This window comes from Carya illinoinensis, chromosome 11 (assembly GCF_018687715.1).
Source record: "Carya illinoinensis cultivar Pawnee chromosome 11, C.illinoinensisPawnee_v1, whole genome shotgun sequence".
Taxonomy (NCBI): domain Eukaryota; kingdom Viridiplantae; phylum Streptophyta; class Magnoliopsida; order Fagales; family Juglandaceae; genus Carya; species Carya illinoinensis.
In genome coordinates, this window is record NC_056762.1 from 1,780,070 (window position 1) to 1,923,064 (window position 142,995).

A 142,995-nucleotide genomic window follows, 5' to 3' on the forward strand; every position below is an offset into this window, starting at 1 on the left:
TTCTGGATTATGCAAGAAGGTCGTCTTTTAGGATTTTTAATCTAGATTCAAAGAGAAAAATGAATTAAAAAAAAAAAACTGAATGGTAAAGCAATGGTAAAGAACGCATAAGAATATCATTATTCAAAATTTGTAAGGTGCAATTGTGGTTATGGTTCAGATTGACAGTTGCCAGAAGGTAACTAACCTCCACGATAGGGGTGGCAATATGTTACACGACCCGTCAACCCAACACGAACACGACACGATAATAACGGGTTAGGGTTTAACCTTAATGGGTTCGGGTCAAAACGGGTTGACCCGTTAAGACACGATTGCTTAACGGGTTGATAACGGGTTAACCTGTTTTAACCCGTTATGACACGTTAAGAAAGTTAAAGTTACAATTATACCCTTATATCTAAAAATAAAATTGTTAGAATTTCAATTTCGATATTTTTATTATTTGAATTGTAGTTTTGGACTTATAATTAGTTTTATAATTTTTATAGATATTGTAATTTTAACATTTATATAAAATTATGCTAAATTTAATCAGGTTAAAAAAGTTAATTTCAGGCCTATTCAACCCATTTATATAAATAGTTTAAAATGAGTTGTATTGTGTCGTATTAACCTATTTCGTAATATTTTCTTAATTTATTTGTTTACTTATAAAAAAAACATATTTCTTAATATTTATTAATGGGTCAAAACGGGTTGACACGACACGACCCGTTATGTTAATGGGTCGTGTTAGGGTTTGAGATTTTGACACGATAAGCTTAACAGGTCGGGTTAGGGTTGACTTATATGACCCGTTAACACGATTTGACACGACACGAACACGACCCGTTAACACGATTTGACACCCATACTCCACGAACCTACCATATCGTCTAGTTGCAAGCTAAGTCAATCAGTATATTGGACTAGGATTGCTAGGGAAAGCACAAAGCCTTCATAGAAACATCAAGTTATTTGATCTACAAGGGGAAAGCAGCATTTTAGAGAAAAGCCTGTGTAAATTTTTGTAATGATTTTTCTTGTTTTGCTCGTAAGTTTTCTTGTGCTATATCCTTTCTCTTTTGTTTTTGTGATTTTTCACGGATTTTTAGTTTGTTGCTTTGTAATTATATATCTTTTACTGAAAGAAAATTATTAAGTACTCTCGGAGTATCGTTGATATTATACTCCCATTCAATTACAAAATGCCAGCCGTTAAAACTGCTTATATTAAGTACCAACTTTTAATATCATGACAATATCACATGTTCATAATTACATTTTAGAAAATGATTAGAAAAGGGTTCCCTTATGTCCTCTAAAATCTTCTTCATTTCTTTGCAAGTTCTTGGATGTTAATTGGAACACATTGATCAGTACCCTTAAAACATTGTTCAGCAATTGTCTTGTATACCACTTCAGTTGGGTGATTTGCATCAAAAAAGACATGTGACTTCCTGTCTTGGCAGGGGGCTTTATTTGGAATGCACATTCCTGATTTTAAAACGGCACAGCAAGGGTTTACTGAATCTTTTAGACCTGTAAAAGTTCAGACTCATAAGTTAGAAACATGCCAATTGCATCATCTGCATTCATAAGTACCATGAAATTTTTATTGGGTTTAAAGAGATGCCACAAAATAAATCTACAAACTAATAGATATACTATGTTTGATGACGATTAAAAGATGATGATGAATAACATTCCTCGGCATGTAATATGTACAAAAAGGAAGGAAGGAGATGAGTTTGCTTACCATAACGAGTTGGATTTGCCATCAAATCGTTCATGAATTGGTACCTCTTGGCCAGAACGAATGTTGTGTTTCTAAGTCGCATGCTTTGAACCATAACTCCAAGCTTGTGATTGTAAGAAGCTATGTAGGAATTCACTTTCTCTGCGCATTGTGCCTTGGAATTTACTGTTTGGAGGAAAGCCGGTTTACAACCTACTGGCTCTATCTCAAACACTACAAACTTTCTTGCTCCTAACGAGAACAAATCCTACATAAACCCACAACGTTACATTTACTTTATAATAAAAATAACTTTATAATCTAATGTTCTACATCGAGTTACGTCAGTTTATGAATTTACTTTTATAAAAATTCTTTATAGTTAAAACATTTCTCTAAAAGAAAATGACGAATTTACCTGTAATTGTGTTTGGAGATAGTACACAAGGGAATCAGCGAATTGTACCATATTGAAAATGCGACTCGTATTGTATTGACTGGAAAGATAATTGAGAGAATAATCATTGCTGCCTACAACAACCAGAAAAATAGACTTTGACAGGTGGTTTCGGAGCTCGGCTTCCTTGGTAAAAAGCCTTGGCAAATATTCTTGAACTGTCTTTCTGAACAACTCTATTTGTTTCTCCATGCTCAAGTTTACAACTCCCTGCATGATAACCTCATTCTTGAGTAATACAAAACAATCTTAAAAAAAAAACTAGCAATACCTTTCTAGATGTGATATGAAACTAGCAACTCGGAGGCATTGGCAAATTGATGTTCTTACAGGATCAGCAGTGCCAGTCTCGGAACGGATTCCGGCCGAGCCTGATGCATAGTTAAAACCCTCGGAGAACTTGCTTGTTTTAGGACTGATACTCAAGAATGAAGGGGGGCTTTGTATTCCAAGCCATTGAGCTGCATTTAGCTCACAAAGTCAATATGATTCAAGAGCATTTAGTACAAGGCAAAACTTCTTCTTACCTCTAACTCATAGTCTAATTGAGATCCTTTCCAATTTCTTGATCAAATTGGATGGCCCAATATAGAAAGAGATAGACACAACATTAAATACTCATGAGAGGTCCACTTTACTCAAAAACTTTATATGAGCGGCATTAAATGTTTTAAGACTTGCACTTCAAAATTGGACCATTCAATACAAGAAGATAATTGGAGATGACGATCCACTATCATAAAATTTGAAGTACTTACTATGCGCTAATATCCTGTTGTTCAGTCTGAAATCTTTATAGAAAAAATCTATTCATTTTTCATTTTCTCATCATCCCATGATATAGTTTTAGATATTAAGTTCACAAGTGAAATATAATAAAGGCCGCCTAATTAGCATAACCCTCAACCTTCAAAATGAAAGTCTGGAGCTCGAAACCCTCATTCCCAAATGTATCAATATATATATATAATAAATAGTTTCCAATCATCTAGTGTCATATCATGAAGTGATGAAAATTAAGATAATACATAGCATTACTCATCTTCATAACCAAGAAAAAGATATAGGATGCAAAACAAGATAAAATACTGGTTAGAAACAAACTTACCAAAGAAGTCACTGATGGTAGCACCATTCGTGACCCTGGCATTGGGACGAGTAGGAAAATCTATGCCATAAGGTGGATAATTTGCTTTTCCAGGTGTGTTTAGGACAACATCGTTCCAAGAAACAACAGTTGAGTCTCCAAATGTGTATAAAGCTGGTGCAATCTTAGCTTGAGACTCAACCTTCCAAAAGAAGAAGAAGCAAACAAGGACGAGAGGAATCATGGAGTTCCTAAACATTTTTTTTTTTTCTTGTATTTACTATTTGGGATTTTTCTCATCGGTATGCAAAAATGGAGGGATAATTAATGTTCTTATAATAGGGTATGCAGTTAGGGTCTCCAAATTTAGACAAGGTTGAATTAAAATAGCATTGGAATAGCCAAGTAAGAGGTTATGGATGAAAATCCCCAACTCGTTACGATGTTTTATAACAGAGATTAATGATTAGGATTAATTAGTCCTACTTGCAAGACAAATATAGAAGATGCACCTTCCAGATCTTTGACGTAATAATATTTGATTCGTAAGAAAAGTTTAAAATTAAATTCTCTTACAAACCAAACATGACATGTCAGCCCCTCCGCACCGGTTTGTAAATATAAAAAAATTCAAAGGAGAGAGAGAGAGAGAGAGAGAGAGAGAGAGAGAGAGAGTGTGTGTGTGTGTGTGTGTGTGTGTGTGTGTTGGACATCAAAGGCACTTACATTCTGGGAAAAATAAATGGGAAGTTGATTTGTGTGTGAATATTACGCAAGCGTGTCTTACTCATAGTACATATGCGGGCATATTCATGGGCTATATAAAATATTAATTCAACTATGAAAATCAACAAATAAATCAGGCACATCTTCATGGCATATACTGAATTCAAAATTGCTGGGGTTCAATGCTTATTTTTCTTCTTCCCTCTCTTTCTTGAACTAGTCTCAGGCCCTTCTTCCTCCTCAGCCTTCTGCTCTGCCTCCAATATGGTCAGCTGCATCATATGCATAAAGAAAATCAAAGAAAAGAAAAATCAATGTAAATGATGTTTTTTGTTTCTTAGGCAGAAGTCCTATCAGAACCTTGAGATACAAACCAAAAAGTTTACCTCATCAAGAATTGGTTTAAGTTCACGAAATCGAGCATCAGCAAGATCAAAACCATCCTTACGGAGCTCCTGTGAGCCAATACAATTTATGTCACAAAAGCACCAACACATTAACCGGTGCATTCATTTACAATGTAGCATGTTTTACTTGGAAATACAATGAAATTGGATTTAGGGGAGTTTGAGATCACATCCAAACTAATGGATCTGTATTTCCTTATTCACACAAAATCACCAAAGACACAGTTCAACTCAACCACTTCCAAGAATTGCTTTATGCAGCTTGTTTCGTAGGAATGGTGACTTGGGTTTGCCTTGCATCAATAAAATCAACTGAAAAAATATTGTTGGTTTTTTTTATGTTTTAATTCTAATTTCAACTGGAAATAAACCCCCGGAAAACCCAATCCCCATTTGTTAATCAACCATATGAGGACAACAATAGGCATATGAGAGAACATGTAGCAGGTTGGTTAATAAAATTGAAGAATGCATGTAAATGGGCTTATTATGAAGAGAACAAACAAACCTTCCCAGTGTGTTGAGTATGTTCATGAGCTGCCATTTGCCAGTACAAATTTGTACGTTTATAAAAATCCTTCAAAGATTCTCCAGGCTTCACGTGAAAAATGAGAAGCTATCAGTTGAAAACATCATTGTCTGAAGCAGAAAACATATTAGAAGTCCAAGATTGGTCTGGATGAACAATTTAAAAAAATTTTAGTTGGGATTTAAATTGATGTAATTAAATATGAGTAACACTACTCATCATCCCTTCTACCATCATCCTCTCATCATCCCATGATGTGGTATTAAATAATTGGAGACTATTTATTATGTTTCACTTGTAGGCCTATCATTTAATGCCACATCAAAGGATGTTGAGGATGAAGATAAAAATGATGATAAATAGATTTTTCCATTAAATATTTTTTGGATGAGTGTATTTCAAAAATAAGAAATTATGACTACCATAGTAGTTTTGGTATAGGTAATTGAAAATTTTATAGGATGGTGCAAAAACTTAGTCTGAAGTACACAAGATGTCTACAAGAAAAATACCTAATGATAAATGAGAAAACTACAAGAAAATCATAGAAACTCAGCCAATCAAAATCTATAACAGACGCCTAGAGAAACAAAGAATTGAAGAAGGTTTAGAGCTCATCCATCAGACTAGTAGTTACAATGATAATAATAGCGGCGGTGATGGTGACTTAATGATAGTAGTGATACTATGTTAGTACTGATATATCTGGAAAAAAAATATATATACATGTGTATATGTATATATATGTGTGTGCGAGGGTGTAAATGTACCATTGGGGTTCTTTGCGAATCTGAAAGGCCTAGACTGGCTCTGATCTGTTCTATTCTGGCCCGCTTTTCCTTTCTTCTTAGAGTCTTCCCCTTGCCTTTGATCAAAGCAACAGCATCTCCCATTTGAAGGGGCCCATCACCTGCAGCCTACGTGCACAGAAGAGTGAAGCATAATTCAAACAAACTGGCACACCTTCCTCAATTTTTTAAATATAAAGAAGTAGAAGCCCCTACATCTGCGTTCTGCAGAATATCACCAGCTCTCTCTCACTCACTTACACGCCCAACACAAGGGCAAAGTAAGGGTTCAACTTTTTTTTACAAGCAAGGTTCAAATTTAAAAACACCGAGCATGACTTGGTAAGAGGTGGGCAGGCAGGTAACTACTAAAAAATAACACAAGCATCTTTTGCTGAACAAGTAAGAAGATGCACCTCCACATCATCATCATCACCGTCACTAGTCTCATCGCTGTTGCTATCACTATTGCATTCATCATCACTATCATCTCCATCTTCATCATCATCCTCATCTTCATCCTCCGACGCTTCCACCCACTCAGATTCTGATGCCTTTGCCAATAAAATAAAGCATAATCAGACTAAGCAGACAAAATTGAATAAAGCAAGGACAACCAATAGGATTCTTTTTGCAAATTTTCTCAGATCCAAACAAACTGGATATGGCAATATATAATTTTTTTATGGGTATTTGTGCAAATATATAATATTAGTAATGTCAACATTGTATAAGCCCATTTTTAATGGTGTAATTTCAACCCATTAGAAATTTCAACTTGGAACTTCAAAGACTATTAAATGGTCCACATTTAAGACTAGAAACTATCGCCTTACTTCTATGCCATCAATAAAGCCACCAGTAAAAGGATAGCAATAAGCATTGGTTGATTGTAATAGACTTTAATGGCATGAACGCTCATGACATCCTTGTATCTTTAGACACTCATGCATAGGTGTTGCTTTTGTATATGTCTTGTGTACTTGGTTTCACCTTTTTAAATAAAATTCTTATTTATTGATTAAAAAATTATATAAAAAAAAAAATGAAGCAATGAGCATTTATAGGTAGAGAAGGTAATGTAACAAACCGGTATGATGCACTTCCACTCATCGAGTTTGCTAAGATTAAGGGAATACAAGTCATCAAGTGTAATTTCTTGATCTTTGACCTCCATCATGCCCCCATATACGTACAATGTATCTCTTCCAACGACCATGCAGGAGTTAATGCGCCCACAGGGTTTCACTACCTAGAATTTAGCACTAGATTAATAATCTTATAGTTGGAAAAATCTAAATGCCAGTGAAAATAAAAATCAATAGTGTGGCAAACCTCTGGCAATACTGAATTTTGCATATCCAATTTGGCACTAGATTCAAGAGGCTTTCCAGATTTGGAAGAAAGCCCTCCATTACCAACATTCATTGTTGTTGACACGTGGTGAGATATCTCATCAATGTTGCTTTCTATGTCACCTGCTTCTTCTTGGTACTCTAAATTATCATCTTCACTCATTGCTGCACTCTCCTCTTGCTCAATCGGATTTGCCTTACCATCGAGATTGGCATCAGTATCTTTCTGCCCAGAACTCTTCTTTAACTGGAAAACACCGTGACAAAAGGTAGCCACTATTAAAACAGCATCAATCTTCAAGGAATGATTTCCACTATATATACCCAAAGAATGTGAAAGATTTGTGAGAAAAATAGAATAGGGATGTAAGGGGTAGATATCCATATTAAATATTTTGTTCAGACTACCGATTTTTTTTCCTTCTAAACAGAGACTGTACCTTATTGTTTGTTGACTTCCCCTTCCGTAGCTCCAATGGGTACCTATATACAGAAAATTTATACTTGCCAGTAAGTGGCACAGACTACAACATCAAATTCACAGTAAAAATATTCATTGGCTATACAAAAAAAAACCAAAAGTTGTTCGACACCAAAAGTATAATTAGAGAAAGAGAACCAGATATATATTAACCAAGCAAAAAAAAAAATACCGTGATGTTGCTATGCATTGACATTAGAAACATACAACTTAGTTTACAAAAACATAATAAGCTTACAGATTGAATTTACAGAGAACCAAGATTTAATAACTGCACTGACTCAATGTACCAAATGTAAGTTATAGGGTATGTCTGCTTAAGTAGCACTGAAAATAATTTAAATAAACTCATCCAGTTACGGAAGTAACCTCCACTCAAACTTACCAGCGACGGCTGTCTAGCTGGAAGCCATAAAGTTCATTCAGGAACAAGCTCATTATCACATCACCTGCATATTTGAACAATAATAACAATAAGCATCCACCCCCCAAGAACAGTAATAACAAAGAGCATTAACTGTTACAACCAACTAGTAATTGTAATGGAAATTAATGGATTAAAACTGAATATTATATTGATGTAAGGAAATAAACTCTCTTCGAGGGGAGTGCCTCCAGGTTCAACAGAACATTACAATAGAAAATTCCAGATCCCCTCTTTCGGACGCACAGGTAGAATTTATACTAACAAGGGAAATAAAAGAAAATACGAAACTGCCCTTATCTAAGGGGCTTCAATTAACAGGGTTACTTATATTTACTTTACTACTAATGGCCCGTAAGCCCAGCCCACTTCACTCCGGCCCTTCAAGCCCACTTCAGCTTACATCACTTCAGTCTAGGTTTCCATCTCATCTAGCCGACAGCCATCTACTTCGAACTGGGTTCTCTCATCTCTGCACTTCAGCCGTTCACCTCCCTTGTCTCCTTACCTCCATATACGCCGTGTAACATTAACCTAACCATACTGGATCAGTGAAAAACACTTACATTTCACAGTTATTCTTCTGCCGAGCATAATTATCCATTAAAACACAAGAAAAATAAGTTTACTGACTAGTTTAGCTCTTTTTCTTCTCTCTGTCATGATTAGTACCTTGAAACACACCATCTCACTTCTCACTGATGCATTCATTGGTCTTGACCAACAGGGAAATATAAAAAGCACTTCACTTTTCCCCATCTTACTGTTAGAAATTCGTTCAAATGGTATATAGGTAGCTTCCAAAGTGAAGGAGATTAGAATTCACAATTCCAGAGGATTTAAATAAAATAGTTTCTTACAATCTTAACGAGAAACAAAACTATAAAATGACCACGTGAAAGGTAGATGTTGAGGATATGCAGTTCAAGTTGATAAGGGTTAGTTCCATATGGTAATGGCACAAGGATGGATGCAACACAAGCACATATGATATTGCAAGCAGGTTTAGAGGATAAGAAAAAAGAAATATTTAGATTACTCTTAAGGTGAAAAATTCTGACATGAGTACAGTAGTACATAGGCAAGAAAAAACTAACCTTTTATTTCCATATCCACCACACCCCCAAATAGCAAAGCCCGCCTCTTATGAACACACATGGAAAACCCAGCACGAGGCCCAGGAGGCATCCCACTTTTCTTTACCTGTCACAAAGGAAATGGCATTAGTAGCAATAAAAGGCATTTGATAGCAACAAGATCACCAAATGAGAAATTAAAAATTTCATGAAAGGTGAATAGGAGAGACGTCGTTTGCTCATGATTCATGCCATACTCTTCGGATAAAATATCACAACAGAGCTAAAACAAGAACATAAGAGTCTGAATTTCACAGTATGATTGTTGCAATGAAACGATTGGTCTACCTTCAAGAGCCAACAGCTTCAAACTTACCTAAGATTATGTACTGTTGATACAAATAACACTGAGTAATCAACTCACAAACATGGAGCACTCGGATAAATGTAAAAAGAACAGTGTTCTCTGCATACATCATACTTCTATTTAACAAACAAAGCAAAGCAATGAAATCTTAACATGAAAGAGAACAGAACGGAAAAGCATGCTTATAAAGGGAGCTATCAATATGCAACTCATATGCCAAAGTATCAATTAATAAGGGTGGAGATAGTCAATAATATAATCTTGTCAAATGAATCCGCATATAAGGGAACTAAAGAAAAAAATAAAGACGAATAATGTATTTAAAAAGAAAAGACAAATAATACTAGATCATTGCAATTGTAGGCACAGTAAGCTACAGTTTTTTTTTTTTTTTTTGATAAGTAACACTGAGCTCCAGTTTTTTAAAGGAACAGCTCACGATTTTTCCATTTGAAAAAGTCACTGGTGGGAGGAAGGTGTAAGGGATCACTCCCAACCATCCACCTTTTGTAGGAGAGGGAAGGAGATAAAACATGGTGTTAGACACTCATGGAATTCTTGTTCCTTCTTGGTTCTTGATGAAACAATTGGTATAATAACTACATGTATGATGATTTTGTCAGAAATTTTGAAAATCATCTCCTCTTTTATATCAATGATGAGGTAAAACTGAATCCTTAATCATTGTGTTACAACCGCAGAAATATGGTTGCATTTAATTCCAACACACATCCAGCGTGGACTGGGTAAATAAAGAAGGCACTGAATTCACGAACCTTACTCCATTCCCAAGTCCTAGGATCAAGGGACCACAAGTCCGAATGAACAATTCCCTTCTCTGAGCTGTTCTTATCAGATGAAACCTCTTTAGAATAGCCACCATATAAGAAAATCTGCAATGTCAAACCAACTCTGTAAAATATATGATTTTCTTTTTCTCCTGTCAATATTTGAATTTAGAGCTGGCGAAAAAAGACCACAATGTCAACTTCTTTGAAAAGGATGAAAAAAACCATAAATGTGAGATACCTTTATGAGATCATTATAGATGATACATTAAGAATCATCTACAAACCAACAATAAAGAAATGGTATATAATTGAAAAGCCCCTTGCACCTATCAGACTATCTATGACTTGTAACTCTGTTAGAGATTTAGAACCAATCTTAACAGTATGCATCAAATTATGACCATTTACGTCGATAAAATCACTGGAAAAACCTAGATAAAATCAGTGCAGAATCTAAAATTTTCTTTACAAAATGTTTTGTAAAAAGTAGACCACCAAAAGATCATTACTCATACAAAGGAAGAACTATTTGTCATATCACAAAAATATGACTCGAAACAGTATGGGGACATCACAAGATGAGAGAAAGATTTTAAAAATTAACAACTCTAACTAGCGAAGCGAGGCAATCAGCTCAGACTTCAGTTCTGAAATTACTAAGATCAGTTCCTCCTCAACACCGACAAAACTTGACTTTCTGATTGATACCTACATGCCCCCAGACTTCGTAGCACATCTTGAGCAAAGAATGGAACATTTACAAACCAAAACTAAAGCAGGGAGTATTCCATGATTACGATAATAAAGTGCATTTCTAAATCACTGACCTCATCTTGGAAAATAAAAAACTGAAAGCCACTGCGGGCACTTGGCCACATGGATCCAGGCCTAGACTTTATTTCTTGCCACTACAATGCATTGCATTAGCATCAGTTATCAAAATAACAACAATAGATAATGGTAATGCTATCCAACTACAAAAAAGGCCAAAAATTGCACCTTGAACTGATCCAGGTCAAAAATATGCAAATCATTATAATACCTGCATAAATGGAGTAAAATAACTGCATTAATTATCATATGGCAGTGAGTGAAAAGAAACTCATGCAATTCTCAGACGAAACACAAAAAACCAATCAGGAAGAAGAAAAGAGTTTTAATGTTTTTTTTTTATAGGTAATAAGAGATTTTATTCCAAGTAAATAGGCATAACCTAAGTACACTGGATGTATACAAGTGAATACACCTAAATACAAGCCAAAGCAAAACAGAACTAAGACAAAGCATTACAAATATTCCCATCCCTTACAAGGTTTTTCACCCAAAAATTTAAAGTGCTAAAGAAAAAATCCCTGAATTCCCCCATAGTATGTTCACAAACTTCAAAACACCTCCCATTTCTCTCTAACCATAAACACCAAAACAAACACAAGGGAATCATCCTCCACACTGCTGCACTGCCTCCACATCCCACTGAACCTTGGCAGCTAGCCAAAAAGTCCACCACGTGCAAAGGCATCACCCAAGTACTGCCTACCCTTGCAAATATCTCATTCCACAAGATCTTCACCACCTCACAATAAAGGAAAATGTGGTTAACAGATTCGCCATCTTTTCTACACATAAAACACCAATCAATCACAAATAACCCTCTTTTCCTCAAATTATCCATGGTTAATATTTTCTCAAGTGACACCAACCAATGAAAAAATGCAACTTTACTAGGCACCCTTGCTCTCAAGATACATTTCCAGGGGTATACTTTATCACCATGACTATTTAACACCCTGTAAAAACATCTCACTGAGAATCTGGAATTATGATCATGTACCCACAGTAGCCTATCCTCCCTGCTCTGATCAATCTTCGTATCATATAATTTTACAAAGAAATCAGCAGCTTCACACACTTCCCAGTCCTGTAATTCTCTGGTAAATCCCACATTCCAATGCATCATATTATTAGAAAACTGATAAGAGTCAGCCACTGCAGCCCCTTAGAAAACTGATAAGTTTCTAGCAATCCTAAAAAGGTTAAGAATGCAAATTTAAGAGCTGAATCCCCGCACCAAACATCATGCCAGAAATAAATATTTGTCCCGTTCCCCACTTTGAAATTAATGTTTTTGACAAAGTCCCCCCATCCCAACCAAATAGACTTCCATAATCCCAACCCCAAACACCCCTTTTATTTCATTAGTACACCAATTCCCCCACATCCTTTCATATTTAACATCCACAATTTGCCTCCACAATGCATTACTCTCTTTGTTGTACCTCCAAAGCCACTTCCCAAGAAGAGCTTTATTGAAAAGCTTTAAATTCCGCACACCCAAACCTCCACATGACACTGGGATACAAACCTTATTCCAGCTCACCAAGTGATTTTTTTTTTCCTCCCCAATACCGTCCCATAAGAAATTCCAAAAAATCCTCTCAATTCTTTTTACTACCCCCGCAGGTATAGGAAAGAGAGAGGAAATAAGTGGGGTTAAATTAGACAATGTGCTATTAATCAATGTAATTTTGCCCCCTTTTGACAAATAGACCTTTTTCCAACCTGCTAATCTCCTCTCAGTCTTCTGAATCACCACATCCCAAATAGACACTGATTTGTAGGGGGGCCAAGATATTTCATAGGTAACCCAAGATATTTCGTAGGTAAAGAAGTTACCTTACAACCCAAAATATTGGCCAGATCGAAAATATTTCTGACTATACCCACTGGAACAATTTCTGACATAGTTAAATTGATTCTAAGCCCGGAGACAGCTTCAAAACATAACAATAAGGCTCTTAAAGCTTGAAGATGATCCTGGTTAGTATCACTGAAAATTAAAGTATCATCTGCGAAGAGTAAATGTGAAACAGAGATGCTGCCCCGTGAGACATCACCCACCTTGAATCCCGACACAAAACCCCCTTCCACGGCCGCTTCAATCATATGACTCAAGGCATCCATAACTAAGACAAATAGGAAAGGAGATAAATGGTCACCTTGCCTCAAACCACCGGAGCTGTTGAAGAATCCAACCAGAGAGCCATTCACCAAAATAGAAAATCTGGCCATCAAAATGCAATGTCTTATCCACGCGCGCCGCTTCTCCCCAAAACCAAATCTCCCAAGCAAGTAAAGAAGAAAATCCCAATTGACATGGTCAAAAGTCTTTTCCATATCCAATTTGACTAAAATTCCAGATTGCCCACTTTCCAAACACTTGTGAGCAATTAAGATCGAGTCAAGAATTTGTCTTCCCCTCACAAATACCATTGAGATGATCTTATACACCCCATTTTCCAAGCTAATAGGATGAAAATCCCTCATTTCTTCATCACCCGCCTTTTTAGGTATGAGAGCAGTGAAAGTTGTATTAAAACTCTTCTCAAATTTCCGGAAGGAATGAAATTCTTCGAAGACTTTCATAATATCATCCTTCACAATATCCCAGCAAGCTTGAAAAAATGCCATGGAAAAACCATCCGAGCTCAGAGCCTTATCCTTAGACATGCCTCTAACTACATTAAGAACTTCATCTTCCTCAAAGGGTCTCTCTAACCAAACTGCAGTAAGATGATCAACGTTATCAAAAGCCAACCCATCTAACTTAGGTCTCCATGAAAATTCTTCCCGAAAAAGCTTCTCATAAAAATTCACAATATGATCTTCAATCTTCTCCTTGTCACAAATCACATTATCACCTACATGAAGAACTTCAATGGCATTATTTCTTCGATGAGAATTTTCCATTTTATGGAAGAATTTCGTGCATTTGTCTCCTTCCATTAACTATAGAATTCTGGATTTTTGCCACCATGAAATATTTCTTCCATAAGCGTTAATTTTCAATTTCCACCAGCACTCATCTCCTTTTCCTCAAAGGATATCGAACCCATCTACTTCTTTTCCTCCAAACTATGCAAGTGTTCCATAAGAAGTTTTATATTGTTTTCAACATTGCCAAAAGTCTCCGCGTTCCATCTCTTCAAGTCTTTTTTGAGCTCCTTATATTTTCAAGCCAAGATAAAACTAGGAGTACCAATAAAATGATAAGAGGCCCACCACCTTCTTACTCTTTCAACAAAACCTTCATCTTTCAACCGCATATTTTCAAATTTAAAGTGTCTTTTCCCTCTAATAATGCCCCCACGATCCAACAAAATAGGATAATGGTCAAAAACTATTCTCTCTAACCTTTTCTGACTTAACTCCAGAAATAATGCTTCCCAAGAGACCGAAACCAAGAATTTTTCCAAACAGGACCATGCTCTCCCATTTGACCACGTGAAATCTCCTCCCACCATCGGTAAATCAATCAACTGCAACTCAGAAAGGAGTTCTGAAAATTCAGACATAGTTTTAGTAATTGACGAGTCCCGTACTCGCTCACAAGGAAAACGAGTAATATCAAAATCCCCTCCAAAACACCACAAAAGATCCCACCAACTGCAAAGACTGCCATTTCTTCCCACAATAAACTCCTACTTGAATCTGAATTTGGCCCATAGACACCAGCAAAAGCCCATTCAACGCCATCAACCACATTCTTAAAGTAACATGCCACCAAGAATTCTCCCATGTGATGACCTACTACTTCAACAGCCCTCCTATCCCACATAGCAAGAATGCCTCCCAAAGCTCCATTAGACACTAACTCAACCCAATCCACGTAATTACAGCTTCATAAAGTATGAACCACCAATTGGCTAACGACCTTCAATTTAGTTTCTTGGAAACAAATAATTTCAGCCTTCCACTGCCTTATCATATTTTTCATGCGGAGACGCTTTCTATAATCATTCAGGCCCCGAACATTCCAAGAAATAATCTTAGGCTTCATGGAAAACCATTGACAGCCCTCTCTTTACCTTTTTCTATAAAGGCGCTCCCATCCTTGGATTTGTAATTAATCGCACATTCCAATCTTTTTAGCTCCCTCTCCTTTTAGCAGCAGATCTAGCCAAAGCAGGATGCCCAGCTTCAGTAGCAATAAGTAGAGCTCTAAACTGCTCTTCAAATCTCTCACAAGAAATTCCAACACAATTTCTAATTTCTTCCACCTTCCTCAATACCCAGTTGCTAGGCCAATTAATACCTGGGTTAGAGCATAAAGGAACAAGATCAAAGTCTTCATCATATTAAAAAAACTCTCCGGATTCACACGATTCGGAACCTTCACCCCCACCAATTGCAAGTTAGAATTAATAAATTGAGTACAAGGAACCTGTGAGGTTGACTGCTCAGACCCATTTGACCCCTCGCTACCTTCATCTTCAACCTCAACAACTTCCCCTGCTGTGGGATCAAAGGAGGATATCATGACCCCTACACCAGGTGCAATACTCGACACCAAAGAATCCCCTGAAGTGCCTCCAACCTCCATCGCAACTTTCTGAACAATGGGTTCACCTAACAGCTCCGTCGAATTAGTCGCCTCAGCCTCCAAACCTATCAGAAAATTGTTGGGAAGATCTCCTAAACCTATCAACTTTTTCTATGAAGATAGGAGCTGTGTCAAGACATTCCTCTCCTTAGGCTGATCTCTAAAAAATGCTCCATGACAACTTCCTTCCTTCCTTCTCTATAACAGTTTCCTTCCTTCTCTATGACCTTTCATCTTCTCTATGTCTAATCTCTTCACCCTTCTCTTTCTCATTTCTATTCCTTTCTCTTCTGCTTTATACTGTTTAATCTTTGTTGGAGGATAATGTCGATGGAGAGTAGTTTTTGGATTGAAGCAAAGCTTTTTGTGATCAGAAGAATAGAGGGGAATCTCTTCAGTATTGTCAAGAAGTGCAAGAAGTTTACAAAGGCCCTTTACCTCGGTGGTGGTCTGGTTGGCTAAGGTGGTTGAGGGAAGTCTAAAGTTCATGAGTAATAGGGTCCCGTATCAGACTAAAAGGGATAGTAACAGTCTTTTTGGTCCAAGGATGTCAAAATTTGTTTGGCAGGTTTGTGAAGTTGTTGGAGTTGGGCACTAGTAAGGGAAATAGAATTATTGTTATTCCTGAGGGAGGGTTGATAGTGGGTAGGGAAGGTTTGTTAGGAAATCGATGGGAGATTGTCGGTTCAAGTTCCTTTGTTTCTGCCCCTGGAAACAGAGATGTACTTTTTTTATGTTGGGAAACCTCTCCAAGGCAGAGCCCTTCGAACCCACCCCTGGAGAGTAAACCCCGGTCCCATGCACTGCACCCTCAGAAGTTTTCCTATACAAAACTGGTTAAACCGCTGACTTTTCACTAGGAGATGTGGCTCCAAAAGATTGTTTGCACCTATAAGGTGTTAAACCTTGGACCTTAAAGAGAGTGATACCCCAAGACCAAGGCCTTCACCACTTGGGCCAACCCCTTGGGGTTAGGAAACAGTGATGTACTTAACAAGGGTACTGTCAAGAGGGACTCTAAAGGAAAAGAGATGAACACAGTTAATCCTCAAAGAGGAGCTTCTTCCTCACGAATAGCACCTTATTTGTCTGCCTTGATAGATGTTGTTAATGTTAATCCTGGCCCCAGTAACATTCATGGAAAAGGTTTTAACAATAAAGATGTGGTAGTGTCGAGGGAGAGGAATATGAATGTTGGGTCAAAGGAAGGGAATTGGAGACTTCATTCCAGTGAAGAAGGTGACGGTTGGCACCCCGCAATGTTGCAGAAACTTGGTGAAGTTGAAGGGTCATTTTGGCATGTGCGGGCAGAACTTCTTAGTTGGAAGGACAGGCTGGATTCGATGTCGAAGACGATTGATGAGGGACTGGGCTCAGTAATGGGCCTAGCTTCTTCTAGAAAATCAAAAGGGTTAGTTGAGGATAAGGGGAGGCTGTCGGGACCTAAGGTTTCTAATGCCCATGTACGTACCGGGCTTGTGCAAGGCCAATCCAAGAAGCCCGTTACTCGACAGAAGCAGTCTGGCATTGGGCTTCAATGTTCTACCAGCCCGAGAAGAGAGCTACGCCAGCCCAAGCCCATGGTGGATTTGCAACCTGGTCCGACTTCACAAGGTGGGTCGCTAGCAGCATGCGTACCTCCTGGAGGTCTCCTGGCAACAAGTTCTGCTGCAGTTCCCAAGGAGGTTGAGAACCAGAACACGAGACAAGAGTTCTAATGTTAAACATGTATTGCAAAAAACAACAACCTCCACGTCGAAGTACTTAAAAACTCCGATGCCATGACAAGTAAAAAGTATAAACAACATAGCAAGGTTCTGATTCTGGGTTCAGTCATTCAAATACTTAAATTATTGAGTTAAACAGATGCTGAAAGTTCCAAAACCCCTCACTTGTACAAAATTTTGATAAATATCCTTGTTGAAAAATATGTAGCATCAAGGAGACCATGAATTGTTTTAATCAATTTAAAGCATTTAAAATATTCTGCTTTTTCCAATTAAAGAGAATCATCTCCCAGTAGAGCCACAGATGCAACAAAATAAACTCACAATTAGTGCCCTAAAGTGGTTTGGATCAAAGCATTCAACATCAAGCAATCAGACAATCAACACAGACCCATTAATATACAATGATGAAACCTTTAACAATAAAGAAAGACTCATCAACAACCTCACTTCTCTAAGAGTGTCATAGAAGCCACCGAATACAATAATCTTGTGCTTGTATAAAACCTGTAAAAGATGAAAAAGACAAAGGTCCACGTGAGACGAAGACAAGACTCAATCATGAATTTATACTAAGTACATCAAAACCTGAGTGGAAGACAATACCAAGCCAGAAAGCTGAACACAATACCATTAAAAAATAAAAAAGGCAAAAGGCCACATTCAACGAGAAGGAAATAAATAAATAAATACTTATGCGTTCAGTGCGCTGGTCAGTGATGTGGAAAGAGAGAACGAAAGAGAAACTTTGAGAGATACAACAAGTAAATTAGAAAGAAACGGCCTAAATAGTAGGGAGAGAAAAAAACAAAAACTGACAAAATCATTCCATCCATGAAATATATCAATGCAAATAATGAACTGCTGATAATAAGTTACAATCGCAATCTTGAGTTATCATGGCGATTTTCTTATTCTTTTTCTTTTTTTTTTATTGGCACCGGGTGTCCAAGAACAACGTCCTGACTAATCCTGGGGGTGCACAAGCCCTCGACAAGGAGTTTCCCACAAGTGCACCTCGGGTAATTCAAAGGGAAAATCTCACAGTCCAATGGCCACTAGAGATTGTTTGCACTCAATAGGGTTTGAACCTTTTATTAGTTTCATAACCGATACTAATTGGAAACCTTTTATAGCATTTCATATTCAACATGAAACCATATATTGATGACACTGTATCATTTGACAGAATCATAAACAACAATTTGCAAAATTTGTTTAGGTTTTTGTAATGCCTATGCTCATCATAATAACAAATCATTTTTCTTGAAAGAGCACCTTGAGGTCTAAGGTTCCCCACAAGGGCTGTGTTTTCTTTGCTTGGACAATCTCTCTAGGCAAGATTCTCACCACTAATAACATAAGGCAAAGATACGTCGTATTAGTTGGTTGGTGCTACATGTGTAAGAGGAGTGGGGAGACCGTGGATCATCTTTTACTCCATTGTGAGATTCCTAGTGCTCTATGAAGTGGTTTATTCAAATGTATTGGTTTGGCTTAGGTCATGCCCAGAAGAAGATTGGACCAATTCCTATTATTGGAGAGGGCTAGGTGGCAGCTCACAAATTGCAATGATGTGGAAAATGATTCGTACTTATCTCATAGGGTATATTTGAAAGGAAAGAAACAGTAGAAGTTTTGAGGATCATGAACGACATTGAAAGAGCTCAAAACTTTCTTTTTCGATTTACCTATCAAAAAAAAACTTTATTTTTCGATATCATCTTCCTTTGAACAGCTTCTGTAGACTTTAATGGGCTTAATTTTCACAATTGTATCTTTTTCTCCTTATATATAGGCTTATTTCTTGTATACTTTATGTTTACTTAGATTGCACCTATTACTGAAGTCTTAGTATTTATCCAACACAAACTTAAATGTCAAGAGGTTATCAATGACTACTTCTAGGTTGCTTTAAGACTACACCAAGTCTCAATTTCACTTCACCCAAACATAATATAAATGAACTGAAGTACAAATCCGTTCTTCAAAAATATATTCTGTTTCCAGCTAACACATTTTCTTATAATTTACATGCGTGATTGAAACTAATAAAATAAAGATCCTATCTGACATGGGCGTCAACCTAGAATAACCTGAACTTACCATTCGATGACCCGAGCGTGGACTAGGGCACCCTTTTAGATTTAGTTGTTCCCATTGGTTTGTTTTAAGGTCCAACATCCAAAAGTCCTGTGAGAAAAAGGATGACATTGTCAGATCAAGCATGAAAATACACATATAGAGGTAATACAGTTCAAAACCATATCTATTCTAAGCCATGCATTCTTGAATAAAAAAGCTGCAAGAATATTATTATTTTTTTTTAGGTAAGAATCAAAGATTTTACTAAAAATATCAAAAGGTATAGCCTGAGTACAAAGGAAGTACAAGAGGAAGACCTAACAAGAAATAGGAAAAAAGCAGCAAGATAAAACATGGTTCACCTTGTAGTGATGGAACCTCTCTTGATTTGGGGATGTAAACTCACCACCTAACAACAAAAGAATGTGACTATATTTTTTTTATAAGTAACAAAGCATATTAATTAAAGAATAGGCAAAGCCATCTTCAGTAAAAAGAATGCCCTAACTACGTAGGAGCAATAGATGCAAGGAAATCATGAAGAAGGCCATTAAAAAAGAATGTGACTATATACATGTTTCAAATGACATTTAATGTGTCTTTCTCTGTGTGTGTGTGTGCAGCCATATGTATGTATGTACGCACGTACGTACTTAAGCAAATATTTTTTTTTTTTATAAGTAAAAGTAAAACTTCATTGATAGGAATACCAATAGCCCAAGTGCACATGAAGTATACACAGAAAGATGCCTAAGTACCATTAAGCAAAGATGTTATCAGTTTACCAAAGATATAGAGGTAATTCTTCCAAGCAACTGCCTGATGAGCACTTCGTGGAGGTGGGCTATTAGGGCTTGAAACCAACTTCCATTCCTGCTTTTCCACATCATACCTGTAAAGATCACCGTACACATATGTCTGCAACGATTCAAATCAGCATAGAATCTATGTAAGTGAAACAGAAGCATACTTATCTTCAAATAGAGCAAATATTACAGCGATGAATGTTAGACCTAACCTTGTTGCCATTGTAGAATTCCCCCCCGTAAAGGATCAATTCTGTCTCTTTCAAGGGATTAATGTTTAGCTACAAAGGCAAGTCAGTAAGAAAAGAAAAGAAATTTTTTAATGATATGGGTAAAAGGAAAAAAAAATAAAAGTAGCAGCACTCCCAATAAAATTGCCAACGACTACAAGTAACAGTATTACCGTGCAATTGGAACGGGGAGATGGCGCTGGGACATTCTCCTCAATGTGGATTTCCTTCTTCTTTGCTTCCTCCTTTTGTATACTCAACTGTGGAATCAAATGCATCCAATATAATCATACACTTGTAACACATCAAGAAAACAGTCACTTCCTCATTGTTTGTTGAAGAATGTGACCATTCATTTCATAAAATAAATTTCATTTGGGCAACACTCTTCTGATAAAACCCATTGAATCTAACTATGCGATAAGCTCAACTTAAGCCTCCATTTACCTCAAATGGATATTCGATAATAGAGCTTGTGGGTGTCCCTTTAGACCTAACATCACTTTCTATCAAGGTTTTCCAGGAATGACAGACAATAGCCCAAATTCTAAATTAGCTTAGTGAATCAATTACCATAGTCTTCAATTTCGGTAAAATGTTCAGAATTTCCGTCTAAATGGTACACGATTCGATCAATCTCATGAGAACCATCAATCTATAAACCAAAGTTAGCTTATTTAATTCATGTTTAACTAAAGAACTATATAGGTACATAGGGAAACTATAGAAATACTGAACATGAGTACCAAAATGGCATCGATGTCATCCTCAGGAGAGAGCTTCTTGGAATCCCTACGAGCTTTCTTTTCCTCTGCTTTCGCTGTTTTCCTCTCTGTTTTCTCTTTGCCTTTCCCGGGCTTCTTCGTTTTCTTCCCCATCGTTCAAAGCGCGGCTAACTCTCGGAGCAGACCTCACTCGGTTCGCGAAAGTGGGAGAGCGACGCACGGCTTATAAAAACGACGGCGTTGGACATGGAACCGTGTCGTTTTCAAAGGGCGGGTTCTATTTTGGTTTTTGTTTTTTCTTTAAGAAAATATAATAAATTATTTTAATTTATTTTCGAAATCAAATTATATTGCTTAAGCAGTTTATTAAGTGTATTTTATATACCAGCTTGAGAATAATTTTTTTAAAACTAGATCATTATAATTAAAATGTACAATAATAAAAGTAACGGTCTAACCTATCACGAATTTTTTGCATGACAATCGGGCAAAAAATAGTTTTCTTATCTAAAAAGGCTTCATTGTGATACCTTTGATCATGTTTTCTCCAACTGTATGCTATCCAAAGAGATTTGGTATCATTTTTCAAATGATTTTAGCTGCACTAAGACTACATTTGAATACTAAAATAATCTCAGATAATCTATAAATAATAGTGGATAATAGTGAAAAAATAGTAAATAAAAGTGAATAATAGTTTGAGACTACTTCACTTACCAAAACATAGCCTAATATAACGTATCACAACTAGAAACTCAATGCCATTTAATGGTGGTCCTCCTTTAGAGACTCTTATCAACTTCATTTACTTGCTCAACTTCTTCCTCCCTTCATATTTTGGGAACATTGGCTTGCTGGAACTAAAGCCCATTTTGATTCTTCAATACTCTTATATCCATGTTGCCACCATGATCCATAAAATTAATAATTGGTTAAGAGATCTTAATTTTCTCTTCAAGCCTAAGTCATCTACTAATATTTCTATCATTCATCATCTTCACATTCCTCCAAACATCATCCGAATTAAGAGACCTTTCCTTATTCGTTGGTTGGCACCTCCTCGAGGATCTCTCAAGTTCAACATTAATTGCGTCTATAAAAGTAATCATGGTTTGCTGGTTGTTGAGGGGTTCTTTGATCCCATAATTGCTATTTTGTTGTTAGTTTTTCTTGCTATCTTGGTATGGTTACTAATGCTTTCGCCAAGTTTTCTGTTTTGAAGATTTAGCTTACTTTGTGCTATCAATTATGTGTTCCTAACCTTTTTGTGGAAACATACTTTCTAATTGTAGTGAATTGGTTTAATAATAATTCTCACCCCCTTAAAAATATGATGATATTTAGGATGATATTTCACATTTTAACCATTTATTTCTGTTAGAGGGTAAAACCCCCGTACCCATAAGGCATCCTAAGCCCAACCCAAAGGGCTTTCATTAAGAGAGAAATGAGGAAAGTAATAGAGAAAAGGGAAATATAAGAAATGGGAAAAGTCGATCAGACATATAAGAGAGAAGTGTGATAAAGCTAACTTCCTCACCTACCAATGATAAAGCCACATTTAAAGGGGATTTGAGATTTAAGGAAACAGGACTTCCAGATGGCTAAGATACCCTCACCGGATTATCTATACGTAAAAATATTGTACTTTTTAACTATTAGGGATGAAGAGGGACTCACAGTGAATTATGCAAATTCAAATAATTTGATTTTGAGTTACAGTATATTTAAACCGAAATCCAAATTTGATGCCTATTGTATAAGGACCAAATATATATATATATTTTTTTTATATAACACTATCTCTTCTCTCCATCTACATCCACAAATATCTAGATAAATTAATTAGAATATGATTACATATAATAGGTAGAATAGTAAAATATGATAAAATAAAATAAATTAATAATTACAAAAATTAAATATTTTTGTAATGATTAATTACTTATTACTATATAATAAATAAATTGATAATTCAATGTGGAGATTTGATGTGAATAATTAAAGTCAAATTCATTTCATATTCTTTTATTATTATACAATGAAAAAATAGCTATTCCAATTTAAAGACTTATGTGAATGGAATAACCAAAATTTAAATTCATCAAAAGTGTCATTTACATATGCATAATTCAATAACAATACTCTAAACGAAGATTACGAGAACACAGATCAGCCTCAACCTCACAAGAAAAATTATTGATAGGATCTTCTTCAGAAAGAGATATCCGACCTCCATTATATATAGAGAAATAAGAGACTATGAGAGACTATAAAAACCTATATTATTATTTATAGTAGATTTTTCCTTCAAACGACTCATAGATGTAGGTCCTATGTCGAACCACATAAATATGTATGTCTCTATCTCTATTTATATTTTCTATATTTATTTTTTATTTACTCCTAGGATGTACTGTAGGCCTCGTACCATTGTTTCGAACCACTATCATGGGCTTCAAACCACCTCATCTAGTCTTGGACTACCTCAATGGGATGAGAATGGCTCATTCTCCTATTTCGGCCTGACATGCAATTTTTTACATTAACAATTTTTCCTTTTAACATTACTCATGTTTGCATAGAGGGAGCACTTTAACGGATAGTCTCACTACGCATGCAACTTTGGGCAGCACTATAAGTTTCTCTTTGTTTATGAATTTTCCAACCATATGGTTGGCCTTTTTGCTTTGGCTTGCGTAGGCATCTCTAACTTTCGGCATTAGATTGTTCTTCATAATTTATGTATTTTCAACCTCATTTCATTCCTACGATCGTTTTTTCCTCTATTCATAGAAGTCTGGTTCTAGAATTTCCATCCATAATCCTCTTGTTCTTTTTATGTAAGGAAAGTCTATCAATAAAATTGGAATACCCTTTTCTTCTTTAAAAGAACAAATGAATGTATTTTCTTTTTCTTTTTTTCAAATATGTACATAGTTATACTTTTACAAGGCCTTGGTTTTTGGGTTTTTTCGTCATGGCTTTATATGCTGGCTGATAAAATTGGGAGTATTATCGTTATTCTCTAAAAAAATATAAAAGAAAATAAGTTTAATGCTTCCGGTCCTATAATTTCTCGACTCGTAATCGGGAAAAGGTTCTTATGGAGACAGTTGTTGAATCAACCCAAGTGTGAATGCAAAGGATGCATAGTTGCTGCACATGCACCGTTTCTTTCCTTGGCATATTAGGCGCCACTCACAGACACGCACAGTGTCTGCAGCAAGTGACGCCTCAGTTTCTTCCGTAAATCACTGCACCGAAATAAATTGTAAGATGCTCTCTCCTATAAATAGGACAGAGCTCAGTTGCGACAGTGGCAGTGGGGGGAAATTACAGAGAAAGAGTGCACGTGAGTGAGAGAAAGAGAATTTATAGAGTTTTTATAAATCTCGTATAAATTCTATAAAAGAGGCTCCAGTGGACGTAGGTAATTTACTGAACCACTTAAATATCGTCTTGTGTAATTTTTGGTCGGCCGGAGGCGCAACAATTGGTATCAGAACTCTGGTTCGACTGTCTGAAAATTCAAGTTGGTCGAAATCAATTTTTGACAACTCCAGGGTGTTCATCGCATCGAGACGAATCCGTTGCCGCAAACGGAATCGAAAACGGAGGTTGGAGGAGTCCACATGCGCCCCTAGAAGATCGGCGCGTGCATCCACTCGCTCCATGCGCATCTGGAGGTTGAAGACGAGTGCCACTCACGCTCCACGCGCCCCCACTCGCCGACACGCGCCGCCGCGCGCCCGAAGGTTGAAGAAGCGTGCCTCTCACGCCCCCACGTGCCTAGAGGTGCTCCGCACGTGTCCATCACACGCCAGACGCTCACCCACGTGCCCACACAGCAGAAGCGCATGTAGCACACGTGCCACATATGCTACTGCCGCGCGTGCATCTCACACGCCAGATGATCTAGACAGTCCGTTTTTTCAGATCTTTGTTGGGCTATATCTAAGCCATTTGGAGTCTGATTTCAACGATCAAATAGTACTTTCTAACTATTTGGATCATTCCGGACTCATCTATACGGTGGGAATATTGAGATTCGTCATCGGTACATTCGATCTGAACCGTCCACGTGTTGCAGATCATTTTGGGCTAGATTTTACGCCAGTTGGAGTTCAATTGCCATGATCAAATGGTGCTGAAAAACTATTTGGGTCATTCCGGACTCATCAGTACGGTGGGAATGTTGAGATTTGCCATCGTTACATTTGATCTGAACCGTCCACGTGTTGCAGATCATTTTGGGCTAGATCTATGCTAGTTGGAGTTCAATTGCGATGATCAAACAGTGTTGACAAACTATTTGGATCATTCCGGACTCATCCATACGGTGGGAATGTTGAGATTCGCCATCGGTATATTCGATCTGAATCGTCCACGTGTTGCAGATCATTTTGGGCTAGATCTACGCCAATTGGACTTCAATTGCGATGATCAAATAGTGCTAACAAACTATTTGGATCATTCCGGACTCATCGATACGTTGGAAATGTTGAGATTCGCCATCAGTACTTTCGATCTGAACCGTCCATAGTTGCAGATCAGTTGTGGGCTTGATCACAACCAGTTGGAGTAGTGACGGACTCATTTGTTTTGGGCTTGATCGCAGCCAGTTGGAGTCATGATGGACTCATTTGTTTTGGGCTTGATCACATCTAGTTGGAGCCGTGCCAGACTCATTGGTTTTGGGCTTGATGTCAGCCAGTTGGAGTCCAATGTTGCCGAACTCAGTTCATTTGGGCTTGATTTAAGCCAGTTGGAATCGTGAAATTTGAGGAGACAACTTCAGATCATTGAGCGATGCAGATTAACTTGTTACATCAGCAGGTTTTTGCAGTCATATAACTCATGGAGTAAATGTTATTAAGAGGAAAACTGCAACAGATCTCATTGTGGCTTTCTTTGAAAAGTCAGTTACAAATAACAAAGTGCAGATGAAGCAACAGTTCAATTTCAGAAAAGGCAGAAAGTACTATTGTTGCCCAATATTATTTGACGTTGTGGTGAAAAAGTTGGGAGGTCATGAGAATGGCTATGAGTAATTCTGAAAAGAAGTCGAAGTTGAAGTTTCTTAATGTAAGAGATCTTATCCTAGATGAGGAGGTACGCAAAAGAGATTCTGGCAAGATCTCAAGTTGTTGGTCCTGAATGTTGATAGTAAAGACAGAGGCAAGTCAAGATCTGGCCAACAGATGACTCGCTAGATATTGTGGCAAGACAGGCCACAAGAGACTGCTAAAATTAGGAGAAAATTGAGAATGATGCTGTGAATATGGTGACTGAAGAAATACATGACGTTGCATTTCTTGCAGTGCACAATGCTGTTAAAGACAGTTTGAAGATAGCAGTCATTCAGTAGTGTTTTCTCAAAAAGGCGTGGAAGGTCACGAATGATTCATTGGTCTTGGCTCTTGATAATGGTCGTGTGAATTAGATGAAGAAGTTAAAGGAATTCAGTTTTACTTTTCCTCATCTAAGTTTGAAGAAATCTCCCTAGACCATGACATGAAGTAAAGATGTGAGAGATGGGAACAAAACGTCAGATGTTCCAGGGATATCTACACCTAAAGTTGATGATCACATAACTACCAAGACGATCAGACCTCCATGGTGGTTACTACCTTAAACTATATCTTGCTGAATGAAGGTAGTGAACTACGATATGAAGAAAAATCTTGCAAAAATAGAGATTATGCAAGTCGAAGTTAGCAGAGACTGCACACAAGATGGGCACATCGACTGAAGATATGATATGTTAGTAGCACGATGTGGAGTCAGTCACCCAGGTCAGAGATGGAGACCTCAGCAACAGATTCTCTGATATGTGTCAAGGTCCGTGCGAGACCATTGATTCCTAGTGCAGTAGGAGATGTGTTGTCCTGTATATATGGGTGTAAAAAAAATCCGGCAAACTGGAAAACCGGCCCAAACCGAACCGGACCGGTTGTGCTGGTTTTGGACCGGTCCAGTCCGGAACCAGTTTTTATAAATAGGAAACCGGCTGGTACCGGTCCGGTTCCGGTTCCAGTTAATATTGGACCGGACCGGTACTGTTTATATATATATTTATTAATATTATATATAATATGTTTTATCTTATATATACTTTTTATATAAAATAATATAAATTATAATTATATATAAGATAATGTTATTATAATTTATAAAATAAATATTTAATCTTGAACATAAAAATTTAATTCATCATATGCTTTTAATATATAATATTATAAATATATATTATTAATAACATTTTATTATAAGAAGTAAGAACTAAGAAAAAACAAATTACTCAAATAGTCAAATATTATTACTAAATTTTGGAATAATCACTAACACCAAATAGTCAAATATTATGACCTAATACTAAATACTAATAGTCTAATATTATATTACTAATTTACTATTAATATTATACTTTCAGTCTATGTATAAACTATAATAAACTAATACTAAAGTTTAAACTACTATACTAATTTTAGTAACTAAATCACTACACTAAATAATCACATATAAAATAATCACTATAGTCTATTAATAATATAGTTATAATAATCACAAATATTTATAATCACTATAATTAATACTAATATTTATAATGATACTAATAGTCTAATACTAATAGTCTAATACTATAGTACTATTCATAATATACTTTAAGTCTATATAATCATTAATTACATAAAAAATAATCACATATATACTGATAGTCTAATACTAATATTCTAATATAGGCTATAGTTATACTCATACTAATATAGTTATACTAAATCACCAAAACTAATACTAATATATAGCTATAATAATAGTCTAATATTAATACTATTACTATTATATAGTCTATTACTATTATATAATCTAATATAGTCTAATATTAGTTATATAGCTATAATTAATACTAATATATATACTAATACTAATAGTCTAATATAGACTTATAGACTTATAGTATTAATACTATATTGCATTGTTATATTCTTTAATTTATTATGTATAACTATGTAGTCTATTATATATATATATATATATAGTCTATTATATTAATACAATTTAAATTGTATGACCTAATACTAAATACTAATAATCTAAAACTATATTACTATTAGTATTATACTTTAAGTCTATGTATAATACTATAAATTAGTATATAAATCATTATACTCAATAATCATATATAAAATAATGATATAGTAACACTAATACTAAATTAATATACTAATACTATCAATATAGTCTATCAGTAATATAGTTATAATAAAACAAACTCACTATAACAATTAACAAATATTAATATCATTATATGGTAGTTATAATCACTATAATGAATACTAATATATATAATGATACTAATAATCTAATATAGACTATAGTTATACTCATACTAATATAGTTATACTAAATCACCAATTCACCATAAGGTCCATAACTAATACTAAGATATAACTATACTAATAGTTTACCAATAATACTATTATATTGTCTAATATATTATATAACTATAACTAATACTAATATATATATACTAATACTAATAGTTTAATATAGACTTATAGTATTAATACTAATAGTTTATTATATATATACTAATATTAATAGTCATTAATACTTATATTATTTAATGTATAACTATATAGCCTATATATAGACTTATAGTATTAATATCATTATATGTAGTAGTAACACTAATACTATAACAGTTTTAGTCATTGTTTTGTATTTGATAATATAATTGTTATAGTGTTTTTAATTGTCATATATTTATTTTATTGTACTATTTTTATTTTATTGGACACTTATTTTAATCATTTAAGTGTAATTTTTCTCTATTTTAAGCCCAACCCATTACAGTGATTGTATTGCCACCACAGCCCAGCGGCCCGGCCCGGCCCAGCCGGCAGCCTAGTTCAAATTAGGTTAAACTAAAGAGTAAAAACTAACGTAGACTTTTTTTTTCTGCTTCCAGTTTTCTACTGCGCCGACTCCTCCTCCTCCTCTTCTTCTTCTTCTTCTTCTTCTTCTTCTTCTCTGCTTCGACGCTGGCGACTGAACCAAGCACGCTACAAGGCTCTTTCTTGATAGTTGCCGTTGGTACGTTTATCATTTATTGCATCAATTATTTATAGTTTTGTTACTTGATGCAAATTGAGGCCTTGGGAAATGGTTACACAGGACGCCTAAGAAATAGCTAGTTAGAGACTTAGAGCACTTCATTAGCTCTAGTTAGACTAATCAACTTTTGTACAGAATTACGTTGAGGGGCTTGTAGTTAGACTAATCAGAAAACTTGTAGTTTTGTACATTTATTTAATATATTATTTGTAGTTTTGTATATTTATCATTTATGACCGTGTATGTTAACTGCTAGTTCACTAATATTTTTTTTTAGTTTATTTATTTGATGAATATTATTTTGGTAGTAACCGTAGTATATTCTTGGTTAGTGAAAAAAGAAATCTATTGGAGTTTAACACGATCCGACAATGTGATATATTTTTTCTTTGTTAGTTTATTTATTGGATGAACATTATTTTGGTAATTTGCTAAATTACTACTTGTATGTGCGTGTGGCTTAAATAATATTAATATGTTTTTTAAATTGCTCGGTCTATTATTTTATAAAGCGTGTGATTGCTAAATTGCTTGATCTATTATTTTATAAAGTGTGTGATTGTAATCTAATATTACTACTATTTATTGTTGTTACTATAGATGGATCAATCAAATGAAACACATGGCGATATAAGACCTTCAAAGGAAATGAGTAAAAAGACCATAGAATCAACGGCGACTAATGATTCACTTTCTCCACTGTCCAATGTAAGTAAGCCATCTAGTGGTCTTGGGAGTGGTAGGAAAAAATCTGTAGTTTGAGACTATTTTAAAAAGATTAAAATTGAAGATAATTCAAGACCTAGAGCTGCATGTAATTTTTGCAAGACTACTTATGCTTGTGATCCTAATATAAATGGCACAAAATCAATATTACAGCACTTGGAAAAAACCTGTAAGAAGTCTCCACTTAGGAAAGTGGATAGAAACCAATATGTATTAGGTTTCCAGTCTGGAGAAAGGAGTGGGGGGCTTGTATCTATTGCTTTTAGTGTTGAGGCTTGTAGAGCAGCCTTAGTTGAAATGTTGGTTATTGATGAGCTTCCTTTTAAATTTGTGGAAGGGGAAGGCTTTAAGAAATTTATGCTTGTTGTGCAACCTAGATGGAATGAGATTCCATCACGTGTAATAGTTGTAAAAGATATTTTTAAACTTTATTTGAGAGAGAAAGACAAGCTGAAAAGTGTTCTTAAGGGGCAGCGCACTTGTCTAACCACGGATACATGGACATCCGTGTAAAATTTTAATTACATGTGTCTCACCGCACATTTTATTGATGAAAATTGGAAAATGAACAAAAGAATTATCAGCTTTTGTAAGGTAGAAAACCATAAGGGTGAGACACTGGAAAAAAAAAATTGAAATGTGTTTGCTTGAATGGGGGAGGCCCAAAATATTTACAATTACACTTGATAATGCAAGTTCAAATAATGAGATAATTTCATATATCAAAAAAAAGACAAGGAATAAAAAATATACGATTTTGGAACATGAGTTCTTGCATATGAGATGTTGTGCCCATATCTTGAACTTAATTGTTCGGGATGGGTTGAAAGAATATGATCAATCAATTACATGAATTCGAGCGGCTGTGAAGTATGTGAAATCATCTCCACAAAGGTGGAACACATTTAAACAATGTTGTGATAGTGAGGATATTACTTGTAAAAGTAGTGTATGCTTAGATGTACCAACTCGTTGGAACTCCACTTTTATGATGTTGGATAGGGCTGAAAAGTTTCAAAAAGCATTTCAACAGCTAGAGGATGAAGATTCAGGATATGTTAAGAGCCTTGGGAAGGATGACAACGAGGATGACGATGGTGTTAGTGAGTTGGGTAAAGGAGGGGCATCCAAGTTAGGGCCTCCAACCATGGATGATTGGGATAAGAGTAGGTTGTTTGAAAATTTTCTAAAACTTTTTTATGATGCAACCTTGCGTTTCTCTGGGGCCAATTATGTCACTTGCAACTATTTTGCATTTGAGCTCTCGACAATTCATGCTGCAATTAATTTGGAGTGTATGGAAGGGCCTCATAAATTGAGGACAATGGCATTTAATATCAAATCTAAATTTGAAAAGTATTGGGGAAATATTGAAAAATGAATCTTTTGTTGTATATTGAAAAAAATAAAATGCGATATCTAGATATTCTTTTTGAAGGATTCTACGAGGATAACACTTCAAAAGTTCTTATGTTGTTGGATTTGGTTAAAGATGCTTTGACTCATTTATATGATAGTTATTGTGCAAATGAGGAAAGTAATGTTGGGGCACAAGATCAAACTATGAGCCAATCAAGTGAGGGATGAGCTACTACTACAAGTTCAAATCATGGGGTAGGTGAAGGTGATTTTGGATCAATGAAATCATATATCCGTTTAAAAGTTCAGATGCGGTTGGAGTCGGAGAACTCTTTGAAGAGTAAATCTGAATTGGAGAGGTATTTAATTGAAAAATGTGAAAAGATTGATCCAAAATTTGACTTGTTGAATTGGTGGAAGATTAACAGCATTAGATACCTCATGCTTTCAAAAGTTGCGCGGGATGTTCTTGCAGTTCTGATATCTACAATGGCTTCTGAGTTGGCTTTCAGCACAGCAGGTCGAGTACTTGATCCTTTCCGCAGTAGCCTATCTCTACTTATGGTTGAAGCCCTTATCTGTACACAAAATTAGCTTCGCTCATCTTCTACCCCGTTAAACATTCACACTTTAATGGATGATGTTGAGGAGTTTGAGAAATTTGATACAGGTATGTAGCATCATTCACATTTTCTTTAAGTGTTTTTAAAATGTATATCATATTAGTAATTTGTTTTAATTATTATGCTTTATTTTTTCTTTCTTGTGTAGAGCTTATGGAAGACTTAGGGAGTTCTTCAAGACCCACTTCTTTGGTTGGAGATGATTAAATTTAAGGTAGGACAACTTGTATAACATATTTCTTAAAGTTTTATTTATTTATTTAATGTAATTACTAACTTTTTATTGAAATTAACTGCCTGATTTATTTTAATACAATTGCAAGGTTTGTTGAATGGACTATTGGATTTGGTGGCTACATACATAGCTATTATTATTAGCTATTTATTCTAGTTGTAAGGTTTTTTATTGGATGTTCTTGTAATTTGAACTTCTAATTTAGATTTAAAATTTAGACTTGTAATTTGTTGGACTTTTAGACTTGTAATTTGTTAGACTTTTTGATTTGTATTTTAGACTTTTGGTATTTGGATTTGTAATTTGTTAGACTTTTGGACTTGTAATTTAGACATTTGGAATTTGGACTTGTAATTTATTGAATTTTTTGACTTGTAATTTAGACTTTTTGACTTATTTTATTTCATAGCAGAAATTTTTTTTATTGTAGATTTTATTTTTTTGTAGCAGTTTTATTTAAAGGTTTATAAGCTTAGAACATATTTTTTTTATACTAGATTTCCTATTTCAGTGTTTGTGTTGTAACAGTTTTTTATATAGTAGAATTTTGTTTAACAATTTATAAGGCAGATTTTTTGTAATAGATTTTTTTTACATAATAGATTTTTTTTATAAAGCAGATTTTTTATAGCAGATTTTTTACATAGCAGATTTTTAAAACAGAATTTTTAAATCAGTTTAAAAAAAAAATAGAATTTTTTAATGACAAATTTATATTTTATTAAAACCGAAAAACCGGACCAAACCGGACCGAAAACGGGTAAAACCGGAATACCAGTTTATAAGGAAAATAGATGCGTAATCGGTTTTGAAAAATACAAAACCGGTACCTACCGGTTCGGTCCTAAATTTTGTCAAAAACCGGACCAAACTAGACCGGTTACACCCCTACCTGTATATATGTGTTGATTAAGGGCACTGTACGTGATAAACTAAAGTTATGCATCACTTTAGTTAGTCTTCTAACTTGAAGACATAAGCTACAAAGATGATAAGGGATCATGCTGGAAATAGAGGCTAGCGTGTTGAGAACCAGTCTCCAAGTTGGAGATTGGTGTGATTGTAGGATTATGGAGCCTGGTTTGAAAGCTGCAAAGGCACCAGGTAGATTGTTCGCTCGGTTGTGGCTCGAGCGAAGCTCAATTTGCTCAAGGTATACATGAGTGCGGACTCATGGACTTGAGCGAAAGAAGAATCCTAGAGAGTTGAGATTGTGCAGTAAAGCACTTATAAATCTCCTCTGAAGAAAATCCCTTGCAAGCTCCATGGATGTAGATGATGCTGATGCATCTGAAGATGCATTTGGAGAGACATTTGGACATCCATTTGAAGACGTACCTGCAGATGCATTTAATAGCAGAAGTCTCTCATGTTAAAGAAAGATGTGCATTCATTTGAAAAATAAATCAGTTTGCAAGCAGTCTGGTATGACACACTTGGGTGGACGAGGTGATTGTTGAATCAACCCAAGTGTGAATGCAAAGGATGCACAGTTGCTACACATGCACCGTTTCTTTCCTTGGCATATTAGGCGCCACTCACAAACACGCACAGTGTCTGTAGCAAGTGACGCCTCAGTTTCTTCCTTAAATCACTGCACCGAAATAAATTGTAGGCTGCTCTCTCTTATAAATAGGAGAGAGCTCAGTTGCGGCAGGGGCAGTGGTGGGAAATTACAGAGAAAGATGGTACGTGAGTGAGAGAAAGAGAATTTATAGAGTTTTTGTAAATCTCGTATAAATTCTATAAAAGAGGCTTCAGTAGACGTAGGCAATTTGCTGAACCACTTAAATATCGTCTTGTGTGATTTTTGGACAACCGGAGGCACAACAACAGTTTCATTGATTGAAGGAGAATCCATTAGTGTAACAGCCCGCTAGAAATTCAATTGTGAAATTTCTATTAACTTTAGGAATCTCGTGAAAACCCCATAAGTTTTCACGAATCCATTAATTGTATAGATTTTTGTCTAACTACATAGTTAATGTTATTATTTACTATGGTATCAAAAGTGTGTTTTTGATTATTGGAGATAGTTAGAAGTGTCAAAATGTATTATGGTTTGTGCCATTAGACTCGGAGAGTTATTTAAAGTCTTATGGCGCAATAACATTTTTTCATATTTTCGGACAAAACGTCTGTTCAAAACTGTAGATATTATTGGATAAAAAGAAATATCTTGAGGTAATTTTCATGAATATTATTGGGTAAAAATATTTTGAGTTGATTTTTATAGATATTATTAGATAAAAATATCTTAAGTTGACTTTTTGTAGATACTATTGGATAGAATATTATGAGATAATCTTTTATAGATATTTTGGGTAGGAGAAAACTACACTCAACTCTCAATTCCAGCCTCATCTCTTCCATATCTCATTCATAAGTATCTCCAGCCACCTCTCCCCACGAAATTATCTTCATTTACACTTTCCATTGAAAGAATATCAAACACTCTCTAACGAACAGCTTTTAGGAGGTCTTTTGCACACCTATTTCGAAGCTTTTGTAAGTGTTTTATGATAAAGTCTCCTTCATATAAGTTGTTCCTTTTTTAGTCTAGTTTACATGGATATCTTATTTGCCCCATTTGAAAATATTTGGTCAGTCAAATATTCTGTAAACTATAGAAAGCTCATTCTGGGAGATAAACTGGAGAATATGTTATAGTTTGAAGTTTTTGACCAAGCTAATGGATAGATATTGGTCCGAAATTTTTATGGAGTATTGTTAACATGTATATGTGACTATTGGTTGATGATTTTTGCATGATTAAAGGTTTTGATGAAATATTTTCTTAGATTTAGAAACTTAGAAACTGGAAGAAGAAAAACAGTTTCTGTTTTGAGAAAGTTTAACTCTTTGGTGGTCTAAACCTATTCTAATGACTTTAATAATTTTATTGGAGGATCCTAAGTATCTTATATACATGTTATATTATTATTTTGAAGATATTTGATGTTAGTTTCAAAAATATGAAATTTTATGCAAAGAGATATTCAAATAAGCCAAAGTGTGGATATTCTTGGCTAAATTTATGTTTTGGTTAATTTCTAATCATGTGATCTTGAATTAAAAGCTTATATATGTTTTAGGACATCTTTTTAAACCATGTGATGGTTTGGTTTGAAGATCATATATTTATAAGTCATAGATCAAGAGATTTATCAAAACTAGTTGAGGAAAAAGTTTCTGTTTTTGGACTAAGTGTAAAACCAAAAACTCCAAATGTTATTTTGTGATTTTGGTGACTTTAGTTTGATGATTTAAAGCATGGTTGATGTTAGGATGATATTATGAATATGTTAGAAGTAAGATTTGATTTTTGAAATTCTTGGAGATGTTTTGATTTAAGGTCAAAACTTGTGATTCAAGTGCTTGGATCTTTTTACAAAAAAGTTTGGTATTAATTATTAGCTTTTTCTAAATGGATGTTTTAAATATGGTTTTGAACTTAGGATTGGAAGATGCTTGTTGCAAAATTTTGGTTTAAGCATGAGTTTTGAAGTTGGAAGGAATTGCAACAAAAATCAAGGGAAATGGCCTATGGATGTTTCGGCCATAGTGTGTTCTTCATAGTTGTGTTTTGTTTTAAATTTTTCTGATTTGATATTTAAGTTTAGGACAAAATTTACATGAGGAATGTAAATTTTGGAAACTTTTGGAGTCAGTATGCAAAATCCTTAAGATATGGGTAAAACGATCATTTTCCCACATGTAGAGAGTAAAATGAAAATTTTACTCTTTAAGTTAGTATTTTCCATATTTCAAATTATTAGTGATTTAGTTCTAACTTTTAGAATCACTAATTACAGTTCCTCGTGGTCGCACTTGAAGTTTTATAAGAAATGCGGAGATCGAGGTAAGTTAGTTTTTAACTTACTAGTAGTCTACTGTGTATGTGTGCTAAGTAAAGGAACTACAGTGTATGTATGTGTGTTATCATATATGTCATGCCATGCCAAGTTATCACGTAATTGTCTATTATACAGAATTTATTCTGTCGTCAATTTTTATCTGTTATATAATATATATTCTATCATGTATTACTGTACCTTACAAGTACATCATGCTAAGTATGCCATCTATTACATGTATGTCAAGTCATATAATATTCACTGTTGCAAGTATGTCATGTTAAATATGTTGTCTATTATATGTTATGCAATGTTACGAAATATTTCTATCTCAAGTTGGTCATGTATTTCAAGTTATATTCAAGTCACGTTATGTTATGTCAGGGCTTCAGTCATTTCGTATTCCAGTCACTTTTCATCTTGATTACTTATGTATAAGATCACAGCAATTGTGACGCATATACTACGTGAGACACAGCAATTGTGACACGTAGAATACATGGGGCCACAACAACTGTGGAGTATACATTTAAACAGTTAAAGAATAAGTTTCCGTAGAATACATGGGGCCACAACAACTGTGGAGTATGTATTTACACGTAAAATACATGGGGCCACAACAACTGTGGAGTATGTATTTTTCATGTTAAGTCAAGTTTGTGTAGAATACATGGGGCCACAACAACTGTGAAGTATGTATTTACACGTAGAATACATGGGGCCACAACAACTGTGGAGTATGTATTTTTTATGTTAAGTCAAGTTTCAGATCAATTTCATGTCAAGTTAAGTTAAGTTCATGTTTCAATTTAAATTATGTCAATTATGCTATGTTGTACGCCAAGTTATGCTTTAATTACTTATGAATTTGATTATGCATTTATGCTTTTACTGTCATCCATGCATCATTAGCTTGTGTGGAAGTTTTTTGTTAACTTACTGAGATTTGTAATCAAATCTCACTTTGGTAGTCTCAACTACCATTCCCCCCGAATGGTAGATCTTGTTACAGGACCTGAAGGAAAATCAGGAGCTGATCAACTAGACACAGTTGACTAAGCGACGGTGCGACGTCAATGTTAATATAGTAGTTAACGTAAATTACACTTGTACAATTGAGTTGCATCTTTAGTACTTTTTGGATCATAACCATTTTGGACTAGTGTTGTGATCTATTCAATGGGTCTTTATGTATGAAGTATGTTTTAAGCATTTGAGATATTTTCAATTTGGTGTATAATATTGCTAAAGAAAAAAATTATCTGCTGCGAATATTGCATAATGTTATATGCATGTTAGGAACAATGCATCTTATATGTCATGAACGGGGGCAAGTAACCTTGTGTTGCATGTCTCGACACTTCAAATGTCCATCCAATCCCAAACGGAATTTGGGGGCGTCACAATTAGCACTATAGTTTGGAACTATTGGAGCATACAACTAGGGGTGTACAGCGGTCGGTCCGGACCGGAAAAACCGACCGGACCGAACCGGACCGAGAAAATACATGGCCGGTTTCGGTCTTGCCATTTTGCTAAAATCGGTCTTCGGTCCGGTCCACGGTCCAGGTTTTCCTGGACCGAACCGGACCGGACCGACCGAATTAATATTTTTTTAAAACAAATTTATATATTTATTTTATATAATTAATATGTCATTTTCATCTAACCTATTAGACTATTACCATTTACAATATAAAATTTTAAATATATAATTATAAATTAATATTCTATTAATTAACCAAGGTATATTATAATATATTAATATTATTATCAATTAACTTATCACTAATTCACCATTAAGTATTACTAACATCTATATCTATATCTAATTAAAGTGTATAGATTAATTTTTTGTAAATTACCTAAGTTGTGAGTAAATATAAAGCAATTTGTAAATTGTAAATTAACTAACCTAATGGCTAATACCAATTTCCCATTAACTAATTAGTAACATGATAACATCTACAATTCTACATCTATGACCTAAATTGCAAGTAAATATAAAGCATGTATGTATAATTAAATTATTTATGCTTATTACTTCCTATACAAAATGTAAATATATAGCTCATTCATCATTATGTATTAACTTAGAAGTTAGAACTATCATAATACATTGATAGTTTGATATACTCTAGTTAGTAACAAAGTAACAATTAACATCATCAATATAATATTAATTATATATATTTTTAATGAGTTAATTAAATAATTATATTGAATAGTTTAATTAATTTAAATTTTACTAATTCAAATGATTTCTTTTATTAATTTATGTGTTAAAAACATAGAAAAAATGAGAAGACATATTTAGTAAGGGAAGAAACGGCGCCGTTTAGTGCAAAAAGGGACCTAAACGGCGCCGTGCAGTAGATGGCCGAATTTATTTTTTTTGCCCTTTCCCTTGTTAAAACGGCGCCGTTTAGGATTGTTTATAAAAAAAACGGCGTCGTTCTGTGTAGCCCTAAAAGTGAATTCCCATTCCCTCACCCCGGTCCCGTCGCCCTCCCTCGATTCCCTCTCATTTCAACTTTCAGACTCTCTCTCTCAGATCTCTCTCGTTCTCCCCTAGCTCCCCCATTCCCTGAAGGCTGAGTCCGTGGACACTAGAGTGGGACCGTGAGTCTGTGACGGCGTGACCAACAGAAAATTTCATCTCATTCCTGGGAAGGCAGTTCGCAGCGGCAGACAGGAAGGATAAATGTCCCTTTCCGGTTTTATTTCTTGATTTCGTGAATCTGGGCATCTCGGTTTCAAAATGTGAATTTATGATTCTTGAATCTAGGTTTCTTGTTGTTGAATCTGAATATTGTGTGATTTCGTGGTGATTACTGATTAGTGATTACTGATTAGTGATTTCGTGGTGATTTACAGTGTTTAAACTCGATTTCTCTTCAGCCATGTTTCTGCAAATTAACAGCTCAAATGTTTCTTTGAAGAATGAGGTATTAATAGCTCAAATGTTTCAGTTGATAGTAAGAACATTTATATGAATGAGAAACCAGGAGACGTAACTTGTTGCCCCAAATATCTATTTCCCTTCTGTTTCTGTCTGCCCTCAATTGTGGTATTTCTTGGACCGACGGACCGACCGGACCGAACCCCCCCCGAAACGGACCGACCGGACCTGTCCTTAGTGCATTTCGGTCCGGTCCAGGGTGGGAAAACCCTGGACCGAATTGGTCCGGTCCGGTCCGCAAATCTCCCTGTGGACCGACCGGACCGGACCGAATTCACCCCTACATACAACATAACTCCTTGAGAAAAAAACAACAAATGTGAGATATATTAAGATTTGGTTTGGATGTTGTATTGAGTTGAGATCAGTTAAGATATTTTAAGGAGTTTTAAAAAAAGAAAGATAAAAAGTTGAATATCATTTTATTAGAATATACATTTTTAATATTATTTTTATTTTAAAATTTAAAAAAGTTGAAATATTTTTTGTGTTTTGTTTTGAAATTTAGAAAAGTTATAATAATTAGATGAAAAAAATTAAAAATTAAAAATTAAAAAGTATTTGTGTTTATAGTATTTAGATATTGAGATTAGATAAAATGAGATGATATAGGATGAGATGGAAAAATCTCTCTATCCAAACGGACCAATCCAGCCTTAAAGTCGTTGAAAGAAAGAATAAAATAAGGAAGCCGTCTCTACTTCTAGGAAAAAAAAAAAAAATCTTCTTTTCAACAATATATTAATTTCTCATGTTAATTAAGCCAGTTCTCTAATGTTTATATGTCACAACCAGGTCATTCATGCTAATGACATAACCACAATTCTCTAACAACTATTTTAAAATCCATCTCATAATCAATCAATATAAGCACGCTATTTCATTAATAATAGATGTCAATTTTACAAAGCCACTATTCATTTTAATATATAATTGTAAAAGAGTTAAAATCTATTCATTTTATTTTTAAGAAACTCCAAAGCAATGCCTAAAAGAGATTATTGTGTAAGTCCTTATTTGATTTCATAAATGGTTTCAATTCATCTCATGTTAACATCTAAATATCATTCAAATAAAAACACTTTTCAATTTCAAAATTTAACTTTTCAACTAATCATTACAACTTTTCAAAACTTCAAATAAGAAAAAATTTACTCATCATCATTTTATCATTTTGTGATGTGACAATAAATGATAGGTTTACGAGTAAAACATAATAAGCAGTCTACAATTATCTAATATCATATCATGAGATGATGACAGGATGATAAGAAAATAGATGATGAGTAGCATTACTCAATATTTTGACTTTATAATATTTTTATTCAATTTTTCTTCTCTCATTTCTCAAAATCCCGTAAATCATTTAACTTAAACTATTTCACTGCTATTCACAAACTATCTTACTACTATTTACATATTTATCCTATCGTCCCATCTCATCCTTGTATCAAAAAGAGAATAAGAGTTTGAATTGCCATCCATATGTTGAAAGTATTGGACAACACAACACCAACTACTCTACAATTTATCTACAACTTCATATTAAAAAATTATCTCTTTTTGCTTTAATTCAAAATTATTGTCTAGCAATAGTTTAAAGCACATGAAAAAATAATTAGTTAATACTTAGTTGTAAATAAATGATATGGTTGTTATTATATCATATTCCTAAAAGTAAAGACTATGACGATCTAGATTATGAGCAGTGATTGGGTCACCCGGCAGTGCAAATTGAACCAACTTGCTGGCCATTGGGATTCGGCCCCCTCCCATGAGCCCTACTGCCTGCCTTCCTTCTTAATTATTACTCAACACGAAATTCCATAATTAAAGAAACTCGAAGATGAATATCATGACCATGATCTACTTTGTAATGGACACCATTATTCACATGCAAAGTAAAAGTTAGCAGAAATAGCAGCTTTAGTTGTTAAACAATATTTGGGTATAGGAGGATACACATATATCATATATGTATATATATTATAGGCAAACTAGCTAGAAATATTAGAACAAAAGAAGTGAATGGGAATCATGGGTCCAAAGGTAGAAGTTTGGGTCTAGAGTTGAGTTGCTCCAAGATGAAATGGGTGAGAATTGTTTGCTACAATATTGTCGAGGGTGGCCTATTCGACGATATTGTACGCGATAAAATATATATCCTTTATAAATTATGACACCAGAGATCTTTCAAAATGAATTAGTGAGACAATCATCTTATATGATTGTGACAACTACTAGGGAATCTCTTTGTAAGAGGCTATATAAATATATATATAATTCCTAGCAACATTCATTGTACTCTACTCTTCCTAGGAGTACTAAGCTGTAATGGGGTTGGTCTTTATAACCATAATTTCAGAGAAAAAGCACTTCGTAAACAGATGAAGCCAGGGAAAGACACGAGACATAAAAAGAAGAGTACCTCGAGGTTGTCTGCCCCTCTTTTTAGCTTCGGAGACTCTTGGAATCCTTTTATCGAAGTAATGCCAAATTCTAGCACTAGAGGCAGTCTTTATGGTTGTTTATGGTTCACTTTTTCCTCTCAAAAGGAGAATCCACTTCGGTTTCAAATTCAATTACACACAAGTTATAAATAAATCTGAATCGTTTTGCGCATGCAAGACTTAATATTTGTATAATGGCTTTAAAGCCATGCCTCTAATGGAAGATTGTTGATCACCATTCAAAAGTATCGTCCTTGTACTCCTACTTTTTATAGGCCGTCACAGTTGTTGCTCCATGCATGCGTAGGCCGTAGCTACTAATTTATATACATATAAATTATATATATATATATAACAATTTATTAATCCTTAACTAATGTTACAAAAAATAAAAATAAAAACAATTGAAATGCTTTTTATGGAATCTTATGCATAGGAGGAAGACTTTTACTTGTATGTTTTAAGCTGCCTTCAAGTTCACCGTTCAAATTCTATATACTAATCATATGTGGCGTACCAATGATATATAGTCATTGAAAAAGAGTGAGGTTCACTATTAAAAAATTAATTTTTTTATCTGAATCCTATATTTATTTATTTATTTTAAGTAATTGCGAGATATTTGTACACTCACAACTACCATCATTTGATTCATTTCTCTTAAAACTTATTTCTGACATTAATAATCAAATAACAGTCGAATGACCAAAACTAGACTCCACCTAATGAAATATCTCACTATTGACAAGAGAAGTTGGGAAAGAGCATTAATAATCTCAAGATCAAGTGGCATAGTAGTGTTGGGATTGTTCAACGTCGGTTGTAGAGGAGTTGGTGGTCAGTTTATAAGTGCGAGAGAAAACCTCACCTCTTGAACTAGTTTTTTAGGTTGAGAGAGATTTAAAACCACCTAACACTGGTATCAGAGTACAGATTTATCAACAGTCTTAAGCTCAATAGTCTACAGGAAAAACTGGTTGTCGCTACCTCCGACCCAGGGCCTGATGTGTGAGGAGGAGATTGTTGAAGTTGTCCTACATCGATTGTGAAAGGGGTACTGGTATTCAATTTATAAGTATAAAGAAAATTATCACCTCTTGAGCTAACTTTTGAAATTGAAAAAGGTCTAAAATTACCCAACAAATAGTCTCGAGACAAGCTGTAATGGAACATTCTAAAATAAATCTCCAAAAGAACCCCATACTTCTCATCAGAACTAAGAACTCATAAAAAATGAGAGAAAATGCATATTAATTAAAAAAAAAATGACAAAACATAGGATTACATCGATCCCACATTATTGCATTATGACACATCATGACATGGTGACAACCCTCAAATGGTTGATGATACTCTTTATGATGAAAATAAGATTCGCGGTCACTTCGATACACATTATATATAACCATGTTATGACTAAAAGAGTAATATTAAATATAATTATGGATTGTACAAGTGTCGCATATTTTTTTTAAAAAAGAGTGAGATCTACTATTAACTTTTTTTTAGAAATATTATATTTATTCAATTTTTTTTAAAAAAGTGTGTGCTACTTACGCGATTGCAAATATTATTTTTTAAAATTAAATATACAATATCATGCGATATAATTTGTTGCATTAATGAAGTTCACTAAAATCCTTATATCAATTAATTCATAGAATATATATGGAATTAACACATTGCACAATCTTAAAAATATGTTTCTTCTTTCTATTTTTAATTCCCTACAAGTTCCGAAGTGTAGTTTTGGTCCTTTTTGTTCTGAGATTGCTGTCATTTTTATAATCGCACGCGTTTTACTTTACCCGTCTTTTAACGTATTTCTACCTTTACAATTTTAAAAATTTTCCTTTTAACAAACACATAGTTCCATACCACTTTTTCTTTTTAAGCTATTTAATTGTTTATTTATCGAAAGAAGAGGTACCAATTTCATTCAAAGCTCACATAAAATGCTTGCTGGCCTTTTTCGCTAGTACTGCACACAGCTTTACGTAGACAGACCCTAAAGGGAAGCCTTGTACGTACTGATCGTTACAAATTAAAGAATTTCATAAAAATAAATTATTAAATAAAAAAATATTTTAATTACAAAAAAATTATATAAAAATAATCTTATAAACTGACATGACTTAATATAGTTTATCAGATTATAAGTTTATTTTTATTGTAAACTAGATCTAACGGATCAGATGAAGTCATATCAGTTTGTAGTATTATTTTTGTGTGATTCTTTTGTAGATTTAGCAGTACTCTAAATAAAATTTTTATGTGTAATTATTTTTACACACTTTTTATGTATTTCACTAATGTAATTAGTTGTATTATTTTTAATATAAAATAATTATTTTAATTAATTACATAAAAAAATATAAAAAATATATAAAAATAACTGTATATAACTAAATTTTTTAAAATATTTCTCAACTTTAAATATATATATATATATATATAGGTGCTAATTAAGTTGGGCTTGGACAAAGAGTGGTCCATAATTAACCAGCCTTGCAAGGGCTCCCACAAAGGATGGGGTCATAAGATTCCTTTCAACTTATATTTATATTTGTCTTAAAAAATAATTTTTAGATCGTTCAAAGATATTGGCTTTGGAATTTTCAACCCTACCCACCTACAAATGCAAGCCCGGCCAAGCCAACAACTCGAAAAATAAATAAAGAGCATCAGTTTTTCGCTTTACTTCTTATTTTGTGGGCCTAATGATTATATTAGTACTGTATATTAATATATATATATATATATATATATATATATATATATTTATTTATAGGATGATGATATTATCAATAATGCAGACTCGATCTATCTTCATGAATGGTGAAGATCTACACGTATCATGTATGTATATATATTTGGTCATGATACCGATTTATTTAAGTACTCATGAATATATAAAATCAATATATATCGGTTGTTGGATTACATCACATAGCTTGTAATTAATTAAACTATTATATCCCCTAAAATTAATCTAATTAAATCTCTTTACCATTAATTGAAATTTACCATCCTTTGAAAACAGAAATCATTTTTTTTTTTTATACTCCATGATATCCCATTATATCATATATATATATATATATATATACATATATATATATATATATATGTTAGCTATAAGCCTATATATAATATAATCTAAGTTAATTATAAACACTTAAAAAATCATCTAAATTAAAATAGTCATAATTTTAAAAACTTTATATAATATATATGATCATCATCATGCACTAGTTACCCTTAAAACCTAAAAAACCCTAATCATTATCTTAATGCTATATATAATAGAGTTCTGCTACATAAAATCATTTTTACGTATTATTTACGTACTTCATTGATATAATTAGTCAAATCAATTACTTTATATTTAAAAAGAAAAAATCTATCCATCATCTATATTCTCATCATCATCTTATCATCTTATGATGTGATATTAGATGATAGGTTTATAAGTAAAATAAAATAAATAATCTTCAATTATCTAATATCACATCATAGGATGATGAGAAGATAATGAAAATTGAGATGATGAGTAAAAAAAGTGATGTAATCAATCACTTTAATAAAATGCGTAAAAAATATGTAAACGTGACTGTACATAAAATTTTTATATATTAATATATATGCATGCAACTTCTAAACTAAGGGTAGAATATTGATCCTCAAAGTCAAGTAATTCAATTGCTTCGCTAATGGATCCAAGAATATAATGATTAATATGCAATCATGTGAACAAAACTAGCTAGCTAGCAAGTTTGACTAAATAAGTAATTATATACTGATCATAAAACGGTACCGTTCTCCTAATTAATAACATAATTATTAACATCCAGCTTGACTATGACTCTAATTTCCACAGTTCTAACCCTAAAAAATGTCATCTGTCGGTGCATGCAAACTATATATGGCCGGGGCAAGCACTTGATCAGTTAAAAGAATTCTGTTGCCATTGCCAATTATCAGTATTTCGTAAGCAAGCTAATGATGAATGGATTGTTTTATTAATGATCACACTGGCAATGGCCTCGCAGCTTCCAAAACTAAACCTTTAAACGTGAATATAAAAAGCAGAAAACGTGAGACAAACCAGATGCAACTGTCCCATTTTCTTAACGTAAACCGCTCCTTTGTAACGCTTATTCCTTTATACAGTAATTCGGGGCGCATGCTGCATGGTGCACATTTGTCTATAATATCTAAGAAGATTCCCTTTTTAAAGCATATAAGTACAAGCTAATATATGATACACACATGCACAAACAGAGCATAGAGTAAGAGGATATACAAGAGAAGAGAGAGATGGGAGGTGAGCTGTGTGCAAGAGTGGAGGGCGGTTTCTTCACAAATCTGGCCAAGTCATGGTGTAAAATGGAGAAAAGCCTAAATGATGCGATCTCAAAGAGCTTTGTGGGGAAATACTTCAAACTAGAAGCTAGAAAGAGCTGTTTCACCAGAGAACTACGAGCAGGAACGGCCACTTTTCTCACCATGGCGTATATCATCACCGTCAATGCTACCATCCTCTCCGACTCCGGCGGAACTTGCTCTGTTGCTGACTGCACGGCTCCTGCAAACCAAACTGCTAGCCCGGATTGCATGTTCAAACCCAATTCTGGGTACCAAGATTGTCTTTCGAAGAACAAAAACGACCTTATTGTAGCCACTGCGTTGTCAGCCATGATTGGGTCCATCGCCATGGGAGTTCTAGCTAACCTTCCCTTAGCATTGGCCCCTGCCATGGGACCTAATGCGTACCTTGCCTACAACTTGGTGGGCTTTCATGGATCTGGGGCCATATCTTACCAAACTGCTTTAGCAGTGGTCCTAGTCGAGGGCTGTGCATTCTTTGCAATATCTGCAATTGGGCTGCGCGCAAAGCTCGCCAAACTTATACCTCGCCCAGTTCGGCTTGCTTGCGCTGCGGGAATTGGGCTTTTCATTGCGTTTGTAGGCCTGCAGGTGCACCAAGGCGTGGGGCTTGTTGGTCCTGATTCGTCTACACTGGTGACCATCACTGCCTGTGCTAGCACAAACCCAGAAACGGGTGCGTGCATGGGGGGAAAATTGCAGGGTCCAAAGTTCTGGCTTGGATTAGTAGGCTTCATAATCACATCTTATGGGTTAATGAAAGACATTAAGGGTGGCATGATATATGGCATTCTTTTTGTGACAATGATATCATGGTTTAGGGGTACCTCAGTGACATATTTTCCAAACACCCCACTTGGTGAAAACAACTACAAGTATTTCAAAAAAGTTGTTGATTTTCACAAAATCAAATCCACAGCCGGGGCTGTAAGCTTTAATAATTTCAATACTAGTGAGGTTTGGGTGGCATTAGCAACCTTGTTCTATGTTGATGTGCTTGCCACAACAGGCACAATGCACACAATGGCTGAGATTGGAGGATTTGGTAATGATGAAGGAGGTTTTGAGGGTGAGTATCTGGCCTACTTGGTTGATGCGGGCTCCACAGTCGTGGGGTCCACATTGGGGGTTTCGTCAATAGCCACTTATGTGGAATCATCAGCAGGGATGAGAGAAGGGGGTCGAACAGGATTAACGGCTGTGATCATTGGTTTGTACTTCTTCATTTCATTGTTCTTCATCCCACTGTTTTCAAGTGTTCCTCCATGGGCCCTAGGCCCTTCACTGGTTATGGTTGGGGTGATGATGATGAAGGTGGTAAATGAAATAAATTGGAGTAACATGAAGGAAGCAATCCCAGCATTTGTCACCATTCTTCTTATGCCACTAACTTATTCCATTTCCAATGGAATTATTGCTGGGATTGGGCTCTATATGGCTCTTAGCCTCTATGATTTTGTAATGGGGTCCATAAGGTGGCTGATCAAGATGAGGAGAAGGGTTGTCCAGGAACAAAATCAAGTCTCTGCTACTGCTGCTCATGTAGATCCAACAATTGATCAGACTCATGTATGAAATATATATATATATATATATCTATTTATATATATTGTATGAAATATATATATCTATTTATATATATATATATAAATAGATATATATATATATAGGGCTAAGTAGTAATGTAGTTTCAGTTTTGTTTTGGATAATAACAACTCGACTTTGACCCTAACCATGCATTATTATAAATGTAAAATGTCAGTCAAAAGATCATGCTGAAAGACATTCACATGCCGTATTGCCGTAACCTAGTATGTCACTGATCATCAAGTTAGTTTGAACTCCAAAACAAACAACTCTCTTATCTTCCTGTTTTGTTTTGTTTTGTTTTGTTTTTTTGAATAATTATGAATAGTTTTTAGAGGAGATACAATGTGATTTCTGTAAATACACCCAGGCCGAGCACCAAGCATCCGTATTATTGATTTTTTTTTTGGTTAATATGTATTGATAGCTCACTTAAAATTTAACAAATAATTTTAAATAGGCCACGGGTCCAAAATTTATTTTGGTGAAATATGAATTTTATTGGATTTAATAATTAAATTAAAATTATTTAATATTTTAGAAATCAAGTAGAATATTTTTATTCGGTAATCCGCTTGAAAAATTTATGAGCCGAGTTGGATTATTTTAGGATTTTAGTGGAGCCCATTAATATTTATTATATTCTTGACTCATGAAAATATGGACAAATTAAAGAGATTATTTGGACTGTTTTAACCGGCCCAACTCATTTGTTAAGTCTATATCCTATACAAGACATGGGCCCAACTATTTCGAAATGAACGTAAAACCCAAATATGTCTGTTAAGTCCCATAACTCACGGAAGGCTCAAACCATGAACGTACGCTCCAAACCCAAGCCCGTGAGAACCAGGTCGAGACTCCACGCCATGCACGTCTCCACTCCATGTTCGTCTCCTTCCCACTAGGGTTCACGGCAAGACTATATATATATACATACATTATACACGTTCACGCACGGCCTCTCATGCACGAAGAAGTTTTCCCATAAAATCTAGGGTTGCCTCTCTGCACCTCCCCATATCACCTATCGGCTTCCTTGGCTACAAGTCACAGAAGGGTTCCTCCCCAAGCCGCCAAACTCCATCTGATCACTCAACCACCGCCCCACGTGAAATCCACCTCTCACCACGGTTGCACTAGTACCGTAAACAACCCAGACAGCTTGGTCCTGCTACTCCTCACGCCACCTTCGTTTCGGTTAACACCCACTCCACCGTACGTAAGCCCCTCTCTCTCTCTCGGTAAAACTTTTCTTCCTCCCCACTTCAAGCCCTCTGGTTGATGTTTTGTTTTTGTGTGTATAACTTACGTTAGTGTGCCTTTATTTTGTAAAGTTTAAAACTGTGTCGATACTTCCTTGTTTTTCCTGAACAATCTATGCCTTGACATTTTTCCTCGACTCTTTCAGTCATACCACCTTCCGCCGTGTACCTTCTGATAATTACATTTCTGCCCTTCACCTGTAAGTCATGACAGATTGTTTTATTTGATTCCACGTGAGTCTTGGTTGCATATTGGCATTACAAGGAAAATGATTTTTTGTATCCCTTAAATTCATCGCAAAAAATATAAAATGCATTGTTAACAAATAATCGTGACATATTTTGTATTTTTTGTAATGAATTTAGGTGACATAAAAAATTATTTTTCTTGTAATGCGAGTCTGATTTTATTTATTATAAAACAACGCTATAATATTTTGTATGAGTTGGGATTACGTTAAGTTAAGTAAATATTAATTAATTAGAGATGTATTTTAGGTGTGCTTAATTTTTATTGAGTGAATATATTTAGATATTTTAGATGTTTCAATTGAGGTCTAAGAATAGGAAGCATGGATAAGGTTAGAAGATTGACATTTATTTTGAGATTTTGTAGTTTCTTAGATTAATTATATCGATATAGTTTGTTTAAAACAATGAGATCTATGTGTAACTGAGAAATTAGATCAACTTATATATGTACCATGTAAGATATAATTTTAAGTGACATGCAGTAACTTTTTGACTCATATAAGATATTATAATTTTTTTTTAATTTTTACATAAAATACAATAAACAATTCAACTTTTTAAAATTTCAAAAGAATAATAATATTAGAAAATAATATTATAACAATATTTTTTTCAATTTTTATCTCAACTCACTATCCAAACATATCCTAAGACTTGATTTGGTTACACAGTTCAAACTATCTCATCTCATCTTATATAATTATTATAATTGTTTTAAATTTTCATACAAAATATAATAAACAATTCAAATTTTTTAAATCTTAAAATAAAAATAATATTATAATAATATTTTATTTAACTTTAAACTTTTATCTCATTTCATCTCCTCTCATCTCATTTGTGAAATTAATCAAACAAGGCTGTAGAGATTTTCCATATTTTTACTTAGATAGCTGAGACGTGAAGGTACCTTAAGTAATTTGCTCTTCTGACTCTCCTTATATATAGCTGAAATCCTTGTTGCATATGCGTGTATAAGATAATTATCTATATCGCAGACTCCGTCTGAAGTTTGGATTTTCTTGGGTACGTACATATATTCAAGCCCAGCACGAAGGCGATCGAAGACACCAACCGACCAATACGATGACAACGATGCTACCTGTCTCTGAATATTTGCTTTTGAAGGTAATTCTTTCTCTGAAAGCAACTAAAGTTTATGTTTTTATTGTCTTTTAATCATCGGGTTGCTCAAATTTCGTACATATTTTCTACGATAATTTTCGGGTCATGTAAACCTTTTGTCGTTTCAAAGATAATGTTTTATGGGATCGCTCAAACATTATTATCTTGTTCTGAAAACTACAGAGCGGCGAGAAACGCAATCTGCATTCATCAGTGGATTATCTAAGTGAATTGCCGCAAGAAATTATTGTCTTCATCCTGTCACTGCTGAAAATCAAAGAAGCAGGGAGGACGAGTGTACTGTCCAGCAGGTGGAGATATCTGTGGAGATACATGTGTGGTTTAGACTTTGACGAGTCAAAGTTGATGAGTCAGATCCGGTGGCGAAAGGTGCGGATCGAGTGTATGAAAGCTGAAAGGCGTAGGTTTTTCCGTTTGGTGAAACACGTAACGGAAATGCATCAAAGTCAAACAATAGATGAATTCAAAGTAGGTTTTGAAGTGTACGAGCCGCACTTTAAGTCTGAAATTGAAAGCTGGATAAACTTTTCCATGAAAAAGAAAGTTAAAAGGCTTACATTGGACTTTGAAAGGGCTGGGGATGGCTATACTAGAACTCGTGGAAATTACACTCTTACTACTCGGTTCCTCCATAGGTATAGCATTCATTCGCTTACATCCCTCTGTCTGACTGCAGTGGAAGTGACAGGACTAGTTCTTGATCACATTTTATCTAAATGCCCATTTCTCGAAGTGTTGCACGTGGAAGTCTCACAATCTTTGGTGAATTTAAAGGTAGCTGGCCCTTCGCTGAAGCTAAAGCGGTTGGAAATATTACGCTGCAAATGTCTTGAGAATCTTGAGATTTCTGCTATGAATCTTGTTTCATTTAAATATAGTGGTCCAGAGATCACAAAGATGGTTCTAAAGCATGTTCCCAAACTCGTTGACCTGTCTTTAGCATGTCATTATGCTTGCTTTTTTGTTAAACATTCCAGCCAGTTTTCAAGTTGTCTTTCTAAGTTGAAGACACTCGAACTAGACCTCGGAGTTGAGGTCAGTGATAATCAATACAATTTTGTGTTTTGTTAATCCTGTTTTGCTTTTGTTTTTTGTTTCCTTCCCCTCCCTGAGATTAATAACGACTAGCTGCTTATGCATGTACTCTTTTTTCACGGTTCATTTTTTCAGAAGTTTTTCCGGTTCCCCAGATTTCCAGAGTTAACAAACCTCAGGCAATTGAAGTTGAGAGTAAATGCAAGAGATGTTGAGACCCTGCTCCATTGCACTTCCCTGCTAAAGGCATCACCCTTTTTGGAGAAGTTCTCAATGCAGGTAAATATCTTTTCTTCTTCTTCTTCTTCTTCCTATGACTATCTATTTGAAGTGCTGTTTAATTTTCACAGAAAGCCGAGGTCGAAACATCATATTTTTTTTTATTGATTTACAGCTTGGAAGTGAAAGTGCTGTTTTCTCTGTTTTATTTAACAGAAGGTGCAACTGGTTGGCAACCTCTGACCAAATGTACAATGTTGTCTAGGTTGGCAGTTCTGGACTGAAAGTTCATGATTTATTTCCATTGAACAGAAAAATGAAACGGAAAAGTGTTAGCGTTTTCTGCTTCCAATTTTTGGTGATGATGGGAGGATAGTCATGATAGATAGTATTGTAAAATGATGTCCCCATACAAGCATTCCACCGTCTATTAATAAACCTTTCTGTGTATTATTTAACTACCATAACATGACTACTGGAACGTCCTCTTCCTTGTGACAGTTGCTATTCTCAAATGGGGCTGCAACAGGAAAAATGAAGGTGCGGAAAGCTAAACATCCACACCAATGCCTCAAGGTGGTTGAAGTGACAGGTTTTATTGGGTGCACAGTTGACATGGAGCTTTCCCTTTATGTACTCAACAATGCTGCGTGCCTGGAGAAGCTAGTTATTGATACCCGGTATTCATTGGAAGAGGAAATTAGATGGCTTAATAGGTGGTGTGCAGAGAGATTACAAGACATGATTCTTTGTCCAGAACTAGATGAAAGAATAAGGGACACTGGAGAGAAATCAGCAGCCATTGCTTGTGCAAGGCAACTAGAAGCAAGATTACCTCCCGGGGTTGAACTGGTGATATTATAAACTTATTTCCCCTTTAGTAGCAGCACCTGGGCTGTACATGAAGCTTTTGAAGGCTCATTCATCTTGTTTTCAGAGATGAGATGAGATGAGATAAGTTGAGATAAGTTAAATAAAATATTATTAGAATAAATAAAATATTATTAGAATATATTATTTTTATATTAAAATTTGAAAAAATTGTATTGGGATTTGAAAAAGTTGTATTGGGATTTAAAAAGTTGTATTGGAATTTAAAAAGTTGTATTGGGATTTTATTTTGTATAGAGATTTAAAAAAGTTATAATAATTAAGATGAGATGAGATGAAAGTTTTCTGAAAACAAACTAGAGATTACCTTTCGGCTGATAACTCTTGTTTGAAACAACTGAGTACTATATCTACTTTCGCATGTTGATCAATAACCCAATAAGAAGACTTGACTTTGACTCGGCTACTTGGCATTTTTCTCACCAAGGTAGCAAATTTATAAAGTATACTGTTTTTTTTTTTTTTTTATGCAAGTTTGATCAGAAAAACAGGAAAAATACCATTTATCATCGTCCTTGATTTGGTATTAAAATGATTGAAAACTAAGTATTATTTTTTATTTATTCATCAATTATTTGATGTCACGTTAAAAAATAATTGCTATGGAAAAACAACCTGATCATGAAGGCTATTGAGGTTTTACTAAAATATTGCATCGTAAATTGAGCTTTTGCTCCGGACGCATCATAGAAAGACCTGAGAAACGTATACACAAGATCCATTTACATCAAAGGTAAGGCTACCTCATATATGACTGGTGCACTAAACATTGATCAAATTCTGGATTCAAGCATTCCCAAAACACGTTTCTAATTACCAGAGTTCCTCACAAAATAGTCTCCATTTATACAGAATATGATGAGGCCTGAATTAAGCAACTCCAGCTTTCTTTACTTTCGGGTAATACGGACACCATATATACCCTCCGAGGCCCTCTCAATCCCAAAAACACACTCATCTCCAGGTTGAATGCCATTCGCCTTGCTAAAAGCTTCCCATCCACTCGTCAAAATTGTGAAACCAGACCTCTCATGGTAGAGGACTGGCCATAATCTCATTGCTGGATCTCGCAGGAACACAACCCTCCTTTCCATTCTTGCTTTTCCATGATAAGAAGATGGCAGACATGTGGGCAACTCCTGCATTGAAGGAGGTGAAAGAAGTCAGAATGGAGAAAAAAATCCAACCCCAACTCCCATGTAGCAAATCACGTTCTCATATGGTTGAGGAACCGAAGTCAAGCACAACTCATCTACTAGAACAATCAAGCTAATCAGGAAATGCAATAAATCCCAACTCATCCCCTGACTCACATGAACATTCAACATTTCCTCACTTTACATTCAAACTAGTCATTAATGGTCGGCTTCATTTATACACTTTCAGCGTGTTGAACTTGGTTAATGGGGAGTTTCGGGGAAGACCTGTAAAACAAGGTAAAAGGACTAGGTCACTCCTATCCCTTCATTTATAAGAGTTTTTCTATTTGCAAGTTGGTGTGGAATGTGAATATTCTACACCATTTACATGGCAAGTTTTGATTTGTGAGAAATTTGACTCTTGAACTCCTCTTGTAAATCAAATCATACCAAGTCAACAATGAGGAGGGTGTATTTTTCACACTGGCCTAAATTTTTCCATTTATAAATGTAAACTATTTTATTTTCAATTATTATGCCAAATCAATTTATACTTGATATAACTTAAATCAGTAATAAGACACTTTTTTTTTTTTTTTTGATAAATAGTAATAAAACACACAATACACAAACAAATATAAATACATTTGTACATATATCTTAAACTAAATACTACTCTATAAATAAACAAATACATCCACAGACACAGACTCTACAATCAATGCTATGGAATAAAATCTAGTTTTTAAATCTTCCAAATTAATTTCGAGATACTGTGCCACCAAATAAGTGGTTTGAAAATTTCATTTATCCATTACATGGTTCTGTCAAACTAGTATAAGGAATAACATAAAAGCATACAATTGCATGGTGCACTCTCATCAGCAAATCTAATGACATTACTAAGGAATTAATAACCACATCACTACTGCACCATGAAACAATATTGTTGATTGAGAGAAAATTTTGGTTGATATTAAAGACTGCAAAAAATAATTTCTTCTTTTAAAAGTAAAATAAAGTTTTATTGAATAAAATACAAGACCCCAAAAGATTCTAACTAAATAGGCTAAGGAATAACGTACAAGAAAAGATTGGCTTTCTTTGGCCACCAAACAGGAGAGACTGGCTGTATATGTTGAGGAAGTTCCAACTGAGTCAACGTGTTCAACTTTCGCCCCTCGATATTTCTCACTTGCAATCATATCAGAACTTGGACTGTGAACTTGATCGATCATCTTTGAATCATTCCCTGCATTTGAAACAAAAAAGAAAGGGATGGGCATGCTAATACATACACTTAGCTTTAAAACAGGCAGTGACTGCTTAATTAACAATAATGAAACTTGAGTCCTTGACCACATGTTTCTTGAATTATCTTCTAATGACTGCATAAATCTGAAGTCATGCAGAGGCACTTCTTAAATTATTTGATATTTCCATCAATTTCACTGTTAAACGTAGCAATTAATTGGTTTACATATCAAACAGAATCTATTGAATGACCACCATTAACATTGCCCCAATAAGCATGGTTAGAATACAGCAATTGTTAAGTACACAAACGAGTCTGACAGTCACGCATGTCAGAGGTAACGGGAACATCCACGAGCTCAGACATCCCATTAAATTCCTGTTTAGCACTTGAAAAACCGTCAATGAGTGAAGTATTCTCCTTAGGAGACAGGGCCACCTGATTGTTTTCTGACATTGACTCTGAGAGGTCTCCTAGTACAAAACAAATAAAATGAAGGAACGGAGCATAAATGAAACAATAAAACAAGCATGAACGCAATAAATCTCCACAAGAGAACAATTAGAAGCGACTAACTTGATACTGCAGCACCTGATCCCTCTGCAATTTGGCACTTTGTAATTCCTTTAATTGGTACGTCAGAGATGTTCTCCTTGTTTCCTTCAAGTCTTATGGCAGATGTGGTCAAGAGATGCCCAGATGTCCTATTTTTGCAAGAATTGTTACCAGAAGCGGATGCCTTCTTACTAATTTCTTCGGAGCAATGACTTTTCTCAATCGTTTCAAAGTCCAAAGCATCTGTAGTTGCTACTCCACTCACTATCCCTTTGGCCACTGGGTCTTTGACAACAAAGCAGGTTTTCATTTGAGAGTTTAGTGATATATCAGTATCATAAGGAAACCTTCCATCTTTGACTGCAGATTTGCTGGTAACATCAGCACCTGAGTTGTTCCACGTTTCAAAGTTAAACAAGTCAAACACAGGATTTCTGTCATATCCTTGGTTGTCTTGCAAGTCTCGGTTGATTAGGTAAAATGGCTCTTCAATATATTCTGCTTTGGCCAAATGTTTGGCCCCTCCATTGCTACTATCACAATGCAGCATGTCTTCAGGGGCTCTTGGTATTGCTTCCACATCATTTGGTTCACATTGGCTTTGATGTAATACTGCTTCTGACAAAGACATAGCAGAGGTGCTTGAAGCTTGGTTATTCATCGAACCTTCATTTCTGTGGCATTGGTCATGTTTGGCAGCTAAATTCCCATTCCCATTAATCCTAGCTCTTTTCTTCACATTACTGTTCTCAGGAAAATCTATTTTTTCACACCCAGTTGTATTGAAAATCTTAACAACAAAGCCTGATCCCATAACATAATTGAACACCAAAAAATTTCCAACCTCCAGCCCATGGTCTAATGCGAAGGAACCCCATCCTCGGTCAAAAGCGAGTGAACCATTAAGATTTGATAATGCTACATTCCATTGCTGCCCACTCGAGTCCTCAAGAAAGGTTTCTTGATCAACCAATGATGATACCGTAGCAGCAAACTTTGGAGGCAAAAACTGCAATGAAATGATAGCTTAGAAAGGACATAAAAGTAGTTCATTGGAGTAAAGAAGACAAAGTTCTAAAGCATGTCAGAGTCTCAGAGAAGCCTGTTTAGACCCCACATCAATTTTAGGGAAATAAATAAATAAAGGCATATGCTATAGAAAACATATCAAAAGTTAAGTCTGTATGAATAAAGGTTCTTGCATTTTTGCATTAGTAATCATGCTTTTGAAAGCACTGTAGTCCTTTAGACAGAAAGGAAGGTGGAGTTCAAGCATTGTACCCAAATTACTGACAGAAATACTTACCTTCAACCCAAATCCAGAGAACAAACTAAAAAAATGAAAAAAAAAAACACAAATATACAGTATGATGCACTTGGAATAAAGGATATATAAAGTAAAATGAAAATAAAGTACCTTGCTGCCTTAGAAAAATGACAGTTAGGGAAAAAAAGGTTGGCTCCTCGCAACTCGAAGAGAAGAAAGGGAGAGAGGGCAGGGAGTTAGTGGCTATCAAGTCAATAGGATCAGACCCACAAAGTTACTGGATGGGATAAACCTCACCATAGAACAACCCAATAAGGAACTTATCATAGAAAGTTTTGATTTTTGATTGGCACCAGGTGCCCGGATCAAAGACCCAACTAATATTGGGGGTGCACAGGCCCTCAGCAAGAAATTTTCCGTCAGTGCACCCCTGGTAATTCAAGGGGAAATACCCCCAACTCAATGGCCTCTAAAAGTTGTTTGCATCCAAAGGTTTGAACCTTAGATCTGGAGGGAGCATACCACCAAGACCAACACTCTTTACCACTTGAGCCAACCCTTAGAGGTAAAAGGTTTATTATCATAGAACGTTAGGAGTGTATTAGATTGGACCGCATTCATGGGAATAATGGATTATCTTAATCACATCGAGAACTTTAAATGCAGCAAGACAGGCCTCTCTCGTATAAAAATTATGATTCTTAGTTTCAAGCAGCTGTCAAAACAAATCAAAATTTCAGACAAGGATCAAACAATAGAATGAAAGAATCCACGATATATAGACACAAACAGCACAGTAAAAGCAATAATAAGCTTATAGAGTGGCTCATATGGAGGAAAAAACCCAAATGCTACTGTACCAAGACTTTCAAAAACTGATCATCAATCATGACTGGAAAGAACACTATTAAGTATGCTGCAGGTCAGTCATAGTAACCCTTCAAAAAAATGCAAGCAGCACAATGAAAGCAAGCATACTCATGCTGTAATGAAGATAAAAGCGAAAGCAATTAACATATACAGTGGCTTAGATAGAGGAAAATAACCAAATGCTACCATACCAAGACTTTTGAAAACTGATCACCAATCATGACTTTGAAAAAAGCAGTAGCTCCACTCATTGAGTTTTTCTTCCTCTGATGAACCAGCAAACATTTCTGGGTGCACTCCTTACAAGCTTCTGCCTTGCAACACATTGCCGCCTACTTTCCTGGCCACTTGCTCCACTGAAAAACTTATTTTGTTTCAACAAGGAAAGAAAATTGATTAGGAAGAAGGGAAACACAAACCAAGAAATCCTCACCAAGGAAAATTTGGAAAATTGATATGAGGATAAGCCTTAAGTGGCATATTGGCAATCATGCAACCCTAGTTAACATGAACATAGATTACAGAATTGACAGACCAGGGAATCTATTTAATATAAGTAACCAGCTTATGATACCAGTAGATTGCATCTTGAAAAGACCACATTAGCGTATTTCTAGGCCCCAATCTCTAACACTTCCCAAAGGTAGAACTTCATGCTTTTTTTTATTGGTAAACAATATTTTATTGATCATAAGAATAGGCAAGAGCCAAGTACACGGGACATATACAAGAGCAATGCTCCAATGCCTATGCATGATATTATGGTGATACAAGAATTTCATGAATGTTCATGCCATTAAAATCAATTACAATTGACCAATGGAACATAAGTGTTAAAAAAAGAAAGTTCTAAGCTCATCCATTGAATGCTCAAGATCTTCAAAGCTTCTCTCATTCCTCTCCCTCAAAAGACACCCCCATCGGCAAATTGGAACCATCTTCCAAATTGCTGCAATTTAGGAAGTTCCCTCAAGGCCTCTCCATGAAGCTAGGAGATCGATCAGCCTTCTTGGCATCACTCAAGCTAAACCCACCTAAGCAAAGAATTCATTCCATAAGGTCATAGCAATCTCACAATAAATTAGTAGATGATCAATGGACTTCCCCCCACAACACCCCCCCCCCCTTTTTTGGCACAGACAACAACAATCCATGACAATGATTTAAGTTGTCTAACATGAGGATTCCTCAAGGAAGCTGTCCATACAAAGAATGTTGCCTTTAGGGGGGGCAGCTCATAGGTTTTTTATCGATTGATACTTCTGAACCTATGAAGGATTGACCCCATGAGCTGACCGTCTTCCACTTTTATAAAAGAGAGGCAGATGCCATTTGATCCAACACCATTTACAGGTTATACAAATCAAGCTACCAAGCTAATGAGATGCAGAAATGGATTAAAAAAAAAAAACTAAATGCCATATGGTTCGCGTAGAAAATAAGAAACACATGCTGGCAAAGTATATACTGAATCCGTTCCCAACCATATATTGTCACTGTATGCGATGTGTAGCATGTGTCCCAACTAAGGAGGGGAAGAAGAGCGTATGCAAATAGAGATCAGTGACAGAGCATTATCAGTTCTGTCGTGTAGAGACTTCCTATGCTTCAAAGATATTAATAACAGTGCCTTACTACCATTGCAAGGGGCTGAATTTTTTGTAAGCTACACTGCAGTTGAATATGATAAATAATCACTACATGAATCACAATTCCACCATCAAATAACAAATAAAAGGCAAAAAGTTTGATGCTTTCCACATAATACCTGCAAAGTTCAAGTTCTAAAACCTACTTAAGACTTTTGCAACTATAAAATACCAGCAGACAAAACCAAAAGTCAATGCATTAAGATACTCTACCTCATGGACCAGAGAGAGTTTATCACCTAAACAGTACCAAAAAGAATAAAAGCTCAAACTCGATTAAAAAAATATTAATCCAGTTTAAAGAGACATTCTTTCACAAAAAAGGCAAATTTAAACGCCCTATGTTATATTGTAATCTTGGGAAATAATATGTGCATTACAGAAAAATGAAACTTGGGTTTAAAGTCGCGCCCTTTGTGATTGTGACCGACTCTAGTCGATTTTCAGAGTCCAACAACGAACCACATGAACTAATTTTAAGCACATTTCCGCTATAAAGCCTAAGAATATGATTGATGAAACGCTCGACTTCACGCCAAATTTTTTAGTTGAAACCCCAATCAGACGATAAAGAAAGAACAAAAGAAAACAAGAAGCAGATGTGATTACTTCAATTGCTCTCGGGGTATGCAGGAATCGCTCTTCTGCTTCGTTTACGTGAAAGCGTCTGTTGGAATTACACTAAGGAGGCCCCCATGCCAATTCCCAAAAGACACTCGAGTTGAGTTTCGACTCTGTAGCTTTCAAGGTTTCCTTTTATGGCGGGATTTTTTTCCCCGCACCGTTCTCGTTTATTTTCACTTTGTAACAAAATATTTTGTAAATTTTCAATGAATAAAGGTTTCCTCTTCGATCACTGCCATTGATTTTCCAATGAAATGAAGAGACAGGAAGATGGATGGAAAAGATTGATAAGCTTTTGGGTTCCGTTCACTTATTCAACATCTACGTCGATCGTCGATTGTCAATTGTCAGAGCATTGGCATTCAATATAAAGAAAAAATTACGCCTCATTTCCTCTTAAAACTGCTGCATTGTAATAATCAAAAGAGAGTCGTATTTGGTATCATACTGTTCGTAAGCAAATAATTATTTTAAAAAAATATTTTAGTTACAAAAAAAAATTATATAATAATAAATTTATAAATTGATATAGGTTAAATTATAAAATTATTTTTATTATAAAATAAATTTAATTAATTCTTTAAAATTACATCAATTTATAGATTTACTTTATATAATCTGTTTTTATATATAATAATTTTTATTATTTTATTTTAAATATGGCTTCCTCTAGGCTCCAACTGCTCCAATTTCATTCTCCTCTGGATCTGCTTTCGGTTCTAAAAATATTATTGATTATTAATTAATATATAATTAGTATAATTACAAAATATTAAAAAATATATTATTAAAAAAATAATATTTTATTATTATTTTAACTAATAGATAGACGATTGGTTATATCTCAAATGATAAAAACAAAAAGTAAATAATGTGCTTTTAGACAAATTTTACTTTTACCTTTTCTAGATATTTTCAATGCTCTCAGGGAAGAAACAAGAATAAGAAGATTTTCAACTAGCAATACATTGAGATTCATCAGGCAAATTGGCTGATTAGATCACCCAAAGTCTATCAAATAAACAACCAAATTCAAAACTTTAATATTTATTCAAGTCAAAAGACCAACATGAAATTTGAAAATTATGAACTCAAAGCTCATTACCAAAGGCTCAAAGCTCATGACCAAAGGTTATACTGGGCTAGGCTATTCTTGGAGTAATAAAGTTTTGTTTATTATAAATAAATAAATAAATAAACTCATGATCACAGGCCTGAGAATAAAAAAAATGATTGACTGTATCATTTTTATTTAATATAATATAGTTAATTATATTAATAAAATATATAAAAAAAATACGTAAAAGTGATTATATATAAAATTTTTATTACTGTAATTAAATAAAAAGATTATTATTATTTTTTTTTTATCATATGGAAAATATAATGACGGCATAATTTTGTAGAATTTGAGGGTTGTAAATTACGATAGGAGTGTTACAGTCGGATTCAGAATACAATGTTTTGATTGCAAGGATATAACGACTTTTCCAAAGCAAACATTAAAAGCAGTCAAAGGGCAACGTTTGAAAGTCAAAAACAAATCAAACTTAATTTTGATGGGGTAAATACAATAAATACGGAAAAATGTAACGAACAAAGAATCAAATTTCAAATAAAAACAAAAGAATAAGAACAAAGTCTCTGTCTTTCTGATGTATGTTTGATGAAGGTTAGGTTTTGATAACAGGCTGCTGCTACACCCAACCCTACACACACCTTCTCGGACACTCCTTCAAAGACCTTTCTTTGGGTTGGGGTCTCTTTTGTTAGTTCAAACGTCCAATAATTACCCTTTAGTGCTTGTGGTACACGGGACCCACCACTTTCTGGGTTTCTCTCTCTGTGTTCATCTTTCACCTTCCCTGCTGCTTTCATATATCCCAAAATCCTAACAAGGATTGGAGGCCTTAGTGAGAGAAAAGGAGTGGAACAAAGAGTGGTCGAAATGTTTGATAGCTATCATCAACTTGCTGCTAAACCCTCTTATCAAGATTCCCTTAAGGTTCTGGAGGCTGATATTCAGCATGCCAATATGCTGTAAGTTCTCTCTCTCTCTCTCTCTACCGGTGGTTTCTTAGTTCGATTTGCAATTGGGGCTTGTTCTGGGTGCTAATAAGATATTGTGGTTTGATGTTGGTTCAATCTTCCATTAGATGTTTCTTTTTATTTTTCTTTTTCCTAATCTTCCGTTAGATGTTACTTATATATATATATATATTAAAAAAACACCCTACATCATCGAGGCTGACACTTTGAGAAGATCGGATAATCCGGAAATCATTAATAGGTTACATTTTAATAGATTTTTTTGGCCCCTTCTTTCCTTTCGTTTTGGACTTTCTTTTTCCCCTTTTCTTAGTGATACGGAATTTCTGCACACATTTAATGCATTTTTGGATCAAAATTGAGTCAATTTGAGTATACGTCGAATGTGTGTCTCATGCCTGTTCATTATGCCTATTAGCCATTCTTTTTGTGTTGTGTGAATTTTCGGATTTCAACCTTTATGAAAATAACTGGCATGCCTACAAGAAAAAGTTTAATTCTTCTGTTTACTATTGGGAAGAAGGTTTGGCTCCGCTTTGATTTATTGTAAATTATTTTCTTTCTGGTCACAAGTGGTTGGTCTCCGTAGACAGTGGTTTAGGTCTGCAAAAACCTGTGATGGCAATTGCTGCATGTAGTCCCAAACCCATTTCACATTCAAAAGTTGTATCATGAAGAAGGTGGAAATCATGAACTCATTTCTTCTTTTCATTGTGCAGATTTATTGTTCTTTGTTATGATACTATTCTGAATTTGCAATTGATCCCAATAATACATTATTGAATTAGTAGACCAAGATATGGTTGGTCAATTAGCATGGTCTTTTGATTTATTTGAATTTCATTATTAATGCAGGGCAGCTTCTATTCCAAGAGGCAAAGGTGGTGCCTGCCTTCAAATGAAATTGGTCTACAATCATTTGGCACCCATTTTACTGTTTTTGCTTCAGTGGATGGATTGCTCATGTACTTGTCTACTTTCAAGTTATTTAAACCTTTTTCACATAATTGTATATAAGGTTAATTTCCACTTCCCTGTTTATGCATTACTACTGCCAATTAGATGGTTCTATGTACATACACACACGCTTGTGTATAAATATATATATATATATATATGATGTAAATTTTGTTTTCTTTCCTTAAATTTTGTGTATATTTTTAAACCATTTTTTTAGGTGCGCTCTGATGGGAAGCCAAATATCTCTTCATGTGGAAGGAGAGCTACCGTTACAGAATTCTACGGTATGTAAATTATATTCAATTCCTTTTCCTTTTTCTACCATGATTTGTAATAAGGGGGTATATGCAAAGCATACATGGTAAGAAACTGCTGCTTTTGTCTGCAAAAATTTGAATTAGTTCTTTTTTACTGTCACATTTACCAGCATCCTTAAGGATTTCTTTGAATTTATACAAGGGTTGCAACCCCTGTCCGTTTTAATATATTGTATCACTTAAAAAATTTCAAGAATTTATAATTGAACCTTTGTATTAGTTTGATGTTATGATATGAGTTCTTTTGTTCTTACAATTGATGTTTCTTCCAAATTGTTCGTTTCAAATAGACCTATGTGCTTTTAGAAATTACGTGTGAATTTTTTAGAATGATTTTAATATTATTATGCAGTTTTTTTTACCACTTATAAAGGGAATTGCATAATCTTCCTGAGCAGACTTCTTTCTTCACTTTATCTCTTGTTAATGATGCATCCGTGACCTGTAACTGCAGCTGTTATATTACCATCTCTTCAGCGTCTCAATGGCGACTTGTCAGAGTTGGATGTTACTCGAGAGGAAGTTAGCTCCATTCAGATGGTAGTCAGGAAGAAATTGGAAAAGAAGAGAAAGATTCCAGATGTCGACTTGGAGAGAGAAGATGAGTGTGGGATCTGCTTGGAGTCCTGCACGAAAATGGTTGTGCCAAACTGCTGCCATGCCATGTGCATCAACTGTTACCGTGACTGGTATTTATGATCTTATAACTTTCATCCTCATTTCCAATTAGCTCCACGTTGATTTGTGATGACAAAAAGAAGCCCTAATTATTAACAGTTGGTACCTTTGCTTTTCTTTTCTATATGTTATAGGAACACAAGGTCTGAATCTTGCCCATTTTGCCGTGGAAGTATAAAGAGAGTGAATTCAGCGGACTTGTGGGTTCTGACATGCAGTAGCGATGTGGTTGACACTCAAACTGTGTTAAAGGAGGATATGTTGCGCTTCAATCTTTACATAAAGAACCTACCTAGGGATATCCCAGATGCTCTGTTCTTAATGTACTATGAGTACTTATTTTAATCTGAAAGGCAGGAAGAATGATGCACAGAAAGAGAAAAAAAAACTGTTGACCACCACCTGTAAAGTGCCCGGTGAGATTTTCACATCGAAAAGTTTATTCAACTTGATATTTGAGTAGAACAGTGTACATCCTTTGTATAAAGATCCAATAATTTTCGAAATCGCACTTCTTCCAGCAAGAGGATTAAGCGTTTGATGCTGTCTCTTGTGATTTCTGGCATTATATACTTATTTGCATGGCAAAAATGTTCTGACCTAATCTCACTTCTTGTTTAATGTTTGATGGTCAAATGATCTTTGCAAGTAGAGCCCCACTTCATCACACAAGCAGGAACCAGCTTGTTAAAGTGCGAGGCATGTAGTTTAAAATTGTAAACTGAATCGAGTAGAAATACAGGTAAGCAGCATAATCTGTTTTTATTTTTCCTTTGTTTCTCTTCCTTGTGGGGGAAGCCCGTGTGTGCTTCATCTTGCTTAAGGGCAGAAAATGGTACGGGAAGCATTTTCTCCGTTTGGAGGGAGAGTAGACCGCAACTACCTTAGGGGCATAAAAATGGTGCAGAATATGCTGCAAACGGGATAAAAAGAAAGAGTAATGGTAGTGCTTTAAGATATAGAAAGACGATCCTTCCCGTAAAGATTAACCACGAGAGACATCGATGGAGATCGGTTTGTTAGATTTAGATATGTTTCAATCGTGCAGATAACCATTCATAATGGCCCCATGTACTGCAAAGGCAAGATCTATGGTCCCGCTGCCTCTCGCGCTGCATTCTGATAGAATAGCAGTCTTGTTCGTGTGGTATATATTTTGAAGACGAGAACATATACTTTCTATATTATTCCTAGAAAATGGATTTGTTGTGGTAATCAAGGCAAAAGAATTATTATTTTGAAAAATCCATCTCAATTCATTTCATCTCATCTAATTATTATAATATTTTTAAATTTTTACACAAAATAAAATAAATAATTTAATTTTTTCAAAATTCAAAACAAAAATAATATTAAAATATATATTATAATAATATTTTATTCAATTTTTAATTTTAATCTCAACTCATTTCACTTCATCTTTAAAAACAAACGAGGCTTAAAGGTACTAGAAGGAAAAATATATATATTCATATTTAAAAGAGAAGGTTGAAAGAAAGTAGTTGAGAAGTTTTACATCACAGCCTACAAACTTCTCGCAATTCTTGTGGAAACAATATTACCATCCAAGCTGGATGATAGCACTTTGAGGTCAAGTGTCGTCCACCACCCATTTCATTTGGGTGTTATGTGACCCAAGAAAAAACATTTTGCAGAGGTCTACCTAGTTTATAGAACATTGAGGTACCAAGTACAAATTAAGGTTAATAGCTTGATCAGTGGTGGAGTGGTGGTCCCCTTGATGGTAATGGCACAAATGATCTGTCAACCCCATGTTACTTGTCATTATGAATGTAGAGCACCAAACCAATGAAAGTTCAAATTTATAGGTGCTCGCCATAATGGTAAGGGACTGAGAGGGCGATTCCCCAACTACCGATTCTTGGTGTGGTCCTTGTTCCAAGGCCATGTCTACTGTATGTTGTTCTTGTCTTATGCCCAGATAAGTTATTTCCTTGGAGAATTACAGGAGAGGATATCCATTATCCATGCCATCTTATGTTCTTAACAAAATCTTCCCAAATCAACTATTCCTACGGCCACTTACATGTCAATCTTGGATATTGATTTTATTTCCCTATCAATCAACTTAATAAGAAGAATCCATACACATGCATTTAGAACTTGCAGGCTTTCTGATGGCCGATTTAACAAAGCTGCTAGCAGACCATCATGTTACCAATACTTAAATGATCTAACATTCTAAATTTAGGAAGTAATTAATGTGAGCAAAACTTCTGGCATAATATTTATGATGGAATTCAGTCATACATATTTCCAACTACAACCCCAACTTTTGACATCACACAAGAAGCAATAATGTTATTCAACCGGAAAAATGGTAAAAATGGTTCAACCTGCTCTGTGTTTCCTATCCAACAGGTAACTGAAGGGAGGGTGACTAAATGTTCCATTAAGGAACATGTTTGAAACCACCTTGTACATAGCTTCAGTGAGATGAACGCCATCCCAGTTAATGTATTGTGCAGGGTTTTTGCAGGCAGTGGCAGAAGGCGTGCCGCATGTGCTGAAGACGTCAAAGTTGTAGGGTTCCCCAGCTCCACAACAGGCTTTGAACTTCTCCTGGAACCCGTATTTGCTTGGATTCTTCATGACAGTCCGGTAGGCATTCCCGTAATCGGCGTAGGTGATGACAGCATGAGGAAACTGCCTCCTGAGTTGCTGCAACTTTGCCTGGAGGACTAGGTTGTGGGTGTAACTCTGGTTGTTTACGCTCTTCACACATCCTAGATCGTCCCTGTCATCTTCAGTAGCCAGATACATGGCCAGCGGCAGGCACCCCGTTAATGGAAAACCTTGTACCACAACATATTTTGCACCCTTCTTCAGCAATGACTGCAAACCAATAACCTCATGAATTCATGATTGGGTCATTAATTAATCCAAATCATTCATTTTTATTCAGTGATCAAATGTCTATGAAAACGTTAACTAAAGAAGGAAAATGCCACTGTGTAGATGTCTAAGCTACTTCTCTCTTTATCATCTATTTCTTCCTGTTACAATAATAGATTTAAATCGATTTTTGGTAGCCGTTACGTATCATGAAGTGTATACGCGACTTCATATAGCAATGTTAATTAAGCACAGCCTTAAGGCATGCCTTGGCAAAGGACACGCAAAAACTCAAAAGTCTGGCGTTACGAGACGTTTATTGGGGCAAATTTTATTTTTTAACGGCGACTTATCCGCCTCAAAAGGTGCAAATAACTCTCTCTGACTCACTGTCACTGGAGGCTTCTTTCTGAAAATGCCACGATGGTGTAAAATAAAAGGATTAAGAAAAATAAACCATATCACTTTTATTGTAAAATAGATTTAACCATGTCACATAAAATCATATCACTTTTACTTTCATGTAATCTATAACACTTCTCTGCTTTCTGTATAAATAGTCTGAAGCTGTTGATCTTATCTCGTTCATCGGACGTGCTAATAAAATCTAGAAACTGTAGGAATCTATCTAAATAATTACCATGCACAATTAATAGACCTTAAGGCTTTCTAAGTACCATTTGGAAAAAGAAAGAAAAGCAGGCCATTGATTATTCATATACTAGAAGTTGGAAATCCCATGTGTTTACCTGCAAAAAGTGGGTGAAGCTAGCGATTGAAAGTTTTAGGATGGTGTCATCTGGTATGGAAGATCCAACGCAGTATGCATAGTCATTGACTCCGATTTCACCAACCCAGACCAGCGCATCCTCAAATGCTGCTTTGCAATCTGATGTTCCGTTTTTACAGTAACCCCGAGTCTCCAAGAACCTCTCAAACCAAAGGAGCTGGGTTTCGATAGATTCAGGAGTTATGTCGAGGGTGAGGTTGTTCTTCACAAAGAATGAATGCTTTATTGTTGTGGCACCAGCAACAGCAAAATTCACACCGAACGTCGTAGCATTCCCCTGTTTAAGGTTTCGGTAAGGTGGCAAGTAAGGCAAGGACAGAGTTTCCGCCACAAAGTCGATCACCAGCCGGCCATCGGAGTACCGGTTAGTAGGGTGGTGAAAGAAGGTGCTTCCATATGGAGGGTTCGACACGTGGCCAAAACCACTCGGGCCGGTGACGGATTTCGTGTTTCCGGTGTCGGTGAACGAGTCGCCGAAGGCGTAGATCTTCTTGAAGGGACCCGGCGGTTTTGTTACAGTTGCAGCAGAAGATGGAGAAGCGAGGATGAAAATGGTGGTGAAGATGAATAGGTGGTAATAGGAGGAAGGCACGAAGTGATCAGAAGGCATTTTATTTCTTAAGGCTTGATCGAGCGAGCTTATATTTTTGTTTGGCCCTTATATTTGTAGCAAACAGTGGCGTGTATGGTGTATTTGGGGACCTCTTGTATGGTGTATCTATTTATTAGGAGTACTTTACGTACATAAAGTGTAATATAATTATTTAAAAAAAAAGATTTATTTTTAAAAAATTATTATTATTTTCACGTGAATATAATATTTATTTATTTTTTAAAATAATTATATAATATTTACGTACTTACTATTATAAATATTATTTTTCATTTATTAGACTATTTTCAATTTAATCTATCAATAATTCCATTGTATATGCATAGAATATATAACATTAAAAAGATGATGTACATAAAATTTTAAGCAAAACGATTAATGGAACAAAAAATGTGTTGAGACGATCTTGAATTCTTTGATTGCCATTTTATAAACGAGTAAGGCTAGTTTTTATTCTAAAATCATACGTGTTGATAACTTGATATGACACGTTTGTTACAGTACACATCCCGTTAGTCGGTGAGATTAAAAATGATAAAATTTATGACGAATAGTAGTATTATTCTTTATTAAAAAAAAAAAAAAAGAGTTTTTGATTGAAAGCTAAATTTGTCTTAGTTTGGTAGTGCAAAACAGAAGTCCTTAATTCAAAGATTTGGTAATTTTTCTAAGAATAATGGGCTTCCAAATTCTTTCTTTATGAGTAATGTAATATACAGTTGTAGAGTGTACAAACGTCGTATAGTCACTTTAAAAAAGAGTGAAGTTTACTATTAAAAAATTAATTAATTTTTTTTATGTGAGTCTTATATTTATTCATTTTTTCATAAAAATTGTTTGACGTTTACATACTTTACGACTGTAAATATTATTTCTTTTTATTTTATAATATCAATAGGTTCATAATTTCAATTTTACAAGATTTTACTATGAACCTAATGTCTCAAGTCAAGTTAGACCAAATATTTGCCATTGGTTATCAAAGAATGCATGTAAACGAGATTTTAATGTCAGTCTACATCAGAGTAGATTGAGTTGTGATTTTATTAATTAAAGGATATACAATTATGAGTCCACCACCCATCCTCTACAAAATCGGCTTTCAGTTTCAGAATCAATGCGCCTATTTATTAAGCGTTAGGACTCATGTGGTGAGAGTAAATACTAATAGCCAATAGCTAGGCAAACTACTCACACCTTTCCGGCGCTGCCGATCTTCACTCCAATTATATTATTAGGGAGGTGAGAGTTAGTTCAGAGGAAAGAAAAACATGAACGAATGAATACATAAAGCAGATTTCAGTTGAGGGCCTTAAATGAGCAATGTCCCACACCAACTATACATATAGGAAATGAAAGAGATGGAAAATTGACCGAAACCTGTCTCCAACCTCACCAACAGTTTGATAAATACATGATCATGCAAGATGTAAGGGTTATTTGATACTGTTTTCACTAGATTTTTGGAGAATATAACCAACCTCACATTAATATTCAATTTGATTGAATAATTTTTTTTTTTTTTTAAAAAGTCTCAATTCTTTTTTTGATGGGATTTCTTCAATTTGAATCCTAAAATGTTGCAATTGCCAGTATGGTTTTTCAGATGGCTACCCTAAATGTATTCTAGTTCTAGTTCAACTCCCAAACCCACAATAGTCTAGTGCATGTCCAAATGACCACACCATGAAACTCATCTAAGAGATCTCAAATTAACCCTGATAGTTCAAATTATCACTAGATGTCATATAAAATGAATTTGCTTTCTTCAATAGAGTGAAAATACCACGTCATTTATAGTCCGGGAATCTAATAATTAGCCCCTACACTAGTGTCAATTTTAAGAATAGTCGTGGGCACACTGAATGCTGCTCCCACCGCCAGGGTGTAGGCGGCTCATTGTTTGACAGAGTGCGCACATCTAATCTATTTGTGGTACAAGTTAGGGCATATATGCAATGAGAAGATAAATACAGTGAGGGACTTTGATTGCAAAAGAACACCAAAGCCAAAAATAGACAATGAGAATTTGATACAAAAATATATATACATATATGAGAGAGTCGGAAAATGGCGTTTTGGTAGTAGACTAGAAGTGCTATGACGGCATTTTTTTCCATTTCAGTAACAAACCAACCAAGCCCTTAGCGCGGCCCCCACCCCCCCTTCTTTTTCTTCCCAAAACAACCCACTACGGGGTTTATTACATAAAGTTACAAAGCCTTGGAACAGTGATTCCTAGAATTTTTGGGCCTCCAGAGCAAAAATATTTACACAGGCTGCTGAAGAGTGGTATCACTTCTGCTTCCACTTGAAAGTCCCCAGCCACCCCAGCGTCATCTAGTTACAGATCACCATTCCCAGCCTGAGACTGGGTGTACTGGATGGTCAAATTTACAAGCTTGCCCAAACTTGCAAATGCCATAGCGACTATATTGTTCACAAATATTATGATCCTGTATTTCAGAGAACAAGAGCATGAAAGTAACTAATCAAGGCAAAGAAAGTATATGGTAACCTTTCCAAGAGCAAAACAAATGTTAAAAATGATATGAGATATTTCCCATAGTTAATAATAATCATAAATTTTTTTATTAGTTTATCTGCAAGCTTTTTAACAATGGAACTACTTCCCAAGTTTTTATTTTTCAGTAAAAAAGCGCAGCCCAGAAGAAAAAACTTACAGGTCTCAAAGGAAGACCCGTGTCACTGAGAGCACATGGGGGTGACTTCACGATCCTGTCCTTAGGGTGGTGATATCTGCAATTCAATTTAAACTTACAATCCCCGGTTTTTATGAAACGGCTGCACTCAGGTTGGCCAGGTCGTTCTGGATATTCATCAACTTGAACCTGGTCCTCATAGTACGTATAGACGTTGGCTTCAGCCAGTGTTGGGTCCTCATAGTACGTATAGACATTGGCTTCAGCCAGTGTTGGATGCATACTCATTTCAGGAATATATACAGGAGCCTTAACAATCCACAAACAGGTAAAATTTAATAGGATTCCCCTACTAGGTATTGTCTACACGTCATCTATTCAGGTATTAGCAAAAGAAAAGAAATCGCAAAAGAGCATAAGCAACACCAAGCCGGAACAGCCATAGATTTACCAGACTTTCTTGAAACCGAAGCAAATACATAATTGATCCTTATTTGTTACCTAGCTTTTAAATTCTACAGTAATAAGGCATTTGGAAGTTGGAACCCTTGTAATATAGCATCTTTCATCTGTTCCAGTTACCCTGGAATCTGTCTTCTGTCAACCCAAAAATCAAAATTAATGATTATGTCGAGGGAAAATATATCCTTTTTGACAACACAATAAAGAAAAAAGAGAAATGTTTGGTCTACACATAAATCTTACACAGTAAAATTTACACACTGATGTGGTTTATGTGATCCATCATATTGTAAAGCTCTTTTTTTAAATTTTCTTGTGTAAGATTTGTGTGGAGACCTAACACTTCTCAAGAAAAAAATACCCTCCTGTCTGAGGGCACTTACGGAATTTTAAAATTGTGATATGTGAGATAAGCGACGGGCACAATTGACCTAAAAATGAGTCACTTAAGGAATTTGCCTAATCAACCTTCAACCATTTCCCCCATAACACACTTTTTTCATCCAGATGTAAACACTGCTTTTTTTTTTTTAAAAGGTGAGCCGTAAACACTGCTTTTACTTGTAAAGATGCGCTATTTCTTATTCAAAATCTAAAACAACATCCCATAAGAAGCTAAGTCAAATAAAGCTAACAAATGCCGAGGTAGCCTAGTATTTTAAATGAAAATACATCATCTGTAAAAATAAATACATAGATCTTGTCAAAAGAACCAGGATTTAAAGAGCTTAGAGTCTATTGAAGTTCCATGACAAGAAACAAATGCAATGCCTCTGAAAGGATTAAAAACCAAAGCAAATAATTTGGGCACTGATTATTGGACAAAAATGAACCAGAAAGACAGAGAAATTGCAAGGACCATATACTTAGATTTTAGGTTTACCGGCCAAAGAAGGAAGATAAAAATAGTTCATTTTAAAATTTTGACATACAGGATCTCATGTGAAATTTACTTTCTTTTTCCTAGATAAGAGTAATGAAAGGTACAAAAAAGCAAGGTACCTGATAGCCATGTGGATTTTGAGGAGGAAAGCCGGGCGAAGGTGAAAGCTCCATTGGTACATAGGGAGCAGTTACATTCAATGTCCTAGGTGGAGATGAGGATTGCATTGATGACTGGGAAGCACCTGATGCAGCAGATCCACCATCATCCTCCTGATCCACGGCCAAAGGATCAGGATGATTAAACCTGCAGTTTGTTCCATACTTGCAGGAGCCAGTAGACATGTAGTAGGGGCACTCTTTCGCTCCCTAAGATGAATTAAAACATTGTCAATTAATCAGACCACTAAGGCAAAAAAGGGGGGTAACAGAAGTCTCACAAAGAAATTAGAGGTTGAAAATAGAACATAGAAATATTAGATAACATGGACACAAAGATTTGTCAAGAAATTATAATTAAGACAGATGTAATACTGGTCTAATTGGCAAGTCCAGAAAGTTCAACTCTAGAACTGCGGTTCCTGAAGCTTTGCCTTTTGTGTGTTTGTGCTTACAAGCTCTTCCATACTTGCACACCCCTGACGTCAAGTAACTCTGAAACAGAGTACAAGAAAAGAACCACAAGATGATGAAAACCATCATTAATGCATCATTCACAAAGCACATAGTCAAAATGAGGTACAAAAAGAGACTAAATGTAAAAGGCACCAAAGAATCTGTTTGTAGGAAATGTTACCCTTTCAAGGAGAAACTACTCTTAACCAAAAAATAAAAAAAAGCAATGTTACAGAAAGTGGCTAAATACTCCAATCAAATTAGTTATTCCACAATGTTGCACAAGCTGTAATCTTCCTTCTTCACACACATGGGCAGTGTTAGTAACAATTCATCCAGGCATTGCGCAAACTATCTTGTGTCAGGTGCAAAGGATGACTAATATGATAATAATTTTCCATCAATCGGGTCTATCTTGGGCCATAGATAATCAGTGAAATAAATTTGAAATATCACTTAGAAAATGCATGAAAGATACGATGCATGCTAGGGGAAAGTTTTTGATAAAACTGTAGCCTGCAAAGATTTCAGTTACAGAGACCATAATAGTAGGAAAAAGACCTTGCATTCTGTCTGGCCTGGCCTCTCTGTGGATTTGCCCCGTTCCTTCACCTTCTCCTCAACAACCTTCAAATCAATAAGATTGAACCACCCAATGACAATAGTCTCCAAAAAAAAAAAAAAAAAAATAGAGCTTGAGACTGGAACACAGAAATATCATATAACATGGACACAAATATTTGTCAAGAAATTATAATTAAGACAGATGCCATACAGGTCTCATTGGCAAGTCCGGAGAGTTAGGCTCTAGAACTTCAGTTCCTGAAGCTTTGCTCCTTGTGTGTTTGTATCTACAAGCTCTTCCGTACTTGCACACCCCTGACGTGAAGTAACTCTGAAACAGAGCACAAGAAAAAAAACCACAAGACGATGAAAACCATCATTAATGCATCATTCACAAAGCACATAGTCAAAATGAGGTACAAAAAGCATTTGGATAATGAGTTGAGATGAAATGAGTTGAGATGAAAGTTGAAAGTTGAATAAAATATTGTTAGAATATTATTTTTTATATTATTATTATTTTGAGATTTAAAAAAGTTGAATTGTTTATTATCTTTTGTGTGGGAATTTGGGGAAGTTGTAATAATGAAATGAGATGAGATAAAACACTTTCACTATCCAAACAGGAAAATGTAGAAGTCAACAAAAATCTGTTTGTAGGAAATGTTGCCCTTTTGAAAGGAGAAAGTACTCTTAACAAAACAATGTTACAGAAAGTGGCTAAATACTCCAATCCAAATTAGTTATTCCACAATGTAACACAAAGCTGTAATCTTCCTTCTTTACACACATCGGCAGTGTTAGTAACAATTCCTCCAGGCATTGTGCAAACTATCTTGAGTCAGGTGCAAAGAATGACTAATATGATAATAATTTTCCATCAATCGGGTCTATCTTGGGCCATAGATAATCAGTGAAATATATTTGAAAAATCACTTAGAAAATGCATGAAAGACACGATGCATGCTAGGGGAAAAATTCTGCTAAAATTGTAGCCTGCAAAGATGTCAGTTACAGAGACCATGATAGTAGAAATAAGACCTTGCATTCTGTCTGGCCTGACCTCTCTGTGGATTCGCCCAGTTCCTTCACCTTCTCCTCGACAACCTTCAAATCAATAAAATTGAACCACCGAATGACAATAGTCTCAAAAAAGAAATTAGAGCTTTAGACTGGAACAAAGAAATATCAATAACATGGACACAAAGATTTGTCAAGAAATTATAATTAAGACAGATGCCATACTGGTCTCATTGGCAAGTCCAGAGAGTTAGGCTCTAGAACTGTGGTTCCTGAAGCTTTGCTCCTTGTGTGTTTGTATCTACAAGCTCTTCCGTACTTGCACACCCCTGACGTCAAGTAACTCTGAAACAGAGCACAAGAAAAGAACCACTAGACGATGAAAACCATCATTAATGCATCATTCACAAAGCACATAGTCAAAATGAGGTACAAAAAGAGACTAAACGTAAAAGGCACCAAAAATCTGTTTGTAGGAAATGTTACCCTTTCAAAAAGGAGAAAGTGAAAAAAAAAAAAAAAAAAAAAACAAGAGGATCTCTTCAGAACAGCCCGACTGGTCTTATGGGTTTAACAGCCTCCAATTAGAATGAGACACGTAGGAGATTTTATAAAATGCAAAGTAGATCATTTTTCATCTGATTACACCCATCTGAGAAGGACCCTTCACTCGTGCCTCACCGCCTCTAACGAAAGCATATCAGTTTCTCATATCGGCCAAACCAGACCGACTGCCACCACCAAGCTCCATCGTCCCACTAAGCCCTGTTGCCCCCCACTGAGATATTTTTCTCCATTGCCCCACAGCGAGGCCTTATATCCAATTTGCTCTGATTTCTGTTGATTTCGTCTGATTTGTATACTGATTTGGGGTTATTTATGATGTATAAAAAATGCTATGTACCAAAATCAACCCAACATGTTTAACCCAACTCACACAGCTTCTTAACCGTGAATAAAATGTGAGCTCGAATACCTCATCTTCTGGCAAGGCGTGTTTTTCTGCTTCTACAATCCAGTCATGTGGCAGACGTCCCACGTGAACACTATCAAGAGATATTCCATTGGGTCTTTTATTTAGTTGGTGTCTTTTTTCTTTAATCACTTTTCACAAAAATACAGAAAGTGGGGTGGGAAAGGCGAGAGAGAGGTGAACTTTGTTGGCCTTTGGAAGTGGTGGCTGTCGACAATGTTGTGGGTGAGGGTGGTCCTTGGTCATGGGCTTTAGCAGTGCAGTAGCATCAGCAAATATGTTGATGGCTTGGGTGTAACATGAAGAGGAGAGGGCACAGGAGGAGTTTTGTCAATTTTTGGTCAGCTGTAGTCAGGTGCACAAAATGTAAAATAAAGGATCTATGTGGTAAAATTTTATTGGAGGGCTGTTTTTTTGGTATGGACAGACTGACCGGTGAGAAGGTTTTCTCAAAAAACAATGTTACAGAAAGTGGCTAAATACTCCAATCCAAATTAGTTATTCCACAATGTTACACAAGCTGTAATCTTCCTTCTTTACACACATCGGCAGTGTTAGTAACAATTCATCCAGGCATTTTGCAAACTATCTTGTGTCAGGTGCAAAGGATGACTAATATGATAATAACTTTCCATCAATCGGGTCTATCTTGGGCCATAGATAATCAGTGAAATATATTTGAAATATCACATAGAAAATGCATGAAAGATACGATCCATGCTAGCGGAAAAATTCTGCTAAAACTGCAGCCTGAAAAGCTGTCAGTTACAGAGATCATGATAGTAGAAATAAAACCTTGCATTCTGTCTGGCCTGGCCTCTCTGTGGATTTGCCTGGTTCCTTCACCTTCTCCTTAACAACCTTCAAATCAATAAAATTGAACCACCCAAATCAGTGAAATATATTTGAAATATCACATAGAAAATGCATGAAAGATGCGATCCATGCTAGCGGAAAAATTCTGCTAAAACTGGAGCCTGCAAAGCTGTCAGTTACAGAGACCATGATAGCAGAAATAAGACCTTGCATTCTGTCTGGCCTGGCCTCTCTGTGGATTTTCCTGGTTCCTTCACCTTCTCCTTAACAACCTTCAAATCAATAAAATTGAACCACCCAAATCAGTGAAATATATTTGAAATATCACATAGAAAATGCATGAAAGATGCGATCCATGCTAGCGGAAAAATTCTGCTAAAACTGTAGCCTGCAAAGCTGTCAGTTACAGAGACCATGATAGTAGAAATAAGACCTTGCATTCTGTCTGGCCTGGCCTCTCTGTGGATTTTCCTGGTTCCTTCACCTTCTCCTTAACAACCTTCAAATCAATAAAATTGAACCACCCAAATCAGTGAAATATATTTGAAATATCACATAGAAAATGCATGAAAGATGCGATCCATGCTAGCGGAAAAATTCTGCTAAAACTGTAGCCTGCAAAGCTGTCAGTTACAGAGACCATGATAGTAGAAATAAGACCTTGCATTCTGTCTGGCCTGGCCTCTCTGTGGATTTTCCTGGTTCCTTCACCTTCTCCTTAACAACCTTCAAATCAATAAAATTGAACCACCCAAATCAGTGAAATATATTTGAAATATCACATAGAAAATGCATGAAAGATGCGATCCGTGCTAGCGGAAAAATTCTGCTAAAACTGTAGCCTGCAAAGCTGTCAGTTACAGAGACCATGATAGTAGAAATAAGACCTTGCATTCTGTCTGGCCTGGCCTCTCTGTGGATTTTCCTGGTTCCTTCACCTTCTCCTTAACAACCTTCAAATCAATAAAATTGAACCACCCAATGAAAAAGATTTAGTAACAAAAAAAATGTTTTTTGATAAGTACAAAAAAAAAACAAAAAAAATGTTATCATATGATGCCAAAAAATTTGATGCTTGAAAGAAAAACACACAAAGCATCAACTGCCTGTTCTGTTCAAATATTCCTGAATGAGAGAGAGAGAGAGAGAGAGAGAGAGAGAGAGAGAGAGATCATTGATTGATGGAACTACTTTCCTTCCAAACTAAGCTCAAACACATAATACCATATCAAAACCTAGCTACCACAATCCATAGTATCACAACAATAACATTACTTCCCCCTCTACCACGGTACTATTTTTCCCTCGAATCTTTTTTTTTAATCGGTAAACAAAATTTTATTGATAATTAGATTAGGCAATAACCCGAGTACATGCAATATATACAAGAACATTTCTTACTTTTCTCAAAAAAAAAAAAAATATACAAGAACCTCACCTATGATTGATTTCCCTCAAATATTAAGCCTCTTTTTTTTTTTTGGCCCGGGGAGGGGGGGGGGGGTGGGGGGGGTGGGGGGGTTGTTTTAAGTATATAAGTCAAACCTCATCTCTAAAAAAAAATACATGCAATGTACGATGCATGTTAACAAAACAATAATGTTAAAACCGTAGCCTAAAGGGTGTCAGTTAAAGACCATGATATGAGTAATAAGAACCTTGCATTCTGTTTGGCCTGGCATCGCCATGGATTCCACCTTTTGCTTCACCTTAACAGCCTTCGAATTGATAAAATAAAATAAAATAACCCAAAATGGTTAGTACCACAAAAAAAATCCTATCATACAAAGCCAGCAAAATTTGATGTTTGAAAGAAAAACAAACAAAGCACCAACTGCGCGTTCATTTTAACTGGAATATTCCCAATCCATTGAGTGAGAGAGAGAGAGAGAGAGAGAGAGAGATACAGAACACCTATTAATGAAATATATCTGAAGTGGAAAAAAAAAATTCACTTAAAGCAGAAATCCATCCAAACTTGTCAGAAACTACTTTCAATCAAAACCACTTATAAAAAAAATAAAAAATTCCATGAAAACCATCAAAGCTCTAACAAAAAATACCCTAAAAAAAAAACGACCAACCACAACTCAAACTAATAAACCTAGGTTTAACCTCCAATATTGAGTCCTCAAATCCAACCTCTATTTAAAGTAAATTTCAATGTCTAGCATTTATCTAGACTATTTTTACACTAAAGCCCTCGTTTTCCATCTAAAACATCTAAAAAGTTCTTAGATAGGTAATGATTATTGATTACCTATCATATAAAATGGTAATCATAACTTTAACAACTACAGCTAAGGAGAACGGTGTTACCCTTCTTTTCTCCAAACCCAGTAAATTCCTCTCACATAATCCCCAAAAACACTGAGTTTCACATATTCATAACAAAAACCAGGTTTCTTCTTTGCTGAAACAATAACTTGGACAAATATATACGAAAAAACATGAATAAACATCTACAAATACACAAATACAATACATATAAACACACAGATACTTTTACATATACATAACACCCACCCACACCCACATATAGAAATAGATGTGCATCTGAATATACCTTGTTTTTCCTTCTCGAGGGGCGATTAAACTTACAATTGGACCCAAACCTACTCGCCCCAGTCTTGAGGCTCCGATACTGATGGCTTTCAGTGAAAGCACCGCCATTTCTCTCACCCCAGTCCTCAATCACAGTTACATTCTCATCCCCATTATCATCTGTTACGATCCAGGGGACTTGAAGGCTTGTATTATCATCCCAACCGTTGCATTCGCTCCCACCGCCCATCTCTTCTTCCCAATTTGACGGCCCATTCTCTTTCTCACCCTCCAGCACTTCGTCGGCCTCTTTCAAATCCCAGTTACCAGTTTTCTCATCCTCTTGCTTCAGAACTGGTTCTAATACCTCTTTGAAATCCAGGTGCTGAAGCCTTTCCTGGATGACCAGTGTGTGCTCATCTGCTGGGCGATAGGGATCAGACAGTGCACAATCCCAGCCTGATTCCCAGCCTGTGTTGTTGGAATCGGCAATGTGTATTAATCCAGACAGTCCCATCCTCACTCTACATTTAGAACCCTAAATTCACAGGAAAAGAAAAGGGGGGCAGAGTGCCAGAGTGTGCATTAGATAGAAAAACAGTTTCTGTTCAGAAAGGTTGCTTTTTAAGTTCTGAATAAGAAATGAGAAATGTCTTTTGAGATCCCAAAAAAAAAAAATAAAAAAATAAAAAAAGGGGATTTTTTGTTTTTTATAGGTAAAAAGGTTTTATTAATCCACGTAAATAGGCAAAGTCCGAGTACACAGGAGGTATACAGGTAAGAGCCTAATTACAAACTATGCACTACGGAAAGTAGCGTAAAAGTCATTAAGACTCGTTCCATACAATACAATATAAGACGCCCAAAGCAACAATGTGTGAAAGAAAAAAGCCCTAAAACCATCTGGAGAGCGTTCCCTATTGTCAAAACAGTGGCTATTACTTTCATTACATGTGCACCACATTAAACATAAAGGCACCATCTTCCATACAATTGCAATCTGACGATTGTCCCGAATCCCTCGCCAACAAGACAATAAATCTATCACCCTCCTAGGCATAGCCCATGCGATGTCAAGCCTAGTGAAGATTTCATCCCATAATACCTACTACTTCGCAATGAAGAAGAAGGTGATCCGCTAATTCGCTGTTGTGTTTGCACATGAAGCACCAATCCATTATGTAGAGTCCGCGCTTTCTTAGCTTGTCTATAGTTAGTATTTTACCATGGGATGCCAACCAGCCAAAGAAAGAAACCTTGAGGGGGACATTGCTCTGCCAAATGCTCTTCCAAGGGAAGGCATTAAAGGTGTGAATCGTCAAGGCCTTGTAGTAGGATCGAATTGAAAATTTCTTGTTCCTTATACGTGTCTAGAGTAATTTGTCCTCCCCGCCTGCCCTTGGTTTCAGTGCATATAACACACTATAGAAATCAGCAATGGCTTCCACCTCCCAATCCTGAACAGCTCTAGTAAATCTCACGGACCAACGAATGGAGTCAGCAGTACTGCACATGTTATCAGCCACTGAGGAACCGTGATCAGACGCAATCCTGAAAAGAGAGGGGAAAACGTTTTTCGAAACAATATCCCCACTCCACAAATCATGCCAAAACTTGATTCACATGCCCCTTCCCACCTCAAGCCTGCATTTGCTGAGAAAATCATCCCAACCATTCTGAATAAGTTTCCAAACTCCCATGCCATAAGCTCCTCTTACTTCCTTAGAGCACCAACCTCCCCAAACACTCCCATATTTGACATAAAATATTCCTCCAAAGAGTGTCTCCCTCCTAATGATAATGCCATAACCATTTGCCAAGAAGTGCCTTGTTGAAAGTTCTCAATTTTCTTATGCCCAACCACTGCAAGACAAAGGGATGCATACTTTGTTCCATTTAATCGGATGGAATTTTTTTACATCCTCTAGCCCTCATAAAAAATCACGGAAAATCTTCTCTAGTCTATTTGCCACCCCTGCAGGCACAGGAAATAAATAGAGGAAGTACATTGGGAGATTAGATAACGTACTTTTGATAAGTGTAATTCTCCAGCCCTTGGACAAGTAAATTCTCTTCCAACCCACCAACTTGCCTTCAATTTTCTCAACAATCTCTTCCCACATTGCCTGGGATTTATGAGGGGCCTCCAAAGGGAGTCCAAGGTACTTCATAGGCAAGGATGAAACATTGTAGCCCAAGATGCCAACCACTTCACTAAGTTACTAACCGAACCAACAGGGACTACTTCCGACTTTGATAAATTCACCTTAAGGCCAGATACAGCTTCAAAGCAAAGTAGAAGTGCTCTTAGGGAGCGAGTCTGATCCAGGTCCGGGTCACAGAAAATCAGCGTATCATCAGCGAAAAGAAGATGGGACACTATCAAGCTTCCATGCGAGGGACTGCCCACCTGGAAGCCCGAGATGAAACCCCTATCCACCACCCCAGCCAACATTCTATTCAACACATTTTTTTTTTATAGATAACATTCTACTCAACACATCCATGACTAGAATGAATAAAAGTGGGGATAGTGGATCCCCTTGTCTCAAACCCCGAGAACTGCTGAAAAAACCTTTGAGAGTGCCATTGACCAAGACAAATAATCTAATGGTTGTAATGCAATGCTTGATCCACTAACACCATCTTTCCCCAAAGTTGTACCTACCAAGAATATACAACAAGAAATCTCAATTCACATAATCAAATGCCTTTTCCACATCCAATTTATACAAGATACCTAGAATGCCGATTCTGACTCTACTCTCCAGACATTTGTTGGCGATGAGGACCGAGTCTAGTATTTGTCTACCTTTCACAAGCATTTTGGGACTTCAAGATGATCTTCCCCATGACTTCACTCAACCTCTTCGCTAGGACTTTAGGTATGATCTTATAATCCCCACTCACCAAGTTTATTAGACGGAAGTCATGCACTTCCACGGACCCCGCCCTCTTGGGGATAAGAGCAATGAAAGAGACATTAAGGCTCTTCTCAAATTTCATAAAAGAGTGAAATTCAATAAAAATCTTCATTAGATCCTCCTTGAAAATATCCCAACAAGCTTGAAAAAAGCCATTGGAAATCCATCTGGACCCGGTGCTTTGTCTTTGACCATACCTTTTAACATGCCAAGCACCTCGCCTTCTTCAAAAGGCCTCTCCAACCAAGCCGCACTCGTATGGTCAATTGAATCGAAAACTAGACCGTCTACGTTGGGTCTCCAAAGGTACTGCTCTATCAAAAGCTTATCATAAAAGTGGACAATGTGATCCTTAATAGCATCTCTACCCAATAAAACCCTACCCTCCGCATGAAGGACCTCTATGGCGTTGTTCCTTTGATGAGAGTATACAATTTTATGAAAGAACTTAGTACTCCTATCCCCTTCCTTCAACCAAAGGGCCCGAGATTTTTGTCTCCACGAGATCTCCTCTATGACGTTTTGAATGATGTATACTTGTATATCTACAAGTTAAGCTAACATTGTTACATTCTCTCTCAAACCCTCCCTCTCAACCTCTCCTTCCTCCTCCTCGCTACTCTTTGCTATCTCCGCTCTACCTTTGGTCCTCAAAGTTTTGTTTTCTTGAATTTTCAAGAACAATGGCAATAATGTCTTATCTATTGCACTTGAGCCAACATTGTACTACATGCATGCTGGCTCTAAAAAACATATAGATGTTTGAGCTTCATTCACCATACAAGCTACACGTGAGTCTCATGTGCTCTGTGTCCCCACACCTACAACGACAATATGCTTGTTTGATACATTAGCTACTGCTAGGGATGGCAAAATGCGACACAACTCGGAAACCCAACACGAATACGATATGGAATTAGCGGGTTTGGGTTTTGATATAAATGGGTTCATGTTAAAACGGCTTGACCCTAAGACATGATTATAAACGGGTCAATAATTCGGGGCGTATGTATATAAGTCAAACCTCATCTCTAAAAAAATACATGCAATTTATGATGCATGTTAACAAAAGCAATAATATTAAAACCATAGCCTGGAAGGATGTCAGTAAAAGACCATGATAGGAGTAATAAGAACCTTGCATTCTGTTTGGCCTGGGACTGCCATGGATTCTTCCTTTCCCTTCACCTTCTCCATAACAGCCTTTGAATTGATAAAATAAAATAAAGAAACCCAAAGACAAATGGTTAGGACCAAAAACAAAAATCCTATCATACGAAGCCAAAAAATTTGTTGTTTGAAAGAAAAACACACAAAGCACCAACTGCATGTTCATTTTGACTGGAATATTCCCAATCCATTGAGATAGAGAGAAAGAGAGACAGAACATCTATTAATGAAATATATCTGAAGTAGGAAAAATAAAATCACTTAAAGCAGAAATCCAAACAAACTTGTCAGAAACTACTTTCCATCAAAACCACTGATTAAAAAAAAAAAACTTTTCTCCAAACCCGGTACATTCCTCTCACAGAATCCCCATAAACACGGAGTTTCACATATCCATAACAAAAAGCAGGTTTTCTTTGCTGAAACAATAACTTGGACAAATATATACGTAAAAACATGAATAAACATCTACAAATACACAAATACAATACATATAAACATACAGATATTTTTACACATCCATAACAGCCACCCACACCCACGTATAGAAATAGATGCACGTACAAATATACCTTGTTTTTCCTTCTCACGGGGCGATTATACTTACAATTGGATCCAAACCTATTCGCCCGAGTCTTGAAGCTCCGATTATGATGGCTTTCGGTGAAAGCACCACCATTTCTCCAACCCCTGTCCTCAATCACAGTTTCATTCTCATTCCCATTATCATCTGTTACGATCCAGGGGACTTGAGGGTTAGTATTATCACCCCAACCGTTCCATTCGCTTCCACCGCCCATCCCTTCTTCCCAATTCGAAGGCCCATTCTCTTTCTCACCCTCAAGCACTTCGTCGGCCTCTTTCAAATCCTCTTGCTTCAGAACCGGTTCTAATACCTCTTTCAAATCCAGGTGCGGAAGATTTTCCTCGATGACCAGTGTACGCTCATCTGCTGGGCGATCAGGATTAGACGGTGCCCGATCGAGCTCAGGATTACGGATTGGTGGCGATTGAAAACCTGATTCCCTGCTTGTGTTGCTGGAAGCGGAAGCGAGATTTGATACAGACTGTCCCATTTCTCCCTCTACATTTCAAAACCTAGATTCACAGGAAAAGAAAAGGGGGCAGAGTGCCACAGTGTGCGTTAGATAGAAAGACAGTTTCTGTGCGGAAAGGAAAGGTGGCTTTTTAATTACTTCCTGAATGAGAAAGAAGAAATGTCTTTTGAGATCCCAAAAAAAAAAAAAATTACAGAAAGGAGAAATGTCACGTTTTGAATGTTGTATACTCGTACATGTAAAGGTTAAGCTAACAATGGCACATTCCCTCTCTACCTCTCCTTCCTCCCTCCTCTTGCTGTCTCTGCTCTGTGTCCCCACTCCTACAACGACGATACGCATCGCGCTTTTTGATTCATTAGCTATTGCAGTGAGCGTTGTCGTTCAGTTCAATAAAGAAGCTAAAATTTAGAACGAGTCACGCAATCATCAACAAAGGGAAATATTTTTTTTTTTTTTTTTTTAACAAAGTGATTTTAAGTGTATTAATATGTATTTTTTATTTAATAATTAAAAAAATATGAAAAAAATTTTTTAAAAAAAATCAACTGGGCATTATGATGCAGGCGGCATAGCAGCCGCTCACTTTATGCAATGGATGTTATTAGGATGAGATAATAGATTCGCAAGTCCGGACCAGAGAAATAAATTGCATCGATCATTTTTTGACCGGACCGTTCGGAATTGGTTTAATTTTTATAGGATCAAATTCATTCAGTCTGATCTCAAACCGGACCAAATAAAAATAAAAATATATATATTATTTATATAAATAATTATATATAATTAATTATTAATATATCATAATATTATATAAGTATTATATTTTTTAATGTATAACTATAATATATAGTACTAGTATATATTAATAATTATACAATTTATTATGTAATTTTCATTTAATAAGTCACTTAAATTTAATTTAGTATTTTAAATAATTTTTTTTATCAATCGATTTAAATAAAAATAAAAATAAAAAGTTGGACCGAATGGACTGTACCGATCCGGTCCCTAGGGATGTTTGGATCGGACCAAACCATTCTCACCCCTAGATGCTATGGCAAGCCGGCAACCCTTTATCGTTAGGATGAATTTTTTTTTTTAATTTTTTTAAATATTTTTAATTATTAAAAAATAAATAAAATAAAAATATACAACTTCACTTTCTTAATTATTAAGTAAAAAAAATTATAATGCATTAGCGATAAGATTGAGGGGTAAACTCATGAGACCATTTAGCATTTTCCTTGTGCAAGGATGTTGCTAATGAGTAGGGGTGAAAATTTAAATCGGTAAACCGGAAAACCGGCCCAGACGGGACCGGTTGGTCCGATTTTGAACTGGTATGGTCTGAGACCGGTTCTTAGATTTTAAAAATCTGTTAAATCCGGTCCGGTTTCAATTTTGACTTTATGGGACCAGACTGGTTTATATTATATATAAATTAATTTTTAATATTATATAAAATATTATATATATACTTTTTATATATAATTATATATAAAATAATTTTATATTATAATTTATAATATAAAATTTTAATTTTAAATATGAACATTTGTTTGATCATATGTTATTAATATACAATATATATATTAATTACATTTTATGGCCTAATAAATTCATAAATACTTAATACATACGTAAGTATATTAATTACATTTTGCTTTAATTAATTGGTATATATTAGAAAATTACATTTTTTTAAATGACATTGGCACTTGATTAAAACTAAAAAATCAGACTGAACCAAACCAGAACAGGCAAAACTGGAAGTACCGGTTTATGAGGGTAACCGGTCTGGGATCGATTATTGAAAATGTAAAACCAGTGTGATCCCAAAATTTGTACAAAACCGGACCGAACCTAACCAGTTGCACCCCTACTAGCAGACCACCTAGCCTTGGAGTGGTAAGATTGAGGGGGCAAACTCATGAGGCCATTTAGCATTTTCCTTGTGCAAGGATGTTGCTAGCGGGCCGCCCAGCCTTTGCCGCTGGGTGTACTGCTAGTTGAAACTTTTTTTTTTGTAATTTTCTTTTAAACATTTTTTAAAACTCTTAATCATTAAAAAAAAATATACAATTTCACAAATAGTCACTTTCTTAGTTATTAAGTAAAAATATTAAAAAAAATTAAAATGCATGAGCAGTAAGATTGAGAGGGCAAGTTCATTAGGCCATTTAGCATTCTCCTTGTGCAAAGATAGCAGGCCTCGAAACTTTTTTTTTTTTGGTGATTTTGTTTTAAACATTTTTTAACATTCTTAATTGTTAAGAAAAAAAATTACAACTTCACTAATAATCACTTTCTTAATCATTATATAAAAAAATTTTAAAAAATGATTAAAATGCATAAGCAGTAAGATTGAGGGGGCAAACTCATAGGGCCATTTAGTATTTTCCTTGTGCAAGGATGCTGCTATCAAGCCGCCTAACCTTTATCGTTGGGCGTACCACTAGTTGAAACTTTATTTTTTTGTGATTTTATTTTAAACATTTTTTTAACATCGTTAATCATTAAGTAAAAAAAATTTGTTGCATAAGTAGTAAGACTGAGGGGGCAAACTCATGAAGCCATTTAGCATTTTCCTTGTGTAAGGATGCTGATAGCGGGCTACCTAGCCTTTACCATTGGGTGTACTGCTAGTTGAAACTTTTTTTATTTTTATTGTTTGTATTTTCTTTTAAATATTTTTTTAACATCATTAATCATTAAGAAAAAATAAAAACAAGAATACACAATTTAACTAATAGTCATGCAAGGGAAATTTTCCCTCGAGCCAAAGGCCCATAATGCAAGTCCAAATACGAGGAGCCTAGACTAGTCGAACGGCCCATCGGCCCAACAAGGGCCCCTGGCCACAAAGCAGAGGCCGGCTTTTGGCCATATCCACACGGGAAGTCCCAATATATGGGAAAAAAGGGACACATCACCTCGGACTCCCCCTATGATACCTAGCCTCAAGGAACTTGTGCTTGCAGTCAGGCGAGAAAAGCGAGAAGCTTTTGATCCTCTAGCAACAAATAAGGGGGAGTCTGACGAATTACACCTATAGCAAGGCAGAAGTGACAAGAAACCACATTGCATTTATTACAGTCCTAAGAAGCCACGCCGCATTAAAGAGCTCTGACCAAAGGGACATCTTAGGTGACATATGCCCTTGACACAAGGCATGGGCAATTAACCCCAAAAAATCAGGTATAAAAGGCAATCCTTAGGTACTAAGAACACTTTCTCGGAACTCTTTATTCACACACAAAATATTAAGACGATACTGAATTTGGCCATCGAAGACTCTCCGGCCTCCACCAAGACCTCTGTCTCTTGTGTTTTCTTTGTATTTGCATGCTCAAGTTCGAAGACCTGAGTTATTGAGAGTCCAACCAAAAGATGTGTGAAACACGGCATTAACAAATCACTTACTTAATTATTAATTAAAAAGAAATTAAAATGCATGAGCAGTAGATTGAGGGGGCAAATTCATCGGGCCATTTAGCAATTTTCTTCTGCAAAGATGTCGCTAGCGGGCCGCCCAGCCTTTACTGCTAGGCATACCGCTAGTTGAAACCTTTTTTTTTTTTTGTGATTTTCTTTTAAATATTTTTTAACATACTTAATTATTAAGAAAAAATTAAAAATATACAATTTTACTAATAATCATTTTCTTAATTATTAAATAAAATAATTAAAAAATTACAAATTTATACTAATGATAAACGCTGGACGGGGCACTATCACCACCCTTCTTCTCTTGGTATAGGATTTTCCCTTTGCTAATTGCTTATTCCTGCCATTCGTATTTTTTATTGAAAAATTATAAACATAAGTCCACACACTATATTTCTTTTTATTTTTTTCTTTTACCAAATGTTTGGTATATGGATAAGAAAAAAGCTGGGTGCAGTCTCCAAATGTAATCGGTGTGCAAACGGCTGCTGCTGACGTGGATAAATGAAGCGCATCGTTTTGGTCCTCTGAAGCAAACCACGAGTCCTTTGAAGCGCATCGTTTTGGCCCTTCGATATCCGCACCGTCGTTTCAAATGGTTTGGGTAAATTCGAAATTCGAAACTTCTCTCCCACACGGAAGCGTCTGCATCTCTCCCCTGAGAACCCTAACTTCCCCCTCTCAGTATCTCCCTTCTCGAAGGAAGTTTATTTCTCTCCGCTGTCAACACCATTTCTCTTTCCCCCCTTCAGTCTCTCCCTTCACCGATTGTAATTCCCCCCTTCAGTCGTGTTCTTCACCGATTGTGTTTTTTCTCTTTACCCCCTTCAGTCTCTCCCTTCACCGATTGTATTTTGTAATTCCCCCCTTCATTCTCTCCCTTCACCGATTGTAATTCCCCCCTTCAGTCGTGTTCTTCACCGATTGTGTCTTGTATTATTTGCATCTCTGGAGGTGTTCTCGGTTGTTGGGAAAATTTTCTTCCCTCCAGACGAAAATAGCTTCGTGCACCAGCCGTTATCTTCCCCAGGTCCATTCGAAGACCGAAACCCTAACCCTAACCGTAGATCTAAGCGTTACCCTAACCCTAACCATAGATCTAAGCGTAACCCTAACCCTAACCATAGATCTAAGCGTAACCCTAACCCTAACCGTTGATCTAACCCTAACCCTAACCGTAGATCTAACTCTAACCCTAACCGTAGATCTAACCCTTCATCCCGAAATATTTCAGTCAGCTCTGTCCAGGTTATTTAATATTTTTGTATTATCGTAGTTAGATATATCTGCAATATCTGTATTGTTGTATTTCTGTACTATATTGAATCTGTTTTTATTTTTGCAATATCTGTATTGTTGTATTTCTGTACTATATTGAATCTGTTTTTATTTCTGCAATATCTGTATTTCTGAGATTAACAACTCACAGTCCGTAGTAGGTATTGTTGTATTTCTGTACTATATTGAATCTGTTTTTATGAATATGTTTTCTGTATTTCTGAGATTAACAACTCACAGTCCGTAGTATGTATTGTTGTATTTCTGTACTATATTGAATCTGTTTTTATGAATCTATTTTCTGTATTTCTGAGGTTAACAACTCACAGTCCGTAGTATGTATTGTTGTATTTCTATACAATATTGAATCTGTTTTTATGAATCTATTTTCTGTATTTCTGATATTAACAACTCACAGTCCGTAGTATGTATTGTTGTATTTCTGTACTATATTGAATCTGTTTGTATGAATATGTTTTCTGTATTTCTGAGATTAACAACTCATAACCTTTTTATGAATCTGTTAGGTGTTGTATTGATATTTAATTTGTTACAAATGAATCTCTAATTTCTAAACCTTGGAAATTATATTCCTCAGCCTGTTTATGCTTTCAATTGAAACTAGTTTCCCTGCAACATGATTATTATGCTGTAATCATGTAAAGTTTCCATCCTTACATGATATCATCAATTCAGTCGCATGATTGCTGGACTATGGTTTTTTAGATTTTATTTTTTTTACAAGCTATAGTTTTCATTTATAGTTTTTTGACAGTTTAATTTTTTACAAGGTATAGTCTTCATCTATAGTTTTTACAACCGAGATGTTGACCACAATCTTTGAGGAATGTTCAAAATGGTGTAAACTCAGAAAATGCTAGGCTGTGCATTGTAGTCATATGCAATTGGGCAGATATGTGTGCCTTTCCATTTTGACTATATGTGTATCTTTTGATATGTGTGCATTTCCTCTTGATGACCAATCTATGTTAGAATGTCGTCGTCGTCACTGTCTTCTGAATATTCTGGCAAACGTAATTTGGGTCAACCATTGTGCTTATGTGAGCAAGAAGCTATATTGCGATACTCAACTACCACAAGAAATCCAAGAAGACCCTTCTTTGGGTGTCCAAATTACAACACAAAGGTAAGTTATTGATTTATAATGTAACCTGATTATAAGTAACCGTGGATTAATAATCTACATTGATCTTACATAAATCTAACAGTTTTTATTCTTGTCTAAAGTTTCAGGGATTACCACACTGTAACTATTTCAGGTGGGCAAATAGTGATCAATGCGAAGAGTGTGATCTACGAGCAAGGAAAAATGATCTTGAAAGGAGGGAGAAAGAGCTCGAGAAGAGAGTCAGTGATATTAAGAAGTTGGAGATTGAGCTTCGTATGAGAGTAGCCGAGGTTGAGAAGAGAGAGATGGAGCAAAATAGTAGAGATGAGGCATTTTTAAAAAAGGAGTTGGTGCTTTTTGAGCAAGAAGCACGACTAAGATGTTCACGCATATTGCTCCGTCTTTATTGGGCTTTTGTAGTTGCTGTCTTTTGTTACTTAGTGATTTGGTAATTGTGTATTTAAGGAGCCGAGAGTTAAGGCTTTTGTAAGGTAATTGCTAGACTCATTTAGTGAATCTGTTTTAGGTATCTTTATTACCTTTTCCAGGCTTTTGTAATGTAAATGTTGGACTCTTTTAGTGACTAGAATTCGTATGTTTATTACCTTTTTCAGTCTGAATGTAATGTAAATGTAGATACATTAGTTGGACCTGCATTTGTAATAGTTGGACGTGGGTGTAATGTAAATGTAATATATCTTTTAGGTGTTCTTTTTAAGAAAAATCGAATTTACCTTTTCCACCCGAGTGTTATTTGGATTTACTCTTTATCTCCATTAAAGAGTCATGGATGGAATTACTTTCACACCTGATTGAAATCTCAACCTGTTTGGAGTGTGCACTTACACAAACAACCAGGTCTAATCTGGAAAATTTATACAACCAAATCTAAATGGAATCTTTTAGCACCTGTAATTAACGACAGTTCCATATCCTTTTCACGGTTGCTCCTTATTGTAACCAACCATCATACGTGCATCTGCCCAGTCTTTCTCACATAACCTCCCCTCAAAATCTACACCTATTTACACAAAAGTCTCCAGTCACATATTTGCAATTTATAATTAAACCAAACTGTACTGTCACTTGTGATTTAAAAGGAGGCATGCCATAGTAACCTGTTCCATTATATACTATTTGATAATAAATCCACTACACCAAAGGGCAAAAAACACCCAGGATCCTTTCCTGTCCTCCATAACCTATTATGGACATCCATAACCTGTTCTCCATCATATATTCCATATAAATAATAACCAAGCTATTCGTATGTTTCGAGCCACATACACTTTCTTGAAATGAAGTTTGTACTAAAGTATATACTATCTTCTCATGCCCTGGGAAATATACAAATATTCTTTAACTCCATCCCCGACCCAAAATACTATGAAAAGCACTAAATAGTTCCGGGAATGTACATGATTTACAAAAAACTGTTGGAGATACATTTGGAAAATTTACAAAAAATACAAATATGCGACCAACCATTATCCTCACAGGATACTTTTTGCGGCGATTGTGATCCATCACCACCCAGGAAGATCCGGTTGTGTGCCGTCCAACCCAAAAAAAAATTGTTTCCACAAATCAGCGACAATTAACTAGATGGAACCTATTTAAAATTAAAAAAAATAAAGTTCAGAATTCTTTAAAGTTCAGAATTCTTACACTTTCTTGGCTACCAACGAATGATTCTCGGTTTGGGATTCCACTGCTCTTGTAAATTGAGCTGTCTAGGACAGGCTGTTATGAGAAACCAAATTCCATCACAATACAAATTATGAAAACCAACCATTAAACTTTATCACACCTAATAATCTATTTATCATACCTCTACTTCACCAGGATTGGTGATATCTACCTCTGATGGCTCAAAAAAATTAATTTCAATGCGCTCGACTGTTGTATCTCCTTCATCAAAGAGACTCCTCCTCGTGCCCATGGCTCCTTTATGTCCTTCATCTCGCTTCAAAATATTTTTCTTTTAGTTGTGTGAACTCAATGGAAATAAGCGAAAAACTACACCTAAGTATACAAACATAAAATAATTTATAATTCACACAAATTACAAATTATGAAGTCCACCTCTTTCCGTTTTCCCCTTTGTTGTGGTTTCTTCTGTTTGGCTTTAACCTTGCGAGTTTCCGTCTCCATTCTGGAGGCTCTCCTCAGGGATGGAGGTCTTCCTTTCCCCCTGACAATCTTTGGACTCTTAACTTGTGAACTACCACCTGTAGTACTATCCAGTGTCGACAAACCAGGTTCCGGTCCTATTTTAGGCAAACAGATGTTAAATAGGATATAATATAAACTGGAAAATTATAATTGCCTACTTGTACTTATGAAGAACAAATTAAAGTAATTATCGTCACCTAATTACCTGTTTGCATCATAGATGAGGAGGTTTGGCTCTGGCGATATAATTCAGTCATCTCATGTATCTTCTTCTTTGTATCTTCAAAGTGCTCACTAGAATCCACCGCATAATCTATCATCCCATTACACATATTTAAAAGAACTGAATATCTATTACCAGTTGGCCTCTGATCCCTTGCGTCGTAGCTACTTCAGATTAACGTGTATCTCCTCTTTATGTCCTTCCTCCATCTGTCTAAAATGTACCGGTCTGGCAATTCTTTTACACTGTTACATTTGAACACCGCCAAAATATGCCTACACAATATCCCCATCATCTGAAATAATCCACATGAACACTTCGCAGAGTAGTCATTCACATTAAAATCCACATTATATGTAACTTGTTTTGAATACTCATGAATTCGGATCTCATCTTCTACCAAATAACTCTTCATTACATCATCCGATCTTAGTATAGAAGGGTCCAAGTCAAGCACACCAATGACTTGTTGTTGTACTTCCTTAAATTTTGTGTTAGTGTACAACAGTTGAAATTTCTTTTCAATTGGGGATCTAGAAACGCAGGGAATGGTGCCACTAAATGACTGGAATTCAACCTGATTCTCATTCTCAATTTTTTTCTTCAGCGCACTATCAAACTAGTCGACAAACTCCTTCAAGTTTGTCTTCGAATGGACATAACCGTCAAAAAACGCATTCATACTCTCACTGCGCTGTGTTGTACTCATACCCGCCCAAAAATGCTCTTTTAGAAAAACCGGTACCCAATGCTCGCGTTCCGCATATAAACTTTCCAACCAACCATTCTCTTGTAACTCGTATGTACTAATAAATTCGGCCCATACCTTTTCAAACTCTTCAATGGTTTGTATGTCGTACACACATTTCATGAGCTGAGTTTTCAGCCCACTCTTGTAGGCTGCATATGACCCAAGCTTCTCAAGGACTTTCTTCAGTATATGCCATAGGCAAAATCTATGTCGAGTTTCCAGAAAGACAATAGCAATTGCGTTTTTCATTGCTCTGTCTTGATCAGTAATAATAGCCTTTGGAGCTGTACCATCCATACACTGCAACCAGGTTTGGAATAGCCATGTAAACGTCTCCGTGTCCTCACTAGAAATCAACCCAGCCCCCAAAAGAATCGATTGCCCATGGTGGTTTACACCAACGAATGGTGCAAAGGGCATCCCATACCTATTAGTCAGGTATGTGGTGTCGAATGTGACCACGTCACCAAAATACTGATATGCTGCCCGACTACGCGGATCTGCCCAGAAAACATTCTTTAACCTCCCCTCATCGTCTAAATCCATCAACGCAAAAAACCCGTTATTCTTATACTGCATCCTCAAAAAATAGTCTCGAAGTGCTCCAGCACCACCTGCACCAAGTCGAAGATGACGGGTTTTGGTGATGTAATTGCGACAGTCTTTCTCCAAAAAAGGCAGGTTCTCGAAGCCACCTGTGCCAACAACAAGAGATCCGTAACTCTTATTCAGTCGGATGCCAGCTAAGTCGTTTGTGTCTAGGACTCTTTTCACGATGTCACTCACTTCTCGGTTACATCGGAAAAATCAGGATTTCTGTGGGCTGGTATGATGATTATGTGTATTATGGACTGTTGTCACTCGCATCTTTCCCTCGACTCGTAAGGCATTAATCCTTGCCTTACAGTCAGTCTTTCCCGTCGGACGTGGGTTGGCGACATTGGAACTCTTAATCCGCGTCTTTCCTCCCCGTGCACAACCAAGAGTGACATATCTGACACTCTGATCCTCCGACCTCTCACTCGTCTGTGTCATCACCCCAAACCCGCACTGTTTTGCATAATGCTTATAATATGTCAACAAATCTTCAAAAGAATTGAATTCCATCCCAGACTTTGGCTCCTGAATGATATCCTCAACACTCGATGATGGCACTGCTTGTGGTGTATCGGGAATGCCATCATCAGTTTCTCGTTGATCTGGACTATCCAGGATAATTTCTTCATCAACTTGTGCGGAAGAACATTGCGCTTCAGTTTCCAGACAATCGGGACTATCTTCTTGACCGGTTCTTGCGCTTGGTTCGGAGCTCGTAGCGATAAATGGGCAGCTAGGTGGCATCCCATAGGGAAATGGGTAACCAACGTTTTGCTTAAGACAAAAAAATGAAACAAATTAATAACTTCAAAATAATAAACTTATAACTAAAATAAAAGTAAAGAACAAAGTTGAACTAGCACCTGAATCATGGATGGATCTTTGTTGCCATTTGGATATGGCACGAAAGCTGGTGACCATGCAGGCACTGGTCCAAAGTAACCGTGCATGTAATTTGGAACGTTTAGTAAACCAGTTTGAGGGATGTCCTAACATAATAATAAAAAAACAAATTATCATTACGGTCACAATCATTGAGTTGAAATAGTTTTTTAATTATGACATAACATACCGAGTTTTGCGGATTTGAGCTACATGGAGTTAAGGGAAATGCGTGTTCTTCCCCTTTTCCCATGCCCTGTACAAGTTGTAACTATTTTTATGTCCACATGTTATGTATGCATTTGGGAATCACATAATAAAAAATAAAAACAAATTTGGTATTAATTTGTTTTGTAGGAATGGCATGATAAATAAATAAAGAAAAAGCATATTCTACCATGTTTATAATATCATTTAAATAGTCTATACTATACATACATGACATATCTTAGTAATTACAACCACAAATTATTTGTAATATATAGTGAATTAATATTACATGACATATCTTACTAATTATAGTAAGAAATTGTGTTTATATTATGAATTACCAAATTAAACTAATTATAGTTCAATTGTATTTATATTTTGGAGCCGTTATTTTACCCAATCCAGTTGATTTAACATTTGATCTATAAACTATTACAAAAACATATACACAAATACATTCTGCATGCATATTTGTTAGATAACTGCATGCATATATATATAGCGCCATGCCTGCACGTGTGCCATTTATAAACTTCAATTTATTAAGTTCTTACATGATGGGATCACTGCTATAAAACACATCCACGCACAGAACCAAAAGGCAAATAATAATCCAAAACAGTCCAAATGCACCACTCAAAACAAGAACCAATTTGGAGTCTCACTGATCTTTTTCCAAATTAACTCCAACAACAAAGCTCATTACCCATCACAAATTATATGTAACTCCATAAAATTCAGCACAAAGAATACAGATTTGGACCAGATATTATCAAAATCCCATTAAAATTTATGCCTTTCTTCCTCAACAAAAAATGGCTTCACTCAGACTGATCCTAACTACAGCTACCTGGCTACATTGAATATAAATTGAATTGATAAATTCAGTCCTCATAACCCTAACACAGAATATGGTTATGTTGTATACATTGCAATGCTACAAACCAGACCCACGAGAAGCAAACCACAAGCAGAACCTGAGAGGTGGCCGTGGTGGTGACCCACGAACAGACCCACGTCCAGCTCACCGACCCAGCTGCTGACCCACGAACAGACACACCAAATGGACCACGAGAAGCTCACCGACCCACCAGGACCCACGAACAGACCCACCAAACAGCTCACCGACCCACTAAACTGACCCACGAACAGCACACCGACCCACCAAACTGACCCACGAAACAGCTGACCGACCCACCGGCCGACCCACGTCTCTGACCTGAAATGCTGGCCCACGAGCCTGACCCAAACACCTGGCAAACCAACCAACCCAAACCAAGCCCACCATTGAACAACCTGACCCAAACGAAGCTCCGGCTTGACCCAAACCAACGCACCAACGAAACCTGGCCTCTCCAGGAATGAAATCCAGCTCCCAACCACACCAAATCTTCTGCACCCACACCAATTCTTCGGCCCGTGTTTGAGTTTGTCCCTTCCCTCGCACACTGCTTCTTCTCTCGCACACAGAAGCGGGAAATCACAAAAATGAATTGGTCTTCTCTTTCTTCAATTTTCGTATTCTTTCTCCTTTTTTTTTTTTAATATTATCAGCTGACGTGGCGGCATGCCACGTCAGCCGACTGCACAGCGTCTGCATGAGACGACTGTGCATAGAAGAACTCTATGGATAATGAGTAGAATAATTCAACTAGTTTAAGAAGAATAAATCCAAAAAAGAATTTTAAAAAATAAGAAAAGTGCGGTATGTGGTATGTAGGCTTATGAGTATCAAAGTTCTTTTTTATTATTCTCTTCTTATTCTTATTTGGAAGAACACTTCGGGTTAAAAGAAAATTAAGAATCTGTTATGAAAGTAAAAGAGAAATGATATTGCAAAAGAGAGAGGATATTGCAAGAGAAAGAGTTGTTATTCAAATGTAAAACTTGATGATATACAAGTGAATGATACCCATATATATAGGAGTACAAAGGAGTAGGTATAGCTTAAGTCTTAATTGATAGCTAAAGATAGGTCTTAATTGATGGCTCAATGATCTTAATTAATGGCTAAAGACTTGTCTTAATTGATGGCTAAATGGTCTTAATTGATGGCTAAATGGTCTTAATTGATGGCTAAAGATGGTCATACAAATATGTTTATAACACTCCCCCTTTGGATGACCATATATAAAGAATATGTCTCGTTAAAACATTGCCAAGAAAAAACCCAATGGAAAAAAACCAATGGTGAAAGAAAAAGAGTACAACATTTATGTATACTATCAAGTGCTTTAAAATTGCCTCATTAAAACCTTGCAAAGGAAAACCCAGTGGGATAAGACCTTAGCGAAAGAAAAAGAGTACAATCAGCACAAGTTTTCAAGACATTTACTCCTCCTGAAAAGTGCATGATAATAGGTCTTCAAGTATTCGCATTCTAATGTTCTGCACAATCTACTTAAATGTTGCAATTGGTAATGTTTAAGTGAATAAATTTGCCAGATTATCATTTGACCGTATCTGCTTGACATTAATTTCACTTTTCTCCTGAAGTTCATGGGTATAAAAGAATTTAGGTGAAATATGTTTGGTTCTATCACCTTTGATATATCATCCTCTAATTTGAGTAATACAAGCAGCATTATCTTCGTATAAAATTGTTGGACTATCATTAATCATTGGAAGACTATACTTTTCTTGAATATGTTAAATCACTGATCTTAGCCAAATACATTCTCGACTTGCCTCATGAATTGCAATGATCTCTTAGTGATTTGAAGAGATAGCAGATAGTGTTTGCTTGATAGATTTCCATGATATAGCAGAATTTCCATAAGTAAATACATATCCAATTTGGAATTTACCTCTATGTGGATCTGAAAGATAACATGCATCCGCATATCCAATTAATTGTGGACTTGATCCATGTTGATAAAATAATCACATATCAGCTGTACCTCGGAGGTATCGAAGGACATGTTTAATGTCATTCCAATGTCTTCGAGTTGGTGCAGAACTATATTTTGCAAGTAAACTAACTGAAAATGCAATATCAGGCCAAGTGCAATTTGTAAGATACATCAGGGCTCCAATTGCACTGAGATAAGGTATTTTAGGATTAAGAATTTCTTCATCGTCTTCACAAGGACGAAATGGATCTTTCTGCACATCAAGTTATCGAACAACCATTGGAGTACTCAAGGGATGAGTTTTGTCCATGTAAAAGTGCTTCAAGACTTTCTCTGTATAATTTGACTAATGAATGAGAATTCCATTTTGTAAATGCTCGAGCTGCAAGCTGAGACAAAATTTTGTTTTGGCAAGGTCTTTCATTTCAAATTCATTCTTTAAATATGTAGCGGTTCTTCTGATCTCTTCAGAAGTTTCAACAAGATTTAGATCATCAATATAAACCGCACTAATAACAAATCCGGAGTCTGATTTCTTAATAAAAACACATGGGCATATTGGATTATTCTCAAATCCTTCTTTCAATAGATATTCGTTAAGGCGTATATACCACATACGTCCGGATTGTTTTAACCCATATAAAGATCTTTGAAGTTTAATAGAATACATATTTCTGGATGTACTCAGATTAGAAGCTTCGGGCATTTAATATATTTCAGGGATTTTCATATATATGTCATGATCCAATGATCCATATAAATATGCAGTGACCACATCCATCAACTACATTTCTAATCTTTTTGTAATTATCAAACTAATCAAAAATCTAAATGTGATTGCATCCATAACAGAAGAATATGTTTCCTCATAATCAATCCCAGTTTCTGCAGGAAATCTTGTACAACAAGTCGTGCTTTATATCGCACAATTTCATTACTCTTATTACGTTTATGTATAAATATCTATTTATATCCAACAGGCATTACACCCTTTGGTGTTTGTACAATTGGTCCAAAGACCTCTCGCTTTGCTAGCGAGTTTAATTCAGCTTCAATAGCTGATTTCCATTTTGGCCAGTCATTTCTACGTCGACATTTTTCGACAATTATTGACTCAATTTCTTCATTACTTTTGGTAATGTCAATGGCCATTTTATATGAAAATATATTGTCGACAACAGTTTTATTTCTATCCAAAACTTCTCCAGTACTCATGAAATATATTGAGATCTTGTTATTTTCAGGTACCTGTCTCTATTCAAGGGAAGACATTTCATTAAATACATCTTCAGGGGGTTCTTTTTCAGGAGATTTAGTCTCTTCATGAGTATCAATTACTCTTATGGCCTGTGTTGTGGGTATGGACTCTTCAGGAGTACCAAATTCATTTTGTATTTTTCTCTTCCGATGAATTTTGTCCTTTGCACCAATAGGCCATCCACACTTCAGGCGTATCTTTGACTCACCTATTGCTGTTTTGGCAACTTGTACTTCGGAGATTTCAATCCTTACTGGAACATTAACAACAGGAATATATGATTTTACCACACCTTTAGTGTCAGTAAATACATCTGGTAATTGATTTGCAACATTTTACAAATGAATAATCTTTTAAACCTCTAGTTTACATTCATTTGTACGAGAATCAAATTGGAAAATAGCTTTATTTTCCCAAGTAATTTCCTGTCGTGCTTCAACCACCGACTTCTCATTACCCAATGTTGAAAAAATGGATTCGTCAAAATGACAATCCTCAAAACGTGCCTTAAACATATCGCCTGTAAGAGGCTTAAGGTATTTAATAATAGATAGAAAATCAAACCCAACATATATCCCAAGTCTACGTTGAGGACCCATCTTTGTACGTTGTGGGGGTGCAATTGAAACATACACCGTACATCTAAAAATACGAAGAGGAGAAATATTTGGTTGTTGACCAAATGCAAGTTGTAATGGAGAATTCAAAAATAATTAAAACCATAAGGTATCTGAACGGTCCACTTGATGATTGAATAGGCTCACATATATCCCTATGAATCCTTTGTAAAAATGACGGAAATTCAAAAACAACATTTGAGATAGATGGTTTGATAATCAATTTATCCTGAGAACATGCAGAGCATGGATATTCATTGGGTAAGATAATATTCTGATTTTTTAGGGGATGCCCATACGAATTATCAATTATTTGTCTTATCATTATTGATCCCGGATGTCCAAGACGATCATGTCAAGTCATAAATATTTTGGGGTCAGGGCACTTTTGGTGCATTACCACATGTGATTCAATTGTTCTCATTTCTGTATAATACAATCCAGATGAGAAAGCAGACAGTTTTTCTAATACGAGCTTCTAACTTGAAATTATTTTAGTAATGAGAAGATGCTCTTTATTGTCTTCGTTGGTGGTTTCAATATGACAACCATTACGATGTATATCTTTAAAACTTAATAAATTTCTTCTGGATCGTAAAGAAAATAGAGCATCATCAATACAAAATTTGGTGCCATTAGGTAACACAATATAAGCTCTTCTGGAGTCTTCAATTAGATTCGATGAACCAGATATGGTATGAACGTAGACTTTACTTAATGTTAGATTTTGAAAATATTTTTTATCCTTAAGAATTGTGTGAGTTGTAGCATTGTCAGCCAAACATACATCTCTATTTTTCATCTCAGAGATAAAAAGTTCATCAGTAAGACTCATAATTCTACAAAATATATAAAACTTTCATTACTACAAAACATTGCAAAATATGAAAAAAAAATTACAATAAGATAAAGAAAATACATTAATTAAAAAGGAATACTTCAATCATCAATCAAATGATCAACTCTACCACTAGAATCCTCAAAGAAATCAGAAACATCAATGCTTGTAATATTTTCTCCATCTATAAAAATTAAAGCATTTGATGGTTCAACAAAATTTGTTTCAAACTTTTTTGTTTTTTCTTTTATAGAAACTTGGTATAAGTCAACCAAGTGCTTAACTGTACGACAGGTACGGGACCAATGTCCAATCATACCATCCATCTTAATCTTTTTTTAAAAATTTGTTTTGAGGACATTTACCCTTCTCTGAGTTGAACTATTTTTGATGATACGGTGTATATTTATTATTATCCCTTTTAGTGTGGTCGCTTCTAGAACCTTCACTTCTATAGTTTTTCCTACCACGTCCCTCGGTTTTTTTGAAAAGATGCACCATTCGCTTCTAAGAATGGTGTAAATCTAGTACCATTCACTTCAGGAAATGATATAGAACCAGTAAGACGTGACTGATAATTTCTTAACAAAAGTTCATTATTTTGCTCAGCCACTAGAAGACAAGATATAAGTTCAGAATATTTTTTAAACTTTCGCTCTCGATACTGCTGCTGCAGGAGCACATTCGATGCATGAAAAGTAGTATATGTCTTCTCTAACAAGTCATCATCAGTGACTTTTTCACTACATAATTTCAATAATGAGCTAATTTTAAAGAGTATAGAGTTATACTCATTAACATTCTTGAAATTTTGCAACCTCAGGTGCATCCAATCATGACGAGATTTTGGGAGGATTACAGTTTTTTGGTGCTCATATCTTTCCCTTAAATCATTCCACAAAATAAAGGGATCTTTCACCGTGAGATACTCAGTTTTTAATTCTTCATGAAGATGGTGCCGAAGGAAAATCATTGCCTTAGCGCGGTCCTGCCGGAACCCTTGATTTCCTTCTTTAATTGTATCTCCCAGGTTCATCACATCCAGATAGATCTCAGCATCAAGGATCCAAGATAAATAATTTTTTCCAGAAATTTCAAGAGTAACATATTCCAATTTTGTAAGATTTGACATTTTCTATATATATAAATTAGGAACATAAATATGTTTATATTATAAATAAGAAATACATTCAAAAAAATCAAGAGAATAAATATAGAGTTTCATCAAGTAATAATAAGTAATGTAACATTTTATATTCATTTTGAAAACTACAAAAATATATTGAAAAACTTACTTGAAATAGAAGATTACTAGCTTCAAAATCGTCAGAACTTTCGTGCTGATAATGTGTTATGAAACTAAAAGAGAAATGATATTGCAAGAGAAAGAGTTGTTATTCAAATACAAAACTTGATAATATACAAGTGAATGATACTCATATATATAGGAATATAAAGGAGTATGTATAGCTTAAGTCTTAATTGATGACTAAAGATAGGTCTTAATTGATGGCTCAATGGTCTTAATTAATGATTAAAGATTGGTCGTAATTGATGATTAAAAATGGTCATACAAATAGATTTATAACAGAATCAAACTTATGTATTTTGAAAGGAATGTTGCTGCTTGACCACCCAACATTTATAGCTGGATGTACTCTATAGTGCATTTTTACTTATTTTTATTTTCATTCTTTCCATCATTTTTTAAATTTTTTTAAAATAATACATAAATATATAAATAGTCACTTTCTTAATTATTAGTAAAAATAAATAAAAATTAAAATGGATGAGCAGTCAATACAATGGGCAAACTAGCATTTTTCTTTTTTAAAAAACCCAATTTTTTTAAATCATTAGTACAAAACCCAAGAACTAAATGAGTATTTAATCCCAAATGAAATATCTATATACTTGCCATCAATAGAGGCGGCATGACCGGAATTGACTTAACTATCTTCTTAGCAAATGATTCATTACGAAAAGAATAATTTTACTTATTATCTTCACATATCACACGCCCTATTTATATATTAGATAAATAAGTCAGTCAAGGTGTCATATCATTTATAAAAGTTGATTCAAAACTATTATGATTATTAAGCAAGTCAATTGAATCTGCTTCAAATTAAATCAGACCCCATCAAGATTGACACTAACCCTTTATATTGAATTTGCAGATGATGTCAAGTCCTAGGCAATGCTTAGCTATAATTGATAGTGCTGCTAGAGCCACAGAATAAATGTACCAATGATTTAGGCATTGTTTGGATGTATAGTTTAGATTAAATTAGATATTTTGAATAGTAGTAAAAGTTTTTGAGTTAAGATGAGATTTAATAATTTATAAAAAAAATGTGTGTTTGAATAGTGAAATGAGATGAGATAGTTTTTTATTTTTCAGATTTGAGAAATGTGTGAGTCCTATTGTTTTATAGAGGGTCCAAATTGTGCACTGTTCATGTTAGAATTACACTGTTCACGTTAAAATTGCACTATTCATGTATTGTTCATGTCAGTTTTCATTATTTATTTATTGTTCATTTAAGTGAATGCTTTTAAAACTTTAGAGATGAAATATTGTGTTTAGATAGCCAAAACTACTGTACGATACAACTTTAGATGAGATGTTTTCATCTATATTGGCTAACCAAACCGGGCCTACACGATTATGTAAAAAGTTTTTTTTTATTTTTATAATTTTATTTTATGTTTCTTTCAAACATTTTTTTAAATCCCTTAAACATATAAAAAAAAAATCACAAACTCATTAAAAGATACTTCCTTCTTCATTAGTAAAATAAAAAATAAAAAAGTAATTCGGTATAAGTGGTAAGAGTCGTTCTACGGAACAACAACTGTAGCAGATGCACACTTGCACACCTTACGTGTAAAATATATATATTTATTTTTTTAAACACAGCCAACGTCGTTGTTTTTCCCTCCCCTACCCGATTCCCTCTCTCAACTCACCCAACCCCGCCGTGCGCCACCTCTGTGCGCCACCTGCAGCGCCAACGACCACCTTACCGGCTCTCCCTCACACCGGCAACCCTCCAATCACCTTCGACCGTCCACGGCAACCCCCACGCGCAGCCCCCCCTCTCCTCTCCCGAAATGGGTCTTAGTCACCATGCCGCCGCCGTACACCAGCTCAGCCACCACCACCGAGCCCCACGACCTCCCAGCAACCCCCACTGTCGAACCCAAGTCACGGCAACTCTCTCCTCCCTCTCCATCGCATCTCACAACCCGAAATGGGTCTCTCCATCGCATCTCTCATTTGGCCTAGATGGACGCCGGGTGGGTTGGGGGAAAGGATGCCGACGCCGGGTGGGGGTGGGGGAGAGGATGCCGACGCCGGGTTGTGGTGGGGGTGGGGGTAGAGGAGGGGCGGGGGCAGGGGGCTTGGGCGACACACGGGGTAGAGAGATGAGAGGTTTTGTTGTGGGGTGTTTTTGGTCATTTTACACTATGACACCTAAGGTGTGTAGGGGCTGCTCCTAAACACGGGCTGCTCCCAATACTTTTCCAAGTGGTAATTTATGTGGAAATATTGTTTTCCTTGATAGAAACCACAATTACAACTAGGAAAATCAAGACACCTTATGTATTGGGGGGGATTCAAAGAGGGAGGGAGTAACTTGTAGGGAGAGCTCATTGTTGGGGAGAAGATATTTTGTCTGCATTGGGAATCAGATAGGGCTGTTACAACCTTCAGCGAACTTTGAAGACAAACCATTTCATTTCCAGTTTTTCTACGAGCAAGAGACTTGGTGCAGGGATGCGCACGAATGAGATGGGATTTCCACGTCAACCATAAGTAAAGAAATAAAAAAAGAAAAAGACCGATCCTAGCAAAGTTCGTCTCCCTCATTCACATTCTTCATTCATTCATCTCAAAAATATTGATTTACACAATCCATTTTTGAAACCCATTTACATTCGTTGTTCCTCCACGACCCGTTCCTCGGCTGCACTGCGCTGCAATCCTCTGCCACCCACACCACCGTCGAAGCCCCCAAGAGAGTTTGAAGACAAGTTTTTTTTTTTGGGATTGAGCAAGATGTCCCTGATCAGTTCCGTCTTCTTCTTCTTCTAGTGTCTTGGCCCGCATTTTGTTCTCCATTGCCTTTGTTTTTTATCATTTTAATTAGTTTTTGCTTATTCTTGGGGAGAACTGGGAAGAAATCATATCATCTTAAGAGATGACTGTGGCTCCAGAAAGTCAAAAGTGTTACTCTTGATCTTCTCAAGAAGAAGATGACGGAGTTCTCCAAGGAAAGAGATTGGGAGCAGTTCCACAGCCCAAGAAACCTCCTTTCGGCTCTACTATTGTATATTTGCACACCAAGCCCTTGATGAATTTTCTCTCCTCTTCTTATTCATGTCTCTCATGCCATTTAGCACTCAGCTTGCTTATGACCATTTGGTTCATGATATCTATTGAAAACCATAAAGATAGGTAGAGAATCATTTCATATTTTCCCATTTCTTAATGGGCTTTGGAGGATTTGACCAAACAAATTAATACACTAAAACTGATTGGATTGACACAGAATGGAGGAGGGAGTCTGTCGAAAATGGAAGAGTGAGTCTAAAAATGAAAGATGGAGGAAACTGAAAAAGTGAGTTCGAAAATGGAGGATGGAGCCTGTTTGGGATTGCGGTTGAAAGTTAAAAAAGTGCTTTAAAATAGTTTAAAGTAATTAAATGATAAAATTGACATGTTTGGTAATTTTATAATAAAGTACTTTTAAATTAAAAAAAGCTAAAAAAGTACGTTTCAACAAAAGCATCAAAGTGATGCTTTTTGTTAGAAGCACTTTACAAAAAGTAACTCCTATTTTTCCGTTACATGTATATTACAAAATACTCCTCACTATTTTACCACAACGACAATTTTGCCCCTCCCCTTCCCAGCCCCCCTTCTCTATCTCTCTTTCTTGTCTCTCTCAGCCTCTGAAGACTTCAGAAGACCTTCACGCAGAAAACTTTCAGATCAAGTTATTTTTATTCCATTATAATTATTGAAAAATCCATTAGACTATTTTCGTTGTTATTTTATTATAATATTTTATTTCTATCAAGCATATATCCTTTTGTGTCATTTCTACCTTAAAAAGTATTTTTTAAATTCGTTTCCAAACAAATCTAATATATTTGAAAGTATTTTAGACATACGGATCCTAAACAGTAAATAACTTTTTAATAGTAGAGCTTATTACGTTAAGCTCTAAGCTATAAGTCTTAAGCTAAAAGCAATATTTTCTACCACAATTCTAAAAGTAAGTTAGAAAATGAAAGATGGAGATGAAGGAGGGAGAACGAAAGGCTGGTAGAGTGAAACCAAAACACACCGCATCATTTTTCACACGTGGATCTGTTTGCTTTTCGTGCACAATCCCTGGGCCATATATCCTGCGTCCATCATTTTTATTTCATTTCAACCTTGCTTTGTTTTCCTCCTCCTAAGGCCAATGAGTCCATTTACCATATAATCTTTTCTTAGCTCAAAATAAAAAAATAAAAAATAAAAAATAAAAAAATAATACTAAATACAATCATAAAATGTACAAACATAACATAATTTTTTAAAAAAATAAAATAAAATCTATTATTAAAAAATTAATTATTTTTAATATAAGTTTCGTATTTACTCACTTTTTCAAATAGATTGAACGGTATTTATACTCTCCACCACGTCAAATATCATTTCTTAAAAAAAAATTAGAGAGGTACCTGTTATAAAAACAAAAAAACAAATAAATAAATAGAATGGAACCTTAACTTGCAACAAGAAAGCCTTAAAAATCATACAAAGGAGGAAAAATTGAAAACTAAGAGAAATAAATATGAAATGACAATTTTTTTTTTATTAGAAATAAGAAATGAGATTTGGATAGATTAAAATTTTAAAAGAGCTATGAGCACCTTTTTGGCATTGCAATTTTTGCAGGTACCAAATCTGCTCAGCCCCTTTCAAAAACAACCCCATTCTGGTTTTGTTACATAAAATATGAACTTACAAATCCTTGGTACTGTGATTCTGTGAATGCTAACATGCTAGGGTCACTAGTGCAAAATTTTTTTACAGAGTCTGCAGGAGATTGGAATCGCTTCCGCTTTGGCTTCCGGCCTCCCCAGCATTATCTGTAGTTACAGAGTTGCCATAAGAAAGATGCTGATCATCAACTCCAGCCATTGGTGAAGAAACTGGTTGTATTGGATGGTCAAATTTACAAGCTGGCCCGAACTTGCAAATGCCATAGCGACTATAATATGCACAGATATTCTGATCCTGGATTTCAAAGACAAAAAATCATGAGAACAACGAATCAGGTAAAGGAAGTATATGAGAACCTTTCCAGAACAACGAAATATTAGATGCGATACCAAAAAACATCCCTTTGATGTTAAAAATAATAAAATTGGTTGACGATCTTCTGGGAATGCAAAGAAGAAAATCCAAAACTACTTCCCACGTTTTTACGTTCTTTAAAAAAGCAAGGCCCAGAAGAATAAACTTACAGGTCTCAAAGGAAGACCTTTGTCACTGAGAGTGCATGGGGGTGACTTCACAATCCTATCCTTAGGGTGGTGATATCTGCAATTCGATTTAAACTTGCAATCCCCAGTTTTTAAGAAATAACTGCACTCAGGTTGGCCAGGTCGTTCTGGATATTCTTCAACTTGAATCTGCTGCTGATGGTGCATATAGACATTAGGTTCGGCCACTGCTGGGCTCACAACATAGGCGACAGGAAAATTCGTACTCCTTTCAGATGGATATACAGGAACCTAAACAATCCACAAACAAGTAAAATTAATAGGATACTCCTAGTAGTTCTTATCTACACATCTACCATAACCAGTTTTTGATAGGGTAAATGTAGCCACAAGAGTAACATCGTCCATAATCAATTACTTACAACAAGAAAAAAGGGAACCATTTAGAAGGTAACCTAGCCAGCCATGAGGCACAAAGCATAAACCACGCTTAAATAGATAAACATAGTGTTGTTACCATGGTGTAAAAAGAGCCTAAAACAGCCGATGATCTACCAGATTTTCTAAATATAGAACGGCAAATATTAAATTGATAATTCTTCCCTTACCAAAAATTTAAATTATCGTTCGAGTAAATTTTCTTCCATACCCAAAAAAAAAAAGAAAAAAAAAAAGATCAATTCTCAAGTAGTACAGCATTTGGAACCCCTGATATATTCCTCAATTTTGGATATGATATAGCACTTCTTTTATATGTTCCAACTACCATTGAGTGCTATCCCCGGTCAAACCCAGGTTCGACCATTTAATTTCATGGATTACATTAAGAAAAGTTGAAAATATATATTTTGATAGGTGTTTAAGGAAACATATATGCTTTTGACAATACTAATACGGGTAAATACCCTCCGTGCCTGCAGTCACTTTGTTTTTTAAAGTGTGATTTATGAGGTGCCAAAGGGGCAGTCTCAAAACTGAACTTTGCTCAAGTCACTTGAGGAATTTGCACAATGAGCATCTCTGAACATAACAGGCACTAATCATATGTAATACAGACAGTTTGCTCTATTCTCCGAAGAACCATGATTTTAAGAATTTAACATCCCATTTGAAGTAAAAGAAAACCATCCATTTGTAGTAAAAGAAAGACTGATACATAGAATTTTTTGACGGTTACATAATAGGTAAGAAATCAAATGTCTCTGCAGCAATGAAAAACCAAAGAAAATACCCTGGGCACTGATTGCAGGACAAATGACAGGGAAATTGCAAGGATAATATACTTACATATTAGGTTTATAGACAATAATTACTAAAAATATAAGGTACCTGATACCCATTCCATTCTGGATTTTTGGGAGGAACCCCGCGCGTTGGCGAAAGAACCATTGGTACAAAGGCAGCAGTTTCATTCAATGGCCTGGGTGAAGACCAGGATCTCATCGATGATTGGGAAGAACCCAATGTAGCAGATCTGCCATTACCATATCCGGAAGGATTATTGCTTCCTCCCACAGCTGTAGGGTCGGGATGATTAAACCTGCAGTTTGCTCCATACTTGCAGGAGCCAGTACGCATGTAGTAGGGGCACTCTTTTTCTTCCTGTGATGAATTAAAACATTAACTGCTCCACTAAACCATAAAAAATACAATCTCAGAAAGAAAGTAGAGTTTGAGACGTATGAAATGGATAAACAAAGATTTTCCAAGTTAGGAAATAAAAGTAATACCGGTCGGATTGGCAAACCCAGAAAGTTAAAATCTAAAAGTGTGGTTCCTGAAGTGTTGCCTCTTGTGTGATTGAATCTACACGCATTTCCATACTTGCACCCCCCTGAACTCAAGTAATACTGAAACAAAGCTCAAGGGAAGAATTATAAGATGGAAAAAACGGTTGTTAGTACATCATGCACATTGCACAGAATCAAACATAGGGTACGTGAGAGAAAAAAATAAAATGCTAACTTTAAAAAAAAAATTACATTTCTGTTCTTTAAAAAAGGATGGTAATGTAATTAATACAACACATGCACATGCAGGTGTGGCATGTATCTTAAGTTTATCACAATGTTATAGGTCAGCGGTGATCTTGATTCTTGACACACATCAGCAACATTATTAACAATTCCCTTTTTTTTTTTTTTTTTTTAACAAGGAGTCGTCCCGAAAATCGTGCAATCGCAACATGTCTTTAACCCCGTTAAACCCCAGATCCGTGTAACGTTATTAACAATTCAAGATCATAACAATGCACGTTATTAACAATTCAAGATCATAACAATGCTGAAGAACATGATAACAATAATAACAACCTTGCATTCCGTCTGGCCTGGCTTCTCTGAGGGTTCTTCCCTCTCCTTCACCTTCTCCCTAACAGCCTTCCAATGGATAAATAAAAAAAACCAAAGACAAAAAGTTAGGACAAACAAAAAATTCCAATCACACGAGGTCAACACAATCGACGTTTGAAAGCAAAACAAAGAAACTGCCCACTGCCGATTCATTGAGAGAGAGAGAGAGAGAGAGAGAGTAATCTCATCTATTGATAAAATATAACTGAAGTAGGAATAATAAAATCCACTTAAAGCAAAATAAATACATACAAACGTTTCAGAAACTATTTTCCATCGAACAAGCAAAGCTCTAACAAAAATTGTTATACAAAAACCAAACGAACCACAATCCAAAAAATCCCAACAATAATACCACCCACCCACCAACCCACACACACACACATGTACACATAAGAATGGAGATTTACCTGGTTTTTCCTTCTCACTGGGTGATTGAACTTGCAATTGGATCCAAACTTACACGTCCCAGTCTTGAGGTAAAAGGCGCAATCTTCGGCCTCAGGCCGCACCGGGTACTGATACTGAATCCTTTTGGTAACAGTAATACCATTTCTCTCACCCGTATCCTCCACCTCATCACCTTCTGCTACTACGAGCATGTCAATCACAATTTCATTCTCACTCCCATTATTATCCCAACCGTTCCATTCGCTATCACCGCCCTTGTCTTCTTCCGAATTCGAATCTCCCTTCTGTTTCTCATCCTCCTGCCCTTCCTGGGCCTCTTTAATATCACAGTTCCCATCTTTCTCAGCCTCTTCCTTCTGCAACGGCTCCGATATATCCTTCAAATTAAGTTGCTGAAGCTCTTCGGGGGTGACCAGTGTGACCTCCTCTGGCGTAGGATCGGGATCGGGATCAGACGGTGCATGATCGAGATCGGGAATAGGGCAAAGTGGAGACTGAGAACCAGATTCGGCGTCTTTGTCGTTGGAATTGGGAACGCAGATTGATTCAGAGGCTTCCATCCTATCTCCACATTTCAAAACCCTAAATTCGCAGAACCAAAAGGTTTGAGAAAGCCAGCAGGAAAGGGTAAAGCGAGAAGAGTATTGTGCGAAAAGGATATATAACTATTTCGTGGTATGTATTTATTCCTACGTTATTTCTGTACCTTATTGATATTATTATTATTATTAATATTATTATTATTATTATTATTATTGTAGTCTTTAATGATTTTGGTAAGATAAAAACAAGAATAATTTGTTGGAAGTGAGTCAGTGAGGCTCCCAAGGTCTCAAAAAAATGATTGGGGCCACTGAAATTTGGAACCTAGAAACAAACATAGGTATTGGGTGGTAAGAGTCTTTTATACTAATCATGCATTGCTTATGGCATGGACACCAATTTTTCTCCAAAGCATGCATTTCATTAAATTAGAAGAAGAGCAAGATAAAAGAATGAAGTCAAGTGAAAGTTTCTCGATAAACATCTCATGAATAATAAAAGAGGAGAGAGGTTTGAGACCAATACATTTTATCTTCTTCACCCATTGTCCACCGAGAAAGAGTTTTTGTCTTAAATGACAGTTTTGTATAATTTGCTCAATGAATTATGGTACTACTAATGGAATCAATGGACTTCAATTCGTCACTTCAAGAGTGCATTTGGGTAATGAGTAGTCTCAGATATTTGTGAATAGTAATGATAAATTAATAATGAAATATTAATTAATAGTGAATAGTAATAAAAAATATGTGAAAAGTAATGAATAATTATAGAATATATAATAATAAACTCACAAACTGATATAGCATGATGCAATACGTCATATTGTAAATTTTTTTTTTTATTATAAAGTAGATATAACAGATCATATAAAATTATATCAACTTGTGAGTTTATTTTTGTGTAGTCTCTTTATATATGATGTAGCACTTCTCTTCTCATAATACTAGAGTACCCAAACTAGTACTAAATTTTTTGTGTACGTAGCACTTCTTTTTTCACGAGTCACTCAAATACAGAGAATCTGATCCAACTAATCATACTCGAATCCTATATTTATTGACGAATTAGCCTTAATGTTAACAATCTACAGAGAGCTAAGATGCGATCATTTTAAAGTCGATGACATCTATGAGGGCTGGTGCTGGGCATTAGCAAGAACAACAATACAAGCTGTGGTGCAGATACTTTTGTCTTTAGGTAAAATTACTGTAGAAATTCGTGTAAACCAACTTCATTGAATTTTGAAGGCACGTGGATCATTGAAATCTCTTAAGAAGTATGAAAGCATCAGCATAGCCGCCTGAGGAAATTAGAATCCGAAGGTCATTAAAGAAGGATGCCGAACATCCAAGCAATTGCTCTGGTTACAGTGAATAATTTGGTCCAATGAAGACCACCCCCAGGCAGACAGAATTGGTAGTAGCTCTAAATAGCAATTACAAGGAAATCCTAAATATCCTCTAACCTAGTCCTAAATTCCATCAATTGAACAACAGGTTATGTGATAATGACAAATTACATCTCTTCCATTAAAATTATCCCCTTCCCTTCTTTGCTGAATGACCAGTCTTCCGCTTGTGGCGGCTGAAATCTGACACAAATCGGAATGTCTGTCCACAGCCTGTCTCGCCACACACGTAAGGGCGAGCACCTGTATGAACCCTAATGTGTTCAGTGCGAGCCCATGCCCACTTGAATGTCATCTTGCAGCCCTTCCAAGGGCACTTAAGGGGGCGATCATCCATGTGAACTCGACGGTGCTGCACCAGATATTTATGCGAGAAGAACTTCTTTCCACAACCCTTGACTGGACAGATGTTTCTTTTATGCCAGGTGAGCTCTTGTTTCGAGCCAAAACTCATGGTGCAACCCTCAATGTCGCACAGGAATTCTGCTTCCTCCTCCCCTGCTTTTGCATTATTGTTCCCAGCCAGAGTCTTCACAGCTGAAGCATTCTTCTTAACCTTTTTCCTACTGGTTTGCTGCTTCTCTTTTGTTCTGGCTTCAGGCTCTTTTTGGAGCTTTGGGGTTCTCTTCCTAAGGCGTGTGCTAGGTCCGCCTTCTATGTTCTCTTCAGCATATAGACCAAACTGGCTAGCATCCTGGGGAGATTGGTTATTCTGACGCCGAGAAGTCTGTTGTTTCATTTGCTGAGGGGTCCCTTTTTTCATTAGCTGACGAGTCACTTGTTTAGTAGCCCAAGAAGGCCCTTGTTTAAGGAGGAGAGGGGTCTCTTTCTTCACATGCTTACGAGTACCCAGTTTCGTTTGCTTGTTTCGTATAATCCTCCGGTGCCGCTGATAAGAATTGCTGTCCAGTGGAATATTTGAAACCAAATCTTCTCTCTCAATTCCTTTGGCTTCCTTGATTTTAGGAACCCTCCTGTGCTGCTGATGTGGAATATCTCCAAATGAATCATCCATGGCTCCATCTTCTCTCTCAATGCATTTGGCTTGACTCCTAGAAAGCCTCCCAATCTGCAGATCAGAATTAACCTCCAGGGAATCATCAGAAAACTCTTCTTTCTCAATTTTGCTTCTATCAATCCTCCTATTATGCTGATGAAGATTATTCCCTGGTGAACCGTCTGAAATTGCATATTCTTTCTCAAAAATTTTGGGTCGCTTGCCAATACAAATCCTCCTACTCTGCTGATGACAACTATGCTCCAGTGAATCATCTGAAACAGCATCATCTTCTCTCTCATCAGAATAGGCTTCCTTCTTTTTAGAGGTCCTCCTTTGTGGCTGACGAGAATTAAACTTCAACGAATCATCTGAAACTGCATCATCTCTCTCCATTGATTTAGCTGGCTTTCCTCTAAGGGTCCTCCTATGCTTCTGGTGAGAATTATCTTCTACTGAATAATCTGAAACTGCATCTTCTTGACCAACACATTTGGCTTTCTTGGTAGTTCCACTTTCTACTGTCATCTTTCTCTTCCTACTATACTTTCTAGTAACCATGGTCACCTCACTTTTGGGGTTGCTTTCTGATATTGTCTCAAGCTTCTCATCTGGAATTGTCCTAGTTCGGAAGCTTCTATCTTCTTTTTCTTCTTCTTCGTAGTCAGGATCCCCTTTTGCTAAAAGGGGATGAACCTGATGCGACATCCAGACTTTTCCACACCATTTCCCTGACACGAATTTTTTCTGCCTGCCAGACCTCCTGCAGACATAACTTTTTCTGGGCGAGCTAGATGGAGGACTCCGACCAAATGCATTATATATAACAAAATTGTAAGGCATCTGCTTACTATAAAGAGTAGAGTGGCTGAGGTTGGCACTGTAAAACAGATTAATCCCCAGCTTTACAGCCCAATCCCCATTCCCATGAATTGCTTCCTGACTATTAAGAGCTGACCGGATCCTATTCTCATCCTCTTTGGTGGCATTCCTGAATGTTGTATTGTTCCAGTGACAATCAATTCCCAACTCTTCTCCAAGCAACTTTGCTTCAGCCTCTATCTTGGCATACTCTGCATTTGTCATTTCCAAATACTTTTGAGGATGAGTAGTTGGCAGATGATAACTCAGAACTATATATGGGAAACACTAACGACAATAATCTTTTCAGAGACCAATAAAGCTATTGATGTATGTCCACAGAAAATTATATCCAAAATGAAATTTAGCATGGTAAAAGACTCACTTGACCATGCAAAAGAGATGACACCCATAACCTAGTAGAGATCTATCTCTTCAATCTAGGAACAGCTTGCTTTCTAGAAGAAATGAACATCAGTGTTTTGCCAAGTGAAAGTTATATACTTAAAAAAGTAAAAACTTCTCATATTTCCTACGTTTATAATTAACTGATCTCAGCCCTCAACCCCAAAATAGACATAATAGTTCATCTCTGCTCTTTTTCCCCTTCCTTTTGGCTTTTCATTACAATATAAAGTTAATAAAGCATCTTGAAATGAAAGGACAAATACAAAAATGTAGAATGGGAAAATGAAAAAAAATAAGAGCCCTGAGTCAATAAAGACGGAGAAAATTGACTCATGGACACATTTCAATACATGTTATGAATGAAGAATTGTAAGAGCATTTACCTGGATGACAAAGGAGCAATATATGTACTCCTCCTATTGAGCGGAGTTGCTGTTCTACTTCTACAGCATGCTCGAGACAGAAGACATGCATTCTAGAAGAGTCTTCGTCTGATCTTGGACCTAATGACATGTTTGCATTCTCTATTGGTGCAATTGCCTTGCCAAACATAGGTTTCTCAGCATCATGGACACGTGGAGAATGATCTGAATTATTATGCCATATTGTCATTGGATCACTAAATGTTCCCACCAATCCATTTAATTTTATGGAAGTAAGATCATCGGTTTTAAACTCAACAGAATGGTCAGAAGTTTGATGATTTCCATCATTGATATTGGTGCCTCTAGGTCCATGTTGAGAATAACAATCAAAAATATGGGGAGAAGGGGTTTCCTCCACACCACCATTTCCAGATAATGAGAGACTGAAAACCCCAGTTGCATTATGGGGGCAGTCTTGCATAGAAGGGAAACCAGAGTTATCAGCCCGATGCATATTTTCTGATAAATAATTCGTCAACTTAGTTTCATCAGCAGATGTAGGAAAATCTGGTTCAGACTGATCCTCCTCAGAGTCGGATGAATTCCCATAATTTAAAGCTAGTAGGCCAAGAGCAGAAGTATCTCTCCGTAATTCAGAATTTGAAACCGCTTTATAACTTTGATCTGCCATCTGAATTTGGTAATCAGCAGACTGAAGAGGAATGTCACATAAACCACGGGGTACAATTTTCTCCATCCGCTCTGCATATAGAAACAGAGACACGAAAATTTCCAAAGAGAATCATCATTGAGGAAAACTGGAACAATATAAAGAAGGCCTTTGCAAAATTAAATGAATGAATTATATGCAGGCTAAAGGCAAAACTTGGCAACTGGGATAATTGTATTAAGCTTCAGATGCAATTATAACAAGTTCTTGTGTCAAAATATAATAAGTTAAATTTATAATAAACAACATCAAAGGATCACTTCACTGGTCATCAAAATGAGAGATTTGAAGACCTAAAATGATTCTTTCCAAGTTGTATTAGATTCTTTCCAAGTTGTATTAGTAAATAAAAATTTAATTGATGAAAATTATAGGCATAGGCCAAGTACACGGGACCGGAGTTGTCTTTGTTAAAAGGAGAAATCCCACATCAAGACCTCACATAACCATAAATTACAACCATCATCTTGAATGGAGGACTTGTGACCTCTACACCCCCACACCAAATTCTTTTGATACCAATTGATTACTTAGACATATGCAAGAGGAAAATGTTTTTGCAATAAGACGACTATATTTGTTCTCCATTTAACAAGATCCACAACCATTATTGGTTTCCACCCAAATACTTAAATCTTTGATTCTATGCCCTAGCATGAAACACAATTTTGTTCAATTCTTATAAAAGTTCAAAGAATAAAAAAAAGATTTCAACTTGTTCCTCACTACATGAATGCCACAATGATTTACTTTAAAACAAGAGTTTACTACACCATTCATGAATGCCATCTACATATCTACGTGTGTGTGTGTGTGTGTGTGTGTGTGTGGTAAAAGGGGGATGCAACTACAGCTTTCACCAATTTCTAAAATACAATGGCAAATGAGTCAAATCCAAGAAAAGAAAGGCAGATTCCTGTGGCTGTCATCAGGGGAAGAGAGATTAAGGCTTGTTTGGCAATAGAGATGAGATGAGATAATCTTGTCTCAAAACTTCTCACAATTTCCTTCTCAAACATCCCTCAAATACAACAATTTCAAATTTTCAACTTTTTCATCTAATCATTACCTAATCATTATCCAAACACAAAACCCTATACAACTTTCCTAAATTTCCAAACAAAACACAAAAAACCAATACAACTTTTTCAAATTTCAAAACAAAAATGAATATTAAAAAATTCTATTCAAACAATTTTTTTAACTTTATAGTATTTTTATTCAATTTTTTTTTCTCTCATTTCCCAAAACCCAATAAAACATCTTAATTCAAACTATTTTACTACTATTCACAAACCATTTCACTAATATTCACAGAATTTTCACAATTTATCATCTCATCTCATTACCTAAGCATGCCCTAAGCAATACAAGAAATTTCAACCCATGAAAACCCAATAGAAGAGCTAAGTAAATGTGAAAAATGATTTTAGGAGCGCATTGGTGTTTTTTAGCATAAAGCACCCATTATTAATTGAACAAAGATAATGGCACATGAGGGGGTGGAGAAAAGAATGACGCATGGGAAGAAATTCAACCCACCAATCCCACTACTGGCCGGGCTTAGCAAGTGTATTAGCATAGAACACATGATGCAAATGAGATCTCTCCTGGATAATCCAAGAAAAGCCTCAACATCTTCACTCTCAACCCAAGAGAAAAGCAAGAAGACACATTGACCAGGAAATTATTAGAGTAGTCTCACCGTAACCACACAGACACAACCCAAATAAAAAAGACTAGCGAAGGAATTTTGAAAATGCCGGACAGCTCACTCAAAAGACACATGTTGGACATAGATACCATGTCCAGTACACAAATCTGAGCTTAGCAACCAACAGAATACAAAGAAATCTCTAGGCAGCCAAAATGTAAGACCATGTGAAAGAAGAAAAGTTTGCAATAGAAGAGATTTCACAAAAAACCTACCTGTACCAGTATTCTGATCGGAAGTAATTGCATCCACACCAGTATTGGTATACCCATCACCAGTTATTCCAGAACCTGCACCCCAATCACTAAAGAAGCTAAAATCAGCTGACATAAGGCATCTAGATGCTGGTTCTGTGGGTTGAATGATGGCGACACAAGCAAAGCTTAGAATTCCACATGTGACGCACGAAAACAGTCTCTGATCTGACAACCCATCACATTGAATTGTACTTCCTCTTTCACTGTCTGTATTCAGTATCTTAGAATTCGAAGAGCATATATCACTAAACCTGCTAAATGAGGATAATCTGTTCCTCTCATACACAGAGACAAAATTTCTTTTCACCGGAACAAGACCTTTCATTTGCCCGATTTCCTGGTTCTTATCTAGCACAAGATCATCAGAAACTAGACTCGAGGATTTCATGTTCACAACTTCCTTAGAACTGCATAAACCAGGGGTTGAGCTGGGGTTTACCCTTAACTGGGATCCAACTCGTAATTTCGAACAGACAGATATGTCAGAAGAACTTTGTGGAAGAAGTACAACTGAAGACCCTTTTCCAAGAATGTAAAGCAGGTCATTATTCTGTACCACACTCTGCACAAATAGCTCTTTAACTACAGTTTCTCCTTCACCTTTTTTCTTATCCTTCAGTCGAGAACTTCGTGGTTCGTTGATGCCCACAGGTATTCTACATGGAGAAAATAAGAAAAGTAAGGGGGGCTACAGAACGCAACAAAAATTTTCTTTTCAATCTAGTGTACTTCTAGCATTTTGACACACAATGTTGGAAACCTTTGTTTTTTTTTTTTGATAAGTAATGTTGGAAACCTTTGTGGCACACTGAAGCATTCTCACCAGGAATTAATGTACTCTAAACTACAAGGAAGAACAATACAGCAATGGGAAGCATGAACAAAAAGATACCAAAACGATGAATTGACAAAAAATAGTAGATTTTATCAGAAAGTAGTGTAAAGCCCTAACATGAGACTGAGAAGGCATTATGAATTGGGAAAGGCTGAAAACACATAACTGGAAGATGAAACTGATTATTTTAAAATGAGAAAAAAGTATACATGGTTGATAAAACAAACCTTGAACATAACGCCAGTGCAAGATCATAAAGTAACTGAAAATGAGACACCATGGGAGGATAATTGATAGAAGCTCTTCGAATGGCAGCATCTTTGGCGACCCTCAACCATTCAGGAGTTGCAATATTAGCTGCCTCCCCACAATTAAATCCTAAATGGAAAAGGTCAAAGGGATGAAATAGGTCTTCTCAATAAAGAACTGCAACAACAGTTGTCATTATAATCCCAACCTAAAATTAATGTAATAGATTGCAAGGCATCTCACCGTGACTGAACCCTGTATGATAGGCTCTCGGAAAAGTGACAACAAATTCCCCAGCATTTTGCACTAACCTAATTTGAAGCAACTGAGAGAGTAAGAGATACATAGCTACATTCATGCCACTCAAGACACTGGATGCATTTCACGAGCAACTGTAATAAAGGATTATGAAAGATGCAAATAATATTTTCTGGTGCAACTAATGATTCACCCTTTGCTGATGGGAGAAAAATGAGAAGAAAAATCAGCTATATGAACCTATTTTTAAAAATATTTATTCTCTTTCAACCATTATTTCAACTCCTATTATCAATCAGGTTGAGTTGCTTACTATAGGAATCAGATCAAAAGTAATTCCTTAACCAGTAACGTTAGCAGCTCTGCTAACAATTAAATGCGGTCCACACTTTGATTTTCAATCTAAGGGTGTTCAAAGAAAGCTGAAACGGAACAGTGAGAAGCAGAGCAGAACATAAATGAAGAGCTCACCTGCAACATGGAACCCCTGCACTAATAAATACTTCAGGTGACATCACTGTGGTCTTTTCCCCAAGAATAGAAAAGGTAACTAATCAAGGACCAATGAAAATAATATTAGTATACCACGATGATATAGAGAACATAAAATCAAAGATTATACTCTCAGTATGCAGGAACAATTTAACCAACTTGAGCCCCACAAGGACAGGTAGCAAATAAATAGTGATCTCTTTGTCAATTCACAGCCTAAAGTGTTGTTCATCAGTCATAAACAACGAGATTCAACAATATTCAATGAAACTCAACAAGAAAAAAACAGGGGAGGCTCAACTATAATGGTACTATGAGCTAAATAACTCACTGCATCCCCTGAACTCACCAAGAGGATTGACTTCTCCTCCATAGCCATGAACTCTGACCACCTCCTCGAAGGCAACCGCCGCTTCTCTCGGCACACCATACCAGGTCTTCCCGGCCCCCATATGCAAGTAGTTCAAGCTGTGTAGGTCGTGATCCTCCACGTGCCAAGCAAACCAGCTAAACATCATAGCTACGTACACCATCGGAGATGTAACCCCCGGAATTTCCTCCTTCATGAACCTCAACAAAGACCCATTCGACCTGGACACCCCTCTCATATTCCACGCGGTCTCGCCGAGGCTCAGACCCTCCCACCCTGCCTCCCTGCTCTTCTTGGGACTAAACGGCACGAAAGCCGACCCAGGCATGTCATTGGCGTACTCAACGGAAAAGGGCTTGTCCACGGTGGCTTTCCAATAAAGGGTTTCGATTTCCAGAGCCGAAGGGGAAGTCCCTCTCTTGGGACATTTCTTCAGGTAGCTCTTTTCGAAGGCCTTGGCTTTAGCCTCGAACCCCTGAAACGTATAGTACCCGCCGCTCTGCCACACAGGCCTCTGCACCGGACGCGGCCTCCTCGGGCAGAACCCGATCTGCTGCTGCCGGGTGGTGAATGTGGGCGGGGTTTTGGGGTCGGAGCCAGGGTTCCGGGCGGCGAGGGACCGGTTGAGATTGGCAATTGCTGTCTTCTTCGGGGAGGGAGGCACTGGGGGAACGATTTTGCAGATTCCGAACTTGGAAGCCTCCTTCTCGATCTTGAAAATGTAGGAAATCGGATCTTGGAACTCTGCTAGAGTGGGGTGGTACTCTGGGGCCAAAGGTAGGGTTTTGAGCCATGAAAGCACCTCGTGAGTAGCCTCCGAGGCTCCCATTAATAAGAAACAGAAGTGGAATTCTTAGGTTGAGAAAGATTTTGGTCTCTCATACACATTCAGAACCACCCACAAACCCCATCCATATTCAAAGAAGAAGAAAGCAGAGAGAAGCTATTCAGATTCTCTGTGCTCTTCATTTCTCCTTTTCTTTTGCGCTCTCTCTCTCTCTCTCTCTCACTCACTATATATATATATATATAATGAAAGCGAGAAATCGGTTTCCTCTGTTTTTTAATGGGACATACAGAGGAGTGAGAATGGTGAAAATTTTGTGAGGTTGGGCAGAGGAGTTGGTGACTGTTACTGCGACTGTGGCTGTGACTGCGAGTGTGCGCGAGTAGACAGCCATTTCAATGAGTAGGGGCTTTCATTCTAGGGGTGGCTTTACCCAACGGAACGGCCCAACTCCTTGTACATGACTGTCTTTTCCCACACATTTTACAGAGTGAAATATCTACAAAATAATTCTATAAATTAACGTATTTTTATCTTAAATTAACATATTTTTATTTAATTCATTAACTCTATTTTATAAAATATAAATAATTTTATAATTTGACCAACACATCAAACTAAATCATTTTATATAATAATTTTTATATAATTCTTTTATAATTAGTGTATTTCCTAAATACCATTTCGATTTTCCTTACTTTTTCAAAAATATATTTAAAGAATCTATTTACAATTATATAAATTCAATAAATTTTTTTTATCAAGTTTGAAATTAATAAATTTTTTTTCTAAAATAGCAAAGCTCAAAAATAATATTATAAATATTGATGTGGTACATTATAAATAGTTATTTATTTAAATAATTTTGTTACGTATAATTATTTTTACGTATTTATTTATATATTTTATTAATATGATTGGTAAAAATAGTTATTTTATATTAAAATAAAATAATACAGTTAATCACATTAATAGAATACATAAAAAATATGTAAAAATAACTATACATAACATTTTTGTTACATAAAATAAGCGTCGATTATTTTTCTCTTTTGTTTTTGCTTTTTAGAAATTATTAGATTATCCCTCCAAAGTTTAAACGGTATCTTATAATTTATTAGATTATTACGAAATTTTAAAATGTATAAAGACACATAAATGGAGTCTTGCAGTTGTGCCCTTCTGGATTTTATGTTCATTGCCCAATTATTTTGTGTTTTTGTGATTCTAGGCTTAAAGTTTGTGCCTTTTCCGTCTGACGCCGACTTTGGTGAAAGTGGAAATTGGAATTAATGGAGGCCCAATAAATGCCGGACATGTCAGCGACTATGCAGGCCCAATCATACACGGTAGGCCATACATAAAAGCTATTTATTATGATTGCGTTAAAAAACTATTCATGTTAATATAATTATATTTATATAAATTCTCCATTGAACATAAGCCTTTGACTTTTTATCTATTATACATCCTTGGCTCTATTTTTTTTTTAGCGTTCACTTTTTAATTTTGTTATTTTTAATTACATTTAATAATAATTAAACTACATAAAATACATCGTATAGATCTAAAGATAAAGTTTAGGAAGATATCATATTTAACATAAAATCTAAACCCTCTAAGATCGGAATCTATAGAGATAAGTCCGAGTGAGATACTTGCATTAGAAAGACACTATTAATTGTAGAATTGTGCTCGTGAATATAACATACCTTATTAAGCACCAATAATCATGCCCTTGAAAGCATCATGCCATAGTAGAGCACCTCAACTCTTATAAATGGCTTATCAAATATGTTATAGAGGCATTATTCATTCTTTAATGAGAGAAGCTAATTTCTCTATAGATAGGATAGGATCTGAATTGTATCCATTCAAATGTTGTATATATGTCAATAATCACTTTATTGACAGTTACAAGCTTGAGTCCCTTTCAAATTAATTCAAACCTAAAGAGATGATTCTTTGGTCTATGACATGTAGACCATATCATTGCCACAAAAAGGCCACATTGTCATATTTATTTTTTTATTTTTGATCATGCACTTATGTTAGTAGTCAAAGAAGAGGTAATAAATAAATAAATAAATAATATATATGTTATGCATATCTTTTTGAGTCTTTTGGCAAAAGAGGAAGGTAGGTAATAAATAAATAAATAAATAAAGTATGTTATGCATATCTTTTTGCGTCTTTTGGCAAAAGAAGAAGGTATCTCGTGCACTCACTCCTCCACTCAAAATTTTCTTCTTCTTTAAAATTCCCCCACCAACAAAGGAGAAACAATTTTCAATCATAGTGCATAAGCTTCAAAATACTCAGCATCTCTTGTTTGAAAATTCTGTCAGAATACTTTTAATGGAATAAAACTTCTCTTCAATGGTCTAATTAAGATATCATTTGAGTCCTAGAACATTTAGTATGGATAGTGAAATAAGATAAGATGGTTTTAAATGAAAATTAAATAAAATATTGTTAGAATGTTATTTTTAAATATTATTATTATTATTTTGAGATTTGATAATTTTGAATTATTTATTATATTTTATGTAAAAATTTTAAAAAAATATATAATAATGAAACGAGTTGAGATGCGATGAAATCAAATGGGACTATATATATATATTAAATGGAAATTTTTATACATTATACTATTGTCCCACTAAGTATGATGCAACACATTTACCACTATTAAATGATCATTTATTGTATATTTTTTTATCATTCAATACTGATAAATGAGCCCCTTCTTATTTAATATGATGAAAATAAAATATATAACATTACTCGTATTAAATTGTTACCATCTTGCATAACAAGAAAATATTCCTAGATTTTTTGCTATCTTTTGGGGAAAAGTGAAACCCATTAATTCCTTTTAATTAGGATGCTAGTTTTTGTTCCTTTACTGTTTTCCATGTTATTCTTGGTGCATGGTTGATACATATGTATATATACATATATGTATATATAATAAAATCAAAACCTCTGTCCCACTCTTCGATGTCTGCCTCTCTACCTATCCTCCATCAAACCCACTCTTTCACATGTTTCCATAAAACACTCAAATCTTAATCTGAGTATAAATGTTCAGACCTGTAAGAAAAAAAAGGTAATAAAGAACAAGTATTAAAAAACAATACTCTGATATGAACAAGATCTGTTCAAATATGTCGAGATTAAAAAAAATTATATCAAAACACATTATTTAAATTTATCGTCCAACATCCCAAAAAATCAAAATCTTATGTGTTCTTTGATTATGTTGGTAGTATTTATTGTAGTGTCAATAATACTATTTCTATTTGTCTATGTTATTTTAATATATCTTGATTTTAATTTTGAATTAATCTTTTTATTTTTTAATGCATATAAATATGTAATTATTATATTTACCGACCTATTATTATCCTAATATATTTGCTAAATTGTTTTTTTTTAAATCATATTATATTTGTAAAAAACCTGATTAACCTAACTAGACAAACCTGCTTTGTACGTACTCCTGACCTAGTATATATATATTATATATATATATATATATATATATATATATATATAATCTTCAAGGTGAATCCCACGTGAGCATCAATGTACAAATACTTCTTTGTATTGGACCATAAATTCGGTCGAGTAATTAGAGATGATTTTAATTGCTTGTGTTTAAGATATGTGCAAAAACCACTTACCCCAACCATTTTAATGACTTTTCCACCTCCGAACAATTTGAACGTCAAGATCTCTTATAAATGTTAAAAAAAAAAAAAAAAAAAAAAAAAAAAAAAACCAACATAATTGTTGAAAAATCCCAATTGATGGTCCCTCCCAAAAAGTCATCTAGTGTTGCTGGCTTCGTTTGCATTATCCAAGTTGTTAAAAAAATATATAAACAAAAAGACATCTATAGATAGATATAGCACGTGCGTTGTTTATATATATATATATATATATATATTATTACAATATTATTAAAGATAGATAGATGACATCTCGTTTTTAATTCCTCGTCTCACGTGGCCCATGCAATTGGTCCCACCAAAAACCAACACCCAGTAAACATTTATATCATTCATACCCTTCAATCACCAACCTGTCTAGTGAACCAACAACTACCCAAGGATAAAAGGAGAACAAAAATTCACTCCCGGCCAGCTGAAATGACCTTTAAACTTGGTTTTAGATCTATTAACATTGTTCAGGTTCTACTGGTTTGAAGGTCGGCGTACTAAGGCTGTGTTTGGTACTACATATAAGTAGAAAACAAATTAATAACCCTTTTTTTTAAGGTCAGTAAAACTAACCATTTCAGATATTTGACCTTTCTATCTTAAAGTGCTAGTATTGTAGTGAAACTTCCCTGAGTGGAGGAGGTTTGAGGTGCTCATGAAATGGCCTGAGAGAACATCCAACATGAGGCTCACCCTTAACTTTTGTGACAATTATTTCCCCAAGGGCCAAGGCTTTTGTTTTTTGTTTTTTTCCTTCGGTGTGTGTGAAGGTGTAACAAGTTCCATTTCAGAAAATATTAGCCCAAGAAAATGGTTAAGATGCTGCTGATTGATTTTCCATGTGCATATGTAGTCGTAGGTTCTTGCTACAAACATTAGGAAGTGTCTCGAAAAACAGCCTTAGGGCTCCCTTTAATAACCTCACAAAGTAATCTTCTAGTGCAAGGCAATGACATCATTAAACATGCTAAATTTTATGCAGAAACTTCATCGTGCTTGGAATTGAAGCATCCCTGTGAAAGCTCAAGTGTAACTGGGCAATGATCACTGCCGTAAAATCCTGCAGAGTTGAAAATCAGTGTTATGTATTTTTCTATGCTGGAAGCAAAAAGAGAGTAACAGGTTAAAAACTAGTGTAGGTACTGACATATCAAGAGACAAAATTATCCATACTTCATTTTACTCTTTTGTTTTGAAGTCTCAAATCCCTCCTTTTTTTTGATAAAGAAACAATTGGTACCATTGGACCATTGGTACTATTGAGTAAACCACAAATCCATCCTTTCCAATTGGTACCATGTAGAAATAAAGCTTCTACATGGAAAAAGGCCAAGTAGCACATATTCACAAGTTAATCTAGGCCAGATCAGATTGAAATAATTAAGACCCAAGGAGTGAAATATATTAATCAACTGATATCCTAATTGAAATCAACCCTTTCCCACAAAGACAAAAATAAAACACAGACAGACATGAGAATACAGGTAAGTAAGCCTGTGGAACAGATACCCTCATCAACATCCTATGCATTATCTTTTTTTTTTTCGTTTTTTTTTTTTTAAAAAAAAAAGTAACATCCTATGCATGATCAGCCATGGTTCATCCAATAAAATGAAGAATATTGTTTAAAAACCACAATTTCTTGTCAGTTATAGCCATGGTCACAAGGTGTTGTGGTCTCCAACAGTTATCAATCTCTGGGTAATATTTTTAAAGCGAAAACACTTTTCCTCCTGAAATATAGGTCTCCAACAGTTTGGCTTCTCTTTTGTTCAAGCTGTTTTAATAAGATGAGAAATCCCGTAGACTGTTTTAATATCCTAAGCCAAACTGTTTTAATATCCAAAGTCAAACAGTTTTAATATCCTAAGTCAAACTGTTTTAATATCCTATAATTCTAATGCCAGTTTCAAGTAAGATTAATACATTGCCAAAAATGAGCCTTATTCAAAATTAAATAAGATGCACCTTCTAATTCAATCCCTTGCCCATGCATCTCACATGCAACAATCCTATCTTTGAGTTGCTCTGAAACTATGAAATAGTCTATTCTCATCCTTTTTCCACGATATCTGCATGAAAACCGCTCATTATGATCATCATAAAATACAAACCAATCCAAGATAGTAAATCACTCTTCACCACAAAATATAATCAATTTCACATTTTTGTGAAAGGTTCATCAATTTCACATTTTAAAAGCCTTTTTAACATGGAAAAGATCAAACGAAATAATAATAAACTATGCTACAGCATCAATTTCCCAGGCATATAATCCATATGATATCAACTTCTTACTTCCCAACGGGATGCCCAGACCATGAGAAGCCACACTCCATGTTCTTCTCCTTGTGCAGGAATCTATATGCATCTATTAGCTTTCCCCTGAAGCACAATCCATATCACTCACTAAATGAAATTGAGAACCTTTTAATGGGGGAGAAAGCAAAAAAAAAAAAAAAATATAAGCAAAAAGAAGTTAACGGAAGTCCAAGGTCATAAATAGAACTAAAGATAGAATCATAGAGCAAAGTAGCAAATAGGCTTCATACACTATTCATAAGGCTAGGATCAGGAAAAAGATTTTAAGAACTCATTTTTTTTATAAGATCTTGTGAACTCATATCAAGAAAGGTGGTGCAACACAAGGATATTTTAGTTTGTTAATTATAAATATGATTATCTCTGTGCATACTTCCTGTTTACTTGGGCTTTGCCTATTACTTCATCAAATAAAATCTTATTTTACGTATAAAAAATTATAAATATGAATTCCATATTCCATTAAAATTGAATAAAACAATCTTGTATATTATTTGAACTTAACCTGAATCCCATGTTGAGATTATACCAAACTATCTTATACATAAATAAGTCCAGATTCAAGCAAAACTCTGCTAATATTGGGCGATATTCCTGCTCTGAAACCCCAATTTCATTTTCCACCTCACATCTAGATAAAAGAAGAGGGTCTGTTCTAACAAAATCACAAAACTATAATGACAATACCGCAAACAAGCTTAAAACAAGTTCGAAGATGCAAATTCTTCAATATTTCGTCCACGGAATATTTAGGAATATGGAAACATTGAAAAAAACTATTAAAGCAATGAAATCACTTCTCCATGAGAAGCACTAAAAACAGTGGAGCAATATATGAATCCAAGGACACATATGCTATAAGATAAGCATTAAAAATAAACGAAGCATATATGAATCCATGACCTAGAGCCGCTTTTCCACGAGAAGAAAGGTTGAGCAGAATAATATATAATGAGAAAACTGGAAGAACCTGCTTTCCTCTTTTTGATGGAAGGAAAAAAGGTGGGAAAAGAAGATAGGGAAACTAGTAGAAATTTTTGGAACAAGTTGACGTGGTTCCACTTTTTTTCCTACCAACAACAGTCTCATGGAAAAGCCATTTGGTTGTAGGTCATGGTTTCACCATCCCAAATCATGGAAGCAGAGATTTTCTGATGAAATCACACACTCTTTCAATATGGTACCAAAACGAGTCCTTTCAGCCAAGGTAAATCCAGGCTGCCCGCAGTCCTGCATCACATTAAATCAAGTAAAAGCTAAATCATAAGTTAATACATAGTATAATAAATTGTAAAGTGTGTGTTTAGAGTAACAAAATGAATAGCCTCATCTTATTAAAATATTTAATTTGATGCACAAAACATAATCTTAAGCAGAAATGGTCATTATAAACAGAGAGGATACTTATATGGAAGCATTTTATTCCTAAACTAATCCTGCTATAGCCTGGTACAATTAGAAGGATCTGTTATAGAAGGTGGATTTTACTTCATAGTTATAAAAATTCCAATGGAGCAGGTGAACACATGAAATGCACAAGCGTTAAAGAAAAAATGTGGTTCGTACCTCATTTCAGCAGCTTATTTTCAACTTTTTCATGTGTCTCAAATTAGAATCAAAAGGAAAGTTCAAGAAAAGGAAAAATAAAAAAGATAGTATTTCTACATACGGATGCAGAAGTAAAGTATCACATAATTATGTGCAAAAAATCAACAACATGCTACCACCTCTTTATTTGGAGGAACATAACCATTGAGCTTTGCTGCACTGAAAAATTCTGGATGACTCACATCGATCTCTTCATGGCTGCAAGTAACAAATTCAAAAGGGATTTGCAAGTAAGATAAGATTTTATTAATAAGTAAAGAGGATGAAACCCTTGTACACCGGAAGTATAGAAGAGGTCAACCTAAATGGCAAAGGGAAAAAAAGAGAAGCAAATACAAGTTTAAGGATCTTGATATAAATATTGATGCATAATGCTGATCAAGCTTAAGTATTGTTAGAGGGTGTTGTAACTAGTGTATATAAGGGTGTTAGTGTCATTTGTATATAGTATATATAAGCTCAAAGATCAATAAAATGTCATAAGAATTTCTCTCAATATCGACTACATGGTATCAAAGCACTGTGTAGTTGGTTGGTAGTGATTGTGCGACAAAAGTTTTTTTTTTTTTTTTCAATGCGTTTCCATGATTAGTGGTGGTGGTTAGTGGCACTGTGTGGAATCACTGTAGCCGTCTGTGGTGGTCTGTAGTGGTTTTTGGCCTTCAATGTTGGCGGCAGGGAGCTGAGGAGCCCCTTTTCAATGTGTTTCCGGTGACTTCAGGTGTCAAAGTCACCAGAATCCAACTCACCGGCATTTTCTGTGCATGCCAGTGTATTTTTTGTCGTCATCGACTGTTGAAGCAGCGGTTTATCGCCGGCGAGGAGCTTGGATTGTGGTGTTTGGTTGGTTGTGTGTCTAAACAGAACCCAGTTCTTGACTAGGTATGCCTCAAACCTGGAATAGGAACTTATTATTATCCGGAATAAGCCCCGTTTGGTAACGCATATAAGGAAAACCTGCTTGCCTTATTCTTGGTTAGGATAGCGTATTCCAGTTTTAAGTCAGCTTTGAAACCGGTACAAGCCGGTACTCGAAATTTTTAGAAACAAGCTTGTTCAGGCCCGAAACATGCCAGTTCAGACCCGAAACAGGCCAGGCCAGTTTAGATCCGATATCTGCTTATTTTGACTGGTACAGACTAGTTTCACCCGATACATGCCCAAAATTTGGGTTTTTAATTTGGATTTCTACTTTTCTAGATTGTATTTTCCAGTTTTTCATCCAAATTTCATGTTTTTGTGTGAAATCTTTGTTTCTAAGTGAATGTTGTGATACTTTTTTCCATGGCAACTAAATTTGAGTCAACGTCTTTTGCACAAAATGTTAGTATTCCTATGACTTCAGTGAAGTTCTACCAGTATTTGAGCATCTTTTTGAAAGGCAAGGGCCTTCGTCGTACTCATTTGGTTGATCCAATTCCTGTTTCGACTAGTTCTACCTTTGCTCAATGGGAGCAAGAAGATGTTCAAATATTGTCTCTGATGTTGACCAGTATTGAGTCTAATATTTGCACAAGCTTAATACATTTTGACACTGCTAAAGAGGTGTGGAGGCATCTCAAACAGATGTATTCGGGCTCTGGAAACATAATTCGTATTTATGAGTTGTGTAAACAATTCTTCGCGTTTGAACGGAGTGCTTTGGGCCTAGAAGAATATTATTCTCAAGTGATGAGCATATGTGAAGAATTCAAAATGTATCAGCCTATCACTTCTGATGTTTCAAGTATGCTAAAACAACGGGAAGATTTTAATGTTGTTCGCTTTCTTGTTGGCTTAAAACCTGAGTATGAGTTAGTGCGTTCTCAAATTTTGGCAAGTCTACAGCTTCCCTCATTTTCTGATGTATCTCCCGACTTCAGTGAGCTACATTGTTTTCTGATCAAATTAATGAGAGATCTGCTTTAGTTGCCTCCTATGTTGCTACTGGTGGGCGTGGAGGTCGGAGTGGTAGAGGTGCATGTAGGGGACGTGATACCAGTGATAATCGCACTCGAGGTCGTGAATCTCGTAAGTGCACCCATTGTGGTCGCACTAACCACTCAGTGGATTATTGTTGGGATCTACATGGTAGACCATCTGGGTTCGATAATCAAGCCATTTTCCAAGATGATCTACCATCAACGAGCTCCAACCTAACTCCAGAAATGATCAGCATATCAAATGATGAGTATGATCAGTTTTTGGGTCGCACACAGACAGCTTCATCTTCCATAGCTGCTCGTGTCCATTCAGGTACAACGTCCGCATGTCTTGTCTCATCTACTCAACATCCATGGATCATCGATTCAAGAGCCAATGAACATTTGACTGGTTTGTCTTATTCCTTATCTAAGTTAGATACTATGACATCTCTAAAGAGTGTTACTCTTGCTAAAGTTACAGGCATTGGATCCACTAACCTCACCGATTCTATATCCTTGTCATCTGTTTTATACGCTCCTAGTTTTCCCATTAGTTTACTGTCCATTAGTAAACTTACTCTTCCACATAACCAAGTTACCTCCTACAAAGGTACAATATCTAGTAGTTGATCTTCTATCTGAAGGAGATCCAGCCCAATCAACATCTGAAAAGGCTTCATTTCTAAAATGTCTATTTGATCTATATAACAATCTAATGCCAGGAGCTCGCTTAAGATAACGAAGAATATGAATTATAGCATCCCAATGTGAGATTCTGGGCATTTGTAGAAATTGGCTCACTACACTCACTGCATAAGAGATATCAGGTCTAGTAATAGTAAGATAATTCAATTTACCAACAAGTCTTTGATACTGACCTGGATCTCCAAACAATTCCCCTTCCTCTTTCAAGAGTTTACAATTTGGATCCATAGGTGTGTCAATGCCCAACATGCCGGTTTCTTCTAGAAGGTCAAGTACATATTTTCTCTTGCCAAAATTTCTTCTGTTCGAGTATTGATCTCTCTTGCTACTAATTTGGATTGACCTTTATTTCAGTTGGATGTTAAAAATGCATTCTTACATGACGACTTAAATGAGGAAGTGTATATGGAGCAACTACCTGGGTTTGTTGCTCAGGGGGGTTATCGAGGTACTGTGTGCAAGTTAAAAAATACATTATATGGTTTGAAAGGTTCTTTGATACTATATTGGCATTTGGTCTTCGTAGATGCCAAACAGATCACTCGGTATTTCACCTGCATAGTGATGTAGGTCATATCTTGTTGTTTGTATATGTGGATGATATTGTAATTACGGGGAGTGATTCGGTTGGAATTGCCAAGCTAAAACAATTCCTACATGATTAGCTTTAGACAAAAAACTTGGGCAAACTTAGATATTTTCTTGGAATTGAAGTCGGTAGATCAAATAAAGGTATTAACCTATCTCAGAGAAAATATGTGACCTTCTGGAAGAAATTGACATGTTGGGTGCACGGCCTATTGACATACCTATGGATCCAAATCGTAAACTCTTGAAAGAGGAAGGGAAGTTGTTTGGAGATCTAGGTCGGTATCAAAGACTTGTTGGTAAATTGAATTATCTTACTATTAGTAGACCTGATATCTCTTATGCAATGAGTGTAGTGAGCCAATTTCTACAAATGCCCAGGGTCTCACATTGGGATGCTACAATTCATATTCTTCGTTATCTTAAGCGAGCTCCCGGCATTGGATTGTTGTATAGATCAAATGGACATTTTAGAATTGAAGCCTTTTCAGATGCTGATTGGGCTGGATCTCCTTCAGATAGAAGATCGACTACTGGATATTATACCTTTGTGGGAGGTAACTTGGTTATGTGGAAGAGTAAGAAGCAAACAGTAGTAGCTCAATCTAGTGCAGAAGCTGAATACAGAGCAATGACTCACACAACTAGTGAGCTAATATGGTTGCAACACTTTCTTCAAGAGATTGGGTTTCCAGCTCCTGTCCCTCTTCAGTTACTTTGTGATAACCAAGCTGCAGTGCATATTGCATTTAATCCCATTTTCCATGAGAGGACTAAACACATTGAGATTGATTGTAACTAGTGTATATAAGGGTATTAGTGTCATTTTTATATAGTATATATAAGCTCAAAGATCAATAAAATATCATAAGAATTTCTCTCAATATCGACTACAAGTATAAAAGCATTGCAAGTTATGTCAAATTCTACTTTAGTCACTAGTAGTCAAATTGTCACTTTCTAGGATATCAAAACAATTTTTTTTATGATGAGGAGTCCCGGAGATTGTGTAAACATAACACGACACTAAGTTCCACCCCAATGATGCACACCGATGATGAACACTGAAGATAAATAAGAGTGCGAAATTATACACATCTTAGTGGCACTCAAATAATAAACACGTCTCTCTCTATATATATATTTGTGGTAAAGTAGATGATGACTCAAGCAAAATCTTGTGAATTTTAGGATAAAATAAATGCATGTAGTTGGAAGATGATATAACAAAAAAAGAAACAACAAAAAAAGATAAATAAAGGGTTAATTGCAAAAATAGTACCCTGGTTTTTACGTTTTTGCAATTCAAGGACTCAACTTTTAATTTTTGCAAAATTTTTTTCGATAAGTAACAATAATTAGGACACAAGAGGAACAATATTTTGCAAAATTGATACCTGAATGGTTGAACCTCAATAATTAGGTAACTCCATCAATTTTTTGAATGAAAATTAACGGCAAGATTGCAGTGTGCCACGTGTCAACGTTCGATTGGATGAAGTGGATATTGATGCCACGTACAATATCCAAGTCCACCAATCGAAGGGTGACACGTGGCCCCTGTGAATTTCTAATGGAAAATTGACGAAGGTACCTAATTGCAAGTTTCTTGAAGTTCAGGTATCAATTTTGGGAAATCTGAAAATTGAGGTCTCAAATTGCAAAAAGATGAAAAACTCAAGTACTGATTTTGCAATTAACCATAAATAAAAGATATACTTACCTAACATTCAGATCACCACACCATACAAGAGGCTTATCTGAAGACTGAAGGACAAACTCCAATATCCTTTTATCCCATTTCCTTCTCCTTACAAATGAGTTTACCTCCTCTTTCCAGCCATTGTTTGGTGCATATGTATTCAATAAGCGAAAGGTGTCGAATTCAGCTAAAATGACCCGGCCATCTGGTTCATGCTTTGAAGCTAGCAACAGAGACAAGTATCTGATTAAACTGCCATCCCAGTGAAAATGGAGAAAAAACAATAAAATTTAAGTTACATAGTTCAAAGCATACATGCGTACACAAGAACGTTCCAAGTATGGACTTAATAATGTAAGAATTACGAACATGAAACAAGAATTCTTATTTTTTTGCATCGGTTGATATTTCCTTTATTACCATCTAGAAATTGTCTCAAACTGAAGGGTCCAACTGGATAATGATGTTTATCAGTGTTATTGTATACCAAGTTCTGCATGTTTTTCATCAAATTACAAAAATGCAAATTACAGGATCGAAAAAAATGTACGCTCTTAAATATGATTTTTGCTTAGGCAGTGCCCTAATAATAACAAAAAATAAAATAAAAAATTCCTTTCCATTATTATCACTTGGCCTTAAACATAAATAGGTCAAACAATCTATATCCTGCGCTAAGTTCTAACACCAGAAAAGGAATAGAAGAAGAAACAGACCTATGGCACATTGCTCCTTCAAAAAAAATCAAAGCAGTAGAAGTCACCAAGTTGATATTGACATTTCAGGTGGATGAAAAAACATAGATACCTTGTATTGTTGAAATTCTGTAAAATAACACTAAACTCATTGAGGTCCCAGTGGGCCTCATTTAAAACTTTTTCACAAAAAGGGTGTTGAGTATTGAGAAATGCCTTGAATTGGTACTATTGTCTACCAGCATTTGGCTCCAACCAATCTACCAAAAAAAATAGACACTGTATTTTCACCTATTATTTCATAACACATAGCCAGAAGATGACCTGCAATGGAAATCATGTTAACTCAGAAATTTGTTGTCCTTTTGCCCAATAAAATTCATTTAGATTCCTTTTAATTTCTGATGTGAGATAAGTCAATGTCTTCATAATTTTCTTGTCTCTTTTATTTTTTCTCTTGAATATTTCTTGTGAACTCGGGCTATGCCTTTTCAGTTTCTTAAAAAACTCAATGATTATTTGACAAAAAAATCTGCTCTGAGATAATGTACAGACCATATTTTGTGATCGTAAGCAAGACCACCATAGCTTACTCACAATTTAAAAACTAATTGACTTGATGAAGGCTATAAGTCTAAACAGACAACACAAAAGTTAATAGTTCAAAACCCAATGACATCTGCAGCTTCCAACCTTCTTCAGAATCATCTATGTGTGTTCATATCAGTAAAAGGATGCCCTGTGAACTGACGTTACGCTACACACATGCACATGCACTCTCATACACACACAGAGGAACAGTAGAAAATGATCTAAAGCCCATACTCAAGAGATCCTGTACATACTAAAATGTGAGAATAAAATTATGACTCGTTGAATTTAATTCAATTATAAGAGTTTATACCATTACATATAAGAGATTGAAGATGATATACCTGTTTTGTCAAGATTGAAGAAGACCTTTTTTGGTTGGCAACAGTTCTTTACCATTAGTGCAGTTCCTGCATACTTTGAATCTGCAAGAGACCACCAAACACGATAATTTGCAAAGGGCAGACTTGAAAGGGCACGCATCAAAATCTGCATTGTTTTGAGGGAAAAAATTATCAAAAATCGAATATATACTATAGAAAAATAGGATGTATAATTCCCTAACACTAAAAAAAGTCGCCATTTTGACAAGTGAGAAGAAACGACATATACTTTCAATTCAATCACATAAAAGCTAGTACAGGTTTGTAAGTTTTTTCTCTGCTACTGCTGCTGTAAATCTTCTTCTTTGAATGAGATTTTAATTCATAGAGGCAATACAACAATGGGTTTCAATTGGATGCAAGCAGGTGTCCACATTCACACACACTCAGGCTTTAATTTATAGACATATCAAAATGAAAGAAAATTTTTTACCTGTTTTTCTTCGCGTGCTGAGCTTGTATCATCTTTTAGTTCTCCTGGATTTTTAGGTGCACCCTTTGAACCAGCCGCAGGCATCCTTACTTCCTAACAGTGATGTATGGTTAGACTCCATCAATAAAACAGGGAAAAAAGGCATGGTTATTAAGAATCATCATTTACCAAAACAATTTTTTAATTTAAAATTGAGCTAAGCCAATTCACAGAGCAATTTTGAAGCAAACGATGAGGTGAGCTAAACCATCCTACAGGCTCAGCTTAACAGTCTCAATGTCATAGCAGACCCTTTCCCATGTGATGGACCCCCTCAAAATCTAAAAAGCTAAACAGCGTACAATAAGGTCAAGCACTTCTCAATCTGAAGCAAGTCAAGCATGTTAAACCCTAACAATAAAAATAAAACAACACCAAACGTGCGAACCTTACTTCAGAAAAATAACCAAATTTCATAAGCCCGATGTATCAAGCTATCATTAAAGACTCAAAGTGTCAAACACCCACGTGTGATCTCATCACAGAGACATCCTGCTCAAAGACATTGAATACATGCATTCCACTGCACACATTCATCAATATGCCCAAGACCTACTTGTCATTATACTTGTATGCCAATATTCATGGCATTCCCACACACAATCGATTCCAAAACCAAATAGGGTTCATCAAAATAGAGAGTGTGCGTGTGGGAGTGGGTCAGTGAATCACCTGTATTGCAATGACATCAGGATCGAAACTTGTCACGAACTTGGTGAACTCGGGCCAGTTGTTCTTGACTCGCAGAAGAAAGCTATTGGCATTCCAGGTCAAGAACTTCAACGGATCTCTCTTGTCCTCACCTGATACGTCTCTATTCTCACCGTCTTCCTTTTCAGATGATGAAACAGAGGGCTTCTTCGATGGCCCGTCCTTCTCCACTGGTTTAAAGAAGCGCTTCATTCTCCTTCGAAGTTTTCACAGTTCTTCGACACTGATCAACTCTATGCTATGTTTGTGTCCATAAAGTTCTCTTTTTGTTTATATTTTCCCTCGAACGTCGGATGTTTCTGTGACATCGCTCAGTGAGCTCACCAGCCACTGCAGCCGTTAAGGCCCTTGTAAAGAAAACGAAATCACATATACAACACATACACACGGGTACAAAGTAAATAAATTCATTTCCAATTATCATTCTTGGCATAACAAATGCACCCTAGTATAAAAGCATCACGACTTAGCCGGAAAAGTGTTAATATTTTAATTTGAGAAATACTTTAACAATGAAAAGATTATACAAAATCAGTCGTATAAACTGACGTGATTTGATATGATTTGTCAATTATTTTTATTGTAAAGTAAATCTAATAGATCAAATGAAATCACGTTAATTTATAGAATTATTTTATATAATTTCTTTGTAGATGCAATAATCGTGATCACAAAGTTAGCGCAAAGTTAATAGTTGATGTTGGGTATAAATTTGCTTTTGTATGTGAGAGAAGAGCTGTGGACGACTAAAGCTCATACTCAAAGTTAATAGTTGATGTTGGGTATAAATTTGCTTTTGTATGTGAGAGAAGAGCTGTGGACGACTAAAGCTCATACTCACGAGACTTGCATAGTGGAGGGCAATTAAAGGATTACATCGAATCCATTGTATGGACACGGATAAGGTTAACTACTCTATCCTTTTAATAGCACGATTGGTCCATAATGATAAACCTTACGTTAGCAACATGGAAACTTAGCTAACCGTATTCTAAAGATATAAAGATGTATAAAGATAAGTTCAAGCGAGATGTTTGTGTTGAATGAGCGCTATCAATGGCTGAATCGTGTTTCAAAGGTAAGATACCAAACTGGCGCTGACAATCGTGCCTATTGAGAGCTTTTGCCACAGTAGATTTCCTTAACTTATAAATAGCCTACCGTATATGTACTATTGATTCATTACTCATTAAAAGAGATTAATTCTTTCCTGACTTAAAGCTCAGAGACATCTCCCACTAGGATTCTTGAGTTTTCTTTTCTAGTTGCAGGTCATTAGGAGGGCTTGCCGCAGCATACTTGGAATCAACAGGTGACCCGTTGTATGCCAAGTCTTATTAAAGGTTTGGAAATTGAAAAACAAAGGGTTAATAGACAAGAAAAGAAAAAAATAATACCATCTTTATTATTTGTATTTTTTTTTCTTAATTCAGGTTTTATTGAGTTGTTACTTTTATTTTTTACTTCCATCTAATCTTTCGATTGTTCGGGAGCCATTTTTCCTTAACAAACGGCTAAGGACTTTTTTTAATTTTTCCCATTTATTTTCAGACTAGAAATATATAAAAAAAATTGCAATTACTTGAGAAAAATGCACGATATAAGCATAGCATTTAAAGTCATGCAGAGCAAGTTTTTACACGTATTTTTAAAAAAGTGTTGTTGAAGTCCAATCTTCTCTCTCTCTCTCTCTCTCTCTCTCTCTCTCTCTCTCACACACACACACACACACAGACCAACGAAATTGCCATATGAAATAGTTGTGGTGTGGAAAGCTTGATCGTACGGAGTGTATGCTACCAACCATAAGTGCATGCGATGTGAATATACTATAAATGGGCATTAGAAAGCAAACTGAGAGTCAGAGACTCACAAGATTTGCTTTAAAATCCCATATAACAAAAACCACTGACATTTCCTATAGATAGACGTAATGGTAATGCAGAGAAAGGGCAACACCTTCAACGAGAGGCTCATACAAATACCAGAAAGAAATAGCAGATATACAATGTGTGATGGCTATCCAAGGGGAATTGCATTGCTTATTGACAAAAGTAGCCATCCAGCAGAATACAAGATCAGACCTTAAACTCTTGATATCGTGGGAATTTTTCACTTTGGATCTATGATTGTATCTGTAAGCCAGAGAACCACTACCATCTGGAGACCACAGACCATAAAGAAGAAAGGACAAAATGGAGCAAACTACATCATCTGACCATTTAATATATGTTCTTAAACCCGATTACTTGTACACTTAAATGCAAGCCAGCTGTCCATGGGCATTCTGCCATCATAAATCTGTACATCTTATGAGACTAGCTTAAAAGTAATCTAAATTCAGCATACAAATAGTATTTCATAGATTATAGCTCTACAAGTCTTATTGGTAATGCAAGGTCTTTTTGTGCAAACTTTTAAAAGATATTCACAACAATAGATATGGACTACTTAGAGCCAATAAGCATTGAAGAATAATATGAACCGGGTTAAACTACTCCTTACATGACCTAGCTAACGTATTGCTTCTCAAGAAGGCTTCCACAGAATGACAAGTCAAACCGCTCCTCTGGAGGATCTCCAATGCAGTCAAAGACTGCATCTGCATTTAAAAAGTCTTCATCGGCTGTGTAACTGCAAAAAGAGATTCGGGCATGAAATGATGTTCAATGATTCGACTAAATGCACGGGATATTCAGAGGTTGAACAATTATTGACTATAGTTGGTAGAAGGAAGGAAATTAATGCAGACAACAAAATTTAACAGATATTTGGAAGTAACGTAGATGGAAATTTTGTTTCCATCAAACTATGGATTGTTTAGGTTGATATACCTAATCTTTTATCCATACAAACAAAACTAGTATAAGAGAAGTTTAACAGAACTCCAAATTATGCAAAAAGTATTGACATAAGATTGAAGCATGCTTGAAAAAAGTAAGGGAATGGTAAGCAAAGAAGAAGTAATATGTTACCCGCTCTTGGTAACGATACACTTCATTCCAGCAGCTTTGGCAGCTGCAAGGCCAATGGCACTGTCCTCTACCACAACACAGCTGTGTATATATAACCAATATATGAGTTCTCCACAAATACAAATATTTCAATCATAAAAGCATATGAAAATCATGTTCCAACAGCAATTAACAGCTGGACAGAAAGTACAAGATCACTAGCAGCATGCTTCTAGTAATTAAAAGATTGTTTCATTTATTGATTTGACTCCCACCATCTAGGAAATATGTACCACAAAAAACACTTGTTAATATCATCATTGTAGCATCAGATTTCATTTAGGCCTTTATGATTTGGTACCTTGAAGGATCAACACCCAGAGTGCTGGCTGCTAATACATAGATGGCCTGCAAGAAGTAAGAATACAGTTTAGTAGCTAAAAAAGAGGTTATTTTTCAACAATCATGGAATAACTCAAAATATTAGGTAGTTCGGCAGTTGCTCTAATAGCATGAGCAAAACCAAATGATGTTAAACATAGATGGTAGCCAGACACCATCGTACTATGTTGACACTGAGAGGGATGAAAGGTTTACTGGATCAGGCTTTTTGCGGGGAACCACATCTCCTGCAAATATCTTGATTTTTTCTGCCCGCTCAGGTCCCAACAAACATGATACTATTGCAGAGACCTAAAAAAAAACACATACTTCAGCAGTCAACATAAGATCTGGTTCAAGAATCAGTATGATACAGGTCACAAATAGATTAACTTGAATACATTAACAAGTAATGACCAATCAATCCTAGCATTAAAGTGTAATACATTCATTCTGAAGTATAAATGCTGATACAAAAAAATGTGAATGAGACCCCTTAAATGCACTTATCAGTCTCTGCAACAATTATCCAACATAAAAACCATCTGACATACAAGAACACAGTTTCCAAAACTAACGAAATTCAGATCCATCATAGCATCCTATTTTGAACTGTTTCAAGCAGCGCACACTGCACACTGGATTTTTGTTTTGTTCTGTTTTTTTTTTTTCAAGGAGTCATGGAAAACTAATCAATCAAGCAATTACAATTGAACCTGATTGTGCATACCGCCTTCTCATTTGAAGTGCTGCACACGGCAACTTTAACTCCTTTTTGTAAAGCTTGATCAATCAGCCTGTACAATTTAATAAGAGATATAAGCCAAAGTCAAATATCCGGATATCTAAAATTTATCTCATACAAGGTTACTGATCTACTTTTACAGAATCATTTTATTTATTATGACCATAGACATATTCATAAATATAACTTCAAAATGTGGAATGCTAGAATGTTCTTCTACAATTGATTTTACAAATCTGCTGAATCCCCAACTATATGGCAGCTCTAGGGAACTTGGAAGGAAAGACACGTTACAGAATAAAATATGGAGTCAACTCCTTATTAGTATCTGTTGCATGCCTCAGATAAATGAGAATAAAGAAATCAAAGATGCAATGTGCCACTACATGTCGTAAGGTTACTGATGATGCAGGTACTAAATTGTTACGGATCAAGATCCTGAATTTAAAGGGATATAGAAGTCCACTTAATCAACCACAACCACTCATGAGGAGAACAACAAATTGAAGTTTGACATTCTTATAACTGACTTCACAATCAGATAAGTATTGAAAGACACATAATATTAGATTGGTTTCCCCTTGGTCCTTGCTAACTCAGAACCAGTTAGCTGGGACTCAACGCTGTCCAGGATTCCTACTTGTAAGTATCAGATTTATGTTTCCAGTACAGGCTGAAGATCTATGCATAATCAAAGACAATTATTATATACAATAGGTGCAAAGATAAGCGGATGAGAAGGTAACCAACTTTCCAACACCCGGCCGAAGAGGGAGCAATTTTTTCTCAATAAGGGCCATGAACAGCTCTGTCTTTCTCTTGTGAAGTGAAGCTATGAACTCCTTTCTTTCTTCATCACTCTTCGGAGATTTTTCCGGCCAACCTGTCTTGTTAAAGTAGGCTGTCATCCTACAAAGACCAGAATCAATTAGCTACTAGTTCCCTTCACAGTTCCACAACGTAGTATATTTTGGCATACATGCAAACTACTGAGCAAAGAATGTAAATAGACATGAAACAAAATCAAGCACACAATCGTCTTTAGTTTGTGTGGCATACTTTTGTGACCTATGGAAAATGTTATTTGCACATCTCTTTTACACCTTTGTTCTGGATCATTGAATTTGAATAAACTAAAAATATAAGACAAATGGATTAAGATAAAAATAAAAGGCGCGCACATAAGAAGTAAAATTAGCACTATCAATAAAATTTTGATCTGAAGGAGACATTACCTTTCTTTTCCTCCCCCAATCTTCAGCAACTCCCCGTACAAGTCTACATCCCAGATAACACCTAATTCTCTCTGAACAATGAGTTAAGCTACATGATGTGAGCAGCTAAACCATGAATTCTTATGAAGGCATCTTCGGATGCATAACATCTAAACAAAAGCCATATAAAGCAAATTTCTTTACCAAAACAACAAAGCCCTTTGGAATAATTGGGTAAATTTCTAAGCCCCCATTTTATTACCACATCATTCAATCACCAAACATTATGTATAAAACAAAAAGATAAATAAAACAAAAAAAAAAAAATCAAGAGGATGCATACTTCTTTGAAAGTGTCGTTGAAAGAGATACGATGCCCGTCCTTCTCCGTATCGACGAGCACGCCATCGCAATCAAAAAGAAGAGCCGATGGAAGAGCTGAAGGAGCCGAGCAAGTAACGCCCCTAGAACCTTTTCTCAAGCTCATGGGCCTGCTTCTCAATGTTTGACAGAAACTCGTTCTGGTTGCCAAAAATGAAGACGATAACATTCTTTCATGGGAGTTGAGGCCAGCAATGAAGAAGGTCTTCGTGTTAGAGAACAAAGCTGTTGGCGAAGAAAATGTAGCCAAGGAAAGAGAGAAAGCCGTCGACGCCATTAGAGGAACTTGAGGCGAGTGACGACTAACGAGGGTGTCTTTTTAACGGCTTCGTGTCCCAGACTTATCCACCGTGGAGCCACAAATGCAGTCTGTGTGCGTAGTCCGTACTGTACATAAGGCGCACTGAGAAAGCATTGGACAGAAGAGAGAGACATTGGATAAGTTTGAGCTGGGCTGAAAAACTGATCCAATTTGTAATAAGCACAAGCCCAACCCATTTAGGATCAAAACGTGTGTTGATTCCGTGACTTGCGATGGTTGGTACACTAAACATGTTCATTCCATGACTACCAACCATTTACATGTAACTTTCATGAAGCTTCAAGTGTCATCCAGTGATAGAAAAAATGACCCTAGTGTGTTTTGTGCATATATGCAAGGAGGTTTTTCATGTCTGTAGTGGGTGAAATGGCAGAGGTTTTTTAAGCACAGCTTTCTTTAAGGAATCAAGCAGCTATGGGCTTGAAGAAATAGAACCAAAGCATCAGTATTAATGAATAAAACAAAGAATCCCATATCCTTGGTTTTAACTCATCATTTACATCAATTAGTTGAATTATATTAGGTATGATCGGTGCATAATTAAGAGTTGCAAGGAGAAAAGTGTTACGGCCATGAAAAGATTATATAAAAGTAAATTCATAAACTGACATGACTTCATATAATATGTTAAATTTACTTTATGATAAAAGTAATTTTGTAATTTAACGTACCACTACCACATCAGGTCAACATGAGCGATTTGATGCTAAATCACCCAGCTGCATACAGTGCAGCTCTTTTGCCTAAAAGCTGCTCTGGAAAGCCAAAAAATTACCTGCTCCAAGCCGTTAGCAGCACACTCTTCTACCTCCAACACCTCATTCTGTTTAGTATCAAATGTAGGCACTGCCCTGCCAAGGAAAGATCAATCAGAACAGGATCTTCATTTTTATAATTGAAGCCATTTCATTTACAGCCCAAGAAATCTGTTCACTGATGGGATCTTGAGACCTTTATGCTATTCGGTGTCTTCAACAGCATATCGAGTAGACATGCAATTGGGCTCCAATTCCGCCGCCTATGGAACAAAAGCTAGAGGAAAAAGCTTAAGCTAATTGAAATCTACAAGTTAAAAGGCGCAGGCAAGCTCTTACTGAAAACTGAGTTGAGAGACATGTACAAGTAGAAAACTGAAGTTTTTGCCACTTCAAGTAGGGGTGTGCAAATAAAAAGCTATACAATATTACTTTTAGGCCACCAAGATGAAAATATTTTATGACTTTAGCAATGAGCTTGAGCACCTTTGTCTAAACACTTCAAGCAAGTATAGCACAAGATCGCTTGTTCGCTACATGTCCAATCTCATCTGACAAAGAGAACCAATTAGGTAACCCAGGGACATGAAATGTCATCGTGGTCGATTGGTATTGTATGGGTAAGAAGAGTGGGGAGTCCATCAATCATCTATTCCTTCATTGTGAGGACATAAGGGAGTTCCTAAAGATTTCGAAGTTTGGAGGTTAGCTCCCTTAAAGCGTCTGATCATGTTAACTTTTAAAAAGCTGAAAAACAACATGCTGATCCTCATCAGAATCCCCACCATAATCAAGAGAGCAATCTACCTAACATTCCATTATGTTCCAATGCTCAACTTCACATTCCATTACTACCTGTGATTGACATAACATAGGTGACCTGAATCTTTATAAGCATGTTTTTCCAGTATGGGTTGGAAGAACAGAGAAACTATTTTTGAGTTATATTGGGTTGCAATGAGATTCAATAAAACGGAGAGGGTCCATATCTGGAGTGTATAAAGATTATAAATTAATTTCATTTGGTCACACCAAGATTATGGCAGAAGCAAGCTTTTGAACACTTGATTTCCTGTAGGCTGTAGCGATGCTCATTGCTCACCAAGATTAGACATGCTACCTGTAGATAATCAGCATTTGGATCTAAAAGCTTTTGGTATATTACTATTGAACTGCCGAGCCTGATGAATTGCAAAGTATTCGCTTGATTGATAGTAATCTAAAAAGAATAATAAGTAGGGAGCTGGCCAACATATTGGGGTGTGTGGTCTCTTCGTTGCCAATGAAGTATCTTGCCCTCCCACTAGGTGCTTCTTTTAAAGCTAAGACTGCTTGGGCGAAGGTATTAGAAAAATTAGAACGTAGGTTGGCCGGGTGGAAAGTGTTGTACTTATTGCTTTTTTTTTTTGGGGGGGGGGGGGGGGGGGGCTTTAA

The 142,995-nt window shown here is 35.7% G+C and overlaps 12 protein-coding genes across 40 annotated transcripts; 3 read left to right on the plus strand and 9 right to left on the minus strand.

Annotated features, from left to right (window-relative positions):
- Positions 1 to 1,178: 1,178 nt before the first annotated feature.
- On the minus strand, positions 1,179 to 3,839 carry LOC122282743 (GDSL esterase/lipase 7-like). Its single transcript, XM_043094750.1, has 5 exons — positions 3,286 to 3,839; positions 2,508 to 2,638; positions 2,139 to 2,387; positions 1,742 to 1,988; positions 1,179 to 1,524 (listed from the first exon to the last, which is right to left on the minus strand). Exons 1-5 carry the CDS (start codon positions 3,521 to 3,523, stop codon positions 1,316 to 1,318), a joined length of 1,074 nt encoding a protein of 357 aa, XP_042950684.1. The 5' UTR covers positions 3,524 to 3,839; the 3' UTR covers positions 1,179 to 1,315.
- A 130-nt stretch (positions 3,840 to 3,969) lies between these two features.
- Positions 3,970 to 21,374, minus strand: LOC122282738 (kelch domain-containing protein 4). Its single transcript, XM_043094739.1, has 20 exons — positions 21,183 to 21,374; positions 20,610 to 20,696; positions 20,419 to 20,487; positions 20,186 to 20,318; positions 19,763 to 19,809; positions 19,422 to 19,508; positions 17,761 to 17,822; positions 11,208 to 11,250; positions 11,036 to 11,116; positions 10,194 to 10,310; positions 9,072 to 9,177; positions 7,936 to 7,999; positions 7,510 to 7,552; positions 7,050 to 7,316; positions 6,805 to 6,966; positions 6,131 to 6,268; positions 5,697 to 5,843; positions 4,906 to 4,992; positions 4,377 to 4,445; positions 3,970 to 4,262 (listed from the first exon to the last, which is right to left on the minus strand). Exons 1-20 carry the CDS (start codon positions 21,312 to 21,314, stop codon positions 4,170 to 4,172), a joined length of 2,034 nt encoding a protein of 677 aa, XP_042950673.1. The 5' UTR covers positions 21,315 to 21,374; the 3' UTR covers positions 3,970 to 4,169.
- Positions 21,375 to 45,767: 24,393 nt separating this feature from the next.
- Positions 45,768 to 47,727, plus strand: LOC122282740 (adenine/guanine permease AZG2). Its single transcript, XM_043094746.1, has one exon. The coding sequence runs from the start codon at positions 45,815 to 45,817 to the stop codon at positions 47,456 to 47,458; it is 1,644 nt and encodes a 547-aa protein (XP_042950680.1). The 5' UTR covers positions 45,768 to 45,814; the 3' UTR covers positions 47,459 to 47,727.
- Positions 47,728 to 48,430: 703 nt separating this feature from the next.
- Positions 48,431 to 52,332, plus strand: LOC122282741 (F-box/FBD/LRR-repeat protein At5g53840-like). The gene is made up of 5 exons (XM_043094747.1): positions 48,431 to 48,688; positions 49,986 to 50,115; positions 50,296 to 51,168; positions 51,304 to 51,447; positions 51,889 to 52,332. The coding sequence occupies exons 2-5, from the start codon at positions 50,074 to 50,076 to the stop codon at positions 52,249 to 52,251; spliced, it is 1,422 nt and encodes a 473-aa protein (XP_042950681.1). The 5' UTR covers positions 48,431 to 48,688; positions 49,986 to 50,073; the 3' UTR covers positions 52,252 to 52,332.
- Positions 52,333 to 52,909: 577 nt separating this feature from the next.
- On the minus strand, positions 52,910 to 59,997 carry LOC122282739 (B3 domain-containing protein Os02g0598200-like). 5 transcript variants are annotated; one of them, XM_043094743.1, is made up of 6 exons: positions 59,623 to 59,996; positions 57,556 to 57,720; positions 55,249 to 56,236; positions 54,978 to 55,145; positions 54,503 to 54,669; positions 52,910 to 53,417 (listed from the first exon to the last, which is right to left on the minus strand). In XM_043094743.1, the coding sequence occupies exons 2-6, from the start codon at positions 57,688 to 57,690 to the stop codon at positions 53,169 to 53,171; spliced, it is 1,707 nt and encodes a 568-aa protein (XP_042950677.1). In that variant the 5' UTR covers positions 57,691 to 57,720; positions 59,623 to 59,996; the 3' UTR covers positions 52,910 to 53,168. The 5 variants fall into 5 exon arrangements, with proteins under 5 accessions (XP_042950677.1, XP_042950676.1, XP_042950675.1 ...); XM_043094742.1 differs by having other exon boundaries at positions 57,556 to 58,398; XM_043094741.1 differs by having other exon boundaries at positions 57,556 to 57,728; positions 59,623 to 59,995.
- Positions 59,998 to 61,253: 1,256 nt separating this feature from the next.
- On the plus strand, positions 61,254 to 64,179 carry LOC122282744 (E3 ubiquitin-protein ligase AIRP2-like). Its single transcript, XM_043094751.1, has 5 exons — positions 61,254 to 61,677; positions 62,542 to 62,704; positions 62,864 to 62,930; positions 63,418 to 63,652; positions 63,776 to 64,179. Exons 1-5 carry the CDS (start codon positions 61,586 to 61,588, stop codon positions 63,984 to 63,986), a joined length of 768 nt encoding a protein of 255 aa, XP_042950685.1. The 5' UTR covers positions 61,254 to 61,585; the 3' UTR covers positions 63,987 to 64,179.
- Positions 64,180 to 65,866: 1,687 nt separating this feature from the next.
- LOC122282742 (GDSL esterase/lipase At3g48460) lies at positions 65,867 to 67,983 on the minus strand. The gene is made up of 2 exons (XM_043094748.1): positions 67,247 to 67,983; positions 65,867 to 66,497 (listed from the first exon to the last, which is right to left on the minus strand). The coding sequence occupies exons 1-2, from the start codon at positions 67,895 to 67,897 to the stop codon at positions 65,994 to 65,996; spliced, it is 1,155 nt and encodes a 384-aa protein (XP_042950682.1). The 5' UTR covers positions 67,898 to 67,983; the 3' UTR covers positions 65,867 to 65,993.
- Positions 67,984 to 69,928: 1,945 nt separating this feature from the next.
- LOC122280884 (zinc finger CCCH domain-containing protein 43-like) lies at positions 69,929 to 83,979 on the minus strand. Of its 25 annotated transcripts, none has more exons than XM_043091966.1 (18): positions 83,828 to 83,976; positions 83,106 to 83,631; positions 82,501 to 82,566; positions 78,462 to 78,977; positions 77,533 to 77,613; positions 76,783 to 76,848; positions 76,556 to 76,621; positions 76,329 to 76,394; positions 76,102 to 76,167; positions 75,875 to 75,940; positions 74,332 to 74,451; positions 74,128 to 74,193; positions 73,298 to 73,417; positions 73,084 to 73,188; positions 72,442 to 72,561; positions 72,028 to 72,276; positions 70,585 to 70,872; positions 69,929 to 70,356 (listed from the first exon to the last, which is right to left on the minus strand). In XM_043091966.1, the coding sequence occupies exons 2-18, from the start codon at positions 83,607 to 83,609 to the stop codon at positions 70,252 to 70,254; spliced, it is 2,670 nt and encodes an 889-aa protein (XP_042947900.1). In that variant the 5' UTR covers positions 83,610 to 83,631; positions 83,828 to 83,976; the 3' UTR covers positions 69,929 to 70,251. The 25 variants fall into 25 exon arrangements, with proteins under 25 accessions (XP_042947900.1, XP_042947897.1, XP_042947899.1 ...); XM_043091963.1 differs by having other exon boundaries at positions 82,480 to 82,566; XM_043091965.1 differs by having other exon boundaries at positions 77,554 to 77,613; positions 82,480 to 82,566; positions 83,828 to 83,975.
- A 21,722-nt stretch (positions 83,980 to 105,701) lies between these two features.
- LOC122281833 (zinc finger CCCH domain-containing protein 43-like) lies at positions 105,702 to 109,789 on the minus strand. The gene is made up of 6 exons (XM_043093638.1): positions 109,123 to 109,789; positions 108,674 to 108,739; positions 108,092 to 108,211; positions 107,691 to 107,963; positions 106,383 to 106,652; positions 105,702 to 106,152 (listed from the first exon to the last, which is right to left on the minus strand). The coding sequence occupies exons 1-6, from the start codon at positions 109,681 to 109,683 to the stop codon at positions 105,943 to 105,945; spliced, it is 1,500 nt and encodes a 499-aa protein (XP_042949572.1). The 5' UTR covers positions 109,684 to 109,789; the 3' UTR covers positions 105,702 to 105,942.
- Positions 109,790 to 110,884: 1,095 nt separating this feature from the next.
- On the minus strand, positions 110,885 to 119,753 carry LOC122280916 (lysine-specific demethylase REF6-like). The gene is made up of 7 exons (XM_043092039.1): positions 118,593 to 119,753; positions 118,223 to 118,301; positions 117,737 to 117,804; positions 117,472 to 117,622; positions 116,368 to 117,065; positions 113,727 to 114,470; positions 110,885 to 113,147 (listed from the first exon to the last, which is right to left on the minus strand). Exons 1-7 carry the CDS (start codon positions 119,440 to 119,442, stop codon positions 111,205 to 111,207), a joined length of 4,533 nt encoding a protein of 1,510 aa, XP_042947973.1. The 5' UTR covers positions 119,443 to 119,753; the 3' UTR covers positions 110,885 to 111,204.
- A 4,172-nt stretch (positions 119,754 to 123,925) lies between these two features.
- LOC122281185 (DNA-(apurinic or apyrimidinic site) endonuclease) lies at positions 123,926 to 135,185 on the minus strand. Its single transcript, XM_043092514.1, has 9 exons — positions 134,771 to 135,185; positions 134,060 to 134,152; positions 133,588 to 133,732; positions 131,979 to 132,180; positions 127,178 to 127,256; positions 126,619 to 126,680; positions 125,427 to 125,513; positions 125,097 to 125,200; positions 123,926 to 124,188 (listed from the first exon to the last, which is right to left on the minus strand). Exons 1-9 carry the CDS (start codon positions 134,999 to 135,001, stop codon positions 124,103 to 124,105), a joined length of 1,089 nt encoding a protein of 362 aa, XP_042948448.1. The 5' UTR covers positions 135,002 to 135,185; the 3' UTR covers positions 123,926 to 124,102.
- A 1,820-nt stretch (positions 135,186 to 137,005) lies between these two features.
- LOC122281186 (CBBY-like protein) lies at positions 137,006 to 140,862 on the minus strand. Its single transcript, XM_043092515.1, has 8 exons — positions 140,447 to 140,862; positions 140,125 to 140,195; positions 139,640 to 139,798; positions 138,875 to 138,941; positions 138,361 to 138,456; positions 138,125 to 138,171; positions 137,785 to 137,865; positions 137,006 to 137,443 (listed from the first exon to the last, which is right to left on the minus strand). Exons 1-8 carry the CDS (start codon positions 140,759 to 140,761, stop codon positions 137,320 to 137,322), a joined length of 960 nt encoding a protein of 319 aa, XP_042948449.1. The 5' UTR covers positions 140,762 to 140,862; the 3' UTR covers positions 137,006 to 137,319.
- Between the last annotated feature and the right edge of the window lie 2,133 nt (positions 140,863 to 142,995).

What these genes read in the sequence shown, in the direction of transcription:
- LOC122282743 (XM_043094750.1), bottom strand. Translation starts at nt 3,523, where the DNA reads ATGTTTAGGAACTCCATGATTCCTCTCGTCCTTGTTTGCTTCTTCTTC. An exon ending in TACCATCAGTGACTTCTTTG is followed by an intron (nt 2,639 to 3,285) that starts GTAAGTTTGTTT and finishes AGCTAAATGCAG; the next exon opens with CTCAATGGCTTGGAATACAA. An exon ending in ATCTCCAAACACAATTACAG is followed by an intron (nt 1,989 to 2,138) that starts GTAAATTCGTCA and finishes GGGTTTATGTAG; the next exon opens with GATTTGTTCTCGTTAGGAGC.
- LOC122282738 (XM_043094739.1), bottom strand. Translation starts at nt 21,314, where the DNA reads ATGGGGAAGAAAACGAAGAAGCCCGGGAAAGGCAAAGAGAAAACAGAG. An exon ending in AATTCTACAATGGCAACAAG is followed by an intron (nt 20,319 to 20,418) that starts GTTAGGTCTAAC and finishes GAATCGTTGCAG; the next exon opens with ACATATGTGTACGGTGATCT. An exon ending in ATACTCAACACACTGGGAAG is followed by an intron (nt 4,446 to 4,905) that starts GTTTGTTTGTTC and finishes ATTGGCTCACAG; the next exon opens with GAGCTCCGTAAGGATGGTTT.
- LOC122282740 (XM_043094746.1), top strand. Translation starts at nt 45,815, where the DNA reads ATGGGAGGTGAGCTGTGTGCAAGAGTGGAGGGCGGTTTCTTCACAAAT.
- LOC122282741 (XM_043094747.1), top strand. Translation starts at nt 50,074, where the DNA reads ATGACAACGATGCTACCTGTCTCTGAATATTTGCTTTTGAAG. An exon ending in CTGAATATTTGCTTTTGAAG is followed by an intron (nt 50,116 to 50,295) that starts GTAATTCTTTCT and finishes TGAAAACTACAG; the next exon opens with AGCGGCGAGAAACGCAATCT. An exon ending in TGGAGAAGTTCTCAATGCAG is followed by an intron (nt 51,448 to 51,888) that starts GTAAATATCTTT and finishes TCCTTGTGACAG; the next exon opens with TTGCTATTCTCAAATGGGGC.
- LOC122282739 (XM_043094743.1), bottom strand. Translation starts at nt 57,690, where the DNA reads ATGTGTTGCAAGGCAGAAGCTTGTAAGGAGTGCACCCAGAAATGTTTG. An exon ending in ATCAGGTGCTGCAGTATCAA is followed by an intron (nt 55,146 to 55,248) that starts GTTAGTCGCTTC and finishes GTTTTGTACTAG; the next exon opens with GAGACCTCTCAGAGTCAATG. An exon ending in TGACTGTCAGACTCGTTTGT is followed by an intron (nt 54,670 to 54,977) that starts GTACTTAACAAT and finishes TTTCAAATGCAG; the next exon opens with GGAATGATTCAAAGATGATC.
- LOC122282744 (XM_043094751.1), top strand. Translation starts at nt 61,586, where the DNA reads ATGTTTGATAGCTATCATCAACTTGCTGCTAAACCCTCTTATCAAGAT. An exon ending in TTCACATAATTGTATATAAG is followed by an intron (nt 62,705 to 62,863) that starts GTTAATTTCCAC and finishes CCATTTTTTTAG; the next exon opens with GTGCGCTCTGATGGGAAGCC. An exon ending in ATCAACTGTTACCGTGACTG is followed by an intron (nt 63,653 to 63,775) that starts GTATTTATGATC and finishes TATATGTTATAG; the next exon opens with GAACACAAGGTCTGAATCTT.
- LOC122282742 (XM_043094748.1), bottom strand. Translation starts at nt 67,897, where the DNA reads ATGCCTTCTGATCACTTCGTGCCTTCCTCCTATTACCACCTATTCATC. An exon ending in GCTTCACCCACTTTTTGCAG is followed by an intron (nt 66,498 to 67,246) that starts GTAAACACATGG and finishes ATTGGTTTGCAG; the next exon opens with TCATTGCTGAAGAAGGGTGC.
- LOC122280884 (XM_043091963.1), bottom strand. Translation starts at nt 83,609, where the DNA reads ATGGGACAGTCTGTATCAAATCTCGCTTCCGCTTCCAGCAACACAAGC. An exon ending in TTCTTATTACTCCTATCATG is followed by an intron (nt 78,978 to 82,479) that starts GTCTTTTACTGA and finishes CTGTGAATTTAG; the next exon opens with GGTTCTAAATGTAGAGTGAG. An exon ending in CCTCGAGAAGGAAAAACAAG is followed by an intron (nt 77,614 to 78,461) that starts GTATATTCAGAT and finishes ATCAATTCGAAG; the next exon opens with GCTGTTAAGGTGAAGCAAAA.
- LOC122281833 (XM_043093638.1), bottom strand. Translation starts at nt 109,683, where the DNA reads ATGGAAGCCTCTGAATCAATCTGCGTTCCCAATTCCAACGACAAAGAC. An exon ending in CAGGCCAGACGGAATGCAAG is followed by an intron (nt 108,212 to 108,673) that starts GTTGTTATTATT and finishes GCTTTGTTTCAG; the next exon opens with TATTACTTGAGTTCAGGGGG. An exon ending in AAGGTCTTCCTTTGAGACCT is followed by an intron (nt 106,153 to 106,382) that starts GTAAGTTTATTC and finishes TTTGAAATCCAG; the next exon opens with GATCAGAATATCTGTGCATA.
- LOC122280916 (XM_043092039.1), bottom strand. Translation starts at nt 119,442, where the DNA reads ATGGGAGCCTCGGAGGCTACTCACGAGGTGCTTTCATGGCTCAAAACC. An exon ending in AGGAGAAGTCAATCCTCTTG is followed by an intron (nt 118,302 to 118,592) that starts GTGAGTTCAGGG and finishes GTCCTTGATTAG; the next exon opens with TTACCTTTTCTATTCTTGGG. An exon ending in CGATCAGAATACTGGTACAG is followed by an intron (nt 114,471 to 116,367) that starts GTAGGTTTTTTG and finishes TTCTATATGCAG; the next exon opens with AGCGGATGGAGAAAATTGTA.
- LOC122281185 (XM_043092514.1), bottom strand. Translation starts at nt 135,001, where the DNA reads ATGAAGCGCTTCTTTAAACCAGTGGAGAAGGACGGGCCATCGAAGAAG. An exon ending in TGTGGTGATCTGAATGTTAG is followed by an intron (nt 127,257 to 131,978) that starts GTAAGTATATCT and finishes TGTTACTTGCAG; the next exon opens with CCATGAAGAGATCGATGTGA. An exon ending in GCAAGGGATTGAATTAGAAG is followed by an intron (nt 124,189 to 125,096) that starts GTGCATCTTATT and finishes TCAACTCTGCAG; the next exon opens with GATTTTACGGCAGTGATCAT.
- LOC122281186 (XM_043092515.1), bottom strand. Translation starts at nt 140,761, where the DNA reads ATGGCGTCGACGGCTTTCTCTCTTTCCTTGGCTACATTTTCTTCGCCA. An exon ending in CCCGCAAAAAGCCTGATCCA is followed by an intron (nt 138,172 to 138,360) that starts GTAAACCTTTCA and finishes TACTTCTTGCAG; the next exon opens with GCCATCTATGTATTAGCAGC. An exon ending in TGTATCGTTACCAAGAGCGG is followed by an intron (nt 137,444 to 137,784) that starts GTAACATATTAC and finishes CTCTTTTTGCAG; the next exon opens with TTACACAGCCGATGAAGACT.